This window comes from Taudactylus pleione, unplaced genomic scaffold (assembly GCF_031769625.1).
Source record: "Taudactylus pleione unplaced genomic scaffold, aTauple2 ptg000563l, whole genome shotgun sequence".
NCBI lineage: Eukaryota > Metazoa > Chordata > Amphibia > Anura > Myobatrachidae > Taudactylus > Taudactylus pleione.
In genome coordinates this window covers 616,217-760,395 of record NW_028284965.1, presented here as the reverse complement: position 1 = coordinate 760,395, position 144,179 = coordinate 616,217, and the positions used below count along the sequence as shown (strand labels likewise).

The 144,179-nt window shown below is 42.1% G+C and overlaps 2 protein-coding genes across 6 annotated transcripts; both read right to left on the bottom strand.

Annotated features, from left to right (window-relative positions):
- Window positions 1-28,478: 28,478 nt before the first annotated feature.
- LOC148481770 (uncharacterized) lies at window positions 28,479-63,463 on the bottom strand. Of its 5 annotated transcripts, XM_088453012.1 has the most exons (7): window positions 61,252-62,131; window positions 59,439-59,496; window positions 55,752-55,868; window positions 54,392-54,541; window positions 34,930-35,070; window positions 33,019-33,046; window positions 28,479-28,755 (listed from the first exon to the last, which is right to left on the bottom strand). In XM_088453012.1, the coding sequence occupies exons 1-7, from the start codon at window positions 61,276-61,278 to the stop codon at window positions 28,671-28,673; spliced, it is 606 nt and encodes a 201-aa protein (XP_088309138.1). In that variant the 5' UTR covers window positions 61,279-62,131; the 3' UTR covers window positions 28,479-28,670. The 5 variants fall into 5 exon arrangements, with proteins under 5 accessions (XP_088309138.1, XP_088309136.1, XP_088309135.1 ...); XM_088453010.1 differs by lacking the exons at window positions 33,019-33,046; window positions 61,252-62,131 and adding an exon at window positions 63,410-63,463; XM_088453009.1 differs by lacking the exon at window positions 33,019-33,046 and having other exon boundaries at window positions 61,252-62,128.
- LOC148481769 (phospholipase A2 inhibitor and Ly6/PLAUR domain-containing protein-like) lies at window positions 63,410-136,518 on the bottom strand. Its single transcript, XM_088453015.1, has 5 exons — window positions 136,435-136,518; window positions 129,808-129,924; window positions 127,474-127,623; window positions 108,051-108,191; window positions 63,410-63,497 (listed from the first exon to the last, which is right to left on the bottom strand). The coding sequence occupies exons 1-5, from the start codon at window positions 136,487-136,489 to the stop codon at window positions 63,460-63,462; spliced, it is 501 nt and encodes a 166-aa protein (XP_088309141.1). The 5' UTR covers window positions 136,490-136,518; the 3' UTR covers window positions 63,410-63,459.
- Window positions 136,519-144,179: the final 7,661 nt, after the last annotated feature.

Genomic DNA, 144,179 nt, shown 5'->3' with positions numbered 1-144,179 from the left:
GATGTTACCAACAGAAAGAGAATGGAGAGGATGGTGCCTGGAAGGGGGTGGACAGAAAATGACTTCAGTTTTGGACATGTTTAAAACATTGGAACATTCAAGTTGAAATGTCAGAGGGACAGATATAGACCTGAGCAAGGAGAGCAGTCAAGAGAGAAAAGGCAGATTTGTGTGTCATCAGCATAAATGTGGTAGTGAAAACTAAAGGGGACTTGCGGTGTTGCTATCATGATGGGTTGTGTTCTTAAAAATCCCTGAATGGGTCGGCAAAGCCAAAGACAATGAAATACTGTAGATCTGACTCACTAAGGTCACATTTCAATCAGGAGCTATCTGAGGACAGAGCTATGGCGTAACAAGACTTGGTAGAGAGGAGAGATTGGTGTAAGATGTTCTAGGTCATGTCCTGAAAGCTGCCAGTGGGCCGTAGTTCCAAGGACATCAGAAAGGTGCGAGTGATGCCTGACTCTGTAGTAGACAATCCTGGGAGATGAAGCTCCCACTTTTTAACAGCAGCTGTTTCCTCCTCTGCATTCATTTAAGGTTTGATAGCTAAGTAAAAGGTAGAGGTGGAGTAGAGACGATGAAGTATTATAGAGACCAATGGGTTAATACAGTCATGTGGTAACAGAGAGTAATAAACAGTTCTCAACTAATGCGGAACCTTAAAATAAATAAAATGATAAGTCAGTGACAAAGTGTACTTATCTATAGTTCCCGTAAGTGTGAGGGATATATGGGACTTAATATATTGGTTCCCTGCCAAGTACGTGCAGGAAATGGGTGTTTTTCTTACTTTACCTGAAAGTTTACATTCCACAACAAGTGCAAAAAATTAATTGAAAGAATTGTTTAGCTGTCTTTCGAGAACTTCATGTTGTGACTTACAGTAATGATCTCTGAGATGTGTGGGAAATGTATGGTAGGGGCAAGGAGTTACCCAATTCTTAGTCAAGGAGCATATTTGTCAAGTGTTATGTTCTCTAAGCCAGTTTTTTGCATAGCACAACTGACAAGGTATATTATAGAATGCAATATATGGTAGATGATATCAGCTCAGCAATAATATAATGCAACAATTGCACAAAAAGCTTGTAATCATGAAATCATAAAAAGGACAATCACCCTTAAAAATAAAGAGTTATGATACATGTGCAAATCCTTTTCACTACACTCTTTAATGATTTGTGGGTCAATCTATACGGATCCACCTCATTCAGATAGGTCATGTAGTTAAGGATAATTCCAGCATATATATTCCAACAATGATAATCGGAATTGGATAATACATATAAAAAATGTAATAAAGAGAAACAGTAGTGCAGATACTTTTATACCAAATAAAAAGGTTTTAATTCTTTAAAAATGCACTCAAAGTATCACATTATAACAAGCAGCATGTGTGTGGGGTCAGCAAATACTCATCAGGCCAGGTCTTATATCAGGGTTGTAAACAGAGTTCCGGATACTCCTCAATCCTTAGGCCAAATCAGGTAAGAGTCTCCACCACAGCGTCCAGTAGTTCATGCAGCCACACTGCTTAATGTGTGTCAAACTGGGACTGGTTCTTCCTCAGAAGCGTCTGTGGCTGGTTCTCCCTGATCCTCAATAAATACCCCCTAGAGTTTATAATTAAAAACATATGTGTGTATATAAAGGTCCATGAATGAGAGGACACTTCCGTGGTATGCATTCCACGTGGAGTTCCGACTGATTACTGCGCATGATCGGATATGATCGTATATAACGTCATGCTTTCCATTCTTTGATGTTGCGCATAACAGGAAGTTCCATGCGTTCCACTCTGTATTCCATTCCAGCTGGTTACTGCGCATGGCCGGATATGATGGGTCTGCGTTCCATCCATCAGTGTTGCGCATGGCAAGAAGTTCCATGCATTTCATGCCACATACAAAACCCGGAAGTGTCCTATTATCATATTTTTTTCATTCAAAGTACTTTAACTGTATTATTTACACATATATTAGGTGTCTATATCGATATATTTATATGTTAAAAGATCCATTTTTCTTAATAAACCATTAGAACGTCCATTCGTATATGAAACACATAGAGAGGAAGAAAACAGAGGGTGATATTTAAAAAAACATCAGATACATAGTTAGATAATAATAATAAATACTCCAGAGATAGATATATTAAGGACATAAAGTTATATTACTTTTAAAATGATTAAAAATTAAGTGAATTGCAATATATTCACTTTAAAAAACATTTCTTCTCAAAATCAGAATTTAGGCCCTCATTCAGAGCCGTACGCTCTGAGCAGAGCGCACGCTCTGCATGAGGGCCGGGCTCCATTTTCATGGAGCGTCCTCCTGGACGCTCGTATAGCTGTGGGTCACCACCCACAGGCTATACGAGCGTGCATTTTGATGGCCGCGATGGTCGTGACCATCGCGACCATCGAAATTGCGAGCCGGAGCCTGCGGTTGAGGTTTTCAACCGCAAGCTCCGGAGTTATTTTGGCTCTATCAGAGCCAAAATCACTCCCACTGACATCACTAGTGATGTCAGTGGGCCGGCTTCTGACGGGAGGCGTTCCCGTGGGAACGCCCCCGTCAGGGAGGCATGCCCCCGGCACGCCCACCAAAGGGGGCGTGCTGTCAATCAACATTGACAGCACGCCCCCTTTGATCGGACACAACGAGCGAAGGAAAGTCCTTCGCTCGTCGTGTCTGGCGCATGCGCACGACGGAGCTCCCTCCGTCGTGCGCATGCTCAGTGCAGACCATCGACCCACTTGCGAGCGGACAGCCGCTCGCGAGTGGGTCTGAATCAGGCCCTTAGACGTTTAAGGGCAAGCGTACCCAATTTAAAAATCCATCTCATTTCCATTTTGAGAGTATAGTCTCAAGATTTCTATTTCTCCAAGACGATTTAGCTTGTTCTATGCCCCAAAATGTATTTATATAGCACTCTTTTTGGTATGCAATCGGGAAGCCGGTGGACGTAAGCCCGACAACCGGCTTCCTGACTGCTTTATCCCAGCGAGGGTTAAATGACAGGTGTCTAATTCTAGACGCCAGTCATTTTACTGACGCCAGGAGACCAGCACCTGGAATCCCGATCGAAGAGATGCCGGGCGCCGCTGCAGACAGCCGCGGTGAGGTGAGGGTTAGGATTAGGGCTCCCGGGGAGGACAGGGGGGACTTAGTGTTAGGCATCCCCCCGGGAGGTTAGGGTTAGGCTAGGGGGAGGGAGGGTTAGGGTTAGGGTTAGGCACTCAGGGGGACTTAAGGTTAGGCACCCCACCCTGGGGACTTAGGTTTAGGCGATGGGCAAGGGGGTTTAGGTTTAGGCACTTGGAGGGGGGATTAGGGTTAGGCCCTTGGGGGAAGGTTAGGGTTAGGCACCCCTAAGGAGGGTTAGGGTTAGGGCGGTTAGGTTAGTTGATACTTACCTGGGGACGATCAGGATTTTCAGCCGTGTCGGCCTGCCGCTGTCGGGATTTGAACCGCCGAACTTGTGTCCGTCTGTAATTCGTATGTATTCCCTCTTTTTGATTATGTTTAATTTTAAAATGTGCAGAAGAAGAGTGTTTCTAAACCCTTATGGACATTATAGATGTGCTCTGCGAGACGTACTTTGAGATTTCTAATTGTCTTCCCAATATATAGCATAGAAAACTCAATTTATTCAATTTTGTTTCTGTAAAATAATGTTTGTCTACTTAAATCTTCTTAGTGTCACTAGCTGCTCATGCAAACGCAGAGGGTTCGTTCACTGAGCTCCTCTTATTTACTGTCCATCATCTCTGTTCTGTTCTGGATTGGTTCCTGCAGCTATTTTCTTCTGGTGTGAACACTGCTCCGATGCCGGTGATAGCGTTTCACATGGTTCTGGTTCTGGCATTGTGTCCTGTTTCCATTCGAGTTCCCAGTCCTCCTGCCTGTCTTGTTTTACCTGCCATTTGTGTCATCTAGACGGAACGGTTCGCATACCATCTACCTGACGTTTGTGTCATCTAGACAGCACAGTCTGCATACCTGTGCTCTGCCGTTTGTGTCACCCAGGCAGCACAGACTGCACTCTGGCATCAGCTGCTTGTGTCAACTCGGTGGCACAGACTACACTCCAGCTTCAGTTGATTGTGTCAACACAGTGGCACAAGTCTCTTATCTACAACAAGCCAATGCTTACCAGCCCTCAAGGCTGCTGCATAGCCCAAGGTCTCATCTTGTCCAATGGCCCACTGGCCACAACAAGCCAAGCTTTACTAGCCCTCAAGGCTGCTGCATGGCCCAAGGCCGCATCTTGCACAGCAGTCCACAGGCCACAACAAGCCATGGTTTACCAGCCCTCAAAGCTGCTGCACACCCCAAAGGCCACATTTTTTTCTTCAGCCCAAAAGCCGCATTCTTGTTCTATGGCCCACAGGCCACAACAAGCCAAGGTCTTCAAGCTCTCAAAGCTGCTACACAGCCGCAGCTAGCCAAGCATTCCAGCCCTCAAGGCTGTTGCGGGACTATGGGGGTCATTCAGACCCTCTCGCGAGTGGCAGTACGCTTGCAAGCGGGTCAATGTTCCCCACTGCGCATGCGCACGACGGAGGGAACTCTGTCGTGCGCATGCGCGAGACCCGACGAGCGACGGGCTTTCCATCGCTCCGGGTCTCGCACCAAAGGGGGCGTGCTTTCAATGTTGATTGACAGCACGCCCCCTTTGGTGGGCGTGCCAGGGGCGTGCCTGCCAGACGGAGGCGTTCCCATGGGAACGCCTACCGTCTGAAGCCGGCCCCACTGACATCACTAGTGATGTCACTGGGAGTGATTTTGGCTCTGATAGAGCCAAAATCACTCCAGGGCTTGCGGCAGTGAGACCCTACCGCAGGGTCTCCGTCGCAAGTCCGATGGTCACGATGGTCAAGACCATCGAGACCATCTTTTTGGCCGCTCACATATGCTGTGGGTGGTGACCCACAGCTATGCGAGCGGCCAGGAGGCCGCTCCATTTTCATGGAGGAGGGCCCTGATTCAGAACGAGCGCTCTGGTCAGAGCGTTCAGCTCTGAATCAGGCCCCATATCCTCTAAAGATAATACTCTTATCTTTGTAAAACTCTGCCTGGGACAACTTATCTCCCGGAAGAATATGTACTGTAACTGTTCAATCCAGCACTCTATTCCCATCTTCTTAGTGAAAAAAAAATAATTTAAATTGTCATTCTTTTGCAGTTGCTTAGTTCCTATGCCTTTTTCAGTGTCAGACAAGCTAGTGCACATTTTCAACTGTTGGCAAACTTGACATTTCTCTGTAATGATCTAAATTAAGGAATCCCTTTGATTTGATCTTGCTTTAATAAATCTTCAACTGTTTCATGGGCTGGAAGTATTTGTATCCAGCATCTTTGCAGCACCATCAGTGCTGTCTCTGTGGGTCTTGCATACCTTATAAGTTATAGGCATGTGTCAGCATGTCCCATGTCAGCAATAGTACCTATAGAATTGACAATTGTCCAGTTTCAGTGCAGATATTTACTGGGTTTATTGTCTTAATGACTTGTCTTCCTACTGTCTGATGTAGGACAGTGTGAAAAGAAAGCTGCCGCAGAAATCCACACTTGATCTTTATCTGTAAATGTGGCATAATCATCGTTCTCCCCATATCCAATTGGATTCTATCACCTTGAAGCTTTGCTTGTAGAGAAATCCAGTGTAAATGGTTCTGTTATTGTTGGCAACATTGGCTTAAATTTAACAAGTCCAGCAAGTGTCTAATGTGCACTGCTCAAGTGTCTTTTCATGTGAGAACTATGGACCTCATTCAGAGTTGGTTGCGAGCGCCAATGCGCTCTTAACCGACTCAATGGTTTGGCCTGCGCACGTGCAGCGGGTACACTGCGCGTGCGCAAGCCCCGGAGTGACAGAGAAACTCTGTCTCTCTGGAGCTCGTTACCAAAGGGCGGCAGTCGATGTTGATCGACAGCTGCCCCCGTTTGGTAGGCGGGCCGGGGGGGGCGGTTTCCAAAATGGAGGCGTTCCTTTACGAATGTCTACTGTTTTGTGGGTGGCCACACTGACATCATCAGTGATGTCAGTGGGGAGCTTCCTGCTCCATCAGAGCAGAAAGCTCCCTGGGGCTTACGAGTGCCCAGACCCAACCTTAGGGTCTGGTTGTAAGCCCCGATGGTCACGATGGTGATCACCATCACGACCATCAACCTGGTCGGTCGTTAAGCTGTGGGTGGTAACCCACAGCTTAACGATCGACAAGGAGGTGGCCGTTCAGGATGTAAGCGGCCACCCTGATTCAGGGCGACCGCTTGCAACTAACGACCGCCTCTGAATGACGTCCTATATTATATACAGACAGTGTCAGTAACACAGTCCTTATGGACAACAGGCACAGCACAGCAGCCAGCCCTAGTATATGGATATGGACGGAGAGGACAATAGCCAGCCAGCCCCTATGACAACAAGTGACAATAGCCAGCCAGCCCCTATGCAGTATGGACATTAAGCAGCCAGCCCCTGACAAGTGACAACAGTAGCCAGCCCCTTAAACACACAGCAAGTTGCAACAGCACAGCACAACACAGCCCCCTCCTTCCTCTTCACTCTCCACAACCAAAGTGAAAATGGTGGCGATCGTGGGACCTTTTATACAATCCAAAATCCGCGAGAATCTGACAGCGGGATGATGATGTTTTGCCTCGTTTTGAGATCCGAGTCAGGCGGGAAAACCTGAGCTGACTCGGATCTGGCTCAGATCACCTAAGTTCGGGTGGGTTTGGATCTCCGGAAATCCGAACCCACTCATCTGTAATATTCAGTATATATAGTGAAGAAAAGACTGCGGCACTCCTGGATAAATACGTGAATAAAATATGTATTTGGCAGTACGCTCCCGATGTTTTAGAGCTGCACTCTTTTCTCAAGGCAGCCAAATACAATAAGTAAGCAAAATAGTAACAATTGTTACTATTTTGCTTACTTATTGTATTTGGCTGCCTTGAGAAAAGAGCGCAGCTCTGAAACGTCGGCAGAGTACTGCCATATACATATTTTATTCACGCACTTATCCAGGAGTGCAGGAGTCTTTTCTTCACTGTCTACTTCTACATTTACTAAAGGCACCCTCTACCACTCCACTCAGATATCACGAGTGCTGGTACTTTCTGCAACCTATATACAGTCAGGTCCATAAATATTGGGACATTGACAGAATTTTCATATTTTGTCCTCTATTCACCACCACAATTGCTTTGAAATGAAACAAACAAGATGTGCTTTAACTGCAGACTTTCAGATTTAATTTGAGGGTAATTACATCCAATTCGGGTGAATGGTGTAGGAATTACAACAGTTTCAATATGTGCCTCCCATTTTTTAAGGGGCCAAAAGTAATGGGACTATCAACTCAAAAGCTATTTCATGGACAGGTATGGGCTATTCCCTCGTTATTTCATTATCAATTAAGCAAGTAAAAGGTCTGGAGTTGATTCTAGGTGTGACATTTGCATTTGAAATCAGTTGCTGTCGACTCTCAACATGAGATCCAAAGAGCTGTCACTATCAGTGAAGCAAGCCATCATTAGGCTGAAAAATCAAAACAAACCCATCAGAGAGATAGCAAAAACATTAGGTGTGGCCAAATCAACTGTTTGGAACATTCTTAAAAAAAAAGAACGCACCGGAGAGCTCAGCAATACCAAAAGAACCGGAAGACCACGGAAAACAACTGTGGTGGATGACAAAATAATTATTTCCCTGGTGAAGAAAAACCCATTCACAACAGTTGGCCAAATCAAGAACACTCTCCATGAGGTAGATGTATATGTGTCAAAGTCAACAATCAAAGAGAAGACTTCACAAGAGTGAATATAGAGGGTTCACCTCAAGATGCAAACCATTGGTAAGCCACAAAAACAGGAAGACCAGATTAGAGTTTGCCAAACAACATCTAAAAAAGCCATTACAGTTCAGGAACAACATCCTATTGACAGATGAGACAAAGATCAACTTGTACCAGAGTGATGGGAAGAGAAGAGAAGGAAAGGAACTGCTCATGATCCAAAACATACCACCTCATCAGTGAAGCATGATGGTGGTAGTTTCATGGCGTGGGAATGTATGGCTGCCAATGGAACTGGTTCCCTTGTATTTATTGATGATGTGACTGCTGACAAAAGCAGCAGAATGAATTCTGAAGTGTTTCGGGCAATATTATATGCTCATATTCAGTCAAATGCTTCAGAACTTATTGAACGGCGCTTCACAGTGCAGATGGACAATGACCCGAAGCATACTGCAAAAGCACCCAAAGAGTTTTTGAAGGCTAAAAAGTGGAATGTTACGCAATGGCCAAGTCAATCCCCTGACCTGAATCCGATTGAGCATACATTTCACTTGATGAAGACAAAACTGAAGGGAAAATGCCCCAAGAACAATCAGGAACTGAATACATTTGCAGTAGAGGCCTGGCAGAGCATCACCAGGGATGAAACCCAGCATCTGGTGATGTCTATGCGTTCCAGACTTCAGGCTGTAATTGCCTGCAAAGGATTTGCAACAAAGTATTAAAAAGTGAAAGTTAGATTTAGGATTGTTTAGTTTGTCCCATTACTTTTGGCCCCTTAAAAAGTGTGAGGCACATATAGAAACCGTTGTAATTCCTACACCGTTCACCTGATTTTGTATGTAATTACCCTCAAATTAAATCTGAAAGTCTGCAGTTAAAGCACATTTTGTTTGTTTCATTTCAAAGCCATTGTGGTGGTGAATAGTGGCCAAAATATGAAAATTCTGTCAATGTCCCAATATTTATGGACCTGACTGTATATATATATTATAGATGTGCACCAACCCCCTTGTTTTGGTTCCAATTCATCACTGTGTTTTGGTTTAGCCAAAGCCTCCCTCATATAATTTGGGTCCGTTGTTGTTCCTACGGTATTATTAATCTCGATACCATTGATGTACAGTTATTTACAGTCAATTTTGACCACCTCACAACTCACAATGTTGTTTTCACTTTTCACCTTTATAGGCAAAAGGCTGCAGCGAGCTGGCTGGCTAAACTAAGCGACAGAGCAGCGGCACAAAAGAGAGAGCATTTTTAATGAATATAGGACAGCTATGAATCTATGAAACATTTACACACAGACAGGATGGCAGTTTATTAAACTATAAAAATGTTTGTCATCTATGCAAAAATACAGTCACCAATGCCCCAAAAAGTACATAAAAAAGAAGTGTCAGATGGAATTGTCCTTGGGTCCTTCCATCGACTCTTGTTTTAAAACTTTTTGCCTGTGATAAATGATGCTTAAGCCAATAAGCTCCGACTCTCATTTTTCAAACAGAAGACAGTTAGGAGCTGATTGGCTGGAGCACCATTATCATATGTAACAAGTTTTAAAACTTGTTGAGTATAATAAAACTTTATAAATGGGCCTCTAAGTCTGTGACCCTTGACCTACTGACCATTAGTGTTATTAAACACAGTATTATGGCCTGCCTGAAGTTGTATGAAACTATGCACACACATAAAACAAATAAATATATATATTTTTTTTAAATGTTGGTATTTTGTTTTTTTAAACAAGTGACCACCAGACTTATTCAGCCCAGCCAGTTCCTGGTAGCCTGTGAGACCAGGAAAATTGCATCCACCAATGCAGACCCTGGCCTCATCCCACCCGTAAAATGGGGATGAGATGGTCCAGTTTCTGGGAACTCTGAGCAATCTCCGCCCCCGAATGCCGCAGCATGTAAATCATTCTGCTGCTTGGGGAATCTGTAAGAGAGATTTTAGGACCCGTTGTACACATGCATAGAGCTCGTCCTTCACATGCGCAGACCCCAAAATATTGGAGATGTACGCCAACCATCGGGTTAGCGTACAATTATCTCTGAATCAGGCACACTGAAAAGAGTGGGATAGAATTAGGTGGAAATATTGATGCTGGAAAACAACCTCCATTCTTTATAAACAGTATGTATACAAGGCAGATATATATGTAAAGTAGACAACACTACTTCTTGTCAGCACCTGGAGGAAGGTGGTGTTGGAATAATTTCCTGTTTTTCTTGAGCTATTTCTGTAGAAATGAAACAGAAACTTGTTGGTAGAGTTAAAGAAAAAGGATTCAGTATATTACTGTAAGCCTCCAATTGGAATATCGACATACATTAGGTCGACATAAGAATGGCACCAATGAAGTGTTGACATTGTTGAAATGTTGACAATATGCTTTTAATGTGATTCTATCCCTAACCCTAATGGTGACCTTAACTGTAACCATAACCCTGACCCTAATGCAAATGTCAAAATTTCATACGGTACGTCAACATTCTGTCAGTGTTGCAATTTTCCAGGCGTCAACATTAATTATGTCAACATTTTTAACCATGTCATCATAATGATTGTCAACTTTCTGGCATCAACATTATGAATGTCAACACGGTTAAAATGTCATCTTGGTGACTGCATCCCAAGAAAAGAAGTAGAGATGTATTAGTACAGAAATGTGAGATTCCATTAGATTGCCTGAACTTCCACCACTGGCATGTTTCAAATGCAGTGTCAGCCCAAGGTGGAAATAATCATTGATACATAAAACAACAAAGGTCTAGAATGTAATGACTGAAATAAGTAGTGGAGAAAAAATAATTGTATACAGTTAGTATGTAATACAGACAACTGGGCAAGCGCAGTGCTATGAACTTCCATACGCCATGGCATAGTGCTAAATGGAGTTTGGAGTGGCTCAACTGGGCATGCGCTAGAGATCCCATTGCAACCCTTCCACTGGGCATGCGCCAGAGATCCCATTGTAACCCCTCAGAGCTGACAGCCACCACAGCGCCGACGTGCCAATTTTGCTGCAAGTTTACGGTTTTTAACGCACAATCAGTTTGTAATACAGAGACCTCTCTCTCAAACAGAGCCCACTACCAGTTTCTGAAGTCATGAAATCACTATAGTGTCGAAGTCTGGGACAGCGATGACAGTAGTGCAAGTGCGCAACTTCAACCGCACAGTCAGTATGTAATACAGACAACTGGGCATGTGCAGTGCTATGATCTTCTGTATGCCATGGCATAGCACTACATGGCATATGGAGTGGCTCCACTGGGCATGCGCCATAGACCCAATTGCATCCCCTCCACTGGGCATGCACCAGAGATCCCATTGTAAACCCTCGGAGCTGACAGCCACCACAGCGCCAATGTGCCGACATTGGCGCAAGTTTGCATTTTTAAATGCACAATCAGTTTGTAATACAGAAACCTCTTTCTCAAACAGAACCCACTACCAGTTTTTTAAGTCATGAAATCACTATAGTGTCGAAGTTTTGGACAGCGCTGACAGAGGCGCAAGTGTGCAACTTCATCCGCACAGTCAGTACTGTATGTAATACAGACAACTGGGCATGCGCAGTGCTATGATCTTCCATATGCCATGGCATAGCGCTGCATGGCATATGGAGCGGCTCCACTGGGCTTGTGCCAGAGATCCCATTGTAACCCCTCGGAGCTGACAGCCACCACAGCGCCGTCGTGCCAATATTGCCGCAAGTTTGCGGTTTTAAATGCACAATCAGTTTGTAATACAGAGACCTCTCTCTCAAACAGAGCCCACTACCAGTTTCTGAAGTCATGAAAACACTATGGTGTAAAAGTCTGAGACAGTGCCACAATTTTGCGTTTTCAAATGCACAATCAGTTTGTAATATAGAGAACCCACTTTTAAACAGCCTGCTACTACTTTATAAAGTTATGTAATAACTGTACTGTACAGTAGTCTGGGATGCAGTGTGTGACTCCCGACACACTGGGCATGCGCAGTAGAAATAGACTCGAAATGCGATAGCGTTACTAGCAAGATGCTACGTGGGTACTGTATTGGAGCGCCATACACCCCTTTCTTGAGCACACAGTGGCATAAAGTAGCATAGAAATGCCAGGTGGTGGGAAGTTGTGGATAATGTATTGAATACTGAAGTAGTGAAGATTAAAAGAAAAATATATATATATATTTTCAAGGTCTCGAACCAGCGGGACAAGAAGATGGTAGAAGCAGTGAGACTAGGCATTAACCCCCTAGCCCACACGCCTCAGCCCGATACTACAGTAGTTCCTAAAGTCATGAAATCACTACAATGTCTAAGTCTGGGAAAGTGCCGACAGTACTAACATTGCCGCAAATGTGCATCTTCAACCACACAGTCAGTGTGTAATACTGAGCTGTGCATGCACGTGAAATATTTATGTATAAAAGTACACTTAATGATTTCAAACTTTATTATACATTCTTCTACAGTCCTGATTCCATGTGGAAAACGCTGTACTACTGTATAGTGTACTGAATCACAGCTTCTGTCAGCCAATCATCGGGCAGTGATACAGAACACGCATTGGAAATCAGACGCATGCGCTGTGTAGTTTAGGAAAAGTGACACATGGTGGACAAAAAGTTGTATTACACGTTATGACTTTTTACCAGCGCTACGCTACATTACTAAACTTTCTGTGTGGCGTGACTCATGGCGTATGGAGCAACAAACTAGCTGGGCACATCTGTACTGTGTTTCAGAACAGATTTTAGACCATAACAAGCATTTGTATCGCTAAAGGAGAATTATCTATTGTGCTCCCCCCTTTTAAAAGAACAAAGCAAACAGGTACCTGTTAATCTCATCTTAAATTGTTACTTTTGCACAATAATTTACCTGACCAGCTAATACAAATGCTATTTATACTCAGTATAAAACAACCTTCTACAGTATGTACAGTACAGGCTTGTGTTTGATTAACTGATTACCGAACACAAACAATAGCAGTGCTATTACTACTTATACTACAGCCTTCTTGGCTAATTAAATGATCATTATCCACTATATTTGCAACCTATCGCATAATGGGTTTTCATATTATTCCTTGTATTGTTTACAAAGTCTACACTTTGGGCCTGATTCAGAGCCGGTCGCTATTTGCGGTCGTTCGTTCAACAAAAAGGGGTGGCTATTCAAATGAACCGTTAGCTCTTTGCGGTCTGTTGACGCCTCTATGTCTGAACGAGCGAACAAAACTTGCGGTTGTAATTTTGAAAAAGTCGCCCCCTGGCCGTTCGCATCATACGTCATGTCCGCTATTTATTAGATTAATTGAGTACATCGAACAGCGTATGAACTGCTCGCTATTCTTGTGGCTGGTGTTTGCTACCACAGATTTGTGAGCAGTTCTGGCTATAATATAACCCAGTGACGTGGTCAGTGATGCTCCAGTATTAATTATGCACACCCTTAAAACGCCCGTTTTGACCTTTAAGCACGCCTGCGTTCTGATTTCCACTCCCCGTTTTCAAGCACCTTCCCCTGTTACCACCCACATACGCCTCCTCCTGTCATTCATATTAGCAGGCATTCGCTATTTAGCGAACAAACGATTTTCGGCCGCACTGACTGGTTCGCGCATGCGTATAACGATCCGTACGCATGCGCTTACGAGCGGCTCTGAATCAGGCCCTTTGTTCTATTCTGTCTCCGTAATTTGGCTATTCCAGCCTCCACTCACAATCTCTTTCCTTCCCTATGTTGCATTGTTTGAGTTTTGTTTCCTTTATATGACTGCTTCAAATGCAAAGTGTTAAAATTATTTATTAAAATGTTAAAATACACAGTTCAGACCAACTGTCAGTAACTCTAATGTACTGTTACTTACTAAAGGTGTTTTTGTTACTCTTGATTAGCACCAAACTACAGAGAAAGTAGTAACATAGCGAACATCCAGAAGGCATTTTTCTTTTCAGTAATGCTTTTTGAAACAGTATGGCCAGGTTATAATAATAATAATAATAATAATAATAATAATAATAATAATAATTATTATTATTATTATTATTATTATTATTATTATTATTATTATTATTTAAAAAAAACTGTCACCTCATAACCTGTTATCCATTGACTTTGTAATCCAGAAACACACTATAATTTATATCTCTTTTGTACCTTCATTTTTAAATTCCAATACAGTTGTTTTCAATCACTAAATAGGAAATGTAATTAGTTGTAATAGTTTTATTTATGTTATTTAATTGAATGCATTTGTATTACTGTCTGGTAACATGTTTATAAAGCGTGATTTACCCAATGTATTCTGGTGTCATATACTCTCATATAGCACGTAAAGGACACTTGTGACCGTAAGATAACATTGCTCCTGCATTAACTTATTTCTATTTACAGTATGTATTTATATTTCACACTCACACGTTAAATTCTTTACCAGATTTATGGGCCTGATTCAGATTGTATGTAAATATGATGGATTATGCACAGCTCCGATGTTTCATAATTGGCGCATGCGCAGGATCTGTGCTGTGCATGTGCCAATCACTGGCTGCCACAGCAGTCGCAGACCCTCCTAAGATTTAGCATGACTGACATGCTGCGGCCATTTTAGGGAGGAGAAGGGGCAGTGATGGCCAACGTTCTTGAAAACGGTTGTGCGTCTGCCCCTTTTTAATTCCCTCACTGTAGAGTAGTTATGTAGATCCAAAAGACAGTATGCAAGTAAAGTGTGTGTTAAGCCATTATCTACATAACTACTTTATAGTGAATTATAGTGAATTATAGTAAATTATAAATGTTTGTCTTTTGTTTCTGTTCACCTTATTTGATGTGATGCATTTTATATTGTATTAATAAACGTTATGTTTTAAATTATTTCTAATTGGGTGAGTGCCCCAAACAAATAGAGTACTTTTATTTCTCTTTGCTTACACTAAACCTGTATTTTACTCTCTAGGGTGCACCTCCAGCCATCTATTACCAATTGGCCCTTAGTGGCATGATATTTAGCGTGAAAATGGACTTCCCTATTTAATTTTGTTCTCGATGGAACGCAATAAGATTCTTTGGATACAAAGACGTTAATCAAGCCACACAACAAATATCAGTTAAGAAGACATCTATTACAAAGTAAAAGAAAGAGAGTAAAGTATAATACACACTTAACTTGCTTGACAGATCATCTACTCAGAACATACATGGTTTAATTCCCAGGAACCCCTCCAACTCTTTGAAGCTGGGATCTCATACATCGAGCAATAGGTTTAGGCCCAGGCTGATTGTATACTGACACATGACAGTTTATATAGGAGGAAAACTATTATATCAGCATTTAAACAAGTATAAAGGTCATGTTTGGAAATATACATAAATATGAATAGACAGTAGGGGGCACTGTTGTTTCAATTATGAATGTTGGAACAACTATTTATGAGGTGTGTATATAGTGTATGTACTCAGATAAATTGAAGGTAACATCATGTTAACTCAGGATTAAGTATGTCAGGCCACAGAGACCTTTGTCCTTTGCTTCTCTCTGTCTATAACACCTTATGCAATGTCTGACCATTATCCAATGCCTGATACATTTATAAAATCACTAAACATAATATGGATTTCAGCAACCATTTTCTGTACTCCCATTACAAACTTTATCAAATACAGCATACATTCCAGTGCTTAGGTCTCCCTCACTCCCCCACCAATGGGTTACAGCCATGGAAATATCAGCAGGACAGTCCAATATAACAAAGAGTATGTACTCCATTCTGCTTACGTGTAATCACTGAATGCAAGGTGGTCACCTGAAGAAAGAATTTTACTGTTATACTGTTCAACTGTAAAATCTGCAGACCTACAGAAGTGTGATCCACTAGGTTTATGAATACCCAAATCCTTTTAATCCTGTAGGCAGTGTTATAAAAAATTAAACTTTAGCAAGTCAGACTACAGTAACTGACACTTTTATCACGTCTTTAAGATTTTTTTTTAAAGTTGCTGGGAAAAGGTTTTGGTGGCATCAAGGTGAGAAAGGGCCTGATCTCAGAGATGTTTCAGAGGTGGAAACACCAAGAATGAGAAATACTTTAAAAGTGCCGAGTGTTAAAGGATGGTACTCAGGCAGCAGATCTGGGAAACGGATGGGAGGGAAATATTACCAACAGAAAGAGAATGGAGATGGTGCTTGGAAGGGGGGTGGACAGAAAATGACTTCAGTTTTGGACATGTTTAAATTAAGAAAACACTACATAGGCAAATGCAGGAGGGGTTTCGGTCTGCCTGGAAACCCCCCTCCCCAGCCCACACCATGACCTCAATAGAAATAGTAAGGTAATTTTACTAGTGCTGCATGTTCTTCACAGTATCACAAATGAAATAATTAGCATCACCTGTGGATCTTTTAACATGTATCAGTCAGTAATAAATAACCTGTGCAGCAACTAGGAGATCTGGAAAACATTCACTGTTAGGGATGTGCTGCTATAGAGCCCAACATGTACATATATGTGCTGCTCCCCCAGACTCCCGGACTAGCTCTAATGCTCTGGAATGGTGCCTACATCTAAAATAAATACATTCAGCTCAGGCTGGATGGCCTTACTGTCGCATTTAATGGCTTACTGTGATCTCTGGTCCTGTATATGCTGGGAGTATGGCACACAATACACTCTGTATGACATATAATGGGTTACTGTGATTGCTGGTCCTCTATATGCTGGAATTACGACACACAATATACCTTGTATGACTCATATTAAAGCTGGATAAGTGCTAATTCTACCCCCTTCATGCACTGACTACACTCACTCTAAAATCAGGCATTTGAAAACCCCCCTCTAGAAATCCTGCATTTGCCACTGCACTGGAACATTCAAGTTGAAATGTCTGAGGGACAGATATAGACCTGAGCAAGGACAAAGGATTGCAATCAGGGGGGAAAAGGCAGATTTGTGTGTCATCAGCATAAAGGTGGTAGCGGAAACTAAAGGGGACCTGCAGTGTTGCTATCATGATGGGTTGTGTTATTAAAAAATCCTGAATGAGCCAGCAAAGCCAAACACAATGCAATAGATCTGCCACACTAAGGTCACATTTCAATCAGGAGCTGTTTGAGGACAGGGCTACCAAGCAACAAAACTTGGTAGAGAGGAAAGATTGGTGTAAGATGTTCTAGGTCATGTCCTGGAAGCTGCTAGTGGGCCGTAATTCCAAGGACCTCAGAAAGGTGCGAATGGTATCTGACCTTGTAGTAGAGAATCCTGGGAAATTAAGCTCCCACTTTTTCACAGCAGCAATTTCCTGCTCTGGATTAATTTAAGCTTTGATATTTGGGTTTAAGATAGAGTTGGAGTAGAGACCATGAAGTATTAGAGAGACCAAAGGGTTTATACCAACATGTGGTCACAGAGCAAAATAACCAGTTCTAAAATAATGCAGAACCTTAAAATAAATAAAATTATAAGTCAGTGACAAAGTGTATTTATCTATAGTTCCCGTAAGTGTGAGGGATATATGGAACTTAATATATTGGTTACCTGTCAAGTACGTGCCAGAAATGAGTGTTTTACATAGCCTACCTTTCTACATTCCACAATAAGTGTCAAAAATATATCGTAAGAAAAGCAATAGTTTAGTTGTCTTCCGAGAACTTCAGGTTGTGACTTTCAGTAATGTTCTCTGAGATGTGTGGGAAATGTTTGGTAGGGACATGGGAGTACCCAGTTGTTAGTCAAGGAGCATATTTGTCAGGTGTTATGTTAACAAAGCAATTGTTTTCATAGCACAACTCTCAAGGTATATTATAGAAGGCAATATATATTGCAGATTGATATCAGCACCTGGGTCTCACACAGTAATCTGATTCTGGGGTTTTCCCTTCTATACTGTAGAAAGATTGTTCCTCTTGTTAAACCTGCGTAGGTCCAATTTACTTAGCAAAGGACAAGTCACTTGCATAACATAAAGATGTATGGGAAAACAGACTACAGTGATCCAGGAAGTTAAACTTGAAGTGCTGCCATTCATTTAATTCAGCATTGACTTTCTTACAAACTACTTTCGCATTATATAAAGATTGCTAGTTAGGACATGAAGGGAAGTGGATTCCAATTTCCTACATAGGTGTTACATTTTCAAGTTCAAAGAAAAGGGAACAAATCATCCTAATTTTGCCGATTTAAACATAGACAAGGCTTCAGAGCTACTGTACCATACTTAATTTTAAAGAAAGAAGTAGAAGCAAATATATCAATAGTCCTTATTTTAAATATCAGTGACTGTCTGGGGACACAGTAGATGTAAAAATTAAGAGGTCATTTGCGAAGTTGGTGACCTTTACTTTACTACTGCCTATTGATTTTTCATTAAAAAAAAACCTGATTGCAAATACAAGTTTTCTGATAAGGCGGTCAAGGGCTAGGTTAGAGAGCTTGTATCATCTATTTTTGTAAACTAAAGGAAGTTAAATTGTTATGCTCAGTGGTGGGAATAAATTTAGCAAATAAAATTTAACACTGTTTGGTCAAAATATTACAATTTCAACAAGCAAATATATGACATGCTATCTTATTAAACACCATTTTTGGAATCCAAATTTATAATAATATAATCACTATTCTTGCTTAAATGAGTTGATTAGTTAGAGGCAATAACCCTGCGAGCCCCTATTGCTAACTGTCTATGTTTAACAAAACCCAATTGAACCTGTGAGATCAGGTGTGACAGGATAACTTAATCTATTTGTCAAGTTTTTTAATATCATGGTTAAGGAGAAATATAGGTCTAGATGAGCTAATTTAATTGTGAATAATGAATGGAATTGTACAAACCAGAAGGTATCTGAGTAAATTCTTGTCTCTTGATTTTATAATAATCTGCAACAAATCCATCTGGGCCAGGGGACTTATCAGAAAGTAAAAATGTAGTAGTGTTATCAACATCTTCATTAGTAATCAGCAAAAGTGATTTCGCTTCAGGCAAGAGTTAACGCAAATTACCTTCCAGCAAACCCCATATACCTTAATTTTCATCATCTCCTCTAGCTATGTATAGCAATTGGTAGCAACTGAACATATTATTTGCAAATATCTATGGAATCAGTGAGGTATTTTGTAAAGAGTGGTACCCAGGTTTTACTTTAAAATCCATTATACTGGTGTTGTAATGATCTTCCCAATGTATTACCATACATTTGAAATCAAATTATCTGGAATTCATAATGGTAATGGGAAATTTCATTAAGAACGGTATCATAGTGGGGCATGGCCTGGAGAAACATAACATAGCGTGCACCCTGCCAGTTCTCTCATTTAAATCCTGCTGCTATCTCCTGTCTGCCCAGCTGTTCCCACTTCCTACTCAGGATGCTTGTGGATTACCCCATACTGCCTACCTGGTGTGTTTGGTGGGCTTTGTGATCCTTACCTGCTGGGCTGAGGTCCCCATTTCTGGGTTCTGCTGTATCCTGTGACCTGGTGCACCTTGCTCCACCCTAAGCTTTTCCGGATGCCTCATACTGCTGTGGGTGCTTGCTGGTTCCGAGTTTGGCCCAAACTTCCTACCCTGGAGTCCTGTGTATGTGGCCAGCTCATTGACTCCCTCCAATTTTCAACACTTGGCTGGCTCCTGTGGCCAGCAGCATGATGAGAATCTGAGGCCACCATCTTGGGTTGGAGATTCTCTGTGGCTATTTGTCACAGTTCCCCACTATCCCTGATTAACTGGAGCTGTGGTCAGGCTACTGATGGGATTCCATTGTCTTCTACTGTGAGATTTCTTGGAGTTCCAAATTGGGGGAGGGGTGTGGGAAAAGCCAGTCTCCTTTCAGGAAAATGGAGAGTGTTGCCACCTTTTTCTGGGAGTGCTGAAGCCAGGGTCTGCATCTTCTTATGTATACCTCCTGGCCAAAGCTACAGAGCTGCAATGGGCAATCTGAGTAACCTCAGAGTTACTCAGAATGCAGATGTTGCATCTTAGGATTCAGCAATGGGATCTGCAATACTGAAAGAATGTGTACTTTAACCTCAGATGCCTCCTGCTGCATTAGCATATTAGTTGTATAGAATTTCACAGCTGCTTCCCTACTGCTGTGCAATACCACACAACTCCCAAACAGGACATTTATTAGCCATTTACAGTATATTCCTCCTCCATATAATAATGAATTGGTGGGGAAGGCAGCTTCCTTTATTGCATTGTCCCTTGATACTACCGTCATCTGCATGGTTGACTTATATGTGATGGACCAGTCCTTTGACCATACAAGATAATTATTTATCCCCACCCTTAGCTCGCCTCCTCCCTTCTTTAACCCTTTTTCATAATTAGGGCTTATAGAGGTTTGTAGGGTTCACCTACCCTTGCTTGTTTAATTTTCTTGTCACTCTACCACTTTCACAATTTTATCCACTTAGATTTGTTTATTTATTTCTCTTGTTTTATTCCCCAAGGTTCTTGCAGAAGACTATTTGCCCAGAGTTATCTCTGATCATTCCCCACTTTACTTATCTCTGAGTACATACCTGTCCTTGGTGGCTCACTTTTGAAAACTTATTTCATATTGGATTGAAATGTTGTTTTCTAAACAACGTCATACTCAGCTTTAAGAATGGTAAGAAGCATAGCAAACTTGATATACTTATTTTGTTTCTGTAAAATGGGAATGTTTATCTACTTAAATCATTTAAGATATCACATAAAATTAACAAGTCTTTAAATATATGTCACATTTTTAGGATAGTCTCTTGTAAAACTCTGCTTGAGAAATCTTCTCTCCTGGAAGAATATGTACTGTAACTGTTCAATCCAGCACTCTATCTCCATCTTTTTAGTGACAAACTATTTATTTAAATTGCCATTCTTTTGAAGTTGCTCTTTCAAAGTTCATATGCCTTTATAAGTGTCAGACAAGATAGTGCACATTTTCAACTATTGGCAAACTTGACATTTCTCTGTAATGTCAGCCAAGATCTGAATTAAGGAATCCCTTTGATTTAATCTCGTGTTAATAAATCTTCAACTGTTTCATGGCTTGGAAGTTCCTTCAGTATTTGTATCCAGCATCACAGCACAATCAATGCTGTCTCTGTGGGTCTTGCATACCATATTAGTTATAGGCATGTGTGTCAGTATGTCCCATGTCAGCAATAGTACCTATAGGCTTGACAATTGTCCAGTTTCAGTGCAGATATTTACTGGGTCTATTGTCTTAATGACTTGTCTTCCTACTGTTTGAAGTAGAACAGTCTGAAAAGAAAGCTGCAGCACTACAGTAGAAATCCACACTTGATCTTCATCTGTCAATGTGGCATAATAATTGTTCTCCCCATCTCCAAATTGATCCCCTCACCTTGGAGCTTTGCTTGTAGATAATTCCAGTGTAAATGGTTCCATTACCTCTGGCTACATTGGCTTAAATTCAACAAGTCCAGCAAGTCTCTGATGTATAGCGCTCAAGCATCCCCTTTCCTGTGACTACTATATTTGATATATTAAAGCCTGTATCTGTGCCTCTCTGTTATGCGCAAGCAATTTATCTGCATTGATCTCTCCAGCAATCAACATGAGTGTTTCTGCCTTGCCGTTGGTAACTGTGCATTTTTCAGTTGTTTCAAAACCATTGATTGATAAGATTTTGTCAAGAAAAACTCTGGGGTTTGAGTTTGCTTACCAATCACAAAATATGCAATGTTGTCACTAAATAAGTACCCAGTGAGTGTGTCTGTAATTGTCTGCTCTCTGTTATCAGACAATTCTCCAATCAGTTTGTAATGGGTATATGCACATTATATATTTTATCAGTGTGTTTTTCCAAACAATTGTCAAATTACCAGTGGAGATTCTTTGTGTTGAATGTCTGCTCATGACACACATCCTGTGTTAACTGCAAAATGCACAGTGCCGTGCTTCCTAGCGCTAACCTGTCTAATGCTTAATTGATCCCTGTCAATGTGACTGAAAAGTATCGTATAACATTGCATATTTTTATTGATGTTTACAATCCATAAAGGATAAGTAACTATGCGCAATATGTGAGAATGGAACATTAGCACAATTACCTAAAATGAAATATATATATATATATATATATATATATATAAGTCAGCTTATGGATGGGAGTATTAATTTATAATGTACATGGACAACAACACATGGAAGACACATGAACATCCATGTGGACAACTGACACAGAGGGTGGGGGTGCGTGTTTGGGTATCTGTAAATAATGCAGACAGATGTGTATGGTGAGGGAACAGGATGGGGGAGGGCAAGGTGTGGGCACTCACTTAATCCTACAAGGTGCAGCACCCTCACCTTGCCCTGCTTATAACCCTCATAACCCATAAGAGGAGGGCCAGTGGTCTACCTGATATGTCTTGCTCTGCTGTCTTTACACTACAGTACCTGACCTGACTGACCAAGAGCAACTTCCTCATCCCCAGTTCCTTCTCTCATTCAATTGTGCTCAGTCCTCACTGATTCTGAGAGGAGGCATGGCTGTGCTGAACCTGCTAGGACATTGCTGGATCATGTTCACGCCATGCCTCCCAGCATCAGTGAGGAGAAGCAAAGGAAGCTGGAATCCTGGGACAGCATATGCGCTGCAGCAGCACACTACTAAGTAATAAAAAGCTGCTCACTGTACTCAGGAGTTGAGAAGTGTGTGGAGGGTGGGGAGCTAGACTAGGTCTAGCTACGTCCCTGATTACAGTCAATCATATCAGGTGGGATACTGATATCCAAATAGGTCAAGGAAGAAGGTTGCCAATTATATTTGAAATCATGTTTATGTCAATGGAATGACTTGTAAGGAATGTTCATAGCTAAAGTATGCAGGTATTTCACTTGTTAAAATGAAAAAATAATCTATAAGATTTTGGTGTAATGCTGTGAAAGACAACTCAGTGTAGGTCATAAATAGTAATATATTGTCTGATGGATGTTTCCAATAACCCACAATATAGTTATAGTTTCTTAATTCTCAGTGAATGCCTCTATAGCTAGGGCACGTATCACCCCTGTCTTATGCCATTGGTGATTTTAGAATTAGATGAGAAATAACTGCTACAATAGTTCCTGAGGGATTATTACAGAGCAATATTGTGCATGGATTTCAACTTTATGAAGCTATAAAACACTGAAGGATTCGATTGTACATGGGGAATGTAGTTATATTGCCGGCAGACAGGATGCCGGCCGCTGAAATGCTGAAGCCGGAATCCCACCACCTGGCAAAATGCTGACGTCAATATCCTGAAGAAGATCAGTGACTGGTGTCTTTTTTGCATCTTTTGCTTTGCCAACATGCATATTAGTCGCAAAGCTATATACTGGATGCACCAGGAGACTTTTCTGATTAATTTTAAATGCAACATTTGTATATCTGTGTGCAACTGAGTCTGTATATAACCACAATGGAACTTGCCACAGAAAAAGCCCCAGCTGATGCATTGTAGCACTTCAGATGAAGATTCAGAGAGTCGATTGCACACAGGTATACAAGTGGTACATTATAAACTAATCAGCGACGTCTCCTGGTGCATCCTAGTCACATTGCATTGTGGTTAAGACACATTTTCATCAAAGAATATGCAAAAAAGATGCACAGTGCTAGCAGAGTAGCAAAGGACCTGGCGCGAGGGGCTGTTTGGTGCGACTGCAGCATTGATGTATGCGGACACATATGTGGTTGCAAATATCTAAAGAGTTTGTTTACAACAAAACAAATATATATTTTTAATGTGTTTGTTGTTTGGCAAATTATGCCATTGTTTTCAATTGTAATGCGCACTATTAAGGTTGTTCAACAATCCTGATTAGAAGAAGGTTCAACTTACTGCAGTAAAAAAGTGACAACATTTTTGCATCTTTTTGTGTGTTATGGTACAGTCTGTTATACTGGTTGCATCCTGGTAACCCAATGAATATAAAAACAATTTTTTCAAAAAGATTTTAATTTTAGATAACACATCATGATACAAACAGGCTTAATTATGAGACAAACATTTTGTGAGCAAATATTGTTTGATACTTTAGTAAAAGTTGCAAACAAAGGTATAAGGAGTGGTTTAATTAACAAAATCATTTATAGGGATGAAAAAAAATAATGTAGTTTTCAATGTGTGCTTGACAAGCATAATAGTAAAATGTGTCTTTTGATTGTAACACACACACCAATGCTATCTTATTTAAGGAACATGATTTTGAACACTATTACAAAAAGCTTAGTTACTTCTAATGGAAGCACAAACTTTAATTTACAGAGAAGGTGAAACTACCATTATTGTGTATGATACTTACAGGTGAAAAAGCTGTTAATCACTGATTGGCACCTCCTACTTTCTGTGCTCACAGCATTAAATGATGTTTAAAGCACCCCCACCTGTTCACTTATCATTGCATAATCTGGTGGGGGAGGTTGTTACAAGGCCAGATTATGCAATAGAGAGAAGCAGAGTACAATGGCACACACTTTACATGGAGAATAAAGAAAATTCCACCAGATGTTTCAAGGCACTTGAACCTTGATTATATTTATACCTATGCTCAGTATTAGTATTCAGTAGTGACAATGGAGTCAAAAGCCAGGTGCAATAGCCATAGCCATAATCACCTATAAAGGCAAAATCAATAGCAGGTGAAGATTTTAATAATTATATTTACACATAGATAATGAAGATGGAACCATAGGAATGTGTACATACCCAGCTGTCATGAATTTTGTATTTGTCCCACCTCAAACTTATCATAGTGGGATGACTCTCTGAGCATAAAAGCATTGTGGCATGAGCCAGGAAAGCTGCATACAACACTCATTATTTTTAGTTTTGCATTACACACCACATGCACATTGGTAAAATAGGCATGGTGCGAGTCAAATAAAATTGGTCCCTATTCCTAAGTGGATTCTGCCCAATGTGTGTGCAATGTATAGAACCCAGGACATTAGGCATGCCTGAGATGCTACAAAAAGCTGTCTTTTCTTTATGCCACTGTGACTTCTGGCTAGAGAAGCAGAAATAAGTGTAGGATAGGGTCTTGATGGCTGACATAATTTGGGTCAGGTGTTTTTAAAAATGTGGTTTGGGATATCTAAACTACATGTTCTATCACTGACTGAAAGTTCCCAGTGACACAAAATGCAGAACAGCCAGCAGCTTGTGCAGGCCTGCTATGGCTTGTGACCATGAAGTGTCTGTCTCAGGGTGAGTTTTAATGAGGCCATACATATTTATTAAGTTGTTGCGTTTGAGGTAGAACATCTGCGTGACTTCACTATCAGAGACTCCATTGAAGTTTATCCACCCATGGAAGAACCTAGACCTGCATAGCCTCAGCGGTACCTTTATAGTCTGGTGATTTTGTTCTGTTTCATTCTTCTGGGTCCTTTGAATCAGGTGGTGGAATCTAAACTAGTGTAGATAATGGCTCAACATAGCTCCAAACCCACTCTTAGCCATATTTCAATCAGCCACATTGCAGAAGGTGGTTTTGGCTAATTTTATAAGCATTATGATTAATCCTCAGTGAATAGAAAAGCTTCTTGCATCCAAACACGCCACTGATTTGGTTGTCTTTTGAGTTCTTCTATTGTGCTGCAATTTCTCTGTGATTTTGATCATTTTTGACAACATGATTTTTAGTCAATCCATGATTTCTATTCTTTTCTATGTAAACTACTGTATATGATGTTTGGCCCTATGGTCTAATGAAGTCTATTGGCATCTAAAGACCTGTATGACATGAAATTACAGTGTGAGTTTACTTTTAGTAACTCTCTGATTTGCCAACTAGAGGGATATCACAGAAAATGCCCAAATCCATCAAATTTACCCCATTGAGTTGGGTTGACAGGCAGGGTGCATGGCAAAATGTAATCTGTTGGTCTTCTGCAACTATTTCCAACAAATAAGAAAATGTTTCTGTAATCAAAAGCTAGAGTTAGTACATAACATTTTCATTAGCTGGCAGTACAGCACACAAACACATTTTGTTATATTTCTGCAAGTGCAACTTATGGTTTGCTAAGGATCTTTTGCATCTTCAGGGGGAAAAGCAATTACCTGCAAATTGCAAAAAAATATTATTTTTTCTAAAGAATTTTTATGGCAAGTTACAAACCGCTAGCTGTAATAAGTACAAAGTCACTAGGGAAAAAAGCAGCATAAAAAGGGTTTTAAAAAGTCTTTGTAAATCACCATCTCAATTATTTAATGCAATTAATAGAAGTCATTATCTATACTGATATAATAAGAATGTTGTGTCTGTTTGTTCATTCCCAGTTGGCAAAAAAAACTACTGAACCTGAAATTACATCATTTTGTATTGGAAACCCCTTGAAATAACCTTCATTATGTTTTACCTCGATCCGTCAAGTTAAAGCTGAGCAATAACAAAAAACAAAATGCATTGACATCAACAATGCAAGAGATAGGTGTGGCACCATGTGCGTGGCTGGTAAGCGTTGGGGGGGAAGAGGTGCTTTGTGCCCATATTCACTTGAGTAGGATAAACTACATAGCAGTCTGTACACATGGCACACAGTGACATTGGTGTGAGTGGTGGGTGAAGGTGCTGCCACCACCTGTCTGTATAACGCTGCTGGTCACGTGGGCCACTTCCGCGACAGGGCACCTATGCAAAGCAATACAACTAGAACACCTCAAATAAAAAAATGTTGGAAGCAGAGATTTCATTGTCGGCAAAGCCACGGGCAACGGCTAGTACTAAGTAATAAGAGTTGAGTTCAAATATTGTCACCATCTGCTATCAAGCTTTTCATACTAAATAAAATTAATACAAGTCCCCCTTTTATTCACCATCCTCCTAGAGGTGACTGACCCTATATTGAATACCATTTGGCCCTTTATGTTACTCATGGTCTGTGGGTACCAGGGTAAATATAATAAATACTATGCCTCCCTATAAAATGAATAATAGTCCCTTAAAACTTCATTCTATAAGTATTACTAATAACAAGTAGAGCCCACTTTTAAAGGAATAAATATTATAAAAATAAAATAGTGCAGATAAATTAATAAATGTAAAATAGCAACGCCATTTACTTTAAAAATAAATAAATGCTACCTTCAAATTAAAAAGAAAGTGTATCCCTAACTTAATACTTTTCTTTTCTCTAGTCCCTGGTTTGGTCCCATTTACAGTAATCCAGTAGTAATTTAAACAAAAAAAATCTTCTTGTAGAGACACAACTTGCTGTGATGCCTTGGCCATGACATGGGTCAAAAACAGACACTTCAGCTATATCTCATAAAAAGAAAGCACTTATATCACTTTCATGAGATATAGTAAAACATTTATTTGTTTATAAGGAAGCTGCTTAGTCACGTTCATAGGAAGCGCTTGACTTATTTGCTATAGAGTGTTCAGCTAGTTAGTATCCAGTCAGCCAATCAGGAGCTATGCTTTTTCTTTAATATAAAACACAGCCAATCAGAAACTGAGCAGGTGTCTTATCTTCAATATGTTCTTACTAAACTTATCGTTTAATCTGCATGCACACACAACGATTTAGGAAATGAACGATTTTAGTAAACAATTTTTGTAAATTTTTTTCAAGGGTAAAATGAATGATAATCGTTTACTAAAATCGTTCATTTACTAAATGTAATGAACGATTTTTTAGAACTACAAACGATTTTGCATATTCCCTTACTGAAAATCGTTGAGTTGGTCAGTCTGACTGAACTACAAACTACAAACGTGAACGCGCATGAATGATAATCGTTAACTCAGAAAGGGAACGATTTTTTCAACGATTGAACAATAAACAATATCATTATCGATAATCGTTAAAAATATCATTGTGTGTGTATGCACCTTAAGAATTATTTTCAAATTTAGCCCATGAGAGATGAGGATTGCCTGGGTTAAGGAAGGTATGACCCATATTTGTTAAATAATAATCTATTAAGTAGCAAACCACCAAAATGCCAAAAATATCTGACTCCACACAATAATAGAAACAAATGAGCACACATTTACTATGTCCTGATATATTTTTGTTAATATATTACACTATTTGGACCAGGGCCTGGCTGGCAAATTTAATCCTGGGGGGCAAGCACATAAGTAGTGAAGATGTGTGTCTGTGTAAGTCAGTGATCCAATACGTGAATGTAAAGTAAAGCTTCCAGTGCCACCATGGTGTGTGGTCGGATCTCTCCGTCTGTTAAATGGTGATTACTGGGTGGCTACTGGGCAGCTACCTTGTAGACCCACAGAGCAGATCAGCCTTGTTTGAGTGTTGTATTAGTGCCATTGGCATATAGCCAGACTTCTGTACTATTTTGAGCAGAGAGGACGGAGATGAGACGCCTTTTTCAGGCTGATTTTGTGCACCCAGACTGGGCTGGGTGTAAATCTTGCTGATAATGATGACATCTGAGACTGCGAGCTAAAAAATAGTAGCCGGCGAGCCTTCCGTTTAAAGACATACAGATGCTGGCATTAGCGTACAGTTAGAAATCTGGCTGCGCAGACATACATAATTGTGCTTACTTTCTGTGAGATTTATAATCAGGCCCCACAGCTGGGTAATTAAAAGATAACTCTAATTAATTCATTCTTTTATTCTAATGTATTAGTATAATTTCATTAAAATAATTACTTCCATTTAAAAAATACAACGGACAAAAATATTTTAAATCTTTTTATTTTTAAATGTTTAGCACTATGTAATATGTTTCAGAACATGAAGATGGCTGAGAAATGACTGTTCAAAAATACACAATTTTAGCCACTGCTATAGCAATAACAAAGGAAAAAGACGCACTGCTGCGCAGGCCAAAACTTCCGCTAGTACATGTAACTGAGGCTGTCACATCCAGTTCACCATATGATGTATAGTAGTTGCCTAGGATGCATAAATTTTTTGTGCCACAACCCTGAATAGCTATATATTGTACTGGAGAACCTGTGAAAAACAAACAAAAATATTAGTAAATATTGTAACTTATTAAGCATAGATACAAAACATTTAAAGAGTAGAAATGTATAATTCTGTTCACCAGAAATCCGAATCCATCTAAATTTCATGAACCGAGTATCAGTTCTAATCTCCTGAGGAGATCCGGATAAATCCGAGTCTCAGTTCTGAACTTCCAGTGGTTCGGAATTCAGATTTAAATCAGAATTTTGGGTTTTGGATTACAATAATTACATGATTTTAGCTGTTTTTGAAAACTTTTTATCTTTTTTTTTTTTCCTAATAATCCAGATCCAAAACCAAAACACGTGAGGGTGGTTTTGCAACACCGAAACCAAAACACAAAGATGAATCCAGATCAAAAAACAAAACATGGAGGTCAACGCACATCTCTAATAAAGAGTAAATTCTTATACAAAATTAAATTTTGTAAGAGGGGATCTTTGACTTTCAGTTGAGCAAGATACATTCCCAATCAGCCTCAATCACCAGAATAAACCTCTATTAGACTATGTAAGAAGGTAATTTGTTATTGTACTAGATGCTTCCGGTGCTGCAGTATGAAATTATGATAATGGTGTACCTGGCTGGAAATGTGATTCGCAGACCCAGGCAACTGAGTACAAATATGGACCTGTTGTCACAAATCATTCGATAATTGGCCATTAGAGTAGCCCTATGATTCCACATAAGCTAAGACGTTAGAACCACTTTATCTGCGTACGAGATCGCAGACTCAGGCTATAATGCACCCCGATAATGTCCGGGACATGAAAAAAAATTTCTCCCACCACTCCCTGTTACCTCCACAAATGGGGCTCGGGATCCCCACAGTGTTAGGATACGAACACCTGTTGGTTTGTATCCTTACCCTCCCCCTCTCCCTACCCTAGCCCTCCGTCTCTGGTGCCTAAAACTAACCTCTCCCCTAGTGCCTAACCCTAACCCTGCAACTTACCGATTTGATTCCGGCGGTTCGGGATGCTGGTGCCGGGATTCAGACAGGTGTCGGGATTTCGGTGCTGGCATTCTAAGCCCCGGAATCCCCACGGTCGGGATTATTACCGTATCCTGTTATTGAGGGTCCCTAGTAATCTTTACATATATCCATAGACAATGACACCTATATAGATTCATCTGTATACTGCAGTTCATATATATTTAATTGGCAATGGCCACTGGTTAATGATTTAGGGAGGAGCTATACGCTATGATGGATGAAAGCAGGGAGTAGTAATGTTTCACTGCTTTTCACTTCCTGTCAGCAAGATTTCTGCGAGGAATGGCCATTCGGCAGCATCATATCGATATTCTGGACCGATACAGTATCGGCATATCCAAAATGATACATTAATGTATCTTTAAAATAATACTGATATTTCTAAGTACAGATATCTGCTTCTGCCTAGTTCCGATCTACAGCAGATTCAGGGCATGGGGCTGCTGCTCTGAGAAGAGAGCTATGATGGGAATAATATATCATTGCGGGAGAATCAATCCACATGATGTATTGAGTGAGTCGATACAACTAAACTATCATTCTATAGTGGTTTGGGATATATTTTTTTTTATTTTTATTTGCAGAATTTTGGATATCAATGTCCATCCCTAATTTCTGCACTGTATGCCAACCTTAGATGGCATAAGGATTTTGCGTCAAGCTTTAGTAAGTGTAGCTTACCGTTCTTTATTGAATAGCTGTATGCTCCCTTTCCCCATACTTTTGTTCCTTAAATTATTCTTGTGAAGAAATGAAAGATTACACTGCGCCCCCATACAGTACCTCGTACCTCATCACTAACAGTATTAGTGGTATACAATAGGGAAACGGGCTGCTTTAATACCGACAGCCGGCTTCCCGACTGTCATATCCTGGCAAGGGTGAAATGCCGGGCTTCTAGATGTAGAAGCCTGACATTTCCCCGATGTTGGGAGACCAGCGCCCGGCATCCCGATCGAAGGGATGCCGGGCACCGCCAGCGGACAGCCGCATGGGGGAGGGTTATGTTTAGGGAACCCGGGGGAGGGGACTTAGGGTTAGGCACCCCCCGGGAGGGATAGGGTTAGGCTAGGGAGAGGGAGGGTTAGGGTAAGGCACCCCTGGGGGGGACTTAGGGTTAGCCATCCCTCAGGGGGACTTAGGTTTAGGCAGCGGTGAAGGGGGGGTTAGGGTTAGGCACTTAGAGGGGGGATTAGGGTTAGGCACTTGGGGGGAGTTTAGGGCTAGGCACCCCTAAGGAGGTTTAGGGTTAGGGGGTTAGGTTAGGATAGTTTATACTTACCTTAGCGACGGGATTTCCAGCGCTGTCGGGCTTCCGCTGCCGGGAACTCTGCTTTTGTCGGCCAGGCGCTGCCGGGAATATTTCATGCCGATTCTGTATTAGCAACACATTCAAATACTTTTATGGACCTGGTAATTTTGCAGAGCCTATGATGTATGTAATAGCCTGCAATTGCAGGCATTAGCAAGTCCCGTGCACGACTGCCCAATGTTTTATAGTAGGAGTAATTTTAAAAGGCAAAGTCAACCTGTATTTGCTTTTAATGAAAGAGACGAATGTTAGAGGTAAGTTGGAGAAAAACTATTCTTAGAATTATAGTGAAAGACTGTATAGTTTGGGACTAGAGACCATTTACTAAATTGAGTTTTTAGAAGTGGAGATGTTGCCCATAGCAACCAATCAGATTCTAGCTATTATCTTCTAAAAGGTGCTAGGTAAATGTTAAGTAGAATCTGATTGGTTGCTATGGGTAACATCTCCATTTCTAAAAACTCACTTTAGTAAAAACACCCCCTAGAAACTTGCTTCAGGAACATTACTTTGCCAATTGCCAGATTGTTAGCCACCTGTACATTATTGCTATATCTAAAATAACACAAATTTGGAAAAGGAGATACACCAACAGGCGCTCTTTCATAAAGAAATACTTATAATAGTAGTAAATACACGTTCCTTGGTTTGAATAAGAAAGTCCACATGTACTTCTTTTCTCAGGGGCTTTTTTGGGTCAAATCCTCAATCGTAACCTTCGACATGATGATCAAAGTAAAAAGAGAAAAGAACATATATTGTATCACTGATCCTTGGTCATCCTTATTTTATCACACCCGATAGAAGTGCCCCAACTGTAAGAGTATAGCTTTCAGTAGAGCGTACCCTACTCACAGGAAAACACACCGTGATGTTCACATAAAGACCAACCCACACTCTTACAGTCAGGGCACTTCTATCTTCTGTGATAAACTAAGGAATGACCAAGAATCAGTGATACAATATATGTTCTTTTCTCTTTTTTCTCTGATCATCACGTTGAGGGTTCCAATTAAGGATTTGACCCAAGAAGTCCCTGAGAAAAGAAGTACATGTGGACTTTCTTTTTCAAACCAAGGAACATGTATTTACTACTATTATAAGTATTTCTTTATGATAGAGTGCCTGTTGGTGTATCTCCCTTTCCAAATTTGCGTTATTTATCTATGTATAGGGATACGGTGACATCCCTTTAGGATTGGGAGATCCTGTGTGGCTGTTTTGTTTGCGCAGTTCTAAAATCATGTTATAACATTACCGTGGTCAGCCTGAGTGATGTAATGGAGACCCTATTCTCACAAGCCTAATAAAAGGCTTGTCACATGTTATTAAATAGTCCCTCTGGTGAGGTGCATCCAGTCTACATCAGCCCCATGCTGTGAAAGTGATGTTCTTGGAAAAGGGGACAGTGATCATGTTGCTTTGTAATGAAACCAAACAACTGGACCTCTTTGTAAATGCAGGAGTCCTTCATCCTGTTTTGCCATTTGGCAAATCTTCCCTTTGAGCCCTTTTATAATGGACTTCATTCATCATTTAGAATATGAAATGAGTCAGTGTGACTAGCAGTAGGAAATAGGAGTAAGGGGCATTTTCAATTGGGGTTGAGGTTTAGCCCCTCGCACCCAATTTTGTAATACTGCTGGTATGTGTGCTCCCGATACCAGCGGTATCAAATTTTAAAGAAGTGGTTGTGGGATTTTCAGAGCTAAAAACCCAGTAGGGCGTAATAAAAATTAAATAAAAAAAATACTCACATATCCGGGGGTCTAGGGTGGTCTCCGCTGCTCCAGTTGACATGGGGAGGAGGCTGCTAGGAGGCACAAGGGCCAGCTATACACTCACATTGGGGGAGAGCGGGTCACTCACACACACACACACACACACACACTCTCAAACACACTTACAAACACTCACTCACACACACTCACATACTCACCTGTCTGCAGAAGACCCAGCTCCTGATGCTGGAGGAAAAAGACACCACTTCAGAAGGTGAGTAATTATCTAATTGGAAACTTCTAAATCCTTAATTAGTTCTCAATGGGGGTTCTGCCGGGGTCTCAGAGGAAATCCTACTGATTTTTCCTAAAGTTAACGATTTTAGAAGAAATCATACGTGCTCTGTAGGTGCGAGAAAAAAGACGATGTGATTGCTATAGAAATCACCACATCTTATTTTCAGTCCCTTTATTGAACATGTAAACCCTGCGGCAGTGGGAAAAACCCAGCGCCTCGGGATATTTTACATATCCTGCCTGCAATTGGACTATCCCCATGGAGTAAGTTTGAATTTACTGAAGACAGTAACTTATACAGTGAAAGAAGTGGCCATACAAATATGGAATCAGTATGATTTACCGCTGGCCACTGGGCTGGCGGTTCTAATCCTGACAGCGGCAGCCCGGCAGAGGTGGAAATCCCAATCATCCATTAAGGTAAGTATGCTAAACTAATCCCCACCTTTACCCTAATCCTCCTTAGGGGTGCCTAACCCTAACCTCCCTCTCAAGTGCCTAACCCTAACCCCCCTCTAAGTGCCTAAAGCTAACCCCCCCTTCCCCGCTGCCTAAACCGAACCCTCCTGGGGGGGTGCCTAACCCTAACTCCCCCTTCCCCTAGCCTAACCCTAACCTCCTGGGGGGGTGTCTTACCCTAAGTCCCCCCCCGGGAGCCCCCTAACCTAACCCTCCCTCCCCACGGCTGCCCATGCCCAGCTTATGATCGGTAAGCCAGGTGTAGGGCTCCTGGCGTAGGTCTAATGACAGGTGTTGGGATTTCAATGCCTGTTATTAGACACTTGCCGGGATTAGACAGTCGGGAAGCCGATGGTCTGCATTTCGTCTGCCTGCTTCCCACAAATACATGTAAGGAAACAAAGTAGCAGAATTTGGCCCTCATTCAGAGTCACTCGCGAGCGGCTGTCTGCTCACAAGTGGCTCGATGGTGTGCACTGCGCATGCGCACGACGGAGGGAGCTCCGTCGTGCGCATGCGTGAGACGCGATGAGTGAAGGTCTTTCCTTCGCTCGTTGTGTCTGATCAAAGGGGGCGTGCTGTCGATGTTGATTGACAGCATGCCCCCTTTGGTGGGCGTGCCGGGGGCGTGCCTGCCAGACGGAGGCATTCCCAAGGGAACGCCTACCGTCTGAAGACGGCCCCACTGACATCACTAGTGATGTCAGTGGGAGTGATTTTGGCTCTGATAGAGCCAAAATCACTCCTGGGCTTGCGGTATAGAAACCCAACCACAGGGTTTCTCTCGCAAGTCCGATGGTCGCGATGGTCAAGACCATCGCGACCATCATCCTGCTCGCTCGTATAGGCTGTGGGTGGTGACCCACAGCTATACGAGCATCCAGGAGGACACTCCATATTTATGGAGGTGGGCCCTGATTCAGAGCGAGCGCTCTGGTAGAGCGTCCGACTCTGAATCAGGGCCTTTGTCTAGCTAATATCTTGTTTTGGATTGTTCAAAATTCCAATTCTGAGATCCTGGCACATTTTGTTACTGACCACATAATAACAACAGTTTTATTCTTCTCTTCCTAATTACAGTCTCCAAAATTTCTCCACTACTTTCATGTCCTGACAGTATAGACCAGAATAGCTGGGGGTTCACTTTTACATTATGGCCTGAGCTGGAAGATGTCCTCTCCTGCTGAGATTATACTAATGTCATGGAATAAGGCTGAGAATAATAATCTCAGGTTACAAGTATACAACTGATTATAGATCTGGATTATACATAACCAGTCATGTATATTAACAGATTATACAGTAGGTGAGTCTTCATTTATGTGACACTGTGTTTGGTACAGAACAGAAAGTAAAAATGTTACTATAATTACCAGCGGAAACAATGCTTTGGAGAAGACACATATTTTCATTTCCAGTACATTGCATGGTGTCTCCAGTGTTACACATGGTAGATGTATCCGAATAACACGTCGAACAAGTCAGTCCATTCAGCTGGGAGCTGTCACTGGGTACTGTAAAATATGAACATAAAACATGACATAAGTATGTCTTACTGATATATATATGCAAACTTCCTCAGAAATGTTTCAGATGACGCCTATATTCCTTAGATAAGATAGTTGTCAAGTTACGTATTTTTAATCTTATCTTTTCAAATATAAAACAAAAAGCTATTACACTATGAGCCTCTTTTGGTGTTTGGTACAGGGCTACATTTAAGGAATTGTACTTTTTGTGGAAAAGGTGCCCTAGGAGAGCACCACATCATGATTCCTATCAGGGGCGGATTGGGATGGAAAACCAGCCTGGGAAATTTATGGAAGCAGCCCTAATGGGGGCAAGGCCTGTTGAGGGGGTGTGACTGTCCTCATAGGTCCTGATTCTGAGTTGGACGCAGTTGCCACCTTCCTTGCATTATTTTCTGCAGTTGTGTCTGTGACTTTATGCTAAGACCGCTACACAGCCCGTCCTTGGTGTACATCCATCCACTTTCAGTGTATACAGATCATGTTTTGTGCATCTATAGATGCCACCAGTCACATCATTGAAACTTTCACCAGCCCTATGCTAGGTGCAGATCTTCCATCTGAGTATGGCCTCCAGTGTGAGCAATTCAGCATCTCTGTATGCACCCACTTTCATCAACACGCCCATGTCACTCCAATAACACTCCCAACGTTACATCTGAGTCTTAATAGTCAACCCTTGTGACAACCCATTTCTAATACACTTCTTGGTGCATGCATGGAGCATCTCAGACACAAGCGCAGATGAGAAACCTACAGGTTGCACAAGAAAAAAAATAAAACACATTGGCCCACACAGGAAAAAAATGAAACACATTGGCCCTCACAGGACAAAAAATTAAAACACATTGGCCTCCACAGGGAAAAAAATGAAACACATTGACCCCCACAGGAAAAAAATTAAACACATTGACACCCAAAGGAAAAAAATGAAACACATTGACACCCAAATGACAAAAATGAAACACATTGAATCCCACAGGAAAAAAATGAAACACAATGGCCTCAATAAAGAAAATAAAACAGGAAAAAATATAACAATGGCCCTCACAGGAAAAAAACAAAGACAAATTGCCCCCCCACAGGAAAAAAGAAATCCACACACTGGCACTGGGTGGGGATTGTATGTCCCTTTGGATGTTAAGGGAAGGGTATTGCAGGTAGTGTATGTTGTGGGGGTGAGGTGTAGAGTGGGCCGGGGTGGGGTTGAGCAGGTAGTTTATGTCTCTAAGGCCGGGGAGGGGGTGGTGTTGGTAGGTTGTATATTGTATGTTTCTGAGGCAGGGGGCACCATGTCTAGGAGGCCAGGAGGTTGGATGGGGAGTGTATGTCCTTGGGACTGTGGGCTAGGGCATTTGCAGTGTATCATCCTGGGGCCAGGGAGAAAGGGTGGGGGAGGGGTTGAATGTATAATGTATGTCCCTGAGTTGATGGGGACACTGCAGCTAGGAGCTGGGAGGTAAGGTGGGGAGTCAATGTCATGGGGTCAAAATGAGCCAAATGGGCCAAAATCACACCTGAGCAATGCATGTGACTAGTTTCCACATACAGGGGGCGCCTTGCAGCTGTCATTAGCAACAAAGGATTTTTTACAAAGTATTAAATAAATTTCAGTAAGAGTGTTCAATACTTCTTCCCTGTGTCATTCTCATTATTACACATAACTTAGTTCATGGACATCTATGGTTTGATTTCTTTGCATGTGTGGATTGCATGGGTTGTTGATGACATTTGGTGAAAATTTCATTACAATAGCCCCATTACAAATATATTTACTGAGAAAAATGTTGATGTGTTCAATACTTATTTTACCTGCTGTATATATATTTATATTTATACAGTCCTCAAAATGAGCTGGTGTACTCCCAGAGACAATGAACGAGACTGCCTCTGGGTGCTAAACCCTTAAGGGGCTCTTCCATCTATAGCATGTCCAGCAGCACTTGTATATTTCATAGAGGAAAACGTGTGTGACCACTGATCTTCTACTGCAGCATTGATCTGCTCGGTCCTGGGAGCCCTGCTAACACCTGCAATAGGGGACAGTAAGGATCCTGCCTGAATCACCGCCACTACTGCTGAACAGTGAACAAATGGCGGCTGACCAGCATATGCTGCTGCAGAGTCGATTGGTGGGTCTGTCTGAATTTGAGCCACCAGCCATTCTCACACAGCAGACCTGGAACAAAATTTACATATCTGGCATTATTGTATATGAGCGTCTGCGCCTAATTCGGTGCTGCCAAGGCTAACAGTGAAACAATTGTCAGTGTCCTGCTGTGTGTTTGATGCCTCATATACAAATTGTGAATACTACATATATGTTTGTACCTATGCACTAACTTTAGGAGAACTATCTGTAGGTCTTGATACTGCAGGACCCCAGGGTTTGGTAGAGCGAATCAAGGAAAGATGCTCATAAACAATTATACCTGATATGTAAATTATTATACACCTCTAGACTCCAGTCTTCATAGAATCATAATCATATATTCTATTTAAGTGTGACTGTGTGGGTATATTATATATCAAATGTAGGTCAGCGGCATTCCATGGATTTTGTACAGATAAGTAAGGTAAAGTAAGGTAAGAATGTCTTATTTGTATATATCCTGATGAAAGATGTATTAAAAGACATCTGAAATGTTGACAGTAACTTAAGTGAATCTGTACAAAATCCGTGGAGTGCCACCGACCTACATTCGATATTGAGAGGAAATTATATATTCCAAGGAGGGCACCCAAGTAACATTACTAATGTATGTGGACTGCCAGTCATAAAGATATAAGATTGTATATATATATATATATATATATATATATAATCACCATATTTTTATTTTCTTGGGGGGCACCTAAAACTAACTTGCCTCCGGGCAACTTTTATGAACTTACACCACTGGCGGTATGCCATACCACCACTTCAGTCTGTGTCCCTATTGACAGTTGGTGCTGGGACCAAATATGGGATCTTAGCACCAAAAGAACAGCAGCAGTATTATTTGTAGACTTGTCCCACTGGGGACTCATCTATGTTCAGTGTCAGCTTGACTGAGCATTAGGTCCAGCGATAGGGCATACGTAGCATTAGTTTATTTTTGTTACCAGCCTAGAACCAATCACGGACTGGCAGACAAACAAATAGAAGCATTGGCTTTTAAAATTTGGTACTGGCTGCTAGCCAATAACAGCTTGGCGACTGGCCACCAATCAGAAGCAAGCATGCAGCTGCTTCTGTTTGGCTGCCCATTTGCACAATAATTGGTTCATGGCTGGCATAAAGTTTAAGCTGCCGCTGCCTCTGCAGTCATGTTCTGGCACTGGGACCCAATATTCTGTCCCAGCGCCAATCAAAGATGTTCCCCTGCTTGGTGCTTGGTGACTGTGGAGAGCCCACTGCCAGCAGGACAGGGAAATGGAGAAGCAGTCGGTCTTGGCCAGCACCGATCAAAGATGTGCCCTTGTTTGGTGCCCAGCTGACCTTGGAGAGCCCACTGCCAGCTGGGGGATGGGGAAGAGGAGAAGCAGACAAAGGAAATGGACTGAGATATACTGGGGGTGAGGTGCAGGGGGTGGGAGAGGGAAGCAGACAGTGTTAGGTGCAGGGGATGAGATAGTGAAGCAGGTAGTGTGAGGTGCAGGGTGTGAGAGAAGGAAGCAGACAGTGTTAGGTGCAGGAGGTGAGAGAGTGAAGCAGGTAGTGTGAGGTGCAGGTTGTGAGAGAGTGAAGCAGGTAGTGTGAGGGGCAGGGGTGAGAGAGTGAAGCAGGTAGTGTGAGGTGCAGGGGGTGAGAGAGGGAAGCAGGAAGTGTGATGTGGAGGGCATGAGAGGGAAGCAGGTAGTGTGAGGTGCAGGGGGTAGTAGAGAGAAGCAGGTAGTGTGAGGTGCAGGGGGTGAGAGAGGGAAGCAGGAAGTGTGATGTGGAGGGCGTGAGAGGGAAGCAGGTAGTGTGAGGTGCAGGGGGTAGTAGAGGGAAGCAGGTAGTGTGAGGTGCAGGAGGTGAGAGAGTGAAGCAGTGTTAGCTGCAGGGGGTGGGAGAGTGAAGCAGATAGTGTGAGGTGCAGGGAGTGGGAGAGGGAAGCAGGTAGTGTGAGGTGCAGGAGGTGAGCGAGTGAAGCAGACAGTGTTAGGTGCAGCGGGTGAGAGAGAGAAGCAGGTAGTGTGAGGTGCAGGGGGTGAGCGAGTGAAGCAGGTAGTGTGAGGTCCAGGGGGTGAGAGAAGGAAGCAGGTAGTGTGAGGTGCAGGAGGTGAGAGAGTTAAGCAGGTAGTGTTAGGTGCAGGGGGTTGAAGAGGAAAGCAGGTAGTGTGAGGTTCAGGGGGTGAGAGAAGGAAAGAGGTGGAGTGTGGTGCAGGGATTGAGAGAGGGAAGCTGATTGAGTGAAGTGCAAGGTTTGAGAGAGGGAAGCAGGTAGTGTGAGGTTCAGGGGTTGAGAGAGGTAAACAGGTAGCAGGGGCTTATTTATAATGGGTGCAGGGTGTGCAGTGCACATGGGCCCTGGGTCCAGGGGGGCCAGCACCGCACACCTTGCACCCATATTATACTTACTTCTATGGAGTCGCACCTCGGAGCCGGTGTCAGCACTGTCAAAAATCCTGGAAAATGGCCACCAGGGATATTTATTAATTGTTTTGCGCTTGCGCAGTATGGGGAAAATGGCCAGTGTGGGCATTTTCACAGGGACCAGAACATGTGCTGTAGACCCTGGGCACACTCTAGTGGCCAGAGTCTGTCAATGCGGTGCCACACAGTGCGCTGCCGGCAGCTGGACTGAGAGGAGGCCCATGATGGAGACTGCACACAGGGACCCTCCTCTTTTGAAAATGCCCCTGCCAGGTAGTGTGAGGTGCAGGGGGTTAAGATGGAAGAGAGGCTATTTCTCATTATCAATATCCTTAAAGTTTGGGGGAGGGGAATTTCAACTAAAATTTCTATACCCCCACTGCAAAATTCCCACTTTGAGCACTGTATGTATATATATATATATATATATATATATATATATATATATATATACTTTTGACACTCTAATTGTTTTGCCTCATTTGCTTACTTTGGTTCTCCTTATCTACTTTTAGGACTTGTGTGACAATCTGAGGTAGTTTTAAGCCAAATTTCAGCAGAAATCTAGATAATTCTGAAGGGTTCACAAACTTTCAACCAGTGTGTGTGTATATATATATATATATATATATATCTTAGTGGCTCTCAGTGGTTCAGTGTTTTATTTCTTAGTAACATTATTACCTTACAGAAGCGCTCCCTCCAATTGTTTGTCTGTAAAGCATTGGTTGATTGATTGATTGATTGATTACTAACAGTAGTAACTATAAAGAAAAGACAGAATAATGGAGCAAACTATTAACAGACAAGTTGCAATTAAATTCAAGCAGCTAATCACAGGCCCAAGGCCATTGCAGTTAAATGGAGGTGGAGTATTTATGTAGTGGAAGTCAGGTAAAGCAGTGATTGCTTACTAACAATGATAACTGTAAAGAAAAGTAGAATGAAGACATGGAACAAAATATTATAAAACAAGCTTCCAAAAGCCTAATGAGATTTTGAAAATGGAAAGACTACTGAATCCAATCCAAACATGAAATAACAGGCCTCAGGCTCATACAGGTGATTCAAGGCACAGTCAAAGCTTTGTTTAAGTTAATAATATGATGATTACATGATTAGAATAATAATTATATGATTTGAATATATGATTTAAAAATTATATAAAGATTATATATTTGATTTTGAGAAGCTGTAATGGATGGCCTTACAAGAAACAGAATAACAAATACTGCAGTGACATATAGTAATATTTGGTGCCTATCAAAAACATGCAATAAAAGGATGATACTACTCTATAGTATCTGTGAAGTCGTTACTGCAAATAATAATATCTATACACCAGGATGAGAATGATTTGATATAATTTGAATAATATATGAAGAGTATATGATTTGATTTTGGGAATCTGGTGATGGATGGTCTCGCAATATCGAGAAGAACATACAGTAATAGCCCCAGTAAAGTATAGTTATATATGCTACCTGTCAAACACACACAATGTTGCCAAAGTCCATAATGAAAAGTGGTTCATGATAGAATTGTCCTTAGGCCCTACCATTCACCATTATGTCATATATTAAAAAAGACATGCATAGTTTGACACACCAACCACTTCAGCAACAGTGACTGCCACTTTTGTTGCTGAAGTGTATTATTTTTTTTGGGCCCCCACAATAGAATATATATTGGTGGTTTGGTTAGACCAAGCTACCAATGGGCTAAAAGCAGCTTCCACTATTGTTAATTATCTTCAGCATCACCCTCATTATCATCATCACACAATATCAGCTCTGTTTGTTGTAATTGGTAACAACGGTCTTCCTCATAGAATGTGTAGTTCATTTTTATGAACATCAGTTTTTCCACATTTTTGGAAGTAGCCTCTTACTCTGATTGCTCACAACATTCTAGGCTGGGCTAAACAATCTTTCAGAGTACACACTGGAATGTGGGAAGCTTTAGTAAAGTTAAGCTTATTTGTAAAAGGGGCTCCAAATTGCTTTTTCTTCTCAAATTATTCAAAGGGACTTTGTGACATACTAATTTGCACATTATAATTATAGTAATCCCCCACCATTATTTTGATGCTTAGTGTATCAGATTGAGCCACAGCAATTGTGTCAATATATGTGGGCAATTCTTTTAAACCTGAACAATTGTCATAAAATTTTACTCTGATGCACTGAGTTGACTCATCAACACCAGTGGATCTCTTAGTAAAGGTCAGTTTTTTTCCTGGCAGCAGAATTTGCAAGAGTAACTGAAGCAGGAGCTGTCAATATGTCTTGGGCCACTTGAGCTAACAACTTGCTCACAAAGAGATATTTGCATCAATAAAGAGCTGTATTAGTTGGAAAGAAAAACATTGCAAACAACTTTAACCTGGGATCAAGCAGGGTTGGTAAAATGTAATAAAGTTGCAAACCCATTGGTCCTGGTGAAGTGAAAAAATAACTTGATCTACAAGTCCAAGATACTGTGCATTGCCGAATTGCAGAATCACTTAGTTTCATTACTTCTTACAGATTATCTAGCTGATTTTCCAGTACATATTCAAAACCACCCTGTTATAATGCTTGAACAATGTTACTTGTGTAATCAAAAATGACAAATCCGGAGGAGAGTCTTAGTGGGGGTAAACCAATTTGTTATTATGTCCCTGAATTTTTCGAACAGATTGACACCAGTATACTGCTTAGTGAGTATGATAATATAGAGAACATCCTGTCTGTGAATGAGATACTGCTGCTGCTAAAAGCGATACACCCACCCAGTGGGCTATCACAGTCATGTAATCTTTAGCCTAACCACTACTACTTGTTCACATATCTGTAGTTAAGTGGATAGTTGGTACAATGGCATTTTTAGGCCAAAAATTACTTTTCTTAACATCCTGGTACAGATGAGGAAATGCTGTTTTGGTAAAAAGGAATAGAGATGGAATTTAGTAGCATGGATACATGACCTTAACTTGTAATTGTCTAAAAAAGATGCATGGATGGTGGACATTGGAAACAAAACTAATGGTAACATAGCACCATGGCTTTAGTGACAAGATGTACAACAGGATAGTGCCTGTCATTTTTGGTTCCTCTTGCAAATGATTGCTTCACAGTCAATTGTTGCTGGAAACTACTAGGGGTACATTTACTAAGATGAGAGTTTTTAGAAGTGGAGATGTTGCCCATAGCAACCAATCATATTCTAGTTATTATCGTATAGAAGGTGCTAGTTACATGTTAAATAGAATCTGATTGGTTGCTATGGGCAACATCTCCATTTCTAAAAACTCTCATCTTAGTAAATTTGCCCCCTATTCTTCTTCTGTAATGAAGTTTCACCCCCAGCAGCAGCAGCCCTAGTGTGCAAGGATCTTCTGGGGTATCCTGGATAGTGGAGAAGTCAGTTTGCTTCTGCAAAATGGATACAGGACTACATCCGATCATTAATGAGAAGGTTGATGATATTGACAGCAGAGATTGCATGTGCTGGAACTGATCCATAATGCTGGTAGCTATAGCAGAATTGCTTGGTGTTATTTTACATGATTTTCCAGATTTTGATGAACTTGCTGCAAATGACATAACAATGAGGAGGTACCTGTATGGTTAACATCCCTACCTTTACTTACTTTAGCATCATAAATGCTACAAATGTGATGATAAATTTTGTCAGGATTTGGATAAAAATATGTCCACACAAAAGAGTTGGCTTTTTTCTTCTTATGCCCAGGCATGGCAATGTCCTTCTTCTTATCACTTGCAGGAACTGTTACCACTGAGGGCTGACATACTATACTTTGACATAAACAACATATTTTTTCCTGGATTTTTATCAACTTTTTCTTTTCCATCACATTTATCAACATCCTCATTAATGTTTTATTAAACAACTACAGATTTTTGTTGACACCAGATAAAATAGGGTGCAGCTGATACAGACCTGTCTACACCAACTAAGTACAGTAATATATGCTGCCTCTATGAAACACACTCTTGAAAAAATGCTATTTTAATTGAATTGTAATACAATACATTAAATATTTTTTTTTAAACCAGCAAAAAAAGTATTTTTTTGCAAAGATAATTTTTTTATAAGAGGAAAAAAGGGTGAAACACATTCAGACACAGCACAGTAATTATTGGTCAAATAATTTTGAAGTTGAAATCAGTGTCTATACCCTTATACACACGTGACTGGCAGTAGCACCCAAGCTGGTGGAGTGGAGTGACTGTGAATGCACTGTTTCTGCATTTTGTATATGTATATATATATATATATATATATATAGTTTGTATACTAACATTGATCACACAGAAGGGATGTTAGCAATTAAGAAAGCTATCCAGAACTATTTGAATTATTCTGGGCCTCCTAGTGAGTTTTTCCTGCTTCTTATTTATATGATTCTGCATAAGAATTACTTCCTTTTTGAAAACAATTTTTATTTGCAGCCTAGGGGGGCAGCTATAGGGAAGAATATGGCCACAAGCTATGCAAATTTGTATATGAGCTGATACATATTTTGAACAATGATTGGTACTCTAAGCATATTGCATTATATAACATATTTATCAATTTATATATTTTTGATTTGGACAGGCAGTTTGGTTGTTTTAGATCAGTTTTTTCTCTTTTTGGACAATTTTACCAGCACCATCAGAGTAATGTGTTCAAGCAACCCTCAAACACTTAATTTTGTGGATGTGGCCATACCAATTGTTGACCAATAGATGTGTGACTAATATTTATGAGAGACCCACTAATTTGAACACAGTCCTTTTTCGCTGACAGCTTTCACCCCAAAACTCTTAAGAGAGGCCTGCCATTCTCTCAGCTTTTGTGAGTGGCAAGAATAACATTTGAGTTTGATAATCTACCTGATGCCCTCAACAAAATGGGGATTGATTTTATACAGCGTGGCCACAACCAGAATGAGGTCCATGAGGCTACTCAAAAATTCTTGTCCTTGGACAGGGACACATTACTAAACCCCAAAATAAGAACAGATGATGAGCCAGATAGATTGGTTTTTCCAACAACAAATTCAATATCTTCTGGCAAAATGAGCGAGTCTATTCTTAAGCATTGGCACGTAATTAAATTGGATCCCATTCCTAATTGCTCGTGCCAAAATAAACCTTTGTTTCCCTATAGATGCAGCAGTAATTTGAAAGACCTGGTCACCAATGCAGACATTAGCTTTGGTACATCCAACAACTGGCTCTCCTTAAAAAATGGGGCATTCTGCTGCAGCAGATATGTGAATTATAGATTTATGATGATGGGTGAAACTTTTGTACACCCTAAAAGTGTCCAGCAATATCGATCAAATCAACGGATGACTTGTGAAAGCTGATATGTCATTTATGCCATTATTGTCCTTGCCAGATGGCTTACCTTGGCAAAACAACACAGATGCTTAAGGAACACATTGGCATGCATCAGTCATCCATTAGTAAGGCCTTTTCTCTGATAGACCAAAGAACACCACTGATAGACCAAAGCACACCACTGGTAGCCAGACATTTTGTAAACTCTGGACATGCTATCAAAGATTTTTTGCGTCATGCCTCTGGAGCAGATAAAAAACCCCAGGAGGGGTGGGGATCATGGAAGAAAACTTCTCCAAAAGGAGTGTGAACAGATTTACAGACTTGGGACATTATGCCCTATGTGTCAGACTAGTATTTGTTTGTGAACCAGGTGTCTGATATTCATCTGTGTTGGTGTCTGGAGTTGTGTAAAGAAAGCTGGCAGGCCTAAGGAGACCTCCTGTCATGAAATGAAGAACACTTCCCTGACCGGGAATCTAACCTGAGTCTCGGTGGAGAGGTGCTGGATCGTACCCACGAGACCACCAGGGATGTCAGTGTTGAAGACAAGTTGTTATGTGCAATCAGAGGAGAGTGTGGCAGTAGATTGACCAGGCTGATACTGTAGATATATAAAAAAAACACTATTCTTACTGTAACCGGAATGCTGGAGTTGTAGATCCCAACGTATTCACAAGGCTGAAACTGGGTTGTCGCTGTAGTCCAGGATACAGGAGCACTCAGATGGTAGCAGGACCTGATGCAGACAAAACACTGGAATGGGTAGTAGGTGATGATACCAGGAACGGCATCAAATGGAGCAGGAACCAGGAACACTCACCATGTAGTAATAATGGTATAAACAGGCGAGTTGTAGGTTTGGATAAGAGGAACAGATTGAAATTCTCTGTGCAGCCAGTAGGATAGCTGTCCCAGGTGTAGATCACTTGCAGGAATCCGTATAACAGAAGGAAGCAAAACTGCACAAACTTGATACAAGTAAGCAACAGGAGCTCAGTGTAGCTCTCTCAGTAGGAACTGAGGTTAGACATTGTACTGGCAATTAGAAAGAGTCAGCAGCTGGCATATATACCCATGGGTTACCTGGGATAGGCTGAGCAGAGACAGGTGGTATGGGTATTATCTGTGCAACTAGTGGAATAGCTGATTCAGGCATAGACAGAACCAGATTCAGACCGGACACCGGAATGGATAGTGGATGATGACACAAGGAATGGCATCAATGGTGCATGAACCAGGAATGCTCATCATGCAATAAGTATGGTATACACAAGTGAGTTGCAGTTTTGGATATAAGGAACAGGTTGAAATTTTCTGTGCAGCCAGTGGGATAGCTGCCTCAGGTGTAGATCACTTGCAGGAATACGTATAACAGAAGGAAGCAAAACTGCACAAACTGGATACAAGTAAGCAAGAGGAGCTCAGTATAGCTCGCTCAGTAGGAACTGAGGTTAGACATTGTACTGGCAATTAGAAAGAGTCAGCAGCTGGCATATATACCCCTGGGTTACCTGGGATAGGCTGAGCAGAGACAGGTGGTATGGGTAGGCTCAGGCTGTCAAATTATTTACCACTACAGTCAGGTGATCGGGGCTTGTCAATGCAGTACTCTGTAGCAGGCTTAGATCTTGCTTGGGGCCCAGCAGGCCGAGAAACACTGAAGCCTGTGCATCTGGAATGTGACAGAGAACCCTGGCAGAATCGGTAAGTAACCCGGCAACAGGGGAAACAAACCCAGGTTGTGACACAATTATACAGTGGCGTCACAAGGTGGGTGCGGCCCGCACCCGGGTGTCACACGCCGAGGGGTGACACCAAGGTGCAGGCTCCCCCTCAGTGACAGAAGCCAGGTGCTGCACTATAGCATTAAGTGCAGCACTCGGCTCCTGTCAGTGAGGGAGCCGGCACTGCTCATGCCCGCACCTCCTGCACCCCCCACCGGCACTACCCCATTGATACATAATGTATCATATATTTTGTTTACCACGGCCACGGGCCGTGTTCGCGAAGCAAGGCCATGCCCCTCCCGAAGGTCCGACCTGTGAGGCCACGCCCCTGACACAACCCCTCCCGAAGGCCACGCCCCCATTTCGGTGGGTGCCGCACACATGGTGTTCCTCCCCGCACCGGGTGTCACCGCAGGGAGGGACGCCACTGCAATTATATATCAATATAAAAAAGTAATAATTAATATATATTATAAAAAATATATACAATGTTCAAATAAAATCAACTATAAACAATAAACTAAAAAATATAATCCTAATACCAATGGATTCCTAATTGCATTAATATAGAAGATACAGTAGATTAAATCCACTTTAAAGGAGAAAATTATTATCCAGTAGAAACATATAAGGCAAACTCTAGAATAATCTAAATGCAATTATTAAAGCCTGCATATAGGTAAACAAGTTATGGTTTAAAAAAAGGGTAATTTTAAAAAGGGACTAAAATCAAAATCTATATTTAGGCCTTTAGGTGTTAAAGAACCTAATTCAAAAATAACTCTAGTTTCTTCTTCCAAAAGTTTATAATTAAAATTGTCTCCTCTCCATGGAAATTTTACTTGTTTTAGACCAATAAAGCTTAATCTTGATAGATCACTCCCATGTGCTTCTTAAAATGCCTTGATACACTGTGATTCTCCTTTTCATTCTTTATATTATTCATGTGCTCATTGATTCTTACATGTAGTTTACGGATAGTTTACCCCACATATTGGAGGCCACAGGGACAGTATAGTAATAGACTATGCCTTTTGAATGACAAATGATTCTGCCTCTTATTTTATATTCTATGCCTGTGGTTCTAGAAATTACACTTCTAATGGGTTTCGTTGATTTGTTGTACGTCTTCTTACATGCTCTGCATGTATTACAACTGAATAAGCCAGGCGTAGGGTAATCTAACCACGTCGTTTTTTTCTTCTCCTTTAGGTGCCTCTTCACCAATTTGTTCCTTATCGTCGGTGCTCTTTTAAACTCTACTCTGGGTTTGGAAGGAAGTACTCTCTTTAGTTATTAATCGGCAATTAAAATATGCCAGTGTTTTCTAAGGTTTGCCTCCAAAAGTTTACTTTGCCCTAAGTAATCAGTGATAAAAAGAATTTCTTGATGATTTTTATCCTTATTTTCTTTCGTTTTATATTGTAACAAAGGATCTCTTTCTAGTTTTTTTAGTTCTATTTTGCTTCTTTCCACACATTCCATATTATAATTTTTTTCTTTAAATTGAGTAAACATTCTTTTATTTTTTAATCACTCTTTTTAAACTATACATACATTTCTTAAATACTTTGCTTTTGTATTATTTGAATAATAATGTTTAAATAATAAAATAAATGTTATATTTTAACATTTGTGCACTATATACAGATCCCTTTCTCTTCTTCCCTCCAATTTGTATATCTTCTGGATCTGTGGTAGCACCCCCACTAATAATTCAGATAAAGAATCATTACTATTGGAGGTATTTTTCATATGCAATTTGCTTCTGTTCTCCTGTGCAAAAGACTTTTTCTTCTTATGCTTTATCAAACAGATATTAACACTTATGAAGGGGATGTTGAGAATAATGATGAAATCTTCCAACTGTGAAAATAATTAACAAAACTGTCAGCTGCCTTAAGGCCATAGGTAGCTTGGTTTGTGGGGGTCCAAATTGTTAATGCGCTTAATGTTAATTTGTGCATGTGCTTTTTAATATAGAAAATAAGGGTAGGTGGGAGGTCCCAATGATAATTCCATCATGCACCACTTTTCATTATGGACTTTGCTCTCTGTGCTGTATTGTATAAAGACTACTAGCCTCTTACTCCTTCTCCATTTACCTGTACTGTCCTGAGGCCTGTGATTTGCTGTTTAGAGAAGTTTGTTGGTGATAGATTATATTTGTTTCTACTATACTTTTGTTTTAAGGTGTTTAGTTTTTAAACAATACAAATATTCTATAGGGTTGTATAGTTTATTAAACTGCCATCCTGTCTGTCACTGCTGTGCCACTATATTTCATAGATGTGCTTTATTGTTTGTAAAACTGCCATGTGTTTGTGTCGCTGCTTTGTCACTTAGTTTAGCCACCCAGCTCATATTAGCCTTTGGCTAATATTGGTGAAAAAAATATTGTGAGCTGTGAGGTGGTTTAAATTGACTGTAAATTACTGTAAATCAATGGAATTGATGTTAATAACACTACAGGAACAAATACAGGCTCAAATTGCAAGATTATAGCTGTTTTTATCAATTCTAAAGAAATCCAAAATGGAAACCGAACAAACAATTGAGGGTGGTTTTTCCAAAACAAAAACATGGGGGTCCATTTTATATATATATATATATATATATATATACATATATATATGATTAGAATTAATGTAAGTGGTGCACAAAGCTCATATACAATTATTATATAAGTGCAAAAAATTGTGAAAACATAGCCAGTGCAATAATATTAGGGACATACCCTGGTGGCTGCCAATCTTTCCAACAGATGATCTATTCAAAAAATCATTCAAAGCAATTATTACAAGTGGTGAAGGAATGGCGCCTTCAGTGTACCAGTTCTAATTTAGAGTTTTTGCAACAAAAATGTTGTTCATAGAGAGTCCATGAGATCTTGAAATCAAATTCTTGTGGTGTCTTCATGCAACAACCCCACAATATATATATCAAAGAAAACAGAAAAAAACAAATACAAACATAGTGTAACCTGATAAAAAGGATATATACATATAAACGTGCTTGCATGCAAAAGTAATGTGATCATACACAAACATAAAGACATGTTTGAAACACTCCACTCGTTTTCAAAAAAAAAAAATTCAGCACGCAGAATATATAAGCCTCGTACCAGCTGTAACCTTTCATAGGTCAATATAGGTAAGTTCTCTCCTTATTAGGTTCCCTTCAACTCCAAAGAAAAATCCAAAAGTACATGGAGAAACAAAAAAAGAGAGCCTCCAATAGTGTAATAAGTTTAAATACATATACACCAAAAATAAAGACTCGTACAATACAGTATAACAATAAACAAAGGGCTTATCTGTCCAGAAATATGGAGGTATTCACAGGAGGTCCAGCTCAATGCGTACTCATCCTGATGTGGTCTCTGGGGACTTCTTCAGGAATAGATATAGCAATAAAGGTAATCTATTAAAAGCACACATATTTATACCCATACCTACTAGATTACTGACCAGCTCCAGGTGTTAATTGGCATCCTTAGCTGCACATATGTGCATGCATGGGAGTTACAAGTTACAGGCTCTCACATGAGCAAGATAGGAGAGTCACTGTCTCAGACACCAGGGTCCACATCCTGGCAGTCTCATCCATGCACTGTGTCCGCGGCTTCACTTGTCCGCATCTATATGTGATACATTTAGTAGAGGATAGCACTTTTGTCTCTACTGGTGCTATTTCCTCTAGTCCATGTAGCTTTACAGTACATGAGCGGTGGCCATATTTATGTGGACCATGGCGGCTGCCATTTCCAATGTGTCTATGATGCTATATGGCACTTGCCATGCAATGTGACTTCCTGGAGAGGGTAACATTTTGGGGCAGACTTAATAGATTCAATTAGAACTAGGCTAGTATCTATTAAGCCTAAAAGTGAATAGTGCAATATATTACCCCAATTAAAAAGCAATGACTAATATACCAGTATTACATTATGAAAATATTACATAAATATACATATGAACCCAGACATGAAATATATATAATATGTATCTAAAAATATATACAAAAATTCATATAAAAATAAATAAAAATATATTTTTAATTTTTTTTACGAACATATAAAAAACTAATATTGAAGGACAATAGGCTATACACAGTAGAGGATGATTAAAAGAGTAAAAGATACATCTTAAAAAGGGGAATACAGATAACTTCTTAAAGGTATCAAAAATGAAGCACATTATTATAAAAAAGGAGCAATCTCGTAGCCTTCATTCAAAAAACTTGGGGTGAGGGTGTCCAGCGCATATATCCAACACATTTCACGCTTGGCCAGTTTGTTATCAAGGTCTCCACCCCTTTTTCCAAATACTACATGTTCAATACCTTTTAAGCTAAAATGGTCCAAATCAGAGTTATGAAACCTATTAAAATGCCTAGGTATTGAATGGGATTCCAGCTTATTGCGAATGCTCCTCACATGTTCCTGGATTCTTATTCTTAGGGGCCTTTTTATCTTCCCTATATATTTATATCCACAGGTACATACAATAATGTAAAATACATGGTGGAGCAGTTAATAATTTCTTTAATCTTAAATTATTTGCCTTTCTTATTGCAGAAGCTTTTAGTTTCCTGACTAGTAAATTTACAAATACAGCAATGGTTGCACTTATGGAACCTGTTCAGTTTCACTAGCCACCCTGTATTATTTATACTGGGACCAGTACTAAGCATGCTAGGGCTAGGATTTCTTTCAGGTTCCTGGCTTTTTTAAATACTATTTCTGGTTTTGGAGGTGGTATTGTATTAAGAACTTGGTCCATCTTAAGCACATTCCAATGTTTATAGAATGAGGCTCTTATCTTTTTTTCTCCTTCAATAAATGTGGTTATAAAGCTGAGGTTTTCTTTCTTATTTTGTGTATTTTTGTTCTTGTAAACTAGCAGTTCTGATCTATCGGTAGAGTCAGTTTTATTTGCAGCTTGATTAACGAGGTCTTGAGGATATCCTCTCTCCATAAATTTAGATGCGTAGAAATCCAGGTGTTCTTTACATGAGATTTGGCTACTACAGGTATTTTTTATCCTACAGAACTGTGAGTACGGAATGTTGGTTTTCCAACCTTTTTGATTACCACTTTTATAGTGTAAATAGCTATTTTTGTCAAACTGTTTAATATAATTCTTAGTTTCTTTCATATTATTTTTAGCTATTAGTACTAAGTTCAAGTATTATATCTCTTTACTCTCAAATTTATATGTGAAAGCAAGATTATTTGAGTTGTTACTTTTATGTTAGACAAACTTCTTGAAAAACTCTTCATCTCCATTCCAAACAATCAAGATGTCATCTATATATATTTGATACAATACTATATGTTCCAAAAAGGGATTGCTATTATATATATTTTTATTTTCCCAGCTACCCATGTGCAAATTTGCAAAACTGTGTGCAAACACCGTCCCCATGGCAGTGCCACATATTTGACGGTAAAAATCTTCTAAAAATCTAAAATAGTTATGAGTCAGAATAAAATCCATCAACTGACCAATGAAATTCCTATGTTCTTCCTCTAGATCTTGATCCATTCTCTTACATTCCAAACTAGATTAAATTAATTTAGTATGTACTATCGAGATATATAGTGACTGTACATCTATGGTAACCCAACTAAAATCATCCTGCCAATTAAAACCTTGTAATTTTTGTAAAATTGCCATGGTATCTTTCACATATGATTCTAAAGTCTTAAAATATTTATTTTAAAAAAATTCCTCATATTCTGATATGTGGGCTGTGACAGAATTAATACCAGCAACAATTGGTCTACCTGGCAGTTTCTTGAGACTTTTGTGTATCTTTGGCAAGAAATATAAAATTGGAATATTAGGATTAATAATGATCAGATATTGGAACTCATGTTTATTTAAAACACCTGTTCTAAGTCCTTCTAAAAGTAAATCTCTTAGGTCTGACACAAATTCAGGGGTAGGGTCTTTTTTAAGAATTTTATAGGAACTTGTGTCATTCAATAATCTATGTGCTTCTGATTCTTAGTCCACATGATTCATGACCACAAGCCCTTCTCCCTTATCAGCAGATTTTAAGACTAGAGAGGGATCTTGTTTTAACTGTATTAAGGCTTGCTTCTCAAAATTGGTAGGATTATCTCTTATTTTGGGGCACAGCATATCCTTACATAGATCTTGTTAACTAGCTCATAGAACATTTCCATTTGACTGCTTTAAGATTCCAGGGGATAAAATCTGGAGGGCAGTTTAAGGCCTGACTTATTGACTTTAGATTCATAATTTTTAATAATGCCCATCTCTGTATTTAGAAAATGTCTCTTTAGAGTAAATTTTCTTACATATTTGTAAAGATCTATATACAATTGAAAGTTATTGGGCCTAGGTCCCGGGGGAAAAAACACCCCCTTGCTGAGAAGTTAGATTTGTGAGTCTGATTGTTGTTTGTCCAATTAATTAAAAACTCCTTGCTCTTTGAGGTCCGTCTGGGCCCCTATAGCCTGTTTCTTTTCCTGTAACTTTGGTTTACCCCCTCTTCTCCCTCTTCTTTTGCCAGATTTCTTTTGATAGGTGATGCTCTGTGTGTAGTTTTGTTTACTGCATGTTTTTTGTAACAATCTCTCCATACAGGTATACTTGGAGATAAAAATTAACTGTCCGATTCAGAGCCCAGACGGGCAAGGGCTGTGTATCTGTTTTTTTGAAGTGAAGTTATTCTCCTTTGGAGAGTCATGCCATTGCCTTCTCTTTGGTTTAAAATGAACTGTTTTCCATTCTACATATTGTTTGGGTTAAAATAAGATCTATTTTCAAATTATTTTGAATCCGTATTGCTCCATTTTTTTGTTTTATTGCTAAGGTAGTCCTGCTTATCTCTAAAAAATGTTTTTCCTTCCTGTTTATAACCTCTCTTTCCACTTTTTGAACCTTCTTTACAAGAACCTCTTCATTTCTCTTAAATTCCTCATTGGTTTTGAAGGGTTTGAGTTTCTGATCTTTATTTTTAATTTCTACTTCAATAGAGACAAGTTCTCTCTTCTTTTTCTGTATAATTAATTGTATCAATTTAGTAGAACAATCATTAACAATCTACTCCCAGTTCTTCATAAATACCTCATTATCTAGCCCAAGTGTACAGTAGGTTTTTTTATGACTCTAAGGCCACGTGGGATTCTCTTAACCTTTATATACTGCTCAAGGCCTGCTATATCCCACCAGAGCTTGGTTTCTTTTACCAGCATTTTTTCTAAATCCCAGAAATCCTCGTCTAGGCTGTAATACTGACGATGTTTCTTTAAACATCCAATAGGTGCACCATCACATGCACTATTGACCATTGCTCCAGTCCTATGATAGGTGCAGTTTCTCTATCAGACTCTGACCTCTAATGGCTGTGGCTGAGTGTCTTTGAATGCAGCTGCTTGCATTGACACACTTGTAAATCTCTCATTACATACAAATGAGATGGATCAATTTTGCACTAGTCACCTCCCAGGAATGCCAAATTTTGTTTCTGCCCCATCTCTCCTGATTGCAACAGTCTTTTTGTGTGAACACTCCATGTAACGTTTGTTCTGCAGGTTTTTTTTAGAAATGTGCATTTGCAAAGTGAACACCAGCAGTGCATGCACCTCTTACTCAAGTCCATAGTGTAAAACTGGGTTAGAACAAAGTAACTGAAACACTTACATATAGGTGATGGTGGAGTACAGTTATCTGTGTCACAACAGGTAGTGGCCATCTTGAATTTAATATCTGGAATACTGGTACTACTAGCCATATTGCACCGATCGGATGGTACACATGACCTCAAATAAGTGTCCATGTACATGGCCCCATCTGTGCAAAAAGAATGATGAAATATAAATAAATTATATCTATTTTTTAAATAGGGCTAACGTTATATCCTATACTTTATTGTCAATAAATGTTCTGAAAGGTGTTTTTCACATTTATACTAAAAAATTATCCTGGCTTCCCAATAATATCACTTTGGTGGGGTTTATCTAATAGGACACACTGGCTCTATTTAGTGGAGACTCAGTACTCCTTGGGCATGTTTAGTTCGCTATTGCTCTATCTCCAATAAAACATAGGGCCTTATTCAGTAGTGTACTCAATTGGGATTACAGATGCAGATCAAGGGATTGCTGTTCATCCCGCATGCGTATAAGCCACACTGCTTGTGCACGGTGATTTCATTGCAATTGCGGAAATCATTGCAATGTGAGTGATAGGCTGTCAGCCTTTGGGGGTGGTGACGGGGTGGTCGGAAAAATCACAGATGTGTTTGTCCAATTGAACGCCATTTCATGGGCGTGCATAAATTAGTCACTGTGATTGCATCCGCAGTATGAGAGCTCTCTGTGTGTGAGGAGACTCGTAGTGTTTGCGGCTGGTTGGACTTGATGTAAATGCTGCTAACCATTGCCATGTGCGTCGATGATACCAATGTTTATGCAGAAGATCATCATTGGACGGATATGAGACTGTAGCAGTGGGCATCTGTATGTCAGCTGTGGTTTGGCAGTCATTAGCATATTTTAGCAACTGCGATCCGTAGATGATTGCAATTGCGATTGCAGTTGCATATGCTGCTGAATGAGGCCCATAGTTTTTCTTTTTACATCTATACTATTATGTCTATAAATATAATAAACACTAACCCATACTTAACCCATAGCTAAGTTTCACATACAGTACATTCAGCTATTATATTATGGAAATGCTAAACATTATTTATTGTATGTGCCCTCTAACTGTCCCTTCACTAAGTCCCAGAAGGATGGAATGCACAATGCTTTAATGCATCAGATTATCCTAACATTGTTTCTTTTATCCTGCATGGTAAAGGCCATCAATCCTTGTCCTGCTCTGGAAATATTAAGTGGATAAAACACTGACTCAAAGCTGTACTGCAAAAACATTTTTTTAAAATGAACCATTTGTTTGCAACTTTATAAGTGAAAGCACTCAGATTATTTACTTTTCATAAATAGTGATTGGGAATTGCAAGTTTTTTTTACATTACAGATTCTGTGTAACATACTTGCTATAGATGTTGTACGGGTAGTGCCACAAACATAACCATCGGAGCATGTCATTGTTGGTCCAGAACAGTAGTAATAAAATTGGCTCTTACACTGGTTGCACGTGAGAGGAAAACCTTCAATTGGAAAATAAAAATGGAAAAAGATGATGTACGGAATGGGGATACTGGATGACAACAAATATTATATACTTACAGATTTTGTGATATGTGTGTTAATTAGATAATTACACACACACACACACACACATTTATCATACTTTAAAAACACATGGGGCAGCACTCAGGGTCTTGCGCTAAGAAATTTTGTCTTTCAAAGCATGCACAATATCAACCAACATTTCAGTGTAACTAAACCCACTTTCCTCAGGGTGTTAGTAAGGAATAGTGATAGAAGCCAAAAATAGAGAGAATGGAAGGTAGCAATACTGAAATGCATCAGATCAGTAGCTCTATGTGTACATAGCATTAGAAGACAGAGATAGTGGTGTATGAGAGAAAGCTAAACACTAAGGACCTGATTCAGACCTGCTTGCTAGGATGCACTCGCAGGCCCATATTTGCATTCTGCACATGCGTATGCATCACAATGCACGTGCGCGAACCACAGCGACAGATCGGGAGGCACTCGCTCGCTCAGCGTAGACAGCCCAGTTGATTGAGTGACAGGAGAGGCCGTTTATGGGTGGTAACAGGGGCAGGCCACTAGAAATGGGGAGTGGAGCTGTGAACGCAGGCGTGCCTGTGTGTTTCAATGCCATTTCATAGGCATGCATAATTAACAGGCAGCATCATTGTACATGTCACCTGGTTGTATTTCACACTGAAGGAATCGCAGTGCTTGCGGCCAGGTATAGTCAACCTCTAGTGCTGCAATAACATCCGATGGTGCTCGATGTACCAATGTTTTCACGCACTTCCTGGAGATGACGTGTGCAAGTGGGCATCTTATGAATGGCTGGTGGGTGTCTGCATACACAAAGTGATCGCTTGCCAAGACATAGTGGGCATACTAATGCCTAGCCGTGTGATCGCCTGCCTTGCTGGGCATGCACAGGATTTGCATACGCTGGGAGCGAGCATCTGCATCTAGCGAACAGGTCTGAATCAGGCCCTAAGTGCACAACAGCCAAGCAAAGGGAGAGCTGCAAAACTCTCTATTTGCAATAGTAGCTGCAGTATTTGTTACAGCCGATACTGCATCATCATTCTAAGGCCACTGCCAATGGGCATCCTATTAAGACACCAACTGGCTGCACTGTGAATCTGCCAATGTGGATTTGCAGCGTGAATCTACAGACGTTGCACCTGCCCAATGGCAGGCATCAATGGTCTCTGTACACAACAGCTTCCAGAGACACGTCTGCCACACTCCCATAATTCGCTCATAAGACGGACCCTCTCCACCCAGAAACACCCACTACACTTTCAAGATGTTTGTGTGACTGCGTGTCTCCTATGCACCTCATTCGCGATTCCAGATCTGTGCGCACACTATCAGAACACATGCACATTTTGGGGTTTATTTACTAAAGTGAGAGTTTTTAGAAGTTGAGATGTTGCCCATAGCAACCAATCAGATTCTAGCTATTATCTTCTAGAATGTGCAATTTAAATGTTAAGTAGGATTTGATTGGATGCTATGGGCAACATATCCACTTCCAAAAACTATCACTTTAGTAAATATACCCCCGTGACTAAAGGCACACATCCACTAAAAGACCTCAAAACGACTGCACAATTATGACATTGTAACTGGCAGTCGTTTGTCAGTCTGCGATGTGCCTACACTGAATGAGCAGTCGGTCAGTGTGGGCACATAAATCATCTGCAAACATGTTGAACCTGACGATATCGTCAGGTTGTACAACATATTTATATGATAATAGATGTCTAAACGACCAGCGGGAATGCGCATCGCTGGTCGTTTTAGACATTTTTTAAAACGATCTGCAAACAATTTTCATACCATTATTGAACGATTGGACAATAACGATATCGTTATCATTCAATTGATCAAAATAATAGTCTGGTGGATGTGTGTATTTAGACAAATGCACAGAAGAATAAAATATCTCCACTGCGTCTGACAGGGACAGTGCATGCATATCAGCATCGCACCCTTTACAATATTTAGGAGTCTATTTACTAAGCAGTGTTAGGAGAGAGAAAGAAAAGTGATAAGAAAGTGATAAGGTGCCAGCCAATCAGTTCCCAACTGTCATCTCACAGGCTTTGTTTGAAAAATGACAGTTGGGAGCTGATTGGCTGGCACATTATCACTTTCTTATTACTTTTCACTCTGTCTCCTAACACTGCTTTGTAAATAGACCCCTTAAATTGTTACTATCAGCATTAGAAACAAGAATCATAAGCTCTTAATAAAAGTTCCCTCCAGTTGGAGTCCATGGTATTTGAGGAGACCTTGGGGTATATTTACTAAAGTGAGAGTTTTTAGAAGTGGAGATGTTGCAACAGCAACCAATCAGATTCTAGCTTTCTAGCTATTATCTTCTAGAAGTTGCTAGATAAAAGTTAAGTAGAATCTGATTGGTTGCTATGGGCAACATCTCCACTACTAAAAACCAGCACTTTAGTAATTTCTAGGGGCTCATTGAATACTATAAAATGTTTACTGCAAAAAAAAAAGTTTTTTCTTTAATAAAAAAAAATGGAACACTTACAGTACCTGCAGCTCGCTGATCTCTCTTCTCTGGTCAGCTGGTCGCTGTGGCTCCTGCACTATGACCCGGGTAAGTTGTGCTGTAAAATGGCATCGCAGTTTACAGCACAGTCTGCTCTAGCCGGTGGCAGTGCATGCGAGGAGGCACTCGTATTTTTTCGGGAAAAATACAGTGAAAACTGTGCGGTGATTATACGGAGGGAAAGAGCTTTCTCACAAGCTCTGGCCCTGATTCAGAGCCGGACGCTCTGACAGAGCGCTCGCTCTGAATAAGGGCCGCCCTTCCTGATTTTAGAGTGGCCTCCAGGCCGCTCACATAGCTGTGGGTGACCACCCACAGCTGTAGCGAGCGGCCAAAAAGATGGTCGCGATGGTCAAGACCATCAATACCATCGGGCTTGCGTCGAGACCCTTGTGGTAGGGTCTCACCTGCCGCAAGCCCGGGAGTGCTTTTGGCTCTATCAGAGCCAAAAGCACTCCCACTGACATCACTTGTGATGTCAGTGGCACCGGCCCCAGATGGTAGGCATTCCCATGGGAACGCCTCCATCTGGCCAGCCACGCCCCTGGCATGCCCACCAAAGGGGGCGTGCTGTCACTCACCATCGACAGCACGCCCCCTTTGTAGCGAGACCCATAGCAACGGCTTGCCCATCGCTAGCCGGGTCTCGCGCATGCGCACGACGGATCCGGGTTCGTCATGCGCATGTGCACTGGCCCAACATTGACCCGCTTGCGAGCGCTCAGCGCTCGCGAGCGGGTCTGAAACGGGCCCTCTGTCCCTGCTTAAGAATGTTGATACATTCTCATGATAGTGCCTAAATTCACAATGCAAATTTAGGTGAAATGATCAAACTTAAATCCACATTTGAAATGCAGATTGTAGTAAATAAGGAGCAAAAAAACTATTCAGGACATTTCTACAATACAGACCCATTATCTACAGTAAACCAAGAGATAGAACAGGTGATTCTTCCCCAGTATGAAGTGTAACACAGACTCACCAGTCGCTGTGAGAGCTGAGAGGACACACAGTAATCCGAGGAGTGATCCCATCATGATCTGAGAGTGATGAACAATAGAGGCATCAGTCTACAGCAGGGTAACCAGCCAGGTCCTGTTATTATATAGAGCTGAAGGAAGGTGCAGCTGCAATAACTGGCAATACGTCAAATTATGTGCATTATATGATATTGTAGACAATAGTTTTTCTGAATTGTTTCTGTAGCTTAGTTTCCTGCTCCTGTGCAGAGATCTGAGCCTTGAATTACGTAGCCTCTGCAAAGCATCATTAATGATGAATTTAAAATGCAGCATCAGCCCAAAGTTGTTATACTGTATGTATCCCTATATAGACACCAAGGGGTTTATTAAGGTGTATATGTGATAACCCCACTAGTGCTGCATGGTTATTGGGGGAAACACATGTATGTTTAATTAATTATAGTTAAAACATACAAGTTCATCTATATACACAGTTATTGTAACAAGTAAGCTGCCAGTTTCTATATATGTGTAGCCTCCTCACAGAGGGGAATTGGAACAGGCTGCTTACTATGGACAGAAGGAGAAAATGGGCACACAACCCAGGATACAGTATGTAGCTCCAGCACAGGGGGAAACTGTTCCCATAGTAAAACAATAGTAAACAGGTAATGGAGGCATCGCGTGCAGTTGGTGGCAAAGGGATTTGCTCGCGACCGCTGGATATAAAATAAGGACACGCAGGTACCACTGTGAGCTGTGGCCTGAGGTAAGAGGACAGAGAGAGAAGCGCTGCGCTTACCGAAGGAACAAGGAGAGAGAGATTGCTGCCAGACATGTGTAGTAGTTGGGATAGGGATGGCCATTGCCCATCGATGATTCATGATGATCGATGGTTTATGGCCGATGTCAAATGTTTTTACCATTGATGGGGGAGAACCAGATGGTTTCCCTCCATCGATGGAACATCATAACTGAATAGTTTTTTTTTACAAGGTGCCTGGACACTGAGCATAGCTCCGCCCCCTGACACCCATGAAGCTCCACCCCAGTTATGAATGGCCCACGGGCCAATCAGTTAAAGAACAGAGATGACCATTGGTTGGTGAAACCATTGATGGTCATCCATTGCATTGTTAGTTACTATTGTTGGCCACTTGCTTTTTTTTGCCATCGATGGTAACCATCGATGCTAACCATAACAGTGGCCACCACTAAGCTGGGATCAGAGAAGAGATTGTCCCTGTGTAGCTGCAGGAATTAGCATTAAGGTACTGTTAGATGCCACAGACTTAGTTCCAGTCTAAGGGTGCATACACACCAGGATGATATTGGCATGATTTGGCATATCGGAACGACAAATTGTGTATATCGCATAGTGTATATGCACAATTTCGTGCTCCCGCTGGTCGAATGTGACTTCTTCCGGTTGTCTGTGCTGCATGGACAATCGGGAGATATCGTTTGAGATAAGGCGCCAATCGCACAGTGTGTATGGCCAACTGGACGACCAGACGATTTGTCTTTCTGATTTGGCCAATGTTGACGTTTTCATGTTGCCACTCCCATTCTGATTTTGTCAATTATTTTATACAAGGGTATAGTGACAATGAATGTCTTTGGAAAATATTGTCCAAATATTGCTGTAATAAAGAGAAGCGAGTCGCAGCTATCCAGAGATTGGCATCCATTTCCAAGCCGTACCATAGTGAAGCAGATCCCAAATGGGTAAAGCAGAAAATTCTGAATTTCAAAACTGTTTTCTTAAAGGAACACAAAAAATTTAGCGTCCAAAAGATCTGAGGCTGGCACTGATGACATCTATATACCTACATTATGGTATTTTAATGTGAAGAACATCGCTCAACTCAATTGACCTGCTAGAAAGGGATGAGGAAGAGGATTTAGAAAATAGTTGCATGGAGATGGTAAACAAACAGAGCAACGGATAAACAACATTTTATTTGGCAATAAAAGGTGTACATTTATATCTGCTTTGCATGAGCACTAAATGTTTGCAAACTTGAAACACCCACTGATGTCCACCTGTCCTTCACTTCTGGATGATCCACTTGAAAAAGTCATAAATGTTCTAGTGGGCCTTTCCTGTTGGCTTTTAGAGCGTAGTAGGTTATGCAACACACAGCATGCCATGACAAACCAGTCAATCTTGTCCACCCTCAGTTTGATTGGTCCATGGAAAATGCAGAATTTATTGCTTAGAATCCTAAAAGCACTCTCCACAATGTGGCGTGCTCTTGACAGTCTATAATTAAACATTCACCTATTTCTGGTAAGTGTCCATTGGGGACATTCTTGTGCAGAGCGAATGCCTCATCAGCCACAAACACAAACGGTAGTCCATGCTTATTTTGTTCCCCCGATGGTATGTTTAAAGTGTTTGACATGAGTTTGTCATAAAACGATGTCTGCTGAAAGGAGCCACCATCAGAAGATCTCTATAAACTCAAAAAGAAATCTGGCTCTACACCTACCAGATGAATTGGATAAAAATAAATAATCTGACTGCTGCCTGATTGACAAAGGTGGGAAATATACACCCACCAACCAGGATTCGTAAAGGAGAAGAAAGCAGTTCAAAAGGTGCTGTCAGATGGGTAGGTTTTACGTATGGCCAGCAGTTCAAATTCCATCAGCGGCAGCCCGGCAAGGGTGAAAATCCCGATCATCCCTAAGGTAAGTATCGCTAACCCAATTCTACACCCTAACCCTCCCTTAGGGGTGCCTAACCCTAACCTCCCCCCAAGTGCCTAACCCTATCCCCCCCTCTAAGTGCCTAAACCTAACCCCCCCTTCCCCGCTGCCTAAACCTAAGTCCCCCAGGGGGGCGGTGCCTATCCCTAAGCTCCCCCCGGGGTTGCCTAACCCTAAACCCCCCTTCCTCTAGCCTAAACCTAACCCTCCCGGGGGGGTGCCTAACCCTGAATCCCCCCGGGAGCCCTAAACCTAACCCCCCCATGGCTGCCTGCACCCAGCACCTGGCTTACCTTCATTCGGCATGCCGGGTGTCTTGGTAATGACAGGCATTGAGTTTTCGATGCCTGTCATTAGTACCATGCCGGGATTAGAAAGTCTGCATTTAGACCATCGGCTTCCAAATTACATCTCTTTCAGATCACTGATTTTAATAAATACAATTTTAAAATATATCTTTGTAAATATTACATACAATAATAACAACATAAAACATAAGTAAAAAATCACATATCATTTATAACCAATAAGCTATCATGATTGAAATCCATATATATTCAAACCATTGGATATTCTGTTATTCAATAATTGTATCTTGTTGGTAGCAACAGTTAATTTTCTGTGTTCACTTATGTAAACAGATTGTATCCACAATGTTTCTCTTTATTTTGTTATGTTCCTAAAAATGCTTCATAGAGAAAAAATATATCCAACCAGATGAAAAAGTACTGAGAATCTCCAGTTAATAATATTTACGCTTTTTGTTGTTTTGTCTGGAAAAACAGCATGTGGGAGATATTGAATGTTCGTTCCCGATTTGAATAACTAGTATTGCAAAAGGTGGCCAATCATAATTGCAATCTGCCAATTTATGGCAAAGTCCCGTTTCTCCCACAACAATGCACTCAAACTACAGGGCTTGTAGGTAATAAAAACATGAATAGTTCCAGCTGCCACTTTGTATTTATACCATATGTGGTGAACATCTGCTGGTTGATATATCAATCATGATAGATTATTGGTTATAAGTGATATGTGATTTTTTACTTATGTTTTATGTTGTTATTATTGTATGTAATATTTACAAAGATATATTTAAAAACATTTTTTTATTAAAATCAGTGATCTTACAGCACCATCAGAAGATCTCCCATTATTACCAATGTCGACATAAACTCATAATTAGCATTGAGCATCAGTACAATGCTTAAAGAATCCTTTATAGTTATAAAAAAAGATCCGCTGTTGGGAGGTGGTGTTATTCTGATGTGCTTACCATCAAAGGCTCCTCCACAATTTGGGAAATTCCAGCAAATCCTAAATTCTTCAGCAATAGCTTTCCACTCCTCCATAGATGTGGGTAACTGTAAAAATAAATATAGATGTCAGTGTTTTCATTTTACATGACAATTTCATAGCATATATATTTAAAAACAAATATTCATGTAATATTTATTTTTATTTTCCAGCCATCTGTTTTGTTGATACCACCTGAGGATGCCTTGGCATGGTCGCAAGAAAGTGGCATGTCAAGCGCCAATGTTGAAAGTGACAGTCAGAATGGTGGAGCAAAAACCACCACGCCGCTAAAGAGGGTAGCTTAGCCAGAAAATTACCAGCAACACGACAACGTGCAGCTAACATGCCAAGTGCTGAAAGCAGCGCAAAATGTTCTACAAAAGCCCCCTGATGAGTATGCTGCATTTGGAACAACAATGGCCTTTAAAATGTGCCGCATGTCAGATGATCAACGTAGCCACACAGAGCAAATTATTTATGATGTATTTAGGATAGGGTTATCTGGCCAATTAACACAATACTCCAATCTCCAAACAAGGCCTGAGCATACATTTATGACACTGTCTACCTCAGCCCCAACCACATCCCCACAAACACATGTTCCAGCCACACCACAACTATGGAGGAGAGGCCAGCAGTACACAACGGGCGTCTACTCTAATAATGGGCCTGATTCAGACCCACTCGCGAGCGGCTGTCCGCTCGCAAGTGGGTCGATGTTCTGCACTGAGCATGCGCACGACGGAGGGAGCTCCGTCGTGCGCCTGCGCCAGACGCGACGAGCGAAGGAAAGTCCTTCGCTCGTTGTGTCTGATCAAAGGGGGCGTGCTGTCGATGTTGATTGACAGCACGCCCCCTTTGGTGGGCGTGCCGGGGGCGTGCCTCCCTGACGGGGGCGTTCCCACGGGAACGCCTCCCGTCAGAAGCCGGCCCACTGACATCACTAGTGATGTCAGTGGGAGTGATTTTGGCTCTGATAGAGCCAAAATCACTCCGGGGCTTGCGGTTGAAAACCTCAACCGCAGGCTCCGGCTCGCAGTTTCGATGGTCACGACCATCGCAGCCATCAAACTGCACGCTCGTATAGGCTGTGGGTGGTGACCCACAGCTATACGAGCGTCCAGGAGGACGCTCCATTTTTATGGAGGGCGGCCCTCATTCAGAGCGTGCGCTCTGCTCAGAGCGTACGGCTCTGAATGAGGGCCAATGTTCAGTCCAATTTTCAGCACATGTAAAATTCAGTAATCTCTATAGCCCCATGCTATAGCTGTTTTTGTATTAATACTTGTATGTTTATACAATGTTGGTTCAAATGTTGTTTTTGTAAAATTTTGGCTTTGCCATTGATGTGCACAGGCAGTGTACTTTTTTATAGAGCTATAATGTTTACAGAGATTTATGTGTCCAAAAAAAAGGTAGAGAGTCCAACAGTACACAATGGTCCGCTAGTCACATACATACCGTAGGACAAATTATAGTGATATACAATATAGCTCACAGGATGACTTCTATGTTCTGTTTAACAAGCAGCTGCAAAAGAAGGTGGTGGATCAAGCAGTGCAGGGAGGTGGACCACTGGCGAAGTCGCCCCTCGAATGGCCTCTATCTACCAAATGCATGTTTATTTAGCAAATTGATGTCTAGAGTCTGATTGGTTGCTATGGGCGGCTTCTCCAATAACCCAAATCCCTGCACTGCCTGATACATCAACGTGTGATTAGTAATAAATCAATTGATTCATTTTAATTAATTAAAAAACATGGCATTGCCCAGGTTGTCAATCAGACAAGTGCTTGAGCGTAAAAATAATAACTAGCCTGTAACCAGGTATTTGAAAGACTTTAGACCCAATTTGGGAGCCACACTTTATATAATGATTGATTTTGTTGTAGAAAACGTGAGAAGCTCTATTAAAACTGAAGCACGCTGAGTCCATAATCTGAATACTGTTTACATAACAGAGTGCCGGGCCTGGGGGAATAAATCTAAGGGCCTGATACTGAGTCACATGCAGAAGCGCATGCAGCAGTCTATTGGTGATTGTCTGTCTGTGAGTTTATGCAAATGCCAATGCAAAGTCCTTCCCTTGTGTATATCCCTGTCCCTGAATGTGCAAGGACTGAAATACCCACTATCAGCATCTGTACACACTAATACCACTTGGTGCGTCCTTATATTTCAACTAGGGGTGTGCACCGGCCACTTTTCGTGTTTTGGTTTTGGATCTGGATCTTTCTTCGTGTTTTGGATCTGGATTGGTTTTGCCAAAACCACCCTTCCGTGTTTTGGGTTCTGGGTTTTGTGTTTTGGATCTGTATTTTTTTTTTAAAAAAGGCATAAAAACAGCTAAAATCACAGAATGTGTTGATTTTTCTGCTCCTATGCTATTATTAACCTCAAAAACCTTAATTTCCACTCATTTCCAGTTTATTCTGAACACCTCACACCTCACAATAGTGTCGTTATGTCCAAAAGGTTGCACCGAGGTAGATGGATGACTATGCTAAGCGACACGAGTGGGCGGCACAAACACGTGGCCCATCTAGGAGTGACACTGCAGTGGCAGACAGGATGGCAGTTTGAAAAACTAGGCCCCAAACTATACATAATGCAAAGAAAAAAAAGAGGTGCAAGATGGAATTGTCCTTGGGCCCTCCCACCCTTATGTTGTATAAACAGGACATGCACACTTTAACAAACCAATCATTTCAGCGCCAGGGTCTGCCACACGACTGTGGCTGAAATGATTGGTTCATTTGGGCCCCCACAAAACAAGCTGGCAATTAATCTGGCCCTGCACAAACTGGCTCTACGGAGGCAAGATGTCATCCTCATCCTTCTCATTCACAGATTCCTCACCCTCTTCAGTGTTGTGTACATCCTCATCCTCACAGAGTATTAATTCGTCCCCGCTGGAATCCACCACCACAGGTCCCTCTGTAAGTTCAGGAGGCTGGTCTCCCTGGAAGAGTTGATAATTCATTTTTATGAACATCATCTTCTCCACATTTTGTGGAAGCAACCTCCTACGCCTTTTGCTGACAAGGTTCCCGGCTGCACTAAACACTCTTTCGGAGTGCACACTGGAGGGGGGGCAACTCAGGTAAAATAGAGCCAGTTTGTACAGGGGCCTCCAAATTGCCTCTTTTTCCTGCCAGTACATGTACGGACTGTCTGACATGCCTTATTGGATGCTGTCACCGATGTAATCCTTTAACAGACAGACGCACGCTTGTTGCTGCTGCTTTGAGGATGCAGGTGCGGCTACAGCCCACACAATTCACAAAGACAGGAAAAAAAAGAAGAATTTTTTTATTGTTTGTGGAGCGCACTTTGAGGGTTATACCACCCTTTAACAGACAGACGCATGCTTGTCGCTGCTGCTTTAAGGATGCAGGTGCGGCTACAGCCCACACATTTCACAAAGACAGAAAAAAAAAGAAGAATTTTTTTTTGGTTTGTGGAGCGCACTTTGAGGGTTACACCACCCTTTAACAGACAGACACACGCTTGTCACTGCTGCTTTAAGGATGCAGGTGCAGCTACAGCCCACACATTTCACAAAGACAGAAAAAAAAAGCATTTTTTTATTGTTTGTGGAGCGCACTTTGAGGGTTACACCACCATTTAACAGACAGGCGCACTTTTGTCGCTGCTGCTTTGAGGACAGTATCATATGCAGTGGCAGTAGACTTGTCAGAAATTGTTGGCACGTCCTTCAGTCCGGACCAGATGTTTAAACCGGCCCTTGACTTATGACACAGGCGCACGCTTGGTGCATGTGCGGCTACATCGCACACAAGTCACAAACACATTAAAAAAATAGTTTTTTATTTTTTGGAGCACTTTGAGGGTTACACCACCCTTTAACAGACAGACGCACGCTTGTCGCTGCTGCTTTGAGGATGCAAGTGCGGCTACTGCCCACACAATTCACAAAGACAGAAAAAAAAGAAGAATTTTTTTATTGTTTCTGGAGCGCACTTTGAGGGTTACATCACCCTTTAACAGACAGACGCACGCTTGCCGCTGCTGCTTTGAGGATGCAGGTGTAATCTAGACGGGATTTGGAACCGGGGACACACTACCTCCATCAATTGTCTAAATCCCACTGCACTAATGGCGGATACCGGACGCACGTCTAACACCAACATAGCAGTCAAGGCCTCAGTTATACGTTTTGCTTCAGGATGACTGCTGTCGTACTTCATCCTCATCGCTAGGGACTGTTGGAGGGTCAATTGTTTAGTAAAAGTAGTGGTGTTCCTACTTCCTCTCTGGGATGATGAACAACTCCCAGCAGCAGCAACAGCACTAGGAGGAAGTGGTTCTTGATCTTTCCCTATTTTATTTTTATCGGAGAAAGTTTGGTCCTCCATTTATGTTATATTGATATATACGTGCGGCTAAGGCGCACACAAACACAGAAAATATTTTTTTATTTTTGCTGGATAGTGCACTTTGTGGGTTACACCACCCTTTAAGAAATGAGCCAGCCGGCTCTTTACTAATGGGACACAGGCGCACGCTTGGCGCTGCTCCTTTGTTGATGCACGTGCAGCCACAGTGCACACAATTCACAAACACAGAAAATATTTTTTTATTTTGTTTGGAGTGTACTTTGGGGGATACAGCACCCTTTAACGGTCAAGCCAGATGGCCCTTTACTTATGACACAGGCGCACGCTTGGCGCTGCTCCTTTGTTGATGCACGTGCGGCTACTGCGCACACAATTCACAAACACAGAAAATATTTTTTTATTTTGTTTGGAGTGTATTTTGGGGGTTACAGCACCCTTTAACGGTCAAGCCAGCCGGCCCTTTACGTATGACACAGGCGCACGTTTGGCACTACTTTGTTGATGCACATGCGGCTACTGCGCACACAATTCACAAACACAGAAAATATTTTTTTATTTGGTTTGGAGTGTACTTTGGGGGTTACAGCACCCTTTAACGGTCAAGCCAGCCGGCCCTTTACTTATGACACAGGCGCACGCTTGGCACTACTTTGTTGATGCACGTGCGGCTACTGCGCACACAATTCACAAACACAGAAAATATATATTTTTTTGGTTTAGAGTGTACTTTGTGGGTTACAGCACCCTTTAACGGACAAGCCAGCCGGCCCTTTACTAATGGGACACAGTCGCACACTTGGCGCTGCTCCTTTGTTGATGCACGTGCAGCCACAGTGCACACAATTCACAAACACAGAAAAAATATATATTTTTTTAGCACTTGGGGGGAGCACCCCTGACGGACAGAGCACCCCCTGGACAACACTACAGCACCCCTTTAGGACTGGGACACTGCATAGGACTTTGAAGTGGACACAGCCCCTATGGACAACTGACTGCACAACACAGTTCAGCCAGCCCCTATGGACTTTGAAGTAGTGGACACAGCCCCTATGGACAACAGCAGCACAGCACAACACAGCCAGCCCCTATGGACTTTGAAGTAGTGGACACAGCCCCTATGGACAACAGCAGCACAGCGCAGCACAGCACAACACTACTCTGCACTACACTACACTACACAGCCCAGCCAGCCCTAACTCCCACCCTCCCTCTTCACTGTCCACAGCCGAGTGAGAAAATGGCGCCGACGCGGGTACCTTATATAGGATCCAAAACCCGCGAGACCCGGAAGGTGGGATGATGACGTTTTGCCTCGATTTCAGATCCGAGTCAGGCGGGAAAAGTCGAGCCTGACTCGGATCGGCCTCAGATCGGGGGGCTCGGGGGGGTTCGGATTTCAGAAATCCAAACTCGCTCACCCCTAATTTCAACATTAGTCTAACCAGGGGCGCCGAGAGGGGGGGAAACGGCTAATAATTACCTGGGCCAGGGCTTCCTGGAGGGGCCTGTCATGGGCCCAGGTCCGGCACCGCCCCTCCCTAGCTCTTTTATTGCAGCAGCCCAGCACATACTGCTCGTGGCTGCTAAGTAGCAGCCGCAGCAGTCTCCTATGTCTGTAGGGGGAGCGATCGCACTGATTCGCTTCCCCAACTGGCTATGAATCAGGCTCAGGGGGCTCACAGCACCCCCCTCCCCCAGTGCTTTTCATTAGGGGGTGTGGCCATGACTCAGGTTGATTAGGCCATGCCCCCTTCACCCAGGCCCAGAGTCTAACCATCAAAACTTGCACCATCCTTATGTTTTCTCCAAGCAACCACAGCCTTCTATGCCAGCGTCTGTTCATCTGTGAATGCCGTCGCATGCATTAACATGCCCCCAACATTCCCATAATACACCCACTGAATGGACCATTATGGCGTGCACTACTAGCCAACACCCAGCAGTGCCCGTCACTTTTCCGTAATATTTCTGATACCATCTTTCCCATTCCTAACAGCACTTTTGTATGTACTGTAGACTCTGTGTAATACATCTGTCGTAAAGGGTTTTTTTAGAGATTTTGTGCATGCGCAGTTGCAAATAATTGCTCAACTTTGTGACAGTATTTTAAAAAGCTGATGGACAGAAATAGGCTACTGATGGTATTAAGCCCTCTCCAGCGGGCATTAAAAAATGACCGTCCGACATCACAGATGATGAAAGTGGCCCTTATCACAAGTGATGAGTCCTTTGTCGGTGAAAAACTAAATGATCAACACATTTAGGATAAGAGAATATGACCTCACTTCTCTGACACAACAATAACACAAGGTTTTGAATAGTCTGAGGATTTAGCTTATCAAGTCCTGTAAGGTATGCAATCGGGAAGCCGACTGCCTAAATACCGGCAGCCGGCTTCCCCACTGTCATATCCCGGCAAGGGTGAAATGCAGGGGGGACTTAGGGTTAGGCAGCGGGGAAGGGAGTGGTTAGGGTTAGACACTTAGAGGGGGATTAGGGTTAGGCACTTGGGGGGGAAGTTAGTTTTAGGCACCCCTAAGGAGGGTTAGGGGGATTAGTTTAGGTTAGTATATACTCACCTATCCACGATCGGGATTTCCAGTGCTGTCGGCCTTCCACTGCTCGGAACTCTGCTGATGTCGGGCTGCAGCTGACGGGAATCGAACCGCTGGCCTTGCGGCCGGCGATATTTCATATCCATTCCTCCTGTAATTCAGTGCCTGATTCAGCAAGGAAAGCAACTGAGAGAACGCATGCTGCGAGCCAATGTTTGCGATCTGTTCATGCATATGCATCACATTGTACGTGCGCGAACAGGTTGCTGAGTATGGTAAGGGCTCTCTAAGAGTCTGCAGAGACAAAACAGCATTTCCAAAAGTAGTAATCACTGTTAGAGATGTGCGGTTTGGTGCTCAAGAAATCCGAATCCACCCAAATTTCATGAATCCAGACAGATCAAGTTTCAGTTCTAATCTGAGTCATATTTCTGACCTTTTAGTGATTCATAGTTGGGATTTTAATTCCGAATTTCAGGTTTTGGATTGTAAAAATTACATGATTTTAGCTGTTTTTATAAAAACTTTTAAGCTTTTTTAAAAAAATCCATATCCAAAACCAAACACGGGGGTCAGCACACATTTCTAATCACTAGAGATGACTGGGTCCAGTTCTCAGAGAACCGGACTCACCTGAACTTCACGATCCGGGCCGAGATTCGAGTCCAGTTTGGATTTTCCCGCCTGACTCGGATCCCAAAATGAGGTAAAACGTCATCCTCCCACTGTCAGATTCTCATGGGTTAATGAAATCTATAAAGGCAGGGCCGGCTCTAGTATGAGCCACGCCCTTTGCAGACAGGGACTCCATCGCCCCATAACCCTGCGCGCATCATAGCCACGCCCCCTAAATGATGCCAGTATGGCACGCGTCCCATTTTCCGTCAGGCTGGGGGTGAGTCCAGCACTCTGTCAGTATCTGGGCTGCCCCTAGCCCTCTGCATGCACTGAATGGATGCCGCATGCATGTGCGCATCATCCATTCTTCTCCGGGGCTGACACCACCACACAGATGCGGCGGTGGAGGTGCTCAACCTCCCGACCACTGGCAGGATACTTCGGCCAATGGGTGGAACAGCGGGCAGTGCCTGAAAAATGGGACTGTTCCACTGAAATCGGGATGGTTGGGAGGGACTATATAAGGGGCACTACAGGGGGCACTGCATAAGGGGGCACTACTGGGGGCACTGTATAAGGAGGACTGTACAAAGGGCACTACTGGGGGCACTGCATAGGTGCACCACTACTGGGGGGACTGTATAAGGTGCACTGTATAAGGGACACTACTGGGGGCACTGTATAAGGGGCACTACTGAGGGCACTGCATAGGCAGGACCACTACTGGCGGGCACTGTATAAGGGGAACTAGTGCTTGCACTGTATAAGGGTGCACTATTGAGGGCACTGTATAAGGGGCAATACTGCGGCACTGCTACTGGGGACATTGCATAAGAGACACTACTACAGTGGGCATTGCTACAGGGGCATTACTACTTTGTACATCTAGCTGTTCCTTCCCTTCCCTACTTCCGGCCGGCCGGCCCTGACTGCAATCTTATGAAGAACAGAATATACCTCTGTATAATCCACTTTCTTAGAAGAGTACCCAAGCCTGAGTACAATGAAACAATCAGTGCTGGAAAGCCTCTCGCACTGTACGTAGAAAGGATACACCTAATGATCTGGGCCTAATGCCCAGAGCACTTTTATGATAGCTCAGGCCTGCCTACTGGAGGGGTTACATCTAGTGATATAGGCCTAATGCCTAGAGCACTTTAATTATCGCTTAGGCCCACCTACTGGAGGGCCTATGTGTCCTGGGTCTATCACCCAGGTCATCCACTCCTATCAGGGCCGATCAGAACCTATAGGGCCTAATGCCTCCCTATGGAGTCCAGGCCTAGTGCCCGCCTATCTGCCCACAGGCCTAGTGCCTGACTGTACCCACGGGCCTAGTGCCAGAACCCTGGTTATCTAGGAAGGAGTTAACTGTAGGTGGAGGTGGCCCAAAGTCACCTAGCCATAACACTGGGAGAGCCTACAGTGGGGAGCTTCACTGAGTTCTTTTGCTTTCCACCACTGCAGATCTCTCTGGGTCCTCAGCTTCAGCTCCCCCCACCGCCAACAGCTGCCGTTCTCAACACTCAGCCAGTACTTCTGTCCTCTGATGTTGATTGCAGCATTATTTGTGGTCTTTTAGTGCCCCTGGAGCTCTTTTTTTATCTGGCAGGAGATCCTCTTCACTCGATCCACACTGAATGACTGACTGGCCCCGCTCAGCAGTGCCTAATATAAGCAGCCGCGAGAGAGCGGAGCCATGATGCAGCGGGCCATAAGTGGCTCGCCGTGACAGAACCTGATTGGCTGTTTGCCCACGAGTCATTACTGTCTTGTGAATGGCGCTAATTTCAAAACCTGCGTCTTTGATTGGACAAGCTTGAATCTTTTCAAATGCAAGCTCGTCCAGACCTGTTTCTCGCCGCCACACCACGCCACCCGGAACACCATCCTCTGCTGGTCCAGCAGACACCAGATTCCGGCAAGAGCCTGGCCCTGCACCGGTAACTCCGCTCACATTTCCACCCCTTTTGATTGATTGAGACCAGACAGAATTGGGATCAGCATAACGAGGTCTGGGCATGCCACAGTTAGACCATTGAGAATGTCTATGTCTAGGTAATGGTGGTAAACCCACAACAGTTGATTCTGGAGAAGCAGAGGCACCATCCATATTAGAATCCTCTGCTGGAGTCCGCCATTCTTCTTTGAGATTGCCTTCTCTGCTGGGAGATGACAACATTGTTTCCCCATCAGTTAAGTCATTTTGAATAGTATCAGGTACAGTGCCCCCTTCTGATGATGCCGGAAAAAGGCAGGGATGCAGCATGTCACGATGAAGAGTCTACACACGTCTCGTACCATCAGTGGATTCTACCTGGTAAACCGGACCTTTTTGCTGACAAAAACTTCCCAACTCTCAGATAATTTTCCTCCCGGGTGAGTCATGCAGACCAGGTCTTGTCAAACTGAGAATGGTTCAACCTCCCGCACCCCAGCCGGGGCATGTCTGTGATCGGCTATCATCCTTTCCGTCAAATCGTGAGCAATCTTCAGACGCTGCCGATGCTCCTCCACCCAACCTGTAGGGAGCGACTCACCTCCTTAGTCAAATTCAGTCAGTTGTAAATCCTGAGCCTCTTGGTCTGGCCGACCAAACAGCAAAAGACAGGAGAAAAAATGGTGGTACTATGCACCCTATTATTACAGGTACAAACCAACTCTTGCACATGTTCCGACCATATCCTTCTTTTTTCCTATTCCAAGGTTTGGTGCATCTGTAACAGACTATGGTTGAACCTTTCACAGGCCCCATTGCCCTGAAGGTGATACGGAGTTGTGCGAGATTTCTGTACCCAGTACAGCTGACATAGACGTTCCATTAATTAATTTTATTTATCCTTGCTTATACTAAACATTTACTTTTATATCTCTAGGGTGTGCCTCCAGCCATCTATTAGCAATTGTCCCTTAGTGGCATGATATTTTGCCCACAGATGGATTTCCCTATCTAACTTTATCATATACAGCATACACACCAGTGTTTAGGTCTACCTCACTCCCCCCACCCATGGGTTACAGCCATTGAAGTATCAGCAGGACAGTCCAATCTGACAGAGAGCATGTACTCCATTCTGATCATGTATAATATGGGCAATCACTGAATGCAAGTTGGTCACCTGATGAAAGAATGTTACTGCTATACTATTCAACTAAAAAATCTGCAGATCTACAGCAGTGTGATCCATTAGGTTTATGAATAACCAATCATTTTAATCCCATTTATGGCATTACCAAAAGAATTAAACATTATCAAGTCAGACTACAGTAACTGACACTTTTATCTCGTCTTTAAGGTTTTTTTTTAAGTTTCTTGGTAAAGGTTTTTTTGGCATCAAGGTGAGAAAGGGCCTGAACTCAGAGATGTTTCAGAGCTAGAGACGGCAAGAATGAAATATATTTTAAATGTGCCGAGTGTCACGCATGACACCCAAGCAGCTGATTTGGGAAACAGATGGGAGGGAGATGTTACCAACAGAAAGAGAAAAGGATGGAGAGGATGGTGCCCTGGAAGGGGGATGGGGGATAGATGGACAATGACTGGAACATTCAAGATGAAATGTCAGAAGGACAGATATAGACCTGAGCAAGGACAAGAGAGAGCAGTCAGGGGAGAAAAGGCAGATTTGAGTGTCATCAGCATACAGGTGGTATTGGAAACTGAAGCAGACCTGCAATGTAGCTACTGTATCATAATGAGTTGGGTACTTAAAAATTATTGAATGGACCAGCAATGCCAGAGACAATGAAATACTGTAGATCTGACTCACTAAGGTTACATTTCAATCAGGAGCTGTCTGAGAACAGGGATATCAGGCTTCAAGACTTGGTAGATAGGAGAGATTGGTGTAAGATGTTCTAGGTCATGTCCTCAAAGCTGCTAGTGGGCCGTAATTCCAAGGACATCAGAAAGGTGCGAGTGATGTCTGACTCTGTAGTAGACAATCCTGTAAGATGAAGCTCCCACTTTTTCACAGCAGCTGTGTCCTCCTCTGCATTCATTTTAGCTTTGATTTTTGAGTATAAGGTAGAGGTGTAGTAGAGGCCATGCAGTATTACAGAGACCAAAGGGTTTGCACAGTCATGTGGTGATAGAGAGTAATAAACAGTTCTTAAACAATGCGGAACCTTAAAATAAATAAAATTATGAGTCAGTGACAAAGTATATTGATCTACTGTTCCCATAAATGTGAGGGATATACGGGCCATGATGTGTTGCTTCCCTGCCAAGTTCATGCCAGAAATCGGTGTTTTACTTACCCCACCTGAAAGTCTACATTCCACAACAGTTATAAAAAATGGATTGTAAGAGAAGAAATTTTCTATCTGTCTTCATAGAACTTCAGGTTGTGACTTACAGTAATGTTCTCTGAGATGTGTGGAAATGTATGGTAGGGGCATTGGGGTACCCAGTTGTTAGTCAAGGAGCATATTTGTCAAGTGTAATGGTCTCTTAGCTACTTTTTTGCATAGCACAACTGACAATGTATATTATAGAATGCAATATATGGCAGGTTGATATCAGCGCCTGGGTCTCACAAAGTACCCTGATTATGGATTTTTCCCTTCTATACTGTACAAATGTTGATGCTCTTGTTAAGCCAGTGTAGGTCCAATTTCCTTAGCAAAAGAGAAGTCACTTACAAAGATGGTGACCTTTACTGCACTACTGCCAATTGATATTTCATAAAAATAACTTGATTGATTGAAAGACTCTGGATTTTTAAACCCACCTTTTTACCTCTCCAGTGCCTGTCCAGGCTAGCGCTGAGGTCTGCTCGCACTGTGCACCACTCCCGGATACCACAGAGGTCTCTTTATGCTGCACATCATTCCTGGCTGGTGCTGGGATCTACTACTGCCCCATCTGCTCAGTGTACTGTCACTGAGCATGGAGATGTCTCTCCACAGTCATTTGCTCACAGTGTGTCTCGCCAGCATGATGGTATACAAATTGCCCACCAGAGTTCCCTACAGAACAACAGTATGGGTGCAGCCATGTTGGACTCTGTCACCTGACTCTCCTCCACCACTTATAGTGCTGCTCCCAGACCAGCTGATCATAGCATCCAATCCCTAGAGATCCTCCCCTCTAAATTCCATTTCCTGACTGGCCTCTGTTGCCAGTACAACGTCACTTCTTGCTGAAGTTACAGCTCAGTATTGAGCTCCCAGGTACTTTGTATCTGAACGGTCCCAGTCAGTTTTATCCAATGCTACGGGAGTTCCTTGCTGGCCTAGATGCTTAGTGATGAGGTCACGGACCCTGCGCTCCACGAGACGACGCTGGCTACTGAATGCAGTTGGTGATAGACTTCTCTTTGATACACATGGGTATTTAGGTAAGCTCACGTTTGTGCTATTTGTTTAATGTATCTCCTGATGAAAAAACTGTGTAGGTCTTGAAACGTCGATTTGATCTATGGAATAATCTATTTATTGATTTTGGAAGTCCACTGAGTGCCGCCTGATCTCTGGGTTACAGGGATCTCTCTGCTTGTATTTACTACTAATGGATGGCACCCCGGCATATTACTCCTTTTTGCGCGTGCCCCTCTACATGTATGGATGTAATTTGGACTGAGTTTCAGCCCTAAAGAGTGGAAGCATTGAAGAAATTAGATTCTTCCAGTGATACATTGATGATTTCCTTTGTATTTGTTCACTTGCACTTTGCACAATGCACTTGCAGTTTGCACATATGTTTTTGCACAAGCACTTTAGCAGTTTTCCTTGCTGACTATTGGAAGGTTTTTAAAGCAGTGGAATACAGTTGGACTTTTTTTGCCTCTTGTTTGGATTTGCACCTTAAGTAATATGGAATCAACTAACGCTGACTGTGATCCTTTATCCTTTATTAATTTGGATCTACCCATGGGAGAGACATTAAGTTTCTCTGAAGCAGAAATTTCCGCTATACTATTTCAATCCAGTGAGACATTATTACAGGATGCCAACTCTGCTGAAGATATATACAAACACCTTATTAAATTAAAAAGAAAAGAAATTGACTATTTATTGCAAGGCAGCATTTTATCTGACTACTTTAGAGCCAAACTTATACCACGAGGTTTTAGAGTAAAAAATTGTCCAATAATAGGACACAATAGTGCAGAATTTTGCCGTAGATGGGTAGCCATTTTAAACAAATGTAGTCTGGACTTGATGTTTTTAGTTATTAAGGAGTCAGGAAAAGAACTTAAAAATGTTAAAACAAAAATTGAGGCCTACACACAAAAAAATAAAAAAATATTGGATGATGGTACTTATCAACAACTTTGGAACAAACTAACAACCCAATGTGATCAATATAAAAAAGATTTATTAAAGTATAAAAAAGGAAAGTGGGCCACAGTGAGTTTAGATTATGAAGAAAAGCGAGTTTATCGTTGGCTCAGTGGTTTTGGACAAGCTCCAACAGGTCCACCGAAAGGCCGCCCTAATTGGAGAAATAGAAGACAAAGATCGAGAAAAGATCCAATGTCCTCACAAAGTGATAGCAATTTCCAAGTGCAGGATTCAGATGAGCCTACAACTCCATGGTCTATCCCTTTAGGGGTAATCACCAGAATGCAAGGAGATTTACCACCATTAAACCCACAAGACGTGGTGGTCAGACCAAAAGGCTCCGGAAAAACCACCAAGAAGAAAGCTTGATCTTTAATCTTTCATCAAGAACAATCACAGATATTGAAGCAAGAGTACTTAATAAAGGGCTGACCTTTGTTCCAACCAACAACCACTATGACTTTGATTGGAAACTTGATAATTATAAATTAATATATATAGATTCATGCTTAAATAGCTATTATTTATATAGTTTGCTAATAAAAAAAAACAATTTGGGGGGAATTTTCTGAAAAACAAATTTGTGAGTTAAGTGGTTAAATACCCTTTTAGCATCCAAATTTATAATAATATAATCACTAGTCTTGCTTAAATTAGTTCATTTGTTAGAGTCAATCACCCTGTGAGCCCCTATTGCTAACTGTCTATGTTTAACAAAACCCAATTGGACCTGTGAGATCAGGTGTGACAGGATAACTTGTAAACTATTGGTCAAGCATTTCAATATTTTAATTAAGGAGAAATATATTCTATATGAGCTAATTTGATTGTGATGTTTGAAAGGAATTGTACAAATTAGAAGGTATCTGAGCAAATTCTTGTCTCTTGGTTTTATTATAATCTGTGACAAATCCATCTGGGTCTTGGGACTTAACATAGGGTAAAAATATAATAGTGTTATCAACCTCTTCAGTAGTAATCAGCGAAAGTGACCTCTCGTCAGGCGAGACTTAACGCAAATTACCTTCCAGCAAATCCCATATATCTTAATTTTCATCATCCCCTCTAGCTCTATATAGCTATTGGTAGTAACTGAACATATTATTTGCAAATATCTGTGGAATCAGTGAGGTGTGGGCCATTTGTTTTGTAAAGAGTGTTACCCAGGGTTTACTTTGAGGCACATTGAATTATATTACCATACTGAAATCAACTTATATGGAATGCATATTGGCAATTGGAATTTTCATAAAGAAGGGTATCACAGTGGTGCATTGCCAGTTCTCTCATTTAAATCTTGCTGCAATCTCCTCTCAGAGTGCTGGTGAATAACCCCCTACTGCCTTCCTGGTGTGTGTGGTGAGCTGTGTGTGATCCTCACCTGCTGGGCTGAGGTCTCCATTTTTTTGGGTTCTGTTGCATCCTGTGGCCTGGTGCATCTTGTTCCACCCTAAGCCTCTCCAGCTGCCTCATAGTGCTGTGGCTATTTGCTGGCTCCAAGTTGGTCCCTGACCTTCTCCCCTGTGTAGGTGGCCACCTCACTGACTCCCTCCAGTTTTAAATACTTGGGTGGCTTTTGTGGCCAGCAGAATGCTGAGAATTTGAGGCCACCATCTTGGGTTGGAGATTCTCTGTGGCTGTTTATCACAATTTCCAAGTGTCTGAGTTTAACTTTAGCTGTGGTCAGGCTGCTGATGGGCTTCCACTGTCTTCTCCTGTGAGATCTCTCACAGTTCCCATTTGGGGGTGAGGTACAATATGGGCAAGGCCTGTCTCCTATCTGGAAAATGGGAAGTGTTGTCTGCATCTTCTGATGTATACTTCCTGGCCAAAGCTACGGAGCTGCAAGGGCCAATCTGAGTAACTTCAGAGTTACTCAGAATGCCAATGGTCTCACAGAAGATTCAGTGTTACATCTTAGTATTCAGCACTGGGATCTGAAATACTGAATATTTTGAACCTCAGATGCCTCCTGCCGCATTAGCATATTAGTTGTATGGAATTGCATAGCTACTTCCCTGCAGCTGTGCACTACCATACAACTCTGAATCAGGACCTCTATTAGCCATTTAAATCCGATTCCTTTTTTGTATTGTCCCTTGATACTCCCATAATCTGTATGGGGACTTCAATAATGTGATGGATCAGTCCCTTGACCAGGAATAAAGGGGGTAAGGTGCGCTCTACCTGGGTGTGGTGGTGAAAACTGTTGTGTTAATGTGGGTGAGCATGGTGTGGGGTGATAGGGTAGATGCAAGTGTTGCACTGCTGAGCATCGGAGCAGCACTGTGACTACTCCAATAAAAGATTTGGCCCCAACATCTGTGTCTGGCTGGTTTCATTTTCATTTTCACTTTCATTCTCATTGTTCATTTTCACTTTCACTTTCACTCTCATTCCCATCATTCCATTCTCATTCCCATTCCCATCGCACCATTTTCACCGCAGCACCATCCCCATCCACACTGCTCAGCAGTGCAACACTCGCACCTACCCAGTCGCCTCACACCATACTCACCCACTTTAACATAACAGTTTTCACCACCACACCCAGGTAGAGCGCACCTTACCCCCTTTATTCCCATTCTAACTCAGGAACGGTACTCTCGCATAAGGGTGCAGCACTCTGTACCACAACACACCACCCTCTGATCAACAAGAGTGCAGTTCTACCCCCCATTTTCACACAGTCCCTTGACCATATGAGAGAATTACCTATTCCCACCCTTAGCTCTACTACTCCCTTTTCTAACCATTTCTCTGACATAGGACTTATAGATGTTTGGAGAGTTCGACTCCCCTCGCTTGTTCAATTTTCTTGTAATTTTTCACACCTTTTCCCACATAGATTTGTTTTTTGTTTCTCCTGTTTTATTCCCCAAGGTTCTTGCAGAAGACTATTTGCCCAGAGGTATTTCTGATCATTCCCCACTTTACTTATCTCTGAGTACATACCTGTCCTTGGTGGCTCACTTTTGAAAACTTATTTCATATTGGATTGAAATTATGTTTCCTAAACAACACCTCCATTCATTCAATCAATCAATTAATCAATCATACTGGTGTCAGATTTAAGAATGGTAAGAACCATAGAAAACTCAATATACTCAATTTGGTTTCTGTAAAATGGGTATGTATGTCTGCTTAAATCTTCTTAGACATCCCATAATATCAACAAGTCTTTAAGTCTATGTCACATTTTTAGGATATTATCTTGTAAAGCTCTGCTTGAGATGTCTCTCCCGGAAGACAATGTACTGTAACTGTCCAATCCTGCATTATATCTCCATCTTCTTGGTTGCAAAAAATTAATTTAAATTGCCATTCTTTTGCAGTTGCTCTTTCAAAGTTCATATGCCTTTTTTAAACTTGACAGTTCTCTGTAATGTCAACCATGATCTGAATTCAGGCAATCCCTTTGATTTGATCTTGCTGTAAAAAATCTTCAACTATTTCATGGCTTGGCAGTTCATTACAGTACTTGTATCCAGCATCACAGCATCATTAGTGCTGTCTCTGTGGGTCTTGCATATGATATTAAGTGTATCAGCATGTCCCATGTCAGCAATAGTACCTGTAGGCTTGACAATTGTCCATTTTCAGTGCAGATATTTACTGGGTCTATTGTCTTAATGACTTGTCTTCCTACTGTCTGATGTAGGACAGTCTGAAAAGATACAGTAGTTGCAGCACTGCAGCAGACATCCCCACTTGATCTTCCTCTGTCAATGTGGCATAATCATCCTTCTCCCATCTTCAAATGGATCCTATCACCTTGGAGCTTTGCTTGTAGAGAAATCCAATGTAGATGGTTCTGTTATCTCTGACAACATTGTTTTAAATTGAACAAGTCCAGCAAGTGTCTGATGTACACGGCTCAAGCGTCCCCTTTCCTGCAAGTACTATCTTCCATGTATTAAAGCCTGTTTCTGTGCCTCTGTTATGCATAATCAATTTCTTTGCATTGATTTCTCCAGCAATCAACATGAGAGTTTCTGACTTGCCGTTGGTAACTGTGCATCTTTCAGCTGTTTCAAAACCATTGATTTATAAGACTTTGTCAGGAAATACTCTGGGGTTTGAGTTTGCTTACCAATCATAAAATATGCAACGTTGTCACTAAATAAGTACCTAGTCACTGGGGAAGATTCAATTGCTTTTTACGATGTGATAATTAATGAGCGCCCAGTGTTGCAATACAATTTTCTGGGTGCACATTAGTTATCACCCTCTTCGCCCCCTATGAAACTAGGTTTAACCCGTCTAAAGTTCAGGTTAGGGCGTGCTAATTGTGGTTAGCACGCCCTATCCAGGGGGTATCGCACACATTTCTGCTCACACCACAAGCAGAAATTACGGTGCCGGGGGCTATTCCGTCCTGACAGAGCAACAATTGAATTGCTCCGTCGGGCGTCTTAAAAAAAAAAGCCGCCTGCAAAATAATTGAATCGCCCCCAGTGTTTGTCATTGTCTGTTCTCTGTTATCAGACAATTCTCTAATCAGTTTGTCTGTAATGTATATGCACATTGTATCTCTTTATCAGTGTGAGAGTTTTTCCCATCAATTGTCAAGTTACCAGTGGACATTCTTTGCATTGAATGTCTGCTTATGACACACATCTTTAAAAAAGAAGATCACACATGATTTTACACAGTTCACAAAAAAAATGTATGTCATACACTAATATTAATAAACTTGTATAAAACTATACACGCATCTAGGCATTAGTTCATATGTAACTACAGTTTTGATCTCAAGATATGGCTCAGAATTTTTAAGTCTTTCCTCAGAGAAATAGAAATGTGTATAGTACAGGTTGAGTCTAACATATCCAAATGCTTGGGACCAGGGGTATTTTGGATAATGGAATATTCCGTATTTTGGAAAATTTGCATACCATAATGAAATATCTTGGCAATGGGACCCAAATATACACACATAATGCATTTATGTGTTATATACACCTTATACACACAGCCTGCAGTACATTTTCTACAATATTTTCAATAATTTTGTGGCTCAAGCAAAGTTTGTGTACAGAAATTAAATTAATTTATGTTTCATATACACCTTATACACACAGCCTGAAGGTAATATTATACAATATTTTTAATAATTTGTGCCTTAGACAAAGTTTGTGTACATTGAACCATCAAAAATTAAAGGTTTCATTATCTCAGTCATACCAAAATAATTCCGTATTTCGGAATATTCCGTATTTCGGAATATTTGTATACGGGAGACTCAATCTGTAATAGTCTTGTATTACAAGCCACTGGATGTTTAATAGGCTGAACAGACAATGAGTCCTTGTTTTGTTACCTGCAGACTCCAATCCTGTGCAGCATGGAAATGAAGGGGGTTATAGCACCCTAGTAATTAACTGGTACTGCGCTCAACCCGACCAGTGGGGAGCGACTTACAGTGAGTATTATTAATGAATCCTGGAAATAGGAAAGCTGCAGTAGGGGGGATTTTTCTCTGTGCCGTTTATTCTGCACCAGCAGTGCAAATTGTAGGTAAGTTCTTGGGGAGTACCCCAGGGCACACCTAATGCTCCTGTCCCATATTCCAATGCCACTAGGTGTATAGTAAAGTCCATTATTCCGGCTCACACGTAGCTGGATTCTGATGTGTGAGTGGGAGGCATAGCAGGAGGCACTATTGTATTTGCCCTGAGAAGGACCTATCTATTAATTTATATACATTATTTAGACACTGGTATACTAAAGGGGAAAAGCTTTGAGAAGGAACACAGAAGTCATTCACACCTATATAACAGTGTAATTTAGGAGTAAAAGAGAGTGCAGGCAGGTGTATTCTCTGACTGTTTGTAATGGGGTATATCAGGAGCAAAGTGACTTACAGGACAGAAATCAGTATAGCTTCCCAAATAACTGTGGTTTCAGAATCACTGCAGAGCAAAAATCAGTGCAGGACAGAAATCATTGCTGAGCAGTAATCTCTGCAGACAAACATTGGACACCATGGCATATGAAACCGTGCTTGGAGGAAATTAGTAACTCAGGAAATAGCAGAAAATAATGCACTGGAATCATTAGAACCTCTTAAAATGTGTTTTCAGAGAACCGACAACAACCGAATTTCGGAGTTCTGAGTCTAACCATGTCCTAATTCGGAATCACTTTAGGGTACCTAGTCGAAACGAGTACCGGTTCGGATCTTCCCACAGTTCAGAACTCGGACTTAACAACCAAACTTGGATTTTGGATTGTATGCTAACAGGTCAGAATTATGTCATTTTAGCTGTTTTTTTATTTTTTATATTTCAAATACAGATCCAAAACCAAAACATGTGAAGGTGGTTTTGCAAAATAAAAACCAAAACACAAAGGTGCATCCGGATCCAAAACCAAAACACGTGTTGCGGTGCACATCTCTATTTTTAATTAGCAAATTCTACAAATACATAAATAAGAGTGCCCCAAAAAAGGTATAATTCTCTTTATTAGCCTAAGCTAATTCTCTTTTACTGAGTGAATTATTAACTGTCAGTGCAGGTGCAGTGTGACAGTTGATCCTTTGACTCACTGCTCTTCCATTGGAGCTCTGTCTGCCATTTGCTGGTACATATCAGCCTGTGCTTTCAGATCAGTGCAGTTTTAGGAACTGGAAAGCATCCTGAGTGAAATTGTTTGAATAGAAATTTCAAGTCAGAGACTCCATTTCCTACTTGGTGGAAACCATGTAGACCTCCATGGCTCTGACAAACTTCTAATAAAACCAAAAACCTAATCCTGGTAAAACTAGTGCATAAAGGACAGACAGACACACACACACACAAACACACACACACTTTCTCAATTATAATATAGATATACTTTTGTGTTTTATTATTGTATAGCCACAAATCACCTGCACAAAGTGCACTTCCATGTTTTTAATCTTCGTTCTCTTCCTGCTGAGGCAACACATATAGTTTCCCATCTACAGCTCCTGTTATACACATTAGCAAAACTACCAATGACATTGTCAATTAAGTGTCTACCAATTCTTTGTTGCAAGGACTACCACACACAGTTTTAGATGGGACCATTGGCTAATAGAGGAACCAGGGAACACATAGCAGCCACCCTTTTTTCTCAACTAGATAGCAATGACACACAGACTAGTAGCGTAGATAATTTCTTTACAACATTTACAAAACTAGAAAAAACTGTAGCACAAGAAAAAAAACATTGGTGGGCTTTACAGACCCTAAAGCTGGCCACACACTAGACCAACTTACATCCAACCATCCAACTAGTTGATTGGTTGGAATGAAAATCTGGTAATGGATGAAAGCAAATGACAATCAGTAATTTGCAACCAAATGCTGAAAAATGGACTAAAAACTGTTGTTTGAACAAATTGTTTTGATCAAACATTTAACAAACTTGTCTGATGACCATTTTCATCTGTTTTCTGGCATTTAGGAGCAAATTGCTGATCATCAGTTACTCCCATACGTTACCAGATTTTCATTCCAACCAATCAACTAGTTGGCTGGTTGGATGAAAGTTGGTCTAGTGTGTGGCCAGCTTTAGGGTCTGTAAAGCCCACCAATGTTTTTATTCTTGGCCAGTGAACCCCCCATCCAAACAAACAAAAAGAAAACTAGAAGAGGATGCAGGGAGGAGAGGGTGTCAAAAAGGCCAGATCAAGGAACAGAGTCGAAATAGGCAAGGACATTTTCAATTTAAGTAATTTCACAATGACAAACGATCACATCTATATTTTTGATAAGGGACTTAAATTTGCCCCAACAAAACACTCAGACATCCACAAATTCGCCAGAAAATTAACTCTCAAAGATTTTTTCAACAGAAACCATTACCCCATCACCATCCAACCCAAGACGGCTACCTACACACTAAGTATAAACCCCCATCTGAATTTTACCCAGTACAGACAATAGGCAATCACATTTCCACATTTACCAACATGCTAGTACAAGACCTAGAGAAACTCAGTGACAACACATTAAAACAAAGACATAACAACATAACAAAAGCTGAACATAAAGCACTAGAAGGACTCAAAACAAACACGGACATAGTAACCAAACCAGCAAATAAGGGGGGGTATAGTCATCCTAGACAAAAGCAACTACATCAAAGAGTCATGTAGAATTCTATAAGACAATACCACATACTGTACCAACTTCTGAAAAAGGACCCAATAAGAGAGTATTAACAAGAACTACACATATTATTACAAGAGGGCCTAAAAAAAGGCATACTTACCACAAAAGAATGAGATTTTCTGAACACCACACACCCCATCATCCCAGATTTTACCATCCCCCAAAAGTCCACAAGGACCACATAAACCAACCAGGCCGACCTATTGTATCTGGAATTAATTCACTCACCTCAAACCTTTCCCAATATCTAGACAACTACCTGCAGCCATACTAAAAAGAACAGAAATCTTACCTCCAAGATACCACAAGTATACTCAACAAATTAACACATATAATTTGGTACCAGGACCTCTGGCTTGCCAGAAGTGACATCATGTCCCTCTAGCAAGTAATCAGAAACAATCAAGAACTAGATAGCACCAAGCACTTTTTAGACCATGACCCAAAAATGACCACTATACAATTCAATTTCATTCTAAAAAGTATTGCTTTCATCCTGTCACACAACTATCTATGGTTTGAAGACCAGTTCTACCTACAAACGACCGGCACAGTGATGGGGACAAGGTTTGCACCAAGTTATGCAAACCTCTTTATGAGCTGCTGGGAAGACCAATCCATCTGGTCCAACCATAACTTTGGCGCAAACCTCGTCCTCTGGGTACGATACATAGATGATATCTTATTCATCTGGAGAGGGAATGAGGAATCCCTTAAAGTTTTCATCAATTACATTAATAACAACAATTACAACATATCCTTTACAACCAAATACAATAAGACAAGTGTAGAGTTTCTTGATTTAAACACCTTTATCGACAACAATCCCATTCATACCAACACATACCATAAACAAGTGGAAGTAAATAGTTTTTCTTTAGCAACTAGCAGTCACCACCCCAATCAGCTGAATGGGATACCCAAAGGACAGTTCAAGAGAGCGAGGTGTAATTGCTCCAAAGTAAGCTACTATGAAACACAAGGTGACCTAATCAAATCACAACTGATAGACAAGAAATACAATGTCAGACAAGTACAATCAGCATTCCAAATGGTAAAGGACACAGACAGAGGTCCCCTTCTAGTATACAAAAATAGAGCCTCTAACACAGATACTAACAAAAACATATTTTTCATGACCCAGTACAACAGCCAAGTGCAACAAATTAAAAAAATAGTGAATAAACATTGGCCAATACTCCTGAGAGATGAGATCTTAGGTGCATCCCTACCCCCCAAACCTCAGGTAGTATTTCATAAAGCACAGACCTAAGAACCAAAATAGTAAAAAACCATCTAGCACCCACAGTTTTGAAACAAAATACACTCACTAACATCTGGAAACACAAAACAAAAGGTGAGGTTGAGGGAGGGTTCTTCTATTGTGGTATTTGTCTGTACCTGCACCACCATGAGAAAAAGAAGCACCATCCTGACAAAATCAGTACAATCTACAGTGAACAAAACCATGTTCAAGATACGAAACAATCTAACATGTAACAGCAAAGACATGATATATCTGTTACAATGCCCTTGTCGAAAACAGTATTATTGGGAGAACCATCCGCCCACTTAAATTAAGGAGTAGCACAAAACAGATTAACAGAGAAGAATTACACATTATGATTACCATGGGGAGCCCCCATCCTTGGGGTCTCAATTGAGACAACAAAATAAGATCAATTGTCTGTGATTAGCAACAATATTAATCAACTAAAAAAAAGGGGTACACCAGCCGAGTCCAATCCAACTTTACTAATTGGACTCCTGTTAATAAAAAATCACATACAGTAATTATGTGACAGTCATATTCACACCAAACCACATGGACAGATACATCTACACCTCATTCCTTGCATATATTCTGCATTCACCCATATCCCCCTTTACATTCACCATATCCCCTGTTTCAAAATATAAGGATTCATTAGAATCAATCTACCCCTCTATTTTAGAAGCAACATTCCACACTTTAGATTATATACTTTATCTTATATAGACACAAGACATCCTATATGTCTTTAATACTCATAACAAATATGCCTTCTGAATGAATACACCAACTCAGTAAAGCAACCTATGTGCATGACTGACAAGACTCCCATCCAGTCAGAAGACACCAGAAGCACCCACCAATCAAAACACACATGGAAGAACCAATCATCTGGGAGGCGAGGACTTGTCCTGCTACTTATAGACTCCCCATACAGAACAAACCTTATGCTTTTCTGCCTCAAACAAGACCCCAAGTTGATCAAAACACATTGCAACATGAATAACACATCTCCAAACACTCCAAAACATAAGTATCATATCAGGACCTTATACCATCTACCCTGACACGGCTATCTCACAGCCATGAACGTACCACTGGACCCAGAAGTATCCACCAGAGGAAAGAGAACTCCAAACAACAGCAGCCGGCAAGGGGCAAGAGCGGGACTCCGTTGAGTCGCAAGGAGGTAAGTCTCGATCCGGAGGGGAACTATGGACTCTGGTTTCATTCAGCCACAACCGTCATGCCCCCCTCCCCAGGCAAGTGAAGTCTGCCCTCATGTGTGCTGGCAGTGCTCATCTATTTTGACTATTCTTCTTCTGAAATTCCATCCATCACACACAACACCAAGGGGGTCACAGAGAAATCTGAATTAAATCAACTGATATTGCACACACCCAAAACCGATAAATATCACCATCGAGTCAAAATAGACAATCCTACATGCTTATTAGTTCCAAGAGGCAACTTGGAACCCTGCAAGAAGTGCTTCAGTGATATCAAGTGCAGGGTCAAAGTCAAGATGGCCAATGAGGCAAAGGCTTACAGGTGGACAGGTGGCTGCTTACTTTGCACATTGAATACCTGGACTATGAAGAGCCTCTGCAGAGCATCATACCACCAGAAGCTGTGCAGGCCTAACATGTGCACGACACTGATGCCCCACCCAGGTATGGAGAGTGTCCTTTTATTTTTACAAATAGTCACTTTAATGTGTGTGTATTTGCAGAACTTGTGTTGTATGTACTTCAGAAACATTCTGCATTATAGTTTAGTAGCAATTTTGTCTGTTTTGTGCATGATAATGAATTTTTTGCAGCAAGATAAATTATGTTGGTCCAGTACCATTAAACAAGGCTTACTATGATATTCCTATAGGACACCTATGTCTTATGCAGGTTCAGTGGCTACCTAAATAACATAAGTCACTTCACCTGGTTTTTATCAGCCACAGATGCTGTGTAAATCATGTGTCCAGAATTAAAGGGATATAAAAACAAGTGTAACTATAGTGGCTTGTATGATCTATACAACTTTTTGCCACTCCCGCTAAGACACCTATGTAACTTTTATGGAAACATGTCCATGCACATACTGTGAGCCTTTAGCTAGCTATACACTATACATTTATTGGGCCTATTTGCAAATAATCAGGTGATCGGCCTGATTTATTGTATAGTGTGTATGAACGATTGTTTTAGCAGTTTGCTGATAAAACAGTTAAAAAACGTCCACAAACATTCTTTCGATTATCTGTTCGATCGGCAAAGAAAGAAAATCTCGGCATCAGTTTTCCCAATATCGAGCAGTGTGTGTGCATTTTCGATAATATGCTGATATCTCCTATGTTCTCCTAACACTATGTCATCTTCCTTGTGGGCAGACATATGTAAAATGAGTGCGGTGTGGTGGAAAAGCGGAAGCTTCTAAAAAAATTTGCATAATGTGTAGTACAGATTTTGGGCTTTCAATTTGCCGAAAAATCGCCCCGTTTCTTGTCTCGATCAAAAAAATCTGACAGTGTGTAGCTAGTTTACTGCAAATGTGCAACACTTCATATAACACAAACATTGTTGTAGTAATAGTGTTTTTTTCTCAATCACAGCCAGCGGCATTTCTAGAGAGGAGGGGGCCCGTGTGCATTCTCCATCATGGGCCCCCTCCTCCCAGTCCGGCGACCGGCAGCGCAATGAGAGCAGTGCTGCCAGTGCTGCATTGATAGACTAGAGTGTGTCCAGAGTCTATAGCGCATGCGCAAAATGACGGGAAAATGGCCTCGGCCATTTTCCAGATGTTTTGCATCACTGATACTGGCATTTTCAAGGAACTCCGGAAAGGTAAGTATGATATGGGTGCAAGGTGTGCGCAGGGGGCCGTGTGCACTGCACACCCTGCACCCATTATAAATACGCCCCTGAACACAAACAAATGCGCAAAGACAGCAACATCTCAGCCACAACCAAGAGAAGGATGATGAGGTGGATGGTGATGCACAAAACACAGCTTGGCCTTGTTCACAAAATGTATTTACTTTTCTGAAGAACCATCATCTACTGGAACTTCCTCCCGCCTTACTCTGCAACTGTCTGTCCTGCCTCAAACATCCACATAGCCTGACATCTCCACAGACCCATCGTCACTACCTTGTAGCCAGTGGGTGAGTATCCGTATTGTATAATTACCAACTTAAGCATTGTGTATAGAAAGAAAATAGACAGTTTATTTTTGGCAATAGTTTTTATACTAGTGATTTTTTTTTATAAAACTGATTTTGTAAAGTCCATGGTTTGTTTTTTGTGTAAAAATCACTTTTTCAACTGTTTTATTTCAATGAAAACCCTCTGCATATTGTCCAAAACACTCAAGGTTAAGAGAGTGTAACATTTTTTATATTTTTTTTTTTTGGGGGGGGGGGCTGTTACTATTTTTCGTAAGCTAATAATTTGCAGAATGGTGTGTGGAATCTTCACTCTGCCCATTTCATGAATGCTTACCCAATGCTCTGATTTAGATCCCCAGAGTGACTCTCCACATTTGCCTACAGCAAAGGCAGTTGGTGGACAGAGAGTTCATCACTTTGGAGTATATTTACTAAAGTGTAGGTTTTCAGAAGTGGAGTTGTTGCCCATAACAACCAATTAGATTCTAGCTATTAACTACCAGAAGGGGCTAGATAAATGTTATGTAGAACCTGATTGATTGCTGTGGGCAACATCTCCACTTCTAAAAACCCATACTTTAGTAAATATACCCCTTTGAATTTATTCCCAGCAACCCCACCAACACCACAAACACTCCTGCAGCCTATTCAGAGACAGCCTTCATACAATCCATGGCTCCATTTCAAAACAGGCTCGTGGTCCTAATGGACACTCAAATCAGGCAAGTGCTGTAGACACAATTAAAACAGTCACATACTGTAGTCACAACACTTTCTGCCATCAATGCATCCATCATGTAGCTTTCTGCAAGTGTGGAGAATGAAAATTGTAAAACCTAGTAACAGCTGATGTGTGCCCAGTGTGAGTGAACATTATACCATAACAATATAAACACTTCAAACTTATCTAAGAATAAACACACGGAGCCAGTAATGGATTTTAAAACAGGTCAGCTATTTATTTAAGAAAATTAATTTAATTCTTTCAAATATTTTAAATATTGTATGGTGGCTGGAAGGACGGCACTTACACAGAGCAGCCCAACAATGCAAACTCAACAACAAAAACAGCATTGCAGGCGGAATCCGCCATGTTGATATCAAATCCTGCACTTGGGTATTAAGCATAGACCTTCTACCATACACCAATATCATCCTTAGATGGCTGTACTGCCCCCGTAGAGGTGGTACAGTACTTCTCCACACTTAATAGAAGGTGAGCACACCCAATGCACACACACTACACCCAGGCTGATGATAAGCCGTACTTCCCGCCAATGCAAGATTCTACCTCAGAGAATCGCAGCCCGCCACCATACACACTAAACCACCTGACCTATACTAGCCAACAAACTTCCCACAAACAAGACCAAACCAGCCTCCGTCAAATGCACCCCATCCGGCCTATAGAGATGCTTATCACGGGACCTTATTAAAGGATGTGTAATCACAAAACCTCCATGAGATATCAGAAATTTTGCCACTGCAGCATTGATCTTCTTACGAGCATCGTCCAAAGCCCTAGGAGAACGAGCGCCAAGCCACTTGCCTAGGGATAATGCAGGACCACATAACCTTACAGAAAGGCCAAGCGCCGATAATGAGGAGGAGGTCTGACACTATATTAAGCCGTAAATCAAGGGCAATCCTGGAACCAATATCATTCACACCAAGATGTATTACAAGCACTTTGGGGATACCAAATCGACGTGCTGCAGCTGCCAATCTAACCTTGAGCAACTCCCAACGGAGACCCCTAAAACCTAGTCAGTGAATCCTCGCAGACACAGGCCATAAAAGCTGATCCTTGGCATGGGTGGACTGAGCTGCCCAAAATACAAATGAGTGACCCACGATCCAGACATCCCTAGCATCAAATGTCAAACCTATAATGGCCGGGAAAGGAATACAAACTAAAATTAGTGAATTAAGAGTAATTATCAGGAAAGGAACAGACTGGAGTGTAACACAACATTTTTAACAGCCATGGGAAACTGATTATAATTAAATTCGAAACTAAGCAGTATTTAATGTTTAGTTTGAATAGGCTAATCAAAAATAACAAGCTTTAACCATAAAATTAAAGTTGTAAGCTATATTTTATATCCGGTTTAAGTTTGGCTACTTTTTGAAGTATTGAACAAACAAATTTTAATTTTAAGTTTTGACTCTAAATTAGCTTGGACAACAGTAGAGAACAATAAGGAAAAACCAGCGGGGAGGTAGGGGGGGGTGTTGAGTGGAGACAGGTAAAACACAATCAACTCAGCGAAAGATAAACCAAAAACCTGCTGAGGGACTGTATTTTTGGCCGAATTAGTCCATCTAGTCAGGTAAAATAACATCCCTCAAGACCCCCACTTGTTACAAGCGACAAGTGGCAAGTATTACCAGAGTAGGATGGACAGGGGACACATAAGACAAACTACACACAGATAGAACAAGAAAAACAAGGTGAACAAACACATGACACGCAGGCAGCCAAAAACATTAAGAAAAATGCAACAGTAGTTTCAGCCAGTGGCCACCGGCCTAACATAATGCTTATAGCAAGCCGATCTCCAATGCCCCAGAGCCATGATCTGCGGAACCGACAAGCCAGCGGCAGCGGCAGAAGTAGCTGTGCCAATTTTAAAAGAATGGGTACCGAAGTCCCCAGGGGAGAGGCCAATGTGATGCAAACAGCGTCTAAAAATGTATTGGAACTGATATTTAGTAAGAGGCGAACTGTCAGCATGGATCAACCATGCGTTGCCAACTACAGGCCGTAATGCCATATAAAGTTTTGTCAGATGCACTGGGAAACATGGTCATCCTTGCAAGCCGTTAGGGAGACCCAACAGCCGCGATCCATTTGATCGGTTTTAGAACGCCGTATTTTGAACAAAACAGCCCCCTCCCCAAAACTGACATCGGAATGGGACATGGGCGAAACCGCTAATTTGGAAAGGGCAACTAGTTCTGAAATTCGGAAGGCGCCATGAAACGCCATCGAAAATTTCTAAACAAAAAAGATTAGCCTCAAAATGAGAAAACACAACCTCAGGCACCGCAGCTAGCAACTTAAGCAAAAGGGGAAGATCGATCGAACGGCCTTCGTTTATCAACTGGTCGAAGTGAGGTGCGAGCCCAACCCTTAAGCCCAACCCTTAAGGGCTTTAATAATGGCAAAGCTCCTTGTAAGGTCTGGATACCCTTTCACTCTGGAAAAGAAAGAAATGCCCGCCAGCATGCGCGAAACTATAACACGGGACCGACCAGAGACATAAAGGCTCCAAACAAAAGACAGCATTGAGCACTGCGTGCTCTCACCTCTGCCTCCGCGGTGATGGAGATAGCTTTCCCATTCAGACCAAGCTTTCTGATAGGTCCGCAATGTAGTTGGAGCAAGGGATTGCTCGGCTAGGCCCTCCATGCCGTCTTGATGACCTGCCAAACATAGGGGGGGCAAGGCTTACCAACTAAGCGAGCCTCAGGAGCAAGCGACCTAAACCTCTGCCACTGAAAACGGGAGAGCGCGTCAGCAATGTTATTGTCCGAGCCCGGAATGTGAATTGCCTGGAACAAGATGTTAAATTGTAAACAACGCAGCATTAGCTGCACGAGCAAGTGTAAGGCCGGCAAGGAAGAGGCGCGCTGTCCTTTAACAGCGTGCACAACGCCTAGGTTGTCGCAGCTAAATACAATACTCCTATCGCGCAACTCAATAGCCCACAGTTCCAGCACCACCGTAATGGGAAACAATTCCAGGAGTAGCAGATCTTTAGTTAAACCCCGGGAAAACCACTCGGCCAGCCATGGGGCAGCGCACCATTACCCGCGGAGGTAACACCCAAAGTCCGATGAGCCGGCTGCATCAGTGAACAACTGCAGCTGATAGCTAAGGACTAGAGGTGGCAACCACAAGAGAACACCATTAAAGTCAGCTAAAAAGGAGATCCAAATAGCTAGATCCCTCTTTATTTCAGCAGAGAGCCGAATAAATTGGTGTGCCCTGCGAACACCCGCGGTGGCTTGCTGTAGCTTCCTGGAAAATACCCAACCCATGGGGATCACTCGACATGAGAAATTGAGCAAACCCAGGAGAGACTGCGCTTGCCGCAATGTCACCTTACCCTCAGCCAGGCAATCCTGAATGGCATGTTGTAATTTAAGAATTTTCTCAGCTGCAGCAGCCATCCGAGATATCGATCTCGATACCTAAATAGGACAGCCGGGAGATGGGGCCCAAGGTTTTCTCACTGACAATCGGAACTCCCAAAAAGGAAAACAGGGCCTGAATGGACTCTAACAAAAACCCGGCAACATGGGGAATCAGCAGGGCCGACGCACAGAAAGTCATCCAGGAAATGGGCTACGCCATGCCCCCCGGTACCAGACTCGATGCACCAATGCAGAAAGGTGCTGAACCTTTCGAAATAAGCACAGGGCACGGAACACCCCATAGGCAAGCACTTGTCTATGTAGTATCCGTCGTCCAAATGAAAACCCATGTACCTGAATGATTCCGGGTTTAGGGGCAACAAGCGAAAAGCCAACTCAACATCTACCTTACCCATCAATGTGCCGGGTCCGTGAGCCCTGACGAGCTTAAGTGCCTCATCAAAAGACTGATAAGACACCGAGCAAAGCTCCTGTGGAATAGCATCATTAACTGAACGGCCAGATGGGCAAGACAGATGCTGAATGAGCCAAAAAGCGCCCGGCGTCTTCTTAGGGACCACTCCGATGGGTGACAGTACCAAGTCTGCTATTGGTGGGTCTAGAAAAGGACCCATGATGCGACCGAGCCGCACCTCCTTAAGTACTTTGTCCTTCACGATGTGCGGCAGCTCTATTGCAGATCACAGGCTCCGTGGCGAACCCACGGGACAACTGAAGTTATCGGCAAATGAAAACCAAACTTAAAACCTCCACTCAAAAACTGCACCGCAACTGTGTCAGGGTACCATGTGAGCCATTTTGCCATGGCATCAAGGTTAACAGGGGAGAAAGCTTTAACTAGCAGGCCCGGAGCCCGGCAAGCTTTCTGGGGGCCAGGGAAGCAACAGGTTTTGAGCAGCCGGAAGCTTGGTGGGCATCGCCGCATTTGCTACAGAGGTGGCGAAAATGACACAGCTGGCCGAACAAACACTGTGTTGAGTTAAATGCGAAGCACTTACCCTTACTACTGTTGGACAGACCCGGCTGGCTAGCACCTAATTTTTTTCCGCTGGCTGATTGCTGGCGGGGAAAATTTGGAACCCTGAGAGATGTCGAGCCAAACCTCAACATCCTTGCACCCAAAATCAATAATGGGGAGCCTATCCTGTTTCCGACAAAATTCTTCATCGTAAACAAGCCATGCAACCCCTCGGCCGGATGTTTGCATACTATGAATATGGTGAAAATACTGAATGATATTGGTGTGTTCTGCAGGGCGAGTTTCCAAATAGCAGGCCGAGAAGAGAAATATCCCAGCCTGCCAATTAGAATAAGTCTGAAAAGCTTCCAACCCAATACCGCCTTTGCGCTTAGCGGCTCGCAATTCCTTGCACATGTTATCTGTAAGGGAGAATACATCAACATAAATGTCCCTTCCGTATTTTGTCTTTAATGCTGGGGCGGAGGTCCCTCAGGACCGCAGTGTTTGCGCAACGAACCACCCCTGTGTCAGCACTGTCAGCGGGCGCCTTCTCATCACGTTTGGCGTGGCGATCCCGCCGAGGCCCACGCAAGTGCCTGTCGGCCTGAATCCTAGCAAACTTAGCAGCCTTGCGAGCTGTCTGGGAGGGGCAGCGTCACTGGAGTCCTCAGAGGTGAAATAACTGGCATCACTAAAATAAGTAGAAGATGAACACTCACCAACCAGCTCCGCTGGGGAATCGCCGTGACTACCGGATTGATGAACACCAGAAGCTGCCTCATTGCCAGCATCCCATGAGGGATCATCGGAACCTGTAAAAGATGAAGAAGGTCCCTCTGGGGCCAGGGCAGGTTGCGAGGCCCCAACGGCAAGAGGCCCGCCAGGCGGATCCACCACCAAAACTTTGTCAGATGTGTGGTCAGCTGTAGCGTCATTCATCAGCATCAGTGCAACTTGTGACATGGAGACCGTAGCCTGAGGAGCGGCTAGGGTGCTGAACGCTGCTTGCGCAGTAGGAGGCAGAATGGCTACCAACATGAGGGCCAATGTATTGGCTATGTTAATGAAAAGCCCCATTATAGCAGCGGGGTCAAAGGCAGGGGACACATTTTGGCCGGCTGACAGCAGCGAGGAGGGAGCCACCATACCAGCTACAGGAGGCAGTGTCCCAGGGACAGTGGCAATCACAGGGGACCCAGCAGGCATAGATGCTGCTCCAGGCAGCATAGGAGCGGTTAAATTAGCAGCAACACTATGCCCCACCCCCTGCCGGGAGCTAAAATGACGGCCTCCTACAGGGGAGGTGGCGTCATCAGCGCCGCTGCCGCAGGCCACTGTGGGAGGACCAGCAGCATGCCCTGAGGCACCTGATGAGGAGGCCAGGGCAGAAGAGCGCCGGGTATTGCACTGCGCACACTTGGAGCGTGGTGCCGTGGGCCACGAGGCCCGCAACTTCTGGTGGGAGCACCAGCAAGGGCCAGCAGTGCCGACAGGCCCTGAGGCACCCCACCGTGTTCCTCCCCAGCAGCAGCCGGATCAGTTAGAAAATGGGTGGGGGGAGGTGCAGAGTGGCACGGGCGTTGCATGCTGCAGGCTCAGGGACAGTAATCACTGACACAGGGACTGACTCAGCGCAGGGACACAGATCTAGAAAATCAACCAGAAGAAGATAGGAAAGAGAGGGACAGAGAGAGCATAGAGGAGAAATAAGGAAGAAAGAATTGAGCAGGTTTGCAGAGTGAGGGTATAGGTGTCTGTTTCACTGTGCACACTGTACCTGACCAAATGTCCCCAGGAAAGAGTCCAAAGGCTTGTAAGCCTGGCCTTAAATAAAGCTTTGTCCCTACTCCTCCCACTAAGGATTTAATAGGTTGGCACCAACCCCATGATCACCACCCCTGCCAAAACCCCAGCCTCCTGGTTTAAGTCACTCCTGGCTCATTCGAGCCCTCCGTTATTCTTTCTGGAGAGCCCCATGCAAATGCCAATACCTGCTTCCAGAAAAGTTTTGTACGTATGTGTGAGTCCTAAACAAATGCCATTCAGGACTTATATAGTACTATGTTGTCAATGGGGGCACAGTTAGTTGGTTGCTTAGCTGAGCCACCACCAGCAGTATGAATCACAAGTCCTTACCAATTACTACTTCACCCAGGCATGGGACTTACATGAGACATGGCAGTAGGCACCCAAGTCCTGCTTGTCCCCATCCTAACCATGCCTCCTAAGCTTGTCCCCATCCTAACCAGCCTCCTAAAAGGCAAAGATGAATAAAAAAATGTATACAGATGTGTTCTCATACATCTACTATAGAATCAATACGCCACATGGCGTGACATGACTGTTGTGAGAGAATTGCCAGATCCTGTGCAACTCTGTTAGCGCAGGGAGTCTTTTTTGCATCTTTTGCTTTGAAGAAAATGCGTATTAGTCACATGCTATATACAGGATGCGCCAGGAGAATTTACTGATTCATTTGATATGCAACATTTGTATATATGTGTGAGTGAGTCCATATATTCAACCACAAAGGAACTTGGCATGGAAAAAAGCCCCAGTGGATGCATTGTAGCACTTCAGTTATAGATTCAGAGAGTCGGTTGCACACAGATATACAAGTGGCGCATTTTAAATTAATCAGCAAAGTCTCCTGGTGCATCCTAGACACATTTTCTCCAAAGAATATGCAAAAAAAGATGCACAGTGCTAGTAGAGTAGCAAAGGACCTGGCGCGCCAGGAGGGGCTGTATGGTGCGACTGCAGCATTGATGTATGAGGACACATCTGTGGTTACAAATATCTAAGGAGTTTGTTTACAACAAAACAAATATATATATTTAATGTGTTTCTTGTTTTGCAAATTATGTCATTGTTTTGAATTGTAATGAGCACTATTAAGGTTGTTCAACAATCCTGATTAGAAAGAGGTGCAACTTACTGTAGTAAAAAAGTGACAACATTTTTGCATCTTTTTGTGTGGTATGGTACAGTTTGTTATACTGTATTACTGTTTGCATCCTGGTAACCCACTGAATATAAAATCAAGATTTTAAAAAGGTTTTCATTTTAGATAACACATCATGATACAAACAGGCTTAATTATGGGACAAACATTTTGTGAGTAAATATTGTCTGATACTATAGTAAAAGTTGCGCACACAGGTTTAACGAGTGGTTTAATTAACAAAACCGTTTATAGGGACAATAGAAAATTCATGTAGTTTTCAATGTGTGCTTGACAAACATAATAGTATAATGTGTCTTTTGTTTGGGAACATACACATCCACTCTTTTTGAATTACATTTTTGTAACCTTTAATACTTTAAAAATGCACCAATGCTGACCTTATTTAAGGAACATGATTTGGAACACGGTTTACAAAAAGTTTAGTTACTTCTAATGAAAGCACAAACTTTAATTTACTGAGCAGGTGAAGCTACCATTACAAGGCCAGATTATGCAATAGACAGTAGCAGAGAGCAATTTCACACACTTCAGATGGAGATTAAAGACAATTCCACCAGATTTGTCAAGGCATCTGAACCTATATTATACTTAGGGGTAAATTGACTAAAATGAGAGTTTTTATAAGTGAGTTTTAGAAGAGTCAGATTCTACTTAACATTTAACTAGCACCTTCTAGAAGATAATAGCTAGAATCTGATTGGTTGCTATGGGAAACATCTCTTCTAAAACTCACTTCTATAAACTCTCATTTTAGTAAATGTACCCCCTAAACTTATGCTCAGTATTAGTATCCAGTAGTGACAATGGAATCAAAAGCCAGGAGCAATAGCCATAACTAGAATCACCTATAAGGGCAAAAGCAATAGCAGGTGAAGGTTTTAACTCTATTTACACATAGAAACTTAGATAGTGAAGAAGGAACCACAGGAATGTGTACATACCCTACTGCCATTCATTTAGCATTTGGCCCACCAAAGTCATCATAGAGGGATGAGGCATGAGCCAGAAAAGCCAAATATAACACTCATTATTTTTAGTTTTGCATCACACACCACCTGCACATTGGTAGAATAGGCATGGTGCCTTGTCAAATAAAATTTGGCCCTATTCCTAAGTTGACTCAGCCCAATGTGTGTGCAATGTATAGAACCCAGGACATTAGGCATGCCTGAGATGCTATAAAAAGCTGTCTTTTATATATGCCACTGTGACTTCTGGCTATAGAAGCAGAAACAAGTGTTGGAGAGGGTCTTGAGGGCTGCCATAATTTGGGTCAGGTATTTTAAAAATGTAGATTGGGATATCTAAACCACATGTCCTGTCACTGACTGAAAGTTCACAGTGGCACAAAATAAAGAACAGCCAGCAGTTTGTGCAGGCCTGATATGGCTTGTGACCATGAAGTGTCTGGCTCAGGGTGAGTTTTAATGAGGCCATACATATTTATTAAGTTGTTACGGTTGAGGCAGAACATCTGCGTGACTTCACTATCAGAGACTCCATTGCGGTTTATCCACCCATGGAAGAACCTAGACCTGCATAGCCTCAGAGGTACCTTTATATTCTGGTGATTTTGTCCTGTTTCTTCATCCTGGGTCCTTTGAATCAGGTGGTGGAATCTAAACTAGTACAAATAATGGCCCAACATAGCTCCAAACCCACTCTTAGCCATATTTAAATCAGCCACATTGTAGCAGGTGGTATGGGATAATTTTATAAGCATTATGATTAATCCTCGGTGAATAGAAAAGCTTTGCACATCCAAACACGCCACTGATTTGGTTGACTATTGATTTCTTGCATTGTGCTGCAATTTCTCTGTGATTTTGATCATGTTTGACAACACAATTTTTAGTGGATCCATGATTTCTATTCTTGTATTTGTAAACTACTGTGTATGACGTTTGGCCCTATGGTCTAATGAAGTCTATTGGCATCTAAAAACTTGTTTGACACGCAATTACAGTACAAGTTTACTTGTAGTAAATCTCTGATTTGCCAAATCGGGAGAAATCGCAAAAAATACCCAAATCCACTAAATTTACCCCAATGAGTTGGGTTGACAGGCAGGGTGCATGGCAAAATGTAATCTGTTGGTCTTCTGCAACTATTTCCAACATATAAGAAATCGTTTCTATAACTAAAAACAAGAGTTAGTACGTAACATTTTTATTAGCTGGCAGTACAGCACACAAACACATTTGTTATATTTCTGCAAGTGCAACTTATGGTTTGCTAAGGATCTTTAGTATCTCTAGGGGGAAAAGCAATTACCTGCAAATTGCAAAGAAAAAATAAAAAAATTTTTTAAAGATTTTTATGTCAAGTTACAAACCACTGGCTGTAATAAGTACAAAGTCACTAGGGAACAAAAGCAGCCAAAATAGGGTTTTAAAAAGTCTTTTGTAAATTGCTGTCTCAATTATTTAATGCAATTAATAGAATTCATTATCTCTACTGATATAATAAGAATGTTGTGTCTGTTTGTTCATTCCAAGATGGCAAAAAAAACTACTTAACCTCATACTACATAATTTTGAAGTGGAAACCCCTAAAAATATCCTTCATTTTGTTTCACCTCGATCCGTCAAGTTAAAGTTAAACATTAACAAAAACAAAATGCATTGACATACACAATGCAAGAGATAGGTGTGGCACCATGTTAGTGGTTCATTTGAATAGGAGAGGTTACATAGCAGTCTGTGCACAGGGCACACAGTGACATTGGTGTGAGTGGTGGGTGAATAGGAGAGGTTACATAGCAGTCTGTGAACAGGGCACACAGTGACATTGGTGTGAGAGGTGGGTGAATAGGATAGGCTACATAGCAGTCTGTGCACAGGGCACACAGTGACATTGGTGTGGGTGGTTGGTGCAGGCGCTGCTGCCACCAGTCTGTATGCATAGCGCTACTGGACAAGTGGGCCACTCCTGCAACACAGCCCCCATGCAAAGCAATACAACTAGAACACCTCAAATAAAAAAAATGTTGGAAGCAGCGATTTCATTGTGGGCAAAGCCACGGGCAACAGCTAGTGTGTAATAAGAGTTGAGTTCAAATATTGTTACCATCTGCTATCGGGCTTTTCATACTAAATACAATTAATAATAATCCCCCCTTTTAAAAACTTATTCACCATCCACCTAGAAGTGACTGACCCTATGTTGAATAGCATTTGACCTTTTATAGTACTCATGGTCTGTGGGTACCAGGGTAAAAATAATAAATAGGGAAGCACTTACATAATTACTTTATTCTATTGTATTAGTATAATTTCAATAAAATAATCACTTCCATTTAAAAAATACAACTGTCAAAAATATTTTAAATCATTTTATTTTTGAAATGTTTAGCAATGTTTATGTTTCAGAACATGAAGATGTCTGAGAAATGACTGTTCAAAAATACACAATTTTAGCCACTGCTATAGCAATAACAAAGGAAAAAGACGCACTGCTGCGCAGGCCAAAACTTCCGCTAGTACATGTAACTGAGCCTGTCACCTCCAGTTCACCATATGATGTATAGTAGTAGCCTAGGGTGCATAAATTTTTGTGCCACAACCCCGAATAGCTGTATATTGTACTGTGAAAATCAAACAAGAAAAATATCAGTGAATAAATATTGTAACTTATTTAGCACAGATACAAAAAGTTTAAAGAGTAGAGATGTGCGGTTCTGTTCTCCAGAAATCCGAATCCACCCGAAGCGCACATCTCTAATAAAGAGGAAATTCTTATACAAAATTAGATTTTCTAAGAGGTGATCTTTGCCTTTCAGTTGAGCAAGGTAAATTTGCAATCAGCCTGAATCACCAGAATAAACCTCTCATGGACTATGTAAGAAGAATATAATTTATTTTGTACTAGCTTCCGGTGCTGCTGTATGAAAATATGCTATTGCTGCAGGCAATTGTGTTCAAATATGTAGCCGTCATCACAAATTATTCGATAATTGGCCGTCTGAGTAGCCCTATGGTTATACAAAATGGCTGAATAAACTAAGACAACACAACCACTTCATTTGCATACGAGATTGCAGACTCAGGCTACAACCCCGAAAATGACCGAGACATGCCGATGTTTTTTCTGCCGCAACTCCCCGTTACCTCCTCAAATGGGGTTGGGTAACGGATGCCGGTGCTCATGATCCTAGCGGTCAGAATCCCAATGCCTGCATCCCTACAGGTTTAGAATACTGACACCTGTAGGTCGGTATTCTAACCCTTTTCCAATCCCTACCCCTAACCCTCTCTCCCCGGTGCCTAAGCCTAACCGTCCCCCTAGTGCCTAAACCTAACCTTGCCCTCCCCCATAGTGCCTATCCCTAACCCTCTCCCTTAGTGCATAACCCTCCCCTAGTGCCTAACCATAACCACTAACCCTAATGGTACACATCCTGTTATTGAGGGTCCCTAGCAGTGGCGGATTTTGCCTAGGGGTTGCGAGGCTGCAGACCACCCCAGCAAAATGCACCACCTCAGTGTAGTCAGTGCAGTCCATGACTACACTGGCTACACTGTAACTGGAAGTGGCTTCCTATTGGAAGTGCCACCTGCCAGTCACATTTACAACAGGCAGCCCCAGGGGGAGGCGTCTCCTCCCCCTGGGACTGCTAGTTTGGGCTGCTATTAGCAGAGAGCGGCTTCCAGGAGGAAGCCGCTACTCTGCCTTTCTGCCAGCCCTAACCGGTTCCTTGGGGCTGCAGACAATACAGCCCTTTGGAAGCCGGTGGTGACATGTGCATGTGCAGCTCCCCATCGCTAGTGCATATGTGGCATTCCCAGTGCCTGACAGATCGATTACACAGGCGACGGGACCCAGCCAGGACCTTTTGAGAAAGTCACGTGTAAGTGACGAAACGCGTTAAGGGCTTTTCACTACTTGACCGCTTTCTTTATGATTAATGATTTAGGGATGAGCTATACGCTTTGATGGATGAAAGCAGGAAGTAGTAATTTTTCACTGCTTTTCTCTTCCTGTCAGCGGGATTTCTGCTAGGGATGGCCAATCGGCAGCATCACATCGATATTCTGAATCGATACTGTATATCGCCATATCCAAAGTGATACATAAAATCACAGAAAAAATAAAGAATAGAAAGCAAAATGTATCTTTCAAATAATATTGATATTTCTAAGTACAGATATTTGCTTCTACATCAGGTTTAGGGCATGGGGCTGCTGCTCTGAGATGAGGGCCGTGGTGGGAATAATATATCATTGTTGGAGAATCAATCCACATGATATATTGAGTGAGTCGATAAACTAAACTATCATTCTATATTGGTTTGGGATATTGTTTTTTTTATATTTATTAGCATAATTTTGGATAGCAAGGCCCATCCTAATTTCTGCACTGTATTGCTTCAGGCCTTTGTAAACGTAGATCACTGTTCTTTATTGAATAGCTGTATGCTCACTTTCTCGATACTTTTGTTATTAGAATAGCAAAATACTTAAATTATTCTTGTGAAGAAATTAAAGATTACACTGCATCCCCATACCTCGCACCTCGCACCTCGTGCCTAACAGTATTAGTAACACCTTCAAATCCTTTTATAGCCATGGTCATTTTGCAGACTCTGCTGTGGGGTGTATGTAATAGCCTGCGGACTGCAGGACCCGTGCCCAATGTTTTACAGTACTGATGTGTCCTGCTACATCTTTTCCGACAGCACTACAAACGTTTGCACGCATCGCAGCACGCTGTTACCTGCTGCAGCATACGCTACGGCATGCTATGGTGCACACTGCGATCGCACCAGGCATTCCTATGGAGGCACGGGTGCAAACGCAGTGTGCATATCCACTAGCGGGTGCACACCTTCTGCCATGAATGGCGAAGTTTGCTGCGTACACAGAAAAGATGTTGCAGGACACATCTGTAGGAGTCATTTTAAAATTGCAAAATAAGCCTGGTTTTGCCTTTTAAAAGAGACCAATGTTAGAGATAATACTCTAGTTTGAGAAAAACTATCCTATTCCTTAGTATTCTAGTGAAAGACGGTATGTTTTACGAATGTTTGCTGGACCTTGGGACCAGACACCTAGATACTTGCTTCAGGAACATTACCTTGCCAATTGCCAGATAGTGTTACCTACCTGTGCATTATTGCCATACCTGTTACATGACGTTACTTTTGAAATTGCATTAAAATCAAGTTATACCATTACTGTGGTCAGTCCTAGTGATCTAAAGGAAAACTCCTATCCTCACAAGCCTTATAAAGGCTTGTCACATATATTAATGGAATCAGTATGATATGCTGGTAGATGAGATGCAAGCGGTTCAAATTCAGATGCCGGAATCCCGATCGTGAAGAATCCCAACAGGGGCCGATAAGTACTTTAACCTTCCCCCCACCAACACTAGCCCTCCCTTGGTGGCGCCTAACCCTTAACTATCCTGGTGGTGCCTAACCTTAACCTCCCCCCCAAGTGGTGCCTAACCCTAAACCCCCCTTCCTGCACCCTAAACCTAACACTCTGCAGGATGTGCATAAACATAACCTCCCCATGGTGGTGCCTAACTCTAACCCCCCTCCTCACAGCCTATCACTAACCCTCCCCAGTCGATGCCTAACCCTAACCCCCCCAAGGAGGTCTGCAAACCTAACCCCCTCATCCCTGGGATTACTGTCATACTTACACACTTACTTACCAGCCAGCGGTTGGGATGCCAATTACGGTAACCTGATGTCTTTGGTATGGCATCGTCGGCATTGTGACGGGTGCCGGGATACCGGCATCAGTATATTGATGCCTTGGATCCTGTTTGCCATCATCTTTACCACATACCCTTCTAAATAGTCCCTCTGATGAGCTGCAACCAGTCTACATCAGCCCCATGGTGTGAAAGGGATGTGTTTGGAAAATTAGACAGTGATCCTGTTGCTTTGCACTAAAACCAAACATCTGGAACTCTTTGTAAATGCAAGAGTCCTCCATCCTAGTTTGACACTTGAAGATGGGCGGTAGAACTGCGCTCTCGTTGACCAGGGGGTGGTGTGTTGTGGTTTCGGGGTGCTGCATCTTTGTGTGGGAGTACCTTTCCTGCACTGAAAACGTATGGGGGTAGGGGATGGTAAGGTGCGCTCTTCCTGCTAGTAATGGTGATGACTTGTGTGTGTTTGTGAGTGGTGTTAATTAGAATGTTTCTTCTGGTGGTGGTGATGTTTTGGGAGTGAGGAGGGTGTGATTGGGTATGGAGTGTAGTTTGGAGTAATGTGAAAAGGGGAATGGAATAGGATCAAAATGAGGCCAGCGAGACACAGTAATTTTGGGCAAAATCTTTTATTGAGTAGTCACAATGCTGCTCTGTTAAGATCCCGGGCAGGTGGGTGGGGTTCAGTGATGAGTGGTGATGAGACTGGTGAGGTAGGTGGACCCTTTTAGGGGGCTCCTTCCCGTGCGGTTCAGTGACCTTGCACGTCACCCCTGCTGGACCTATGGTCGACAGTCTAGGAAGTCTCGGGGGGTGGGGGGATTTGCAGAGTGTGTTGGAACACCTGTGCGGCGTCCCGCGTGTTGGTGTGAGTCTTGGCAGTACTTACCTACCGGTAGGTTTTTTTGTTATGGTGATGTAGGTCGACGTTGCGGCCGTTGCAGATAGGTTGGAAGCTGCAGGTTTGTTGGTGAGCTGGATCAGCGTGTTGCTGGTGTGCTGCAAGTGCACGGCTGTTCTGATTGGTCTGCGGAGGTCAGCGACCATAGTATGCAGCTGAAATTGGCTCTTGGTCGTGCCGCTGGTGGTGTGGAGCCAGAGGTGTGGATGGGTGAGCTGCTGGGAGGTTGGGTTGCAGCGTGTGAGCTGGGACCACCCCTGGGGGGAGGTCTGCCTGGGATACTGATTCAAAAAAACCCAGGGAGGAGGGGGGATGTGGAAAGTGTGACCGGGATGCAGCTGGTCACTGGTGATGTTGGCTGGGCAGACTTGCGGCCGGATGTGCGGGATGCTCTTATCACTGACGGTCCCTCGTGGAAATGGGGATCGATGGTGGAGACACCCCTGGCCAGGAGTGAGTTGCTGAGCACGCCTGGGAGCAGGGGGGGAGAGGGGCTGGTCCGGGGTGGAGCCGGTCACTGGAGGTGTGAGCGGTGCGGACCAGCAGGCGGGTGGGCTGAGAGCTTTCTGCACTGGTGGTCCCTGGTGGGGATGGGGATCTTTAGTGGAGGTCAGCCTGGATCGGTGTCGGGTTTGATGAGAGGCTCTCCAACGCGTTTCGGCACAGGTGCCTTCTTCAAGGAGGTGTGACACTTGGCAAACCTTCCCTTTGACCCCTTTTATAATGGACTTCATACATTATTTAGCATATGAAATGAGGGCCTGATTCTGAGCTGGACTCTCTGAACGAGTGCCCGCTCTGAATCAGAGCGTTTTTTTTTTTTTGGTAGCGGCCTCTTGGACACTCGCATAGCTGTGGGTTACCACCCACAGCTTATGCGAGCGTCCATGATGATGGTCGCGATGGTCAAGACCATCGTGACCATCGGGCTTGCGACGAGACCCTTGCGGTAGGGTCTCGTTGCCAATCTATCAGAGCCAAAAGCACTCCCACTGACATCACTAGTGATGTGAGTGGGGCCGGCCCCAGACGGGAGGTGTTCCCATGGGAACGCCTCCGTCTGGGCTGCAATGCCCCTGGCACGCCCACCAAAGGGGGCGTGCTGTCACTCACCATCGACAGCACGCCCCCTTTGGTGCAAGACCCATAACGACAGCTTGGCCGTCGTTATTAGGGCCTGTTGCATCCACACGACGGAGCTGCCTCCGTCGTGCGCATGCGCACTTGCCCAACTTCGACCCGCTTGCGAGTGCCCAGCGCTCGATAGTGGGACTGAATTAGGCCCTGAGTCTGTGTGACTAGCAGTAGTGAAGAGGGGAATGGGGCATGTTCAGTTGGGGATGAGGTCTAGCGAGGTAAAAAACTTCATGCCTCCGGTGCCCAATTTTGGATTACAGTGGATATGCGCGCTCCTGATACCTGCGGTATCCAATTTTAAAAAATGGTTGCAGGGTTTTCACGGCTTTAAACCCAGTAGCGTGTAAAAAAATGGGAGTCCCGGGGGCTGCTGGGATGCAGAGATGTAGTTATCCCAACACCAGCTATACACTCACATGGGGGTCGCTCATACCGGGTTTCATTCACACACACACACACACTCGTGCACACACACACTCACTCATGCACACTTACAAACACACACACACTCATATACTCAACCTACTGCAGAAGACCCAGCCCCCCGACGCTGGAGAAAGAAGTCACCACTTCAGAAGGTGAGTAATTAAGGACTAATTAAGCTAATTGCAAACCTCCAATTGCTTACTTAGTCCTCAGGGGTCTTTCAATATCCTGCCTCCAATTGGATTCCTCCCTAAGCGTAGGTTTGAATTTGGTGGAGACAGTAAATTATACTGGTATACGTTTGGCATACTGCTAGATCAATTTCCGCTCGCTAGTCGGCAAATCATACCGAATGCATTATACTGTGACAGAAGTGGCCATTCAAATCCATGTAGGGAAACAAAGTAGCAGAATTTCTCTTATGAATGTCTTGTTTTGGATTGTTCAAAATTCCACTTCTGAGATCCTGGCAGATTTTGTTACTGACCACATAACAACAATTTTATTCAACTCTTCCTAATTACAGACACTCTGGGGTAAATTTACTAAAGTGCGGTTTTTTAGAAGTGGAGATGTCATAGCAACCAATCAGATTCTACTTTACATTTGTCTTGCACTTTCTAGAAGATAATAGCTAGAATCTAATTGGCTGCGATGGGCAACATCTCCACTTCCAAAAACCTGCACTTTAGGAAATATACCCCTAGATTTCCCTTCTACTTCCATGTCCTGAAGGTACAGACCAGAATAGCTGGCGGTTCACATTTACATTATGGCCTGAGCTGGAAGATGTCCTCTCCTGCTGAGATTATACTGATGTCATGGAATAAACCTGAGAATAATAATCTCAGGTAACAAGTACACTCCTCATTATAAATCATGTATATTACCAGATTATACAGTGGGTGAGTCTTCATTTATGTGACACTGTGTTTGGTACAGAGCAGAAAGTAAATATGTTACTAAAGTATAATTATGTATAATTACCAGCAGAAACAATACTTTGGAGAAGACACATATTCTCATTTCCAGTACATTGCATGGTGTCTCCAGTGTTACACGTGGAAGATGTATCCGAATAACACGTTGGACAAGTCAGTCCGTTCAGCTGAGAGCTGTCACTAGGTACTGTAAAATATGAAGATAGAAACATGCAATAAGTATGTCTTATGAATATATATACTGGTACTAAACCTTTGTCATGTTTTGATTTTGGCACAACCACCCTCAAATGTTTTCGATCTGGATTTATTAAAAATTTGATAAAAACAACAAATTCAGGTTTTTGTTCCTACAGTACTATCAACATAAATAACATACCATACTCTATATAACATTTATTTCCAGTCAATTTTGAACAGCTCACAATATTGTTTTCACCAATATAAGCCAAAGGTTGCAGCAAACTGACTGGCTAAACTAGAGGCACGTATCCACATGACAATATTAATGGATGACTGAACTATAACATCATTATCGTTCAGTCCTTCATTAATCGTTCATGGATCATCCATTGAAATGTTGTAAATGACCAGTGTTGCACACTACTGTTGGATGTTTTCGACATCGTTCATCGCCCGAACATGACGGTCAACTTGACGATATCGTCAGGTTGACCATGTTCGGGGATGAGGTGGGTGCCTGCAATGAACATTATATCGTTCAGTGTGGGCACTGTGCAGTTTAATGAACAACTGAACGGTAACGATAAGTACTCCAGGTGAATGGTTTTGCTGACCCCCAAAATAGGGTAAACAAACAAACGTGTAGGGTAATAATTTTGCTAAATATGCAATAATAAAATACAATCACAGCAATATACAATGGATCCAGGAAAAATATAAAAAATGATAAAATAAACAATAACAAAAAAACACCCTGACAATACTACTGGTAGATTATTAAAATTACCTTCAAGGACGCTAAAACATCATCATTTGAGCAACAACCGTATATAATACACTGATCTTAGGGCTCGTAAGCGGCCGTTCGCTCGTTTGGAGCGATGTTTTCACATCTGCGCATGCGTACAGATTTTAATACACATGCGCGAACCAGTCAGTGCCGCCAGAAATCGTTTGTTCGCTATATAGCGAATGCCTGCTACTTTGAGTGTCAGGAGGAGGCATATGTGGGTGGTAACAGGGGAAGGTGCTTGAAAACGGGGAGTGGAATTAAGAACGCAGGCGTGCTTAAAAGGTCAAAACGGGCGTTTTATGGGTGTGCATAATTTAAACAGCAGCATCATTGACCACGTCACCTGGTTGTTTTATAGTCAAAACTGCTCGCAATATAGTGGTAGGAAAAACCAACCACAAGAATAGCGAGCAGTTCATACGCTGTTCGATGTACTCGATTAATTAAATAAATAGCGGACATGACGTATGATGCGAGCGGCCAGGGGGCGTTTTTATCAAAATAGTGGCCGGTGGTTTTGCTCGCTCGTTCAGACATGGAGGCGTCAACAGACCACAAAGAGCGAACGGTTCATTTGAATAGCCACCCCCTTTTTCTGAACGAACGACCGCAAATTGCGAACGGCTCTGAATCAGGCCCTTAGTACCAATCAATATGTATAAAAAAACTCCACAGTTTGTGAAGATGGTCACCCAACAAATGGCCAATACCAAAATGAAATCAAATAATTCATTTTATAAAATTCACAGATAATAAAATACAGCTTATATAAAATATAATATTGTTGTGATGTCACTAATAGGAAGATGCTGTATATCTTTTTTCAGGCTTTTCCACAACACATTTTGAATAGTGGTAATCACGTTGAATATAAAACCCTATGCATTTTGTCCACACGGGAATCCCAAAAGGTGATACATCAATGGATATAAATCATTACATTACATTTGACTAATGTTTAAACACATAAATAACATATGGTGACAAAACAGTAACAGAAGGATGGTACAGAAACAGAAGGATGGTACAATATAATATACAAGTGGTAATGGTGACCGAAATTGGTGAGTATAACAGTCTGGTGTAAAACAATAGTTGATTATTCCAAAAATGAAGTATACATACCAGGTTGTTAAGTGACGATTCTCATCCAGTGTGAACTGGCACTTTAAACGCTCCCAGGATTCAAAAGAGGGTTGAATCCTTTGTATAGGATTAAGTCTATTGGAACCAAGTCATATAAAAAAATAAAAAAAATAAAAATATATATATATATATATATATAAGCAGAGGCAGAAGTCGGTGTCACTCTCCGGTCTTATTAGAAAAGATAGTAGCCATAAGCCAGTCACTGGGTCAATGTTTCGAGTTTATTAAAAACTCGTCATCAGGAGTCCTGATGACGGGTTTTTAATAAACTCGAAACATTGACCCAGTGACTGGCTTATGGCTACTATCTTTTCTAATAAGACCGGAGAGTGACACCGACTTCTGCCTCTGCTTATCCATTCAAAGTGCGCACCACGGCGATTTTGCCCTTTGTTACAGGAGTACCTACCTCTGCTGCATCCATATATATATATATATTCATTGAACCCGCACAGGCGCAGTAATGCCCAAGATGGCGGTGCCATCGGTAAAGGCGGAAAGGCTAATGTGTGATGAAACACGTTGAGGCTGTAAGGCTGTACTGCCGACCAGCACTCTTTCCTACTTACTGAAAAATGTATGTAAAGTCTTTCTATCTGTTTTTATTTATTTTTTAAACTGTGTAGTGTGGTATAATAAAATATATTTTCAAGATAATATACCATAAGAGTACATATTGTTCTTATATACCAACGTGAACTTTGAATGGTATTGAGGAAACATTGTGGGGTCAATCTGGATCAAGGGAGGTACATCCTGGCAAACCTTATTATTGGGAGAAATTACCTTGATTATCATGTGAGAGATCACTTTTTGGTTATGAGCATTTATATCATGTAAATACGGAACACATAATATTTTAATTCTCCTCTGAATATATTGAAGTTAGTACACTAGGAGCTGGCTTCTATCTCACCCCTTTTCCCAGCAAAATCTGTATTGGAGAACATTACACCATTGCAAAGATATCAGGTACATCTTGGTATATAGTCCATTGTGAACTGTGAGGAACTTTCTTAAAAAGATTTGTGAAAAATATAACTCTGATGAGCTTATTTATGACCTTATTGCGATATGCATAACCAGGGCTGGCATCAGGGGGGGACTGCCGGTACTGCAGTACCGGGCCCGGACACTCGGGGGGCCGCCCAGCGCCTGCTACATACTGCCCACCACTACTAACTCCCTGGCCGCAAGTGCCGCAGTGACAGGCCTGGCAGCATCCTCTACTATACACCTGCCACCGCCGCAGCACCTTAGTCACAGTTAAGTGACTTGTCAGTCACTTCACCCAGCCGGGCCCGGCAGCCGTCCTCCCGCTCCGCCTCGCTCCTTACTGGATTGGCTGGGCACTGCTGTCAATAAAGTTGTTCTAATTTCCCTGAATCAGGTGCGCGTGATGTCACGCCGCGCAACGCTGAATGACAGGAGCTGCAGAGGGCGAGTGGTGTGAGGGTTGCTGCTCCTTCCTAGTTGGAGAAAGGACCTCTGTGATGTATCCACCACGTGACCACTGCAGGAGGCTGGACCGCTCATGCGTTACCATCCACTAGGGCATAGAGGGGGAATAAATAATTGTGGCGAGGGCAGCGAGCCACCGTGCCCGAAGCGTGGCGAGGGCAGCAAGCCCGCGAGGGGACACTTTTGGTCCCCTGTTAACATCCCTGCCCCTCCCCCTATCAGGTCGGGTCACGTGGGTGTGACGTCACAGGTCCATCTGCGCTGTATAGTCTAGTCCTAACCGTGGTGTGAGGGCTGAGGAGCCGCCCGGAGCATGAAGACTGACAGAAGAAGCATGGAGCGAGCGAGGTAAGTTAAAGTGTGTGTGGACTCTGACTTAACTAATACATGCATAGTATTTATATATAATATATATATATATATTATTGTGTATAGGTACGGTAGCGGGGGAAGGGGGGTTGTGGGAAGTGGTGGGGGTTTGTGAAGGTTGAGGGGGGCCCTGCCTATTATGATAGTCCTGGGCCCCACAATTTCTGATGACGGCCCTGTGCATAACATATATAGAGCTTGAATCATATAAAATAATTTAATACACTATAGAGTGCTTGTTTCTCACCCCTTTTTAGTAATCTTCAAACCTTTTGAGACTGCACAACGACAGTCTCCTAGGAGAACTAACAGCTGCCACCTGAATACAGGGAGTGATGTTGAAGAATATCTCTACTTTTGGAATTTATTAAGAGACATATACTGACACTTTAAAGATTGAAGCACTTTTACAGTACTATTGTTTTATATATATATATATATATATATATATATATATATATATATATATACTGTGGGGTTGTGGTCTAGATTTGGGAAGAACTCGGGGTGAGAGGCCTGGATACAAGAGCTCCTCATCCACGGACCTTGGACGTTGGTGAGACCTGGTCTATGGTGTGGAATCTAACCTGCAGGGAGGTGTTTGCCAGTGACCCCTCCAATCAGGATATGGGCTTAGCTGCACCCTGCAGGCAGGTCGCAGTCCTTTGACCATGTATCCAAGATCAGTGGGAATAGAGACTCAAGATATCAGTGGCCCAGGGAGAGTGCCTAACCAAGACACTGTTACACAGAGAGGTGATACTTAAGAGTATTCCTGGAATGACGTACTGATGCACTTTAGCACAACTGGTAGACACTAGAGAGATTTTAGTGGTAATACTGTGAGATTCACTGGAATTACTCCTAAAGAGGTACACTGGGAGTGGCACTTGAGAAAACACAGGGAGTGACGTGTGGACACACTTTTGAACTATGGGGTGGCACACAAGGGAAACACTAGGAGTGGAGTGCTGACGCACTTAAGCACCATGGGTAGACACACAGAGGATACACAGGGAATGGCGTGCGGATGCACTTTTGCCACACGGAGTGGCACTAGTAATATACACAGGCTGAGATGTAATTGCACTGTAGCTCACAGGAGACACTGGTAACTTAATGCATAGGCAGGGATGTTGGTCGCACTGCTGCTCACTGGAAAACACTGGTAGTACACAGGCAGAGATGTTAAAGCACTGTCACTGGAAGTAAAGCTCTCAGGCTGAGATGTAATTAGCACTGCTGCTTACAGGGAACAATTGTAGCTTGTAATCACAGAGAAGATTGCACAGTGATGCAGCTGTGAGACACTCAGGATAAGCTTGTAGCTTGAAATCACAGATACAGCATGCACAGTCAGAGATGTTAATCACACTGGTGCTGAAAGGAAACACTGGAACACAGGCAGAGATGTAATAGCAGTGCTGCTCCCTGGAAAACACTGGAACTAAGGCTTGGAATCCAAGGGAACCTGGAACAGAACTCAACTAGAACACTAGGAGTGACAATAGTTGATCGGGCAACTTCCTGGAGTTCTGTGTGCGGATTTATACCCAGGAGTAGCAGATAATTAGAGCACAGCATCAGCTGACTGAAATCATGCTACCATTGGTTAGGAGGACTGTCACATGAGAAGAACTGTCATGGCGGCACCCATGATGGGAACTCCGATCCCCAATACACACAGCCAATTATTGAAGTCCGCAGAAAGCACCTAAGGCAGAATACTCATCATCTCGTCCATCACTGCACTAGACATCTGACCACAATGAGGTCAGGGGAAGCCAACATGGAGGTAAAAGATAGCCGATCCTAGGCTGAACCCTGACAATACCCCCTCCTTTCAGGGTGGATACCGGACACCCATAAAGGCTCAGCTGGAAGTCCTCAGAAAGACACAAAAAGTACTTGAAAACACAGGAAACTCAAAAATCCGGCTTGAAAAGACAAGAAGAACTGGGTTCCACTAGAAAAAGATATTCCTCTGACTCTCGTATCCTTTCTTAGAGACTGAAAGTACTGGAATACTACTTAAGGAGGTTTGTTCAAGAAGTAATTGTTTACTGAAATAAATGTCCCCCAATTCAAAAAAATGTATCCTCATTAATAACCTTGACTCCTAAATCTTTGGCTTTTGCTCATTTGGATTTTCCATGGTAATGGCCCATAATAAGATAATTGACTTTAGTGCTCAGTTTCTCAGTGCCCAATTACCCCAGTATTCAATTTCAAAGAATTTGAAAACGGGACCCGGCAAAACTTGAAGCGGCAAAAAAAACCTGTAAATTTTCGGGTAATCATCCTTGGCCCCCCTAAAGATGTCCCGATATGAGGAATCACTATGGGTACCCCCAATATTTCCTGCTGAAGGCAAGTCGGGTTTTTAAATAGCCGTGGCAGGTGCATAAATGCGCCTGTGAAGAGGTATTGAAGAATAGCATTTAGGATTTTTTTGGGGGAAAAATAACTATGGCCATCAAATTTGGGGTACATGAAAATGGGTACAAGCATATTTTTAAGTCCCTAAAGTGATTTTTAAAAATTCTTCAAAAATGCACCTGCTGCTACTACCCGCAATGAAGAAAACACCTGCTGCATACTTTAGAACCCCTCTGGATTTAATTTTTCTATATTAGAAGTGTGTTCCTTAATTATTTTTTTTTCCCCCCAAAATGAAAGTTAATTTTTAGGGGTGTTTTCCAAATTATTTTTAAAAACTTTTTTTGATATACATTAATTTTAGGGGCCATTCCCAGGGGTGCAGGCTATTTTTTTAAGCCTGAACCCCTAAACCCCAATACTGCACTTTTTTCGCCAGCTAAAGGCTGGAGAAACCTTATCCCCGTTGTTTTTACAAAGACTTTTCGCACCGGCGAAAAGTCTTTGTAATTGAATACGGAGATAATTACAATAGGCAAAAATGACGTCATCAGCAATAAATTATCGCCGATAACGGGTTTTCGCCTCTAAGTGAATATGGCCCCTTGCTTAAATTGACTGTAAATGACTGTACATGAATGTTATTGATGTTAATAATACTGTAGGAACAAAAACAGGTCCAAGTTACATAATTTTAGCTGTTTTTTATCAATTCTAAAGAAATAAAGAAATCCAAAATGAAGACCGAACCAAAACATTTGAGGGTGATTTTAATATATAAATATATATATGAAAATACAAGAGGTGATAACGAGCGCCTTATAGTATAGTAAGTTTTGTAATTGAGTGCGCACTTATATTAAATTACAAAGCGTACTGTATGTGCCTAATAAGCAGGCATATAATGATGTTTTCCTGGTCCACAATCATACATTCCTTTATAGTGTAGAACTTCCCTCCAGGTTAGGATGGTAAATACGGCCACAAAATTTATGAAAGTAGAAGAGGTGAGATCAAGCGTTTTATAGTGCAGTAAATTATACCATCAGCTGCACACTTATAATAATTTACAAAGCATACCGTGTGTGCCTAATAAATAAGCATATATTGATGTATCCTTGATCAACACCCTTGCATCCCTGTGGCACAGCTAGTTCACTCCAGGTGGGATCATAAATGGGGAGAAAAAGATGCTTGCATAGTGTAGTATATTTTAAAACTTTTTAATTACACACATATAACACAAAAAAAAATTACAATTGAAAGATGGTTTTAGAGCTTATCTGATTGATATAGCAGTCCCAGATAGCGGGGGTCACCACAGCCTCAATGCGTTTCGTCCCTTCTGCCTCTGTGGCTGGACTTCGTCAGGAGGATATTTGCAATACAAGTGGAGAGTATTCAAACATATATACCCTGTCTAATTAACCCCTATTGTCCATAGATGGCACATCCGGTTTTCGGACGTCCGGTCACCATTTTGGATCTTACTGCGCATGCGCGGCACTCGTGAATATCGCGGGACTACCCGCTGTATATGCAGAGCATAGATCTCTGCTTAGTGTCACTTCTGTGAAGTCAGTATACATCGCGCATCCGCGGGATAGTGTCTTTAGACACCCGCGGGATATCAGCCCTAGAGACCATTAGCTTAAAGGTCTCCCTGTTCCCATATACCTCTGTATAGGAAAAACGTCTCCGGAAAGTCGGCCATTTTGTTGTGGATTCACACAAGCGGTGGCCATTTTTTTATAGTCTCTGTGCAGATTTTGCATAATATATAAATAATTGCAGGGTATGTTTAAAAAGGATACTGTAGCAGATTATCTAACCATAAAAACCAAACTTTTACAATAAATAAAATCATAAATAGCAAATAGTATCATGCATAAATAAATATACAAATATGCTAATTATATACAATCAATGATCTTATAAAATGCATGTATAAAAATTATATAGGCATGACCAAGATACCTGATGATGAAATAAATAAAAAATGAAATACAATGACCTGAGATATTAATATGAATAATAAAACAACCAGTCAGAAATGACCCAATAAACAATAGTGAATATTAGAGAGATGGAGATAAAAATATATATGGGATTCACAGAAAGGGGGTGATTTCGTACATTTCATTTAATCCATGGGGAACCATGGTATTAAGGGAAAAAATCCAGAACATCTCCCTCTGAGATATCTTCTTTTCCCTATCACCTCCTCTTTCACTAAGGTGTACATATTCTATTGCTTTAAATTTCAATCCTGTTGGATCAGCATTATGATACTTGCTAAAATGTTTCCGTATGGAATGATTATCAGTTTTATTTTTAATGCCCCTCACATGCTCTTGTATTCTAAGTTTTATGTTCCTTTTAGTTCTACCGACATATTTAAGGTGACATGGACATTCGATCATGTATATTACCCATGTCATCATACAGTTCATAAGACTTTTAGCTTTATAAGATACCGTATTATTGAAATTCCAAAAAGTACTATTATTATTATCGACAAATTTGCATAAGTTACAGCTGTTGCACTTGAAAAAAACGTTACTTCTTTTTATCCATTGTTGAGGTTTTTCTTCCAATGCTATTAGACTACTAGGAGCCAGATGATTTTTTTCATTGTTTGCTTTTCTAAAAGCCATTCTTGGTCTATCTTGGAGCACTTGGCTCAAAACTCCGTCTGTTTTCAATATATCCCAATGTTTATTAAAAATGCTTCTTATTTATTTTTCTCTGTGGTTATATTGTGTTACAAAGATCACTTCATCCTTTCTTGTCTCACGAGTTTTATATGTGAGTAAATCTTTTTCTCTCCAGAGTTTTCACTTTATTAACAGCTGCTTGTATAGTGTCCTCTGGGTATTCTCTATCTCGGAATCTTCCTGAATATACTTCCAGTTGTTCATTGAATACCACATCTGAACTACAGTTTCTTTGTACACGATAGAACTGTGAAAATGGAATGTTGGTTTTCCAGCTTTTTACATGGCCACTATTGAAGTGTACGTAACTATTAGTGTCCACTTTTTTTGATGTAATTACGACTAATGATTCCATGGTCATCACTTCCTAAAATTAAATCCAGATATTCAATTTCTGTGTTGCAGAATTTATATGTAAAAGACAGATTAAAATCGTTAACTTTAAGATAATCCATAAAAGACATAAAATCATCTTCCGTACCATTCCAAATTATTAAAATGTCGTCTATATATCTGGCATATAAAATTAGGTGATCTTTAAAAGGATGATTTCCATATATATACTTATGCTCCCAGCTTCCCATATGGAGATTAGTGAAGCTAGGGGCAAAAACAGTCCCCATAGCCGTGCCCTCTATCTGGATATAAAAAGTATGTAAAAACTTAAAATAGTTGTGACTCAATATAAAATGAATTAAGTGACATATAAAATCTTTATGTTGCGTATTCAGTATTGCGTATTTCTGGTCCAGAAATTCACAACAGCTGGAGATTCCCTTTGCATGCGGAATGGAAGTATATAATGACTGGACGTCAATATTTGCCCATTTGTACGTATCATTCCATTGGATATCATTCAAAATCTGGAGAATAGACATGGTATCCTTCACAAAAGATCTTAAAGTACTAACATAATTGTTAAGGAATTTTTCCACATATTCAGAGCATCCTGACATGAGGGAATCTATACCTGCCACAATCGGACGCCCTGGGGGATTTACCAAACCCTTGTGGATTTTAGGTAGGTAATAGAATGTGGGGATCACTGGATTATTTTTAATTAAAAACTGGTATTCATTTTTAGTCATTTTTAGTTAACCTATGTAGGGCTCCAATTAGTATCGTCCAAAGTTCTTCTACAAAATTAGAGGTAGGATCACGTTCTATTTTCTTGTATGATTTCTGATCGTCCAACAGTCGAGAGGCTTCTTTAATATAGTCATTCCGGTTAAGTATGACGAGACCCCCTCCTTTGTCTGCTTGTTTGAATATAAGTTGTTCGTTGTTCTTTAATTTCTTGAGTGCCTCCTTTTCAAAATTAGTCAGGTTAGAGTTTTTGGGAGGTTTAGTGTCTAATGCACAAAGATCCCTCTTGACTAAGTCATAGAATGTCTCTATTTGTGTGCTCTTTGATTCCAAAGGATAGAACTTAGACGGTGGTTTCAGACCTGATATGGATTTATCCTCATAATTTTTAATGATTCCAGTATCTTTTTTAAGGAAATGTCTCTTCAGAGTTAAGTTTCTAGTAAATTTGTTCAAGTCTATGAACAACTGAAAATTATTATTACTTGCTGTGGGGGCAAATGAAAATCCTTTTCTTAAAACTGATACCTCCATATCTGTCAATTTATGTTCTGAAAGGTTACAAATACCTTGTTTTTGAAGGGACTGGTTAGTGATTACAGGTTTCTTCTCTTTGACTACCTTTCTTCCTCCTCTAGTGCCTCGTCTTCTCTGGCTCTTCTTTTTAGAGGGGAAGCTCTTGTAGGTTCTTCCTTGAAAAGGTATTTATTGTATCGATCGAGGGTGTGGACTGAAATCAGATGTGTAATTATCACTATCACCTTCAGATTCTAATCTGTTTAAAGCTGAATATCTGTTGTTCTGTGGAAGCATTAATGGCTTCCTTATCAGTGGTTTAGAGTATCTGGGTTTAGGAGGTACTATGCTCCATTCATGTTCGTTTTTAGTTTTATATGTTTTTCTATTGAAATTATTTGTTTTAGGATTGGGTCATGTGTTTTTACTCCAATCAAAGACTTTTTTAGATTGATAATCTGCCTCATCTCTCCAGAATTTCTTCTCCTTAATGTGGGTGACCTCGGCTTCTATTCTGGCAAGTTTCTTATTGAGAACTGTGAGGTTAGATATATATATATACAGTGCCAGTCAAAAGTTTGGACACACCTTCTCATTCAATGGTCTTTGTTTAATTTAATTATTTTCAACATAGTAGATTAATACTGAAGACATCAAAACTATGAAAGAACACATATGGAATTATGTTGTAAACAAAAATGTGTTAAACAAATCAAAATATGTTTTATATTTTAGATTCCTCAAAGTAGCCCCCTTTTGCTTTGTTGACAGCTTTGCACACTCTTGGCATTCTCTCAATCAGCTTCATGAGGTCGTCTCCTGGAATCATTTTGAATTAACAGATGTGCCTTGTCACGAGTCAATCTGTGGAATTACTTGCCTTCTTAATGTGTTTGAGACCATCAGTTGTGTTGTGCAGTGGTAGGGTTAGTACTCAGTGGACACCACTATTTGACTACTGTTGTAATCCATATTATGGCACCAATCACTCAACTCAATAAAGAGAAACGACAGTCCATCATTACTTTAAGACATGAAGGTCAGTCGATATGGAAAATTTCAAGAACTTTGAATGTATCCTCAAGTGCAGTTGCAAAAACCATCAAACGCTATGATGAAACTGGTTCTCATGAGGACTGCCCCAGGAAAGGAAGACCAAGAGTTACCTCTGCTGCAGAGGATAAATTCATTAGAGTTTCCAGCCTGAGAAACCGCTACTTAACAGCACCTCAGATTAGAGACCACATAAAGTCTTCACAGAGTTCAAGTAGCAGACAAATCTCAACATCAACTGTTCAGAGGAGACTGCGTAAATTAGGCCTTCATGGTCATATTGCTGCGAAGAAGCCACTACTGAGGATGAACAACAAGAAGAAGAGAATTGTTTGGCCCAAGAAACACAAGGAATGGACATTAGACCAGTGGAAATCTGTACTTTGGTCTGATGAGTCCAAATTTGAGATTTTTGGTTCCAACCGCTGTGTCTTTGTGAGACGCAGAGAAGGTGATCGGATGGTTTCTGCATGTGTGGTTCCCACTGTAAAGCATGGAGGCGGAGGTGTGATGGTGTGTGGGTGCTTTGCTGTTGACACTGTTGGTTATTTATTCAAAATTCAAGGCACACTTAACCAGCATAGCTACCACAGCATTCTGCAGCGCCATGCCATCCCATCTGGTTTGCGCTTACTGGGTCCATCATTTGTTTTTCAACAAGACAATGACCCAAACACACCTCCAGGCTATGAAAGGGCTACTTGACCAAGAAGGAAAGTGATGGAGTGCTGTGTTAGATGACCTGGCCTCCGCAGTCACCCGACCTAAACCCAATTGAGCTGGTTTGGGATGAGTTGAGTGAAGGAAAAGCAGCCAACAAGTGCTCAGCACCTCTGGGAACTCCTTCAAAACTGTTGGAAAACCATTCCAGGAGACACCTCATGAATCTGATTGAGAGAATGCCAAGAGTGTGCAAAGCTGTCATCCAAGCAAAAGGGGGCTACTTTGAGGAATCTAAAATATAAAACATATTTTGATTTGTTTAGCACTTTTTTGTTTACAACATAATTCCATATGTGTACTTTCACTGGTGTTAGCCAGGGTCTCCGCCGGTTACCAGACTTCTGTTCTGCTCTAACAGGCAGAACAGAGAGTGATCAGCTGTGTGGTCTAAACAGAGCACATGCTGATCCCTGCGTGTGGTCTGTTTTTTAGTAAATCCCTGTGATATTGGCTGAATTTGCAATGCGAATTCAGTCGGTAATATCACACTACAATCTGCATCCTAAATAGAGCGCAAAGGGTGGTCACACCAAATATTGATTTGCTTTAGATTTCTCTTCTGTTCATTCACTTTGCATTTTGTTAATTGATAAAAATAAGCTATTAACACTTCAATGTTTGAAAGCATTCTTTCGTTGCAGCATTTTTTCCACACCTGCCTAAAACTTTTGCACAATATTGTATATATTTGATCCTTCAGGCAGCATTCACAGGACTTGCGAGGAAGAGAATGACACAGACACCAGATCTGTAGTTTGATGTCTGGAGCGTTGCCGGGGGTGGAGTCCAGTGGCGGGCTAGGCCGGGGGGCAGGGTGCCAGATGCCCCCCGGGCCGGTACAATTGTGTGGCACTAGGGCCGCAGGCCGTAAGCTCCTTCCCAGAGTCAGCTGCTTCACTCACTCAACCTCCCCGTCACCGCACCACCTGATGAGGAAGCAGCTGAGACAGGAGCCAGCAGCAACCAATACATGCCCTGTGAGCCGAGAAGGTCTCACCCAGACGCGATCTAACTCCGCACTGCACCGACACTGAGAGCCGCAAACCCCGGCCAATTAGCAGAGAAGATGGAGGCCGGGCTGTTTTTCTACAAACTACAGCCCAGGTGGAGATCCTGTAGACCTGGACTCACGCTGCATCTCCTCCTGGACCGCAAGGTACAGTTAATAACTGGCTGCATGCAGTGACCCCTGGCTCCTCAGCTCTCATACTCCAAAGAGACCTGCTGCATAACATCTTGCAATAAAGCTGTCAATCATTCACCTTGAACATGCAGCAGAGTGACTGTAATGCATACAGGCGAGCAAGCATCTAGTGGTTATGTAAATTTTGATACCATAAAGAGCCCCAGAAGCATGTATTTGGTGACTGGCAGGGCTTTCTGGGACTTGTAGTTCTCCAGCAGTAGGGGAAATGTAGTTAGCTGAAGCTTTGTCTTATTTCTAATCCTTCTTGAAAATAGACTTCCTGCACTCTATCAGACTGCCCTGAAGTGTGTTCGGTGTATCTGATGATAAAATGGCTGCACAGAGGGTGGTTGGTGTTGCATTAAGTGAATTGTTTCCTTGGTCTGTGAGGAAATGGTTTCGATGACATGTCTCGGTAGTGCCATCATTTGAAGAGTAGCATGTGTTTTATAGTTGTCTGGCACCCATACACAAACCACCTCTGGCAGAATGCTGAATATAGGGCCTAATTCAGCATGGATCGCAACTGCAACAGCATATGCAGATGGCTGATTGTTGCGTACTGCGCATACACTATAGCAGCATTGCGCTCGCATTGCGATCACACAGACTACAGAAAGCCATCCTTGAGTGAGTGATGTCAGGTCAGCATTTGGGGGTGGTGACGGGGGAGGTGGTCGGAGAAACGCAGGCGTGCCTACCCGTTTGAACACTTACATAGGCGTGCATAAATGAGCCATTGTGACAGTATACACTGCTTGAATACTTACTGTGTGTGACAAGACTTGCAATATCTGAGTAAGGTCAGACCTACTATAATTGTGCGTGAGGGGCTGATGTTAGCAGTGACACACGGGAAGGTTCCTCGGCCTGCCTCCTGGCTGTCAGTGTCAAGCTGTGGCACAGTGCAGCTAGCATGAGAAGGGGCCGGCATACTAACACAGTATCCCCCCTCAAGCTCCCCCACCAGAACAGCTTCCCTTCCTTGGCTCTGCAATAGCCCCACCCCCGGTTCTCTTCACTTCCTCACTTCTCTTTCCTCCCTGCTTCTACTGGCACCACACAGAAGAAGGCTGACCCTACTGTAACTGCAGTGCACACCACAGAGGTCTCTCCCACTGTCACCTTCTCCCCTGCAGTCTCTCCCACTGTCCCCTTCTCCCCTGGAGTCTCTCCCAAGGACCCCTTTCTCTAAAAATCCCTCCGACTGTCCCCTTAACCCCTGTAGTATCTCTCACTGTCCATTGTTCCCTGCAGTCTCTCCCACTGTCCCCTTTCCCCTGCAGTCGCTCCCACTGTCCCCTTTCCCCTGCAGTCTCTCCCACTGTCCCCTTATCCCCTGCACTGTAGTCTCCCTCACTGTTTCCATCTCTCCCACTATTTCCTTTTCTCCTGCAGTCTCTCCCACTATTTCCTTTTCTCCTGCAGTCTCCTCCACTGTCACTTTTCCACGGCAGTCTTTTTTACTGTCTGAAAAGTTTGAGCTTCATCCCCCTCTCCATATACAGTATGCCTGTACTCCCTACCCATCTGCACCTCTTCCCCCTTTCCATCTGTACCTCTGCCCCCTCCCCATCTGTGCCTATGTCCCCTCCCAGCATGTTTGCCTCTGCCCTATTACCGCATGGCTGGTGGCTGCAATCAGGTGGATGGACAGAGGACCAATTGCATTTGTGCCATAAAACTGAACCTAAGGATGACAGGTAATCACAACTGCCTGTTACTAATGGGCTTATTTATCACAATCTGCAATTTAAATGTGGATGTGATAAATATTTTACGCCCAAATTTGCAATGTGTAAATTAATAATTTGATGCAAATTTACTAAAATACTCTTGCCAGGAGACAGGTTCTGATAAGAGCCTGCCCTGGGGAAGAGCTACGCTATCACAGCTATCACACTGCTTTCTGGTTCGGGTCTTTGGTGTACACTGTGTATGCGCGGGTCTCAGGGGCCAACAGAGAAGAATTCAGAGCACCCCTCTCCAGAAGAATTTTCAAAATAGTAGCCCATAGGCTACTATTGGGTAACGCCATCTGGGGATGGCGTAACCCTATTAGGGCCAAGCTCCACAATGTGCAAGTAGAAAAACCAGGGCCACTTACTTGTGTTTGCCCCCCAGGCTAAAAGTTGCCAGCCAGCCCCTGGTGGAGCCTAGTCAAGCTGCTCTTCTGATTCCCCCTGCCTCTGCGTGGTGACGTGCAGGCATCTGATGATGTGATGTCCCAGCATGCAGTGTGTGGATACAGAAGATGCTGGTGGCAGGTGAACACCACAGCAGCGTTTGACACAAGGTGACAGGAGGCCGCAGGAACAGACACGGTTTTTGATCGGGGGGTTAATGATATATAAGGTATGTATGTTGGTGTAATGCACTATGTTCTTTAAAAAAGTCTGGTGTCTGTGTCGTTCTTTTTACTGAAAGTTCTGTGAGTGCAGCCTGAATGGTCAAAATGTGTGAAAGCATCCTTACTTTCCAGCATTTTTTCCATACCTGCCTAAAACTTTTGTCCACGGAGATGCCTACTTTCAATATCTAAACATAAATGACCAGGGAAGGGGGGAATAGGGGGATATAGTTTGAGCACAGGATATAATATATTGGATATAATTAGTCAAAAGAATAATGAAAATCCACAATTATAAATATCAAACCCTAGTATAGGTGTCAAGCAAAAATATTGTAAAGTGTGGAGGTGCTCCCCATGAGAGTATAGATAAACGTAGTATGGGGGAGAAGAAGAAAACTCTCTTGTTGGAGGCACTCGAATGTAAAGATTATAATAAGAATAATATATAAATAATAACTTTTATTAGATATATTTTAAAATACCAAAAACAAGTCTGAGCCTGTTACTTATTGGCATTACTGTTGGAATAACAGCTATAAATTATCACAAGCAGAACTCGAACATACATAGAACATAAGACAACATATAATACAATACTTATCACAATTATGTGAAGCTAAGTGAAATATTACAAATAGGTCTATAATTCTCTGTCTCATACAATATTGAGACCTATATAAAACATATAGTAGTTCAATGACCTCATAATGACATCATAGCACAATGGCTAATCAGAATTACGGCAGAAGCATACAAGGAAATATTCTAGAAAAGAATGTGATAATAACCATACAATATTCAATATAGGTTACGTGAGATATCACAGCACAATAACACTGAACAGTAATCAGAGAAATACAATGATAAGGGGGTCAGATGAAATAATAGCTGACCCTGCAAATATCAAAATGAATATAAGTAAATCACAGGTTGTAATGAGAGGCAGATCACACGTAGGTCGCCTGTGATGCCACCCAGGTACTTGTAGACAGTAAGGTTATAGGAAAAAGTAAAGCTACTCCTTTATGTGGAGTTTACAAAATAGCAGCTGCTGCATGCCATTGTATAACCATTGAATGGCATGTGAGCGTACTATAAAGGTACTCCCAGGGTAGGGAATAAGTACAATGAGTATCTGCTGTTGGACTGCGTTAAAAAGAAGGTCCTGGTGTAAACATTGCAGGAACCTCTAATAGGCGCACCCCAATGAGAGTACTCATAGAGACAATAGTTATCGTAATGAAATAACACAGCATAGGTTTGCGATCTGTGCTGCTGACAGTCATATACCAAAGGTAGTGGTGAGTGGTGGGAAACCCAGATCGTACTAGCCATAGTGCAGCTACACTCATACTCTTTCTTCCTATCACTGCATATGCGATCTGGGTGCGCCTATTAGAGGTTCCTGCAATGTTTACACCAGGACCTTCTTTTTAACGCAGTCCAACAGCAGATACTCATTGTACTTATTCCCTACCCTGAGAGTACCTTTATAGTACGCTCACATGCCATTCAATGGTTATACAATGGCATGCAGCAGCTGCTATTTTGTAAACTCCACATAAAGGAGTAGCTTTACTTTTTCCTATAACCTTACTGTCTACAAGTACCTGGGTGGCATCACAGGCGACCTACGTGTGATCTGCCTCTCATTACAACCTGTGATTTACTTATATTCATTTTGATATTTGCAGGGTCAGCTATTATTTCATCTGACCCCCTTATCATTGTATTTCTCTGATTACTGTTCAGTGTTATTGTGCTGTGATATCTCACGTAACCTATATTGAATATTGTATGGTTATTATCACATTCTTTTCTAGAAGATTTCCTTGTATGCTTCTGCCGTAATTCTGATTAGCCATTGTGCTATGACGACATTATGAGGTCATTAAACTAGTATATGTTTTATATAGGTCTCAATATTGTATGAGACAGAGAATTATAGACCTATTTGTAATATTTCACTTAGCTTCACATAATTGTGATAAGTATTGTATTATATGTTGTCTTATGTTCTATGTATGTTCGTGTTCTGCTTGTGATAATTTATAGCTGTTATTCGAACAGTAATGCCAATAAGTAACAGGCTCAGACTTGTTTTTGGTATTTTAAAATATATCTAATAAAAGTTATTATTTATATATTATTCTTATTATAATCTTTACATTCGAGTGCCCCCAACAAGAGAGTTTTCTTCTTCTCCCCCATACTACTTTCAATATCTGCAAGCAGTAATGCTGCTGTTTCTTTACACGCCCCCATAGGTAGGGGCTTCACTGGGTGTGGTGACACCCAATGTGCACCCTCCAGCCCCCCTAGTGCAGCTGCCGCTGGTGCCCAAAAAGGGGGCCTGGTCTAACAAAGGGGGTGTAGCCTATTGGGGAATTCCGATTGCATCACTCTAGGGGGGTGCCAGAGACCTGTGCCTGCACTGTTGGCTCCTACTCTGCGGCAGGAGCCAAGTGTGGCAGGATAATGTGACACTGCACCACCTGGCTCCTGTCACTGAGGAGGAGCCAGCATTTTGGTGTCACCTCCTCCTAGGCTGACACCCTGGTGCTGCCCGCACACCCATTGTGACGCCACTCACCGTAGGTGCACCATCGCTCGTACTATTGACCATTTATCCAGCCCCTTGGTAGGTGCAGTTTCTCTATCTGAATCTGGCCTCCAAAGGCTGCGGCTGATTGTCTTTGAAGCAGCTGCTTGCATTGACACACTCGTGAATCTCCCATTACATGCAAATGAGATGGATCATTTTTGCGTGCACAAGCCACTTCCCAGTCACCACCCAGGAAAGCCACTTTTTGTTTCGTTCCCATTTCTTGTACCATCTCTCCTGATTGCAACAGTCTTTTTGTGTGAACACTCTGTTTAATGTTTGTGCAGAAGGTTTTTTTAAAAATGCACATTTGCAAAAAAAATGACTCAACTAAGTGAATATCAGCATTGTATGTGCTTCTCACTCAGGGCCTGATTCAGCAAGGATCGCAGTTGCTTAAACGCATGCAATTGGCCAATTAATTTGCACTGCGCATGCGTATGTATCACGGTGGGAACCAGACACTGCGGCTGGGAATGTGATCATAGAGGTTACACAGACCCATGGCAAAGTGTTTGACAGGAAGTGCCATTTGTGGGTAGTGACGGGAGGGTGGTCAGGCGAATGCAGGCATGCCAATGCATAGGGACAGCATTGCAGGGGCGTGCATCAATTATCCACTGCGATACCCTACGCAGCCTCAGGCCTCATAACTTGTGCTGAAGTGAGCAATTCCTGAGTGAGATCTGACCTGCCTTAACTGTGTGTATGGGTCCGATGTTACCGAAAGTGGGCGTCCTTATGTCAGGCTTTGAATGGCCGATTGCACACATTTACTTTTCAGCTCTGATATTAGCAATGCGTTGCTGGCGTATAAGCAGTATAGGGATCCATGCTGAATCAGGTCCGTAGTGTAAAACGGGGTTAGAACAAAGTATTGTAATTGAAACACTTACATGTAGGTGATGGTGGAGTACAGTTATCGGTATAACAACAGGTAGTGACCATCTTGAATTTGATATTGGGAAGGCTGGTACTACTAACCATATTGCACCGATTGGTTGGTACACACGACATCAAAAAAGTGTCAATGGCCGTGACCCCATCTGTACAAAAAGAATGATAAAAAATAAATAAAATAGATATTTATTAAATAGGGCTAACATTAAAAGGGCTAACATTAAATCCCATACTTTGTTGTCAATAAATGTTCTGAAAGGTGTTTTTCACCTTCATCCTAAAAAATTACCCTGGCTTCCCAATAATATCACGTTGGTGGGTTTTTTCTAATAGGCAGTATCGTCCCTCCCCGCAGTGTCACCCGATGCGGGGATGGATGCTCTGCGCACGGTGCTGCCAAGACGCTTGCTGCCAAAAAGATGCGTGATCTTGCCGGCATTGGCGAGGCCTCACTGACAGGGTGTGTGACCTCGGGGCTTATCACTAGGAGGCAGGGGGGGTGCCGGAGTAGCGAACTGTGCAGCGCCGGCCAACTCCCTCACAGTGTCAGAAGCCGAGTGCTGAACTTAATTATGCAGTGCAGCACCCGGCTCCTGTCACTGAGGGGTAGTCTGCACCTTGGTATCAGCCCCTGAGCGGGTGACACCTGGGTGCGGCACCCCCCCCGCACACCACTTGTGATGCCACTGCTATTAGGGTTTCTAGCCCTATGTAGTGGAGCCTCAGCACTTGCATACACCTGGGACATGTTCAATTCACTGTTGCTCTATGTCCAATAAAACAAAGGGCCTTATTCAGTAGTGTACGCAATTGATGCAGATTGAGCGATTGCTTGCCATCGCGCATGCGTATTAGCCGCACTGCTCGTGCAGTGTGATCACATTACGATTACGGATTCACAGAGGAATTCATTGCAAAGTGAGTGACAGGCTGTCAGCATTTGGGGGTGGTGACGGGGGGTGGTCGGAAGAAACGCCTCCGTTTGTCCGACCACCCCCCCTCCCCGCCTACAAAACAGGGCGAGCTGTCGATCAAAATCGACAGCCGCCCCTTTTGTAGTTAGCCCCGGAGCGAGTGCATTTGTCACTCGCTCCGGAGCTAGCGCACGTCCACTGGGCCGCTGCACGTGTGCAGGGCCTCACCATCGTCCAGATTGCGAATGTATAGGTGCTTGCGAGTGGGTCTGAATGAGGTACTAAGTCCCAGAAGGATGGAATGCACAATGTTTTGATGCATCAAATTATCCTAACATTAGGCCTGATACACCTACATGCCTACCCTCCCGGTTTTTGCGGAAGGCTCCCGGTTTTTCAGGTAACCCCCCGCACCCCCTGGAAATGGGTAGAATGAGGAGAATTCCCGTGGCGATCGCAGGTCTCCCTGTAGGGGACGGGGCTTAAGACGTGATTCTGCATGAATCATGCCATTTGTCCCCACCCCCCATGTAAATTCTAGCCAATTGCGGCAATTTTACCGCTAGGGGGCGGTGCTTAATGACGTGAATCGTCAGACCCCACCCCCATTGCCCCCTGCTGCTTCTCTTACCCGGGCTTCTCCAAGGAAGACATATTTAAAGGTAGGCAAGTATGCTGATACATCATGGATCGCAATTGAAACCGCATACGCAGATCGGTCGATGGTGCATACTGCGCATGCACCACAGTGCACGCATGTGAGTTAGCACTGCGATCGCCCTGTGATCACCTTCGCAGATGTACAGCCATCGCAGAGTGGTGTGACGTCAGGTCAGTGACGGAGGGATGGTTGGAGAAACACAAGCGTGCCTGTGCATTTGAATGCCGTTACTTGGGCGTGCATAAATTAGCTACTGCGATGGCACACGCAGCTTGTGTACTCACTGCGTGTGACGAGGTTAGCCATTTCAGAGTAAGGTCAGACCTGTTGTAAATGTGCATGAGGGGCCAATGTTACTTGATGTTCCTGAAGTATACACAGGATTGCAAGATATTACGGATGTGCGAAAGCGGTAGTGGGTGCCTCTATACTAGCTTTGCGATTGCAGTCATTACCATATTTTCGCAGCAGACCTGCAAGTGTAATCGCAGCAGCGATCGTCATAGCGATCCATAGTGAATCAGGGCCATTGTTTCTTTTATCCTGTATGGTAAAGGCCATCAATCCTTTTCCTGCTCTGGAAATACTAAGTGGATTGACTCAAAGTTGTACTGAAATACATTTTGTAAAAATTAACCATTTGTTTGCAGCTTAATAAGTGAAAGAACATGTCACATTCACAAGATACATTTACTTTTTATAAACAGTGTTGGGAAGTGCAAGTTTTTTTTAATTACAGATTCTGTATAACGTACTTGTTATAGATGTTGTACGGGTAGTGCCACAAACATAACCATCGGAGCATGTCATTGTTGATTCAGAACAGTAGTAATAATATTGGCTCTTACACAGGTTGCATGTGAGAGATAAACCTGCAATTGGAAAATAAAAATGGAACTAGGCAAAGTATGAAATGGTGATACTTGATGACAACAAATATTATATTCTTACAGATTTTGTGATATGAGTGTTAATAAGATAATTACACACACACACACACACATTTATTATACTTTAATAACACATGTGACAGCACTCGGGGTCTTTCAAAGCATGCACAATATCAACCAACGTTTCAGTGCGGTTAAGCCCACTTTCCCCAGGGTGCTAGTAAGGAATAGTGATAGAAGCCTGGAATAGAGAGCATGGGAGGTAGCAATACAGGCATCAGATCAGTAGCTCTATGTGTACATAGCATTAGAAGCCAGAGATAGTGGTGTATAAGATCACTAAAAGCACAGCAGCCAAGTATAGGGAGAGCTGCAAAACTCTCCAGTTGCAATAGTGGCTGCAGTATTTGTCGCAGTCGCTACTGAATCATCATTCTAATCCTACTGCCAATGGGCATCCTATTAAGACACCTTTACTTGGTAATGGTCCGTGCTATAGGAGTATGATTCTATATCTAGCTGCTACACACACAAAGTGAGGTATCCCAACCTCGTAAAGAACTGAATAGATAGGGGTCAATGCGAGCGCTCTGAGTTAGAATTATGGGTATGATTGACCAATATATGTTATCAATGACAAAAGTCTAGTTCATGGGCATACGTGTGATTAATAGAATAGGAAGGGGGGGTGGGGGGTGGTGGGGGGGAGAGATGAAATGTGTAAGTCCTGGTGTGAACCACCGTATAAACTGTGGGTAGGATGTTCACTCAAACACCAGTTCAGTCACTTTGTAATCTGAAAAAACCTGGGTCAGCAATAACTTGTGGCAGTTTGTTCTTATAAGACCATCCGCTGGTCCTTCTATTGACAGTTACTGGTGGTATGTAACAAGCAGAGAGTTTCCCTTTTGTCCACTGGTATAATGTTCGGTCTCCTGGCTCACCTCATCAGACGTTACCCATATGAGAAGAGAAAGAGAACCGGAGCATCAGGTGCAGGCAAGCAAGAGTGGTGTAAGATATAGGGTAATGGTAAGAACTTACCCAGATCCTGCCGCGGGTCCGCTGGTTCTCCTGCAGTCCTTGCTCGATGGTCCAATGTGTGTGGGTATAGGGGTGGCTGTTGGTCCGGCGGGACCATATATACACTAGTACATGGACTCAATGGGAGTAAAAATTGAATTTTTATTGCCTGTCCACATACATAATGCTCCTTGTGGTACAGGTATATGAAAGGGCAATAGAAAATAACAGGAAAAACGTTCACTGGTGATGTGAAGGTTCAGGGTTTAAAAGGTGGGTCGCTGTAATGTCCCCAACGCGTTTCGTCCCTGTTTTTCAAGGGTAGGTGATCTGGAGGGCACAGTAACTGGCTTTAAATACCTGCATTTAGCCCCGCATGTGGTGAAGATTATGCCACTTCCGGGTTTGCGCTCTCCACTGCGCGTCAGTCACGTGACTAGAGTGTGCCTGACCTAGTACACAACGTGCTGACTGCGCATGCTCAGTGCAGACATTGCGCATCATGTTATACAGATCAGGGTAATCTGTTCGTCTCCCAGTTAGTAATAGAGCTGAGTTGGTCTCCCCTGTCTCTATGCTGTGGGCGGCCATTTTGGGTAGGACTTGTTGTAATGTAATCCTGCTATAGAGACATGTTTACAGTGAAAGAACACTGTGCACTTTCAGACTAATCACAGTGATGTTAATAATAATCCCATATGTATATACCTAATTGCTAATTCTCATTAACAATAATCAGTCTTTATAATGATGTTGGATACATACTAATGTGTTAATCTGTTGAATGCCATACAGAACGGGGGGGGTGGTGGTGGTGGTGGTGGAGGAGTTAGAGAGGGGGGGGAGGAGAACTTTTCCAATAGTGACACTCAGTATAGTCCTCAATCTAATCCCATCCTCCTAATTTATGATACGGGACCATAATGAATGTAAATGTATGGTCCTGTTATCCTTCCTGCTGGAATAAACTTAGAGAGTATGAAAAAGTTGCGTTAAGTTAACTTGGTCCTTGGTATGACATATTGATCCTTGATGTATTGTGATACCACCTAAGGTGTGAATACTTTTGCAATCAACATCAAGTTATTGGTTTTAATTCTTGTTGTTCAGAAAATATTATTAAGAGTGGTACTAAATACTCAAAGTGTTAGGTGTAACCTGCATGCTCTGCGGCCACATCTCATGATTACAAAGCCCATATTGCTAATCATGAGATGTGGCCGCAGAGCATGCAGGTTACACCTAACACTTTGAGTATTTAGTACCACTCTTATTAATATTTTCTGAACAACAAGAATTAAAACCAATAACTTGATGGTATCACAATACATCAAGGATCAATATATCATACCAAGGACCAAGTTAACTTAATGCAACTTTTTCATACTTTCTAAGTTTATTCCAGCAGGAAGGATAGCAGGACCATACATTTACATTCATTATGGTCCCGTATCATAAATTAGGAGGATGGACTTAGATTGAGGACTATACTGAGTGTCACTATTGGAAAAGTTCCCCTCCCCCCCCCCTCTATCTCCTCCACCACCCCCCCCCATCCCGTTCTGTATGGCATTCAACAGATTAACACATTAGCATGTATCCAACATCATTATAAAGACTGATTATTGTTAATGAGAATTAGCAATTAGGTATATACATATGGGATTATTATTAACATCACTGTGATTAGTCTGAAAGTGCACAGTGTTCTTTCACTGTAAACATGTCTCTATAGCTGGATTACATTACAACAAGTACTACCCAAAATGGCCGCCCACAGCATAGAGACAGGGGAGACCAACTCAGCTCTATTACTAACTGGGAGACAAACAGATTACCCTGATCAGTATAACATGATGCGCAATGTCTGCTCTTAATACACTGAGCATGCGCAGTCAGCACGTTGTGTACTAGGTCAGGCACACTCTAGTCACGTGACTGACGCGCAGTGGAGAGCGCGAACCCGGAAGTGGCATAATCTTCACCACATTCGGGGCTAAATGCAGGTATTTAAAGCCAGTTACTGTGCCCTCCAGATCACCTACCCTTGAAAAACAGGGACGAAACGCGTTGGGGACATTACAGCGACCCACCTTTTAAACCCTGAACCTTCACATCACCAGTGAACGTTTTTCCTGTTATTTTCTATTGCCCTTTCATATACCTGTACCACAAGGAGCATTATGTATGTGGACAGGCAATAAAAATTTAATTTTTACTCCCATTGAGTCCATGTACTAGTGTATATATGGTCCCGCCGGACCAACAGCCACCCCTATACCCACACACATTGGACCATCGAGCAAGGACTGCAGGTGAACCAGCGGACCCGCGGCAGGATCCGGGTAAGTTCTTACCATTACCCTATATCTTACACCACTCTTGCTTGCCTGCACCTGATGCTCCGGTTCTCTTTCTCTTCTCATATGGGTAACGTCTGATGAGGTGAGCCGGGAGACCGAACATTATACCAGTGGACAAAAGGGAAACTCTCTGCTTGTTACATACCACCAGTAACTGTCAATAGAAGGACCAGCGGATGGTCTTATAAGAACAAACTGCCACAAGTTACTGCTGACCCAGGTTTTTTCAGATTACAAAGTGACTGAACTGGTGTTTGAGTGAACATCCTACCCACAGTTTATACGGTGGTTCACACCAGGACTTACACATTTCATCTCTCCCCCCCACCACCCCCCACCCCCCCTTCCTATTCTATTAATCACACGTATGCCCATGATCTAGACTTTTGTCATTGATAACATATATTGGTCAATCATACCCATAATTCTAACTCAGAGCGCTCGCACTGACCCCTATCTATTAAGACACCTACTGGCTGCAGTGTGAATCTGCTGATGTGGATACAAAGGCGCACTATCAGAAATTGCACCTTCCCAATGGCAGGCACCAATGGTCTCTGGGGCTGATTCAGACCCGCTTGCAAGCGCTATGCACTCGCAAGCGGGTCGATGTTTGCCCCCTGTACATGCGATGCCTCCGGCGTGTGCATGCGCGAGACCCGGCCAGCGACGGGAGCTCCATCGCTACGGGTCTCACACCAAAACGGGGCGGCTGTCGATTGTGATTGACAGCTCACCCCGTTTTGGAGGTGGGCAAGGGGTGTGGCTACACAAACGGATGCGTTCCCGAAAGAATGCCTGCCGTTTGTGGGAGGCACCACTGACATCACCAGTGATGTCAGTGGAGAGCTTCCTGCTCTGTTAGAGCAGGAAGCTCACTGGGGCTTGCGGAAACGAGACCTTACCACAAGCGTCTTGTCGCAAGCCCCGATGGTAACGATGGTCGCGACCATCACCTGGCCGCTCGAGCGAGCCAGGAGGCCGCAACAAAAAAAAAACACCCTGATTCAGAGCAAGCGCTCTTCATGAGTGTCCGGCTCTGAATCAGGCCCTCTGTACACAACAGCTTCCAGAGACACGCCTGCCACACTCCCATAACACGCTCATAAGACGGACCCTCTCCGCCCAGAAACGCCCACTACACTTTCAAGACATATATGTGACTGCGTGTCTCCCGTGCGTCTCATTCACAATTCCAGATCCTTGCGCACGCTATCAGAACACATGCACATTGTGACTTAGACGCATGCACAGAAGAAATAAAATATCTCCACTGCGTCTGACATGGACAGAGCGTGCATCTCAGCATTGCGCCCCTTTAAGATACATATGATGAGAATTTGACTAAGTCGCATTAATCACTCAACAATATTTAAAGTGTTAACAGCAGCATTATAAACAAGAATCATCAGCTCCTGATGAAAGTTGTGAGAGGTTTTTAGAAGTGGGGATGTTGCCCATAGCAACCGATCAGATTCTAGCTATTATCTTCTGGTGGTTGCTAGATACGTGTTAAGTAGAATCTGATTGGTTGCTATGGGCAACATCTCCACTTCTAAACACCCAGCACTTTAGTAAATATACCCCCTTGTGACACCGAGCATTGTTGGGCTCATTGAATGCTATAAAATGGGACAGTATATGAGACATCCAGAGACTGGAAAACCAGCGTCCAAGTGTCCAATTCCCACATCCTTAGTGATACAGAGATGATGCAATAACCATTACTTCACAGCCACAAAGTAGTGTATAATATCCAATATCTCTAAATTAACTTTTTTAATCATCTGCATAATTACCATAGCTCGTGTACGTAAAATATTATCTTTTTATTCCTGAAGGGAAACACTGAATGCATGTCTCACATATACACATTTATTTTATAGAGTACACTCAGTATAACAGAGGAAATGCAGGTAGTAAGCTTATAAAGTGTAATAGAAAGGATTTATCACACCCCTGGTTCCATTCCGACAGTCTCTCAGTATAGGGTCTATTTATCTTTTTTTTTTTTTACTAAAATAATGTAAATATGGATGTTTTCACACCTTTTTCACAAGTATTTTAGTTTCACTGAAATGTATGAGGGCTTTTGGAGCATTTTTCTTGAAAAACGACTCCAAGCTCTTTAATTCACATTTCTTTAGTAAGCAGATTGCATTTCCAATACCTGTAATGGTAAATGTGTTCTGCTTGAAATGGGGGAATTGTGATAAAATACCAGGTGGGAGCCCTGCTATACAGGGACGGACTGGGGCTGCTAAGCAGCCCTGACTACCTCTGCATGCACCCTCAAAAGAGGCATGGCCATGCCTCACGGGTGTGTGCTGCGGGTCACAGGGGCATGGCCTCAAGGCATTCATCCATCTTTCAGTATCCCGGTCCGAGCAGAGCACCATCTTTGATGCAGAGCTGCTCGACCGGGGTTTGACACCGAACCGGCTCATCTGGCCATTGGCCCAGTGCCAGATGGGCAGTCTGCCCCTGCTGCTATAACGATGACATCTGGAGAGGGTATTAAGCAGGCTTCTCCCCGGTTCTCCATCTCCTGCTCCACTCTGACAAGCAGAGCTGGGATCTGGCCCCCTGTTATCAGCTTTGTGGTCTAAATAGACCTCAAGCTGTTTACTGTAAAAAAAAAAATAATAAAAATAAATCGAACACTTACAGTACCTGCATCTGGGGGTCCGCTGATCGGTGATTGGTTAGCTCTCTCCTCTGGTCAGCTGTGCTGTAAAATGGCGTCTCAGTTTACAGCATAGTCAGCTCTAGCCAGCGGTGGCGAATGCGCAGAGGCACTCTATCTGTATTTTTTTGCGAAATATACAATGAGAAGTGTGCGGTGATGATTCACAGGGACAGAGGTTTCTCACAAGCTTTCTCCCTGCTTAAGAATGTTGATACATTCTCATGATAGTGCCTAAATTCACAATGTGAATTTAGGTGAAATGATCAAACTAAAATCCACATTTGAAATGCAGATTGTAGAAAATAGGGAGCAAAAAAACTATTCAGGACATTTCTACAATACAGACCCATTATCTGCAGGAAACCAGGAGATAAAACAGATGGTTCTTCCCCAGTATGAAGTGTAACACAGACTCACCAGTCGCTGTTAGAGCTGAGAGGACACACAGTAATCCGAGGAGTGATCCCATCATGATCTGAGAGTGATGAACAATAGAAAAGTATCAGTCTACTGCACAGTAACCAGTCAGGTCCTGTTATTATATAGTCCTGTAGGAAGGTGTGGCTTTAATTCCTGGCAGTTCTCCAAATTCTGTGCATTAGATATAACTGCTGTTCTAGTTTATCTCAACTGATTTTGTAGAAACATTACTTAAAATTTAGTGGTAATTTTAGCCTAGCTTCCTGCTCCTGTGTAAAGATCTGAGCCTGGAGTCCATTAGCCCCTGTAAAGCACCATAAATGATGAGTTAAAATGCAGCATCAGCCTAAAGTTGTTGGATGCACCGCTATATAGACTCCCAATTGGTTTTGGATCTGTATTTTCTTTTCAAAATATTATAAAAACAGCTAAAATCACATAATTTGTTTTTGTTTTTTGTTCCTCCAGTATTATTAACCTCAATAACATTGATTTCCAATTGTTTCCCGTCAATTTTGACCACTTCACAGCTCACAATATTGTTTTTTTCTGGTTTAGGCCCAAAATTTGCACCAAGCTAGCTGGCTGACTAAGGGGGTCATTCAGACCCGCTCGCGAGCGGCAGTATGCTCGCAAGCAGGTCGAAGTTCCCCACTGCGCATGCGCACGACGGAGGGAGCTCCGTCGTGCGCATGCGCGAGACCCGACAAGCGACGGGCTTTCCATCGCTCCGGGTCTCGCACCAAAGGGGGCGTGCTGTCGATGTTGATTGACAGCATGCCCCCTTTGGTGGGCGTGCCGGGGGCGTGCCTGCCAGACGGAGGCATTCCCATGGGAATGCCTACCGTCTGGAGCCGGCCCCACTGACATCACTAGTGATGTCAGTGGGAGTGATTTTGGCTCTAATAGAGCCAAAATCACTCCAGGGCTTGTGGCAGGGAGACCTACCGCAGGGTCTCCGTCGCAAGTCCGATGGTCGCGATGGTCAAGACCATCGCGACCATCTTTTTGGACGCTCGTATATGCTGTGGGTGGTGACCCACAGCTATACGAGCATCCAGGAGGACGCTCCATTTTCATGGAGGAGGGCCCTGATTCAGAGCGAGTGCTCTGGTCAGAGCGTCCGGCTCTGAATCAGGCCCTAAGCTAAGCAGCAGCAGTGGGTGGCACAAACATGTGGCAGTTAAACTTCCAACATGGCACATAAGGAAACAAATGTTTTCATTAATCAAGAGGCCTGAGGGAGTTTTTAGTGTGTATGTAGTGAAGGCAGGGACAGGAAGAGTTGATTGGTAGTAAATTTAATTTCATTATTTTATTCCGAAGCACATTTATGAGGGAGGAGGGGAGAGCATGGGTGAACAAGTTGTCCCATGTTTTGCCCACAAAATCAACTTGGTGGTTCAGAATATTTTTTTAAAAATGAAAGGGGCATGCAGGAGATGCTGTCTGTGGCCATAAACATTTCTGGATTTTTTTGGCATTCAACAACCACGTGTTAAAGTTTGCAGCAGTGGCAGTTCAACTTCCAACATGGGACATCAGGAAACAAATGTTTTCATTACTCAAGAGACCTGAAGGAGATGGAGCATATATGTAGTTGAAGGCAGGGAAAGGAAGATTTGATTAGTACTAAATTTATTAGAATTTTTTGATTCCAAAGCAAATTTATGAGGGGAGGAGGGGAGGCATTTACAAAAAATAGTTTACTCATTCACATCAGTCCTTGCCCCAGAAGAATCCTTGATAGCTATGCCTGCTGCTGATGCTAGGTGTGGATTTTCATCCCAGAAGGGGACCAGGAAGACTACTAATAGTACTTTAAAAAATAATTAACTGTTAAACAATCCTTTGCATGGGGGAGCAAGTATGACAACAGTCACCCAGTTGAACAGTGGATCACTGATGCCATAACATCTATGCTGGTCTATATGCTGGTTACCCCAGCCTATACCATCACCCCAGATTATACCAGCACCCAAGCCTATATCATCATCCCATCCTGTGTTGTGTATAAATTACAGCTATGCTCCCTGTTAGATTGGGTATTCATTATTCACTTTAGTGGATGTGAGCTCCATTCTAATCCATATCACCACAACCCCTACACATCTTCTGACCTGGGCTACAGGAGGAGCAGCTGCACTCTGGAATATGGTTGCATGGAGTTGCCCCTCTGACTCGCTGAAATTCAGGTAGAGGGGCCATGGGTAGGGACACTGTTTCAGAGAAAGCAATATTAGCAGCTTTGTTCCTTTTTTAAACCATATTCTCTAATTTCACTTTTTGAAAAGGTTTATGTGAATCTTCTCAGCTAAGACGTTTGTGATGTCATTATGTTTTAAAATATTACACACGTTATTTAGCACTTTGTTGTAGTCTTGTAGTTGGTGTGTAGACCAGTGGTTCCCAAACTTTTTTGAATCATGGCACCCTAGTGCTTCAGCGTTGTTTTCATGGCACCCCTAAGCCAAAAGTTTGTTATTGAGAAATTCAGGAAATTTTTTTAGTAAAGTAGTATAGTGAAGTAAATTGTGCTTACCTGTCATCCTTAGGTTTGGTTATATAGTGGTGGACAGGTTTGCTTCTTTTTGTGCACATATTTAAATTACATTGACCATAAAGAATTTGATTTGGTGCTGGACCACCAACCTGAGGCCCCCCTGCAAGTGTCCCGAGGCACCCAAGGGTGCCGCGTCACACAGTTTGGGAACCACTGGTGTAGACTAATCATTTATTCATGATTGGGAAAAGAAGTGAAAAGTTGCATTTTTTTATTGCTAATTTTGTGATATTAAATTGTAAAATTTTGAATATTACACTGCGGTTCCACTTACAGTGTTCCAAGATTATTTATGAATTAGAAAAGAATAACACACTGTGCTACCACTTTCAGTGTCACAAGATTATTTATGAAGTTGAATAACAAACTGTGCTACCACTTACAGTTTCACAAGATTTTTTTATGAATAAGAAAAAAATAACACCTTGCACTGCCACTTACAGTATCACAAGATAATTTATCAATAAGAATAACATACTGCACTGACACTTACAGTGTCACAAGATTATTTATGAATAAGAAAATAATAACACACTGCGCTGCCACTGACATTGTCACAATATTTGTAATGAATACACTGCATTTCCACTAACAGTGTGACAATATTTTTAACAAATACACTGTGTTTCCATTAACAGTGTCACAATATTTTTTAAGAATACACTGCATTTTCCACTTACAGTTGTACAATACTTTTTACGAATACACTGTATTTCCACTAACAGTGTCAATATTTTTTTACGAATACACTGCGTTTTCCACTTACAGTGTGACAATATTTTTTAACAAATACACTGCATTTCCATTAACAGTGTCACAATATTTTTAACAAATACACTGTTTTCCACTTACAGTATCATAATATTTTTAACGAATACACTGCATTTCCACTAACAGTGTCACAATACTTTTTATGAATACACTGTGTTTCCACTAACAGTGTCACAATATTTTTAACAAATACACTATGTTTTCCACTTACAGTGTCACAATATTTTTAACGAATACACTGCATTTCCACTAACAGTTTTACACTATTTTTTACGAATACACTGTGTTTCCACTAACAGTGTCACAATATTTATTATACACTGTGCTACCACTTACAGTGTCACAAACAATATATATATTAATATTACACTGCAGGCTGACTGGCAGCATCACAGTAAAATAATAATAATAATAATAATAATAATAATAATAATAATAATAATAATAATAATAATAATAATAATATAGTACACTGGGGCACAGCACAACAAAAATATTTTTTATAATTATATTATTAGCTTTTATATTTTTACACACTGGGCACCCATGGATGGGCAGAGCACCCTTGGTTGGACCCAGCAGCCCCTGGATGGACACAGCAGCCACTGCCCCTAGATGGGCACAGCAAACCCCTGGATGCACATAGCAGTCCCTGCCCTGGATGGACACAGCAATCCCTGGATGGACACAGAAGCCCCTGCCCTGGACAGATATAGCAGCTCTGGGATGGACAAAGCACATCAGATCACTACACTCTCCACATCCGGAGTGAAATGGCACCGATCGCGGGGACCTTTATATAATCCAAAACCCGTGAGAATCTGACAGTGGGAGGAAGACATTTTGACTCATTTTGAGATTTGAATCCTGCGGGAAAACCTTAGCCTAGCTCGGTTCTCGTCTCGGATCTGGAAGTATGGGTGGATCTGGTTCTCTGAGAACTGGACCCGTTCATCTCTAATATATATATATATATATATATATATATATATATATATATATATTAGGGGTGCGCACCGGCCACTTTTCGTGTTTTGAGATTTGGTTTTGGATCTGGATCTTTCTTCGTGTTTTGGATCTGGATTGGTTTTGCCAAAACCACCCTTCCGTGTTTTGGGTTCTAGGTTTTGTGTTCTGGATCTGTATTTTTTTGAAGAAAAGCATAAAAAGTATATATATATATATATATATATATATATATCCACTATATATACACTCCACAACGATGCTCGGCACTCCAGCACAATATCACAACTATCCTGGGTGCCTTCCCAAATAGGATCTGTAGTTATAATGTAGCAATACAGGCGGCACTCTCAGTAAAAAATTGGGTCAAACGGAGGGTCCCATTCTTCCACTTCTTTTCTTTATTACAAATTTTTCCTGATTGTAATAAAGAAAAGAAGTGGAGGAATGGGACCCTCCGTTTGATCCAATTTTTTACTGAGAGTGCCGCCTGTATTGCTACATTATATATATAATACATCTAATAAAATGAAACATGTTGGGACCCTGCTCCTGGCCTCTCTTTAAAGTGGTCTCTGTGGTACAAGGAAATCCAGTTACTGGGAAATCAGAACGTCTCTAAAAGGGACTGCTTCTATATTCAATACTATATAGCTGTTGTACAGGAAGTACAATAGCTATATAGTAGTATAGAAGCAGTGTATTGTGTTTAACCTGGTTTATTTTGTGTTTTATGGATTAAAATATTTGTGATAAATTTTCACTGATGGGGACTCATTTCTTTAACATATGAAGCCTCTAATATGTTCAATAACATCTGTGCTATTGACACGAGAGGGAACTCCAGAAATGTTACCTTGATGTGCTACTACAATTCTACCATCTGGTATGCAGTCCATAATTGCACATTAATTACAGAAGATCCACATTGTCTAAAGTACTACAGTATATTGCTTTGTATCTCCTCTGCTAGCTCAACTGAGCATGTTCAAGGTTGCCGGTTACAACAGAACCTAAACTTGACCTGTCCCGTGGAACCTCATAAGCAGATATTAGATAAGTCTAAGAGGTTTTTTGTTTATTATGCACATATTTTGCTTCTGTGTGTGTAAAAGTAAATAAAGTGTTACAAATTGGAAAAAAAATGTGTGGGGTCCCCCCCAAAGTACAACCAGCACGGGGATTTTTTGAACCAGTCCTGGTTGTGAAAATACATGGGAATAAAAATGTAGGGGGTTCTCTGTATTTTAAACACCTAGCACCAGGCTCTTAAGCTGGCCCTGGTTGTGAAAATACAGTAGTAGTCCCCTGTAATTTACACTACCAGCACAAGGCTCCTGAGTCTGTCCTGGTTGTGAAAATAGCGGGCTCTTTCTAGTGGGGGTGTAATTCCATAGCAGGGGGATCCTCTTCACTTAGTTCCCCTGCCAAAGCATTCAGCACCCCCTACTAGTCATCTGAGACTGGGGATTCATTGGGCACCAAATAAAGGGGTCCCCCCTCCCAAAGACAAACAGGCACAGGCTGATAGCCCAGGGCTATGCTTGGCACCCCTAGTGTCAGTGGGTGCTGAGTTCATGGTGTAAAAGAAATAAATAAATGCTGTCTTTTAAAGGGGACTACAGGTCCCAGCAAGGCTGTCCCAATTGCCGATACTTGGAGAGTCACAAGTAACAGCATGCTGGGTATTAAGGACCCACTTGGGCCTGTAGTCCAACTCTAAAAGAAATTGTTAACAAAAACAAGACATACAGTACACAATGAATATTGTATTATTTTATTAAACACACACACACACACACACACTCACACACTCACTCACACATGCTCACAGTAAAAACTTACCTTCACTCCATGTAGCCATTATGTCCTCTTATCCAGTAGCATCCACACGATCACTGTAATAAAAAAATCCATACTCATCTACCATTTTTTTCATGTCCTCTTCAGTCCATGTAGGCACCCAGGGTCTTCTTAAAAAAAATATATAAATTGTGCGAATCCACCAGACATAGTAGTGACCTGTACGATCACTACTACCCATATGAATGCTAGCCGGGAGGATCTCCCATTGAAAATAATGGGGAGAGCATTAATTGCCTGAGCGAGGCAAGCACCTATAGCACAACCAGACAGTCATATTTTGTCTACTCTACCTATGCACTGTACTGCACATCCATAACTTATTGCACACCCCTTGTATGACTTACACAGACTCTGTGGCTGGCTGACTTCAAGGTGTATATTTACTAAAGTGAGAATTTTTAGAAGTGGAGATGTTGCCCATAGCAACCAAACAGATTATACTTTACATTTAACTAGCACCTTCTGGAAGATAAGAGCTAGAATCTGATTAGTTGCAACATCTCCAATTCTAAAAACTCTCTCTTTAGTATATATACCCCCAAGTCTCCATTTCCTCTGGCTTCAATTAGAGATGTGCAGGTTTAGTTAACTGAAATACGAACTACACCTGAACTTAGGCGTTCCAAGTTGAACCCAGTTTGGAATCACTTTGGGGTTCCAAGTAGAAGAGAGTTCTGATTCAGATCTCCTTGCAATTGAAACTTGGATTTAAAAAACAGATCTGACATGTTTGAATGCTTTTATGGCCTGCCCTCATGATTTCAGGAAATTAATGTTATTGATGTTAATGATACTATAGGAAGAAAAACAGGTCCAAATTAAATGACTTTAGCTGTTTATATAAATTTTAAAGAAATTAAAATCCAAAATTGAATCTGCACCAAAACCCTTGAGGGTGGTTTTGAGGGTGGGATGATTTACAGTAGAACCAAAACACAGGGCTCTGCACACATCTCTAGTTTTAATCAGCCAAAGACCCTGTGTAATTCACATGTCCCAATTTAAAGGTAGGAGAGGGGGAGATTGGTGCAAAAGTTTATGTGCAAAGAAAGCATCTTGGCTTTTTAAGTTACAAACGTTATTTCCCTCAGGGCTTAATGACAATATTGATTTTGAGTTGCGCATTAAAAAGGGTCAGGAAGTCCATGAATTTTAGTCTTCTATTCTATTTTTTCAGCGGTGGGGGGGGTTTCATAATATTTGGGAGGATGCATAGTCCTGTTTGGTTAGAGATTAACATAGTTATGGTTTAGGCTTGATTGTTTATTTATTAGAGGATGATAATTCTGTGTGCATACTGTATGTTATTTATAATAGGTATCAATAGTTGGATGTATTATAGTTGATCTTCAGCAAGAATTATAAAAAGATTAATTATACCACTTAATTAATTTCCATATTCTACATTGAGTAGTTTTGGATAAGATTTAATATTTATATTAGTACTAAATATGGTTGGAAAATTATTTATGATAATATTTGTAGGTTAGCATCAAGTGGCTACTTAGTGTAGAGGTAAAGGTTCTGTATATGAATATAGACTGCTGGGATTGAACTCCAAGTAGGGAATGTTGCT

Bases quoted from the DNA above. Each gene is read 5' to 3' on its own strand.
- LOC148481770 (XM_088453009.1), bottom strand. From the start codon at position 61,278: ATGTTCTTCACATTAAAATACCATAAT. The intron at 59,497-61,251 runs GTAGGTATATAG...CATCACTCTCAG, and splicing joins TCACATTAAAATACCATAAT to ATCATGATGGGATCACTCCT. The intron at 28,756-34,929 runs GTAATTATAGTA...TGTTTTTCACAG, and splicing joins CCAAAGCATTGTTTCCGCTG to GTTCTCCAGTACAATATATA.
- LOC148481769 (XM_088453015.1), bottom strand. From the start codon at position 136,489: ATGATGGGATCACTCCTCGGATTACTGTGTGTCCTCTCAGCTCTAACA. The intron at 129,925-136,434 runs GTGAGTCTGTGT...TTCCAATTGCAG, and splicing joins CTCAGCTCTAACAGCGACTG to GTTTATCTCTCACATGCAAC. The intron at 108,192-127,473 runs GTAAGTGTTTCA...CATATTTTACAG, and splicing joins TACTCCACCATCACCTACAT to TACCTAGTGACAGCTCTCAG.